Raw genomic sequence first — 134,100 nt, 5'->3', positions numbered from 1 at the left:
ATACCTGGTCAAAGAGCAAGGTCACTGGTGTTCATTTAGGGACATTGACCTTGTGTGGTTTTTCACAGGGCATGGTGGCGAAAATCTCTTAAGATTATTTAGATATTTGCATTTAAATTAGTATCACGAATGATGCTAGGCAGTATGTTCTTTAAAGTAAGATGATGACCTAGGTCATTTAAGGTTAGTGGCCTATTGTCACTTTTAGCACGTGCCCGGGTGGCTGGTTGGATTCCCCTCGCTTGGGTGGGGGTCAGTTTTACCCCCCCCCCCCTAAAATCTCAGGAACCAAGAGAGCTAGAGACCAACTTTACACAGTGAGTTGACCTTTACGTGAACTCACTTAGGTCAAAGTTTCGGCTTCTTAGGCCATGAGCTTTGTGTCAAATGACCCCAAAAAGGTCGAATTTCAGGATGATCTCCAAAGAGCCCCCAGAACCCAGATAACTGTTCTAAGCACAACATCACAAGATCATTTAAGGTAAATGACCTTGTTTAACCTTTTGTGGGTCATGGTAACCAAAACCATTCAAGCCTGGGTTGAGTTTTGAATTTGAATAGGCGACAATTATTACATTAGGCAGTATGTTCCTAAAAACAAAATTTTGACCTGAGTAATTTCGGATCAGTGACCCATTCGAACATTTGAGAAGTCCATGACAGGCGTATAATGTGGTTCCTGTTATCAAAAAGTTCAAAATGAGAACCAGAAACAGCCCATACAGCAAGGCTATAAGTAATAAAATAAGTTAGTTTTTACCTTGGTCTGACCTTTATACCTGACTCTACATCATCGTAATTTGTTCATTCTAGTGTTGTTTGGCTAAGAAAACATATCAGAGAAATATGGCTTCGTCCAACCCTCCGCTGTTGGATCAGATTGAACGATTCCCTAGAAATTGCCTTATCTGAAACCATGGCCTGAATTTGACCCGTCGTAGATCAGTAACCTTACAAGGTACATCTAAATTTTTTATGCCAGACTATTTGCTTTTTAATTGTCTACAGCTATCAAAAATTGGGCGTTGCTATACCGCGCCGCTCGGAAATTATTCGGGAAAAATCTTCGGGAGGGGCAAGTTGACCCCCACCCGAGCGTGTGTTTAGAAGTCAATGGAGGATGTAAAATGCGATTCCTATTATCAATCATTTCAAAATGACAACAGAAACTACCCCACACAGCAAACCCTAGAGTAATAAAGCAGGCTGGTTTTGACTCTGGTGTGACTTTCATACCTGACCCTACGTCAATGGAATTTGTTACTTTTATTGTTTTGTTGCCTAGGACACTATTACAGAGATGATTGGCTTCATTAAACACTCCGTTGCTGCATGCGATTGAACGATTTCCTAGAAATTGTCTTAGATGAATCCATGGCCTGACTCTGACCTGCCATACACCCACTCACCCACTCACATACACACATACACGCACACACACACACACACACACACACACACACACACACACACACACACACACACACACACACTCATATATATATATATATATATATATATATATATATATATATATATATATTGCCCCACAATGTTACGTATCCCACCTTGACGAAATCCTCGATCTGTCCCTGCACAGCGCTAAAAAAAGCTTCTGATTTACCGGTTATGATCGGTGACAAAAACTGAAACTTTTGCGAATCAATTGGTGACAAAATTGCAAAAATGAAAACTTACTTCAACAGGCATGACTACATTACAACATATTATCTCAGCTCGACGAAACTCAAAGCTTAGTATTCGTCGGTACTTGCTAACGCTTGCAGCGCGAGGTCATGCCGAAAAGTTGACGCTTCGCGGTATGAGCAAGTCGACTCGTAAAATGCTCCATAGTAGCTTTAATTAGAATGGATTTTAGCAGGTGCCAGACAGATACTACAAACTATAATATGTCAGTGCTCGCGTCACAGATCAGTGAGGACACAGTGTTTTTCCAATGACCCTCAGATCAGTGCTTAAATAGATTTTCCAGCCCTGATTCACTTCACACACCAAACAGTATAAAATACCAAATATCTAAGCTTGTTATTAGTCGTAAGAATCGTGGCTGGCTACAGCGTCTTGCGACAAACGTGGTCAGTTCGCTACGGAGCGTTTTAAAGCGCCGTGCCTTTTGAGACAGATGGGCTTGATTGCTCGCCGCGCGGTAATGCTCTGGGTTCAGTGCAAGACTGCGGGCTGCTGTTGGCTGTATTCGTGTCATGACAGAGTGACTGGTTAGAAGGACGAAGCTAATCACCAGTTTTTTAAACATAATAGCGCTAAAAAGCTCTGCCGATCTAGAATTTTTTGTGGATACCTGAGCTTTAGCTTAAGAGGTTAACGGAGGTCGTTGGGGCAGCACATGTCAAGGATTCATCTGTGGCTCCCTGCTACTGAGAGGAACAGCGACTTTGAGGTAAGGGGCCGGGCATCGCTGGTGTAGGCCTCTCACAGAAACATTTCAAAAAGTGTGGGGGGGCCAAGCTCACGGCATACTTCAGGGAAGCTTTTTTCCTGGAGAACAAGCCCGATGACCGGGGGGGGGGGGAAGATGGAGTTTAACGCTCTTTATTCAGATGTAATGACTGCTATTCTAGATATGCATCTAGAGCTGGTTCTCACTGGTGTACACTCTTGCCTATCCGACTAATTTATGTCATTCCGGAAAAGAGGCTATTCGGCTTCCAAAGATTATTCGTCCATTTGAACGTTGTCTTTCCTGGGGAGCCGAAATGCCACGAGCTGGTAGGCATTTTGGTCCTTTGAGGAAGCATCTATCTCCACAGGGTAGACGCCATAGGCGGGCCAGAATTTTGAAGGTGAGATGGCTCACAGTACAATTGATTTTGCATACGCCTTCATTTCGCTGACTGCTTTTCAAGAGACAAGACTTGACGCGACATTTTAGGCGGAAACCAATTCGTGAGCTTAAAACTGCCCGAAGCCATGTGACAAAAGCCATAGCCCTGGTGATTCTCCTTTGAAAACCAAGCCACAGAATGAAGGCCATTCTATCATATATCCCTTGTCTGAGCCCTGCTCCCGGCCGCCGTCGGTGGCCACTGTCCTGGCCTGGCTGTCTCCGAATGACTGACCGCGAACTGATGATATGGCTGCTTGGTTGCACATTTCTGGATCAGCATTGCTACTAATTGGGGTGTAAAACATGTGTTGGACACCCGCAACAATGCCTTTTCCAAATAATCTTCCCTTACACCACACCACCGCAGAAAAAATGCCGCCGGGAAGCCGCCTACTTTAGGTATGAATTGGCCCAACGGACATTGAAATGCCCGTCATTCAAAGTAGATGACTTGATTTGCCTTTGTGTGTAGGTAGGGGGTAGCCAGAGCCTTGCTAAGAGGAAAACAGGGTTGACAAAAACCCCCTTTATGGTGATTCCCTTACAAAAAAATATCCCCGGATATAGTTTATTCGTTAACAAGGGATACGATATTCTTCGTTTTCTTGTTCTTTTTACGTTGTAGCAAGAACAGAAACCACAAGCTATCGTGAACTCAATTCTGTTTACATTTTTAACACGCGCACGGGCGCCCGGCTAGGTACCCTTCGCTCAAGTGGGGGATTAATTTGACCGCCCTGAGATCTCGGGAACTAAGAGATCTAGAGACCCCAAACTCGCAGGGTGTGTTGACCTGTACGTGAACTTACTTAGGTCGAAGTTTGAGCTTTCTTGGTCATGATTTTTGGGTCAAATAAGGTCAAAGAAGGTCAAATTCCGGGCTGATCTCCTAAGTGCCCCGGAACCTACATAACTGTTTCTGAGCAAAGTGTAGCATGCTCAGTTGAGGTCATTGACCTTGTTTGACCTTTTGAAGGTCGTGATGACTAAAATCATGCAAGACTGCTCTGAGTTTTGCATTCGAATAAGCGAGAAAGATGACGATGACGTAGTAGTATGTTTCTAAAAACAAAATGTTGACCCAGGTCATCTTAGAACAATGGCCTATTCTGACCTCTAAGAGGCCCATGGAAGATGTGTAATGCGGTTACCGCTATCAATAAATTCGAAATGAGCACCAGAAACTACCCCATACAACAAGACCTAGAGTAATAAAACAGGTTGATTTTAACCATGGTCTGACCTTTATACCTGACCTTAGGTCAGCGCAGTTTGCTCATTCAAAATTTGTGTTGCCTAAGAAAGTACCTCAAAGATGCATGGCTTCGTCTAACACTCCAGTGTTGCATCAGAATGAACGATTCCCCAGAAGCTGACTTCGCTGAAACCATGGCCTGACTTTGACCTGCCATAGGTTAGCGACCTTACAAAGTACATCTAAATTTGTGATGCCAAACGATCCGCTATTAAATTGTATGCAGTTACGTAAAACATGGCGCGGCTGCGCCGCGCCGTTCGAAAACTATTCTGGAAAAACCGTCGGAGGGCGAGTCAATTTGACCCCCCCCGCACCGGAGCGCGTGTTAATGTCAATAGATTAGAAATCTGGCGTTTAATGACTGCATGGAATACCTCAACGGTGTTCTTCATTTGTAATGGCTTAGTAAGCTCTTCTAAGCCGACAAAATTCAGAACCTTTGTTTATAATGTTTTATACGCGTTCTACAGACATTGAGGACACCGCGAAGGCAGATGGTAGATCGATATGTTTGATCGAAATTTGAGGGTGAAAATTTTGATTTTATGTCCAGTGACCAACAATGCGTATTAACATCGCCAAACCATGTTTGTGTGAAAATGTTTAACGTTCAGTCAGAATCGATTAGTGACGCAATTTCTGTACCGGGGTTTTTAATATGCGCGCTCGCAAATCTTGACAACAAAAACCTCGACACCAGGCGTTGCAGTCTCCATAGTTCGCCGAGCGCTACCTCGGTGGTTAATTTTTTGTCGTGGTCCACCGGTGGACGACAGTGATAACGGTTCTGACACAATTACCTTTAGACACTTGAATCGGTCAGCGATAAAAGTCATGTGACATAATTTTGAGCATGCCTACGCACAAATCTTAGTTTAACAAACCTCGACGCCAGGCGTTGCAGTCCCCGTAGGCTGCGCAGCGTCACAACAGCTAATACTGAATCGTGGCCAACGGGTTGACGAAAATGACGCTTCTGAAATAAGTACCTTTGAAAGCCACAGGACATCAAATCTTACATCTATAAGGCAGTCTGGGCGTATATTTCACGTGTGCGATTTTTAGACTAATTATAAGAACGGATCGGCCCTTTAAGCACAGCGAAGTGGTGCTGGAACCTGGTGGTGGAACTGGAAGAGTAAACGTAGGTTCTCTATTTTTCGTGTTTCTGTAGCTTTTAATCTGCCCGGAGGACAGATTAACACGGCGTCCGCAGTCTGGCAACACTTGCAGTGGCCGACGCCGTTCAGTTTTACGAAAGCTGCAACCCAGACCATCGCTGTCCCTGCTCTCGAGTTTGCAGGCGGGCATGTTCAAACCTTTTGATGCGCTTTTTCCATTAATCCATTCTGAAAAATAAACGTTCTTAGGCAAATATGACATGGCCTTGCTGTTTTTTTTTTTAAAGTTCATGCCGACCTACTCTATTCAACAATGAGACCTCCACTCTACTCAACAATAATGAGGCTCCTTATTTCGTCCAAACAGGGGGTCATTTGAGTAGAACACCAAGGGCACCTTACCGGTTCCGGTCAAGAGCTGAGGGGCCACTCCGTCCCATCGCGAAGCGTCTTCTGGCTATCATTCTGGCGCCACGGGGCGGGATCTCCTGGCCGATCCGGAGGCCATTGGAAGGATATATCATATCGCATTGTCCCCCCCCCCTTGACACGCGAGGCCTTCTGACCCGCGCAGTTGGCCCCGGATCAGCACAGGAACCGTCACTGACGCAGCAACATCACTGATCGCCAAATGTGGTCCAATAATTGTTACACAGGCTCCAGTTTCGTGTTTTTCTGTCTTCTTCAGAGATATGGAGAATTCCCTGAACGTCGATTGTAGACGAAATTGAGTCCCAAGCTTGCATTAATATGGCTAATCCATGCTCGTCTTAAAATGTTCAAGATTCAGTTAGAATTGAGAACCGATAAAAACTATGTAATATGGTTTTGAGCATCTGCGCTCGCAAGTCATAGCAACAAAGCCTGAACGCCCGGCGTTGCAGCCTCCGCAGGCCGCGTGGCGAGGGCCTGTGGATGTGACACTAAGCGATGGCCGGTAAGCAAACGAAAAAGATGACGCATCTTGAGGAAGATGGTTGGTGAAGTGAGTAAATCGGCGTTTATATTTGAATTTGATGTAAAAGTAAGCTAAACACAACCAAAATCCGATAAGTGGGGAGGCCAGTTAACAATGCTGGCCCCCACTTTGAAAAGTGGAGGGACATTGCCCCCCGCCCCCCCCCCCCCCCCCCCCCCTGTTCCTACGCCCATGATAAATTCTGCTCTAAACTATTGGGACCGCGCTAGAAAGTGCGAGTTCCGCACCAGCAATAATTACGCCAAGGCAACATGTGACAGGAGAAACTGTCCCGACATCGCACTTCTCAGCAAAGATCTCTATTTAACGTCATCGGGGACATTCCTTTAACACTGAGACGGCCGCACGCGTGACAACGGCCATGAGAGATCGCACGTATTGGAACACGTTTGGTGGCGAGATGAGTCGTGGGGTCGCAGGAAATATGAATGAATGAACAAACTTGACTGTTAAGCCTGATTTTGAAGGTATTTCAAGAAGCGAGACAGCTATGTAAAACCCAGGAAGGAAACTATTCGAGGACGATCCGCCCGCATTTTACACCAAAGAAGTGCTTGACGTAAGGACTTATCTAAGACTTGGGAAGCACCAGATGTTCTCAAAACTGCACCGTTGGGTTCCCAGTTTATTTCGTGCATCACGACTGCCTCCCTACGGTGTACCTACCCCAAGCAAATCCATGAAACGTCTGAGCCCCAGTTAGCAGTTGGAATGGGCTTCGCTTTGGCAGATCACCCGACAGAACAGAATGGTCGCATTGATGTAGCCTATGACGGTGTACCAGAGCGAATACTGGCGTATCTCCCACCTTCCTGGCTGGAATATCTTTGAGGAGCAGTCGGATATAGCAGCGCAAAAGGTGCCCCAAGCTCCTCGGCAGGGGCTCCCGACCCGGAGCTGATCAGGCAGATTCGCGCGCCTCCATTTAACGGGGACAATCAAGTCAATGGGGCCAATGGGGCCTGAGGCACACTGGGGCCAAGCGAATGCATGGGTCTTCCGGCAAATGAAGCGTGCTGTGACAATATTGGTGACATCAAATCCCTCCATCGACCCCTGTCCTGTCGTCGATGCTGGCTGAGTTGCTAAGTATAGTGACTGAGTTGGCACCGGCCGAAGACACCCTCGGTCTGGACGTGCTGCAGGTCCGACGTATTTGGCAGGAGCTGGTACACCTGGTGCAGTAGACGAGCGGTCCCCGAGGCTAGTTCAGGCGGTTAGTTCGGTGCTGGGCATGCGACCTCATCCGCCGAAAGTCAGATGGGCGTGCTTACGTCCCGGTGATAAATCCAGGCCTGAGGATGGCAAAAGACCGTGACGGACCCGGGAAAACTTGGGGACAAATGGTCCGCTGTTGAGCGAGGTAAACCCGTGACCGATGCGGGGCCCGATCATTGTTTCGGGCACTCACACCAATGCAAATCATTGGGCCCGGCCTTGTCCATGCCTGGGCAATGCGATCACAGATTTTAGGCCAACACATAGCCAACTGTGTGTTGTTGCAATGTCTCAGGGGTCCTCAAACTGGTATGAGAGGCCCCCTTTCTAATATTTCAGGTCACAGTCCTACGGGCCGTGGTGCTTTATGTGACCTGCAGCCAGCCCTTCGGTTCCTAACACCCTCCAATTACGTTTTTGATTGCCGGTTTCGGTGAGACCCCGGCCCCCCGGGTTAGGTTAGGTTGGGTTAGGTTAGGTTAGGTTAGGTTAGGTTAGGTTAGGTTAGGTTAGGTTAGGTTAGGTTAGGTTAGACTAGTTTAGGCTATGTTCTGGACTATTCTGGCCTGACTGTTTCATGCACTTACCTACACGCGATAAGAAACGTATTTCATTACATTATTATCTTTACCTTGGCCCCATACATTTTTTTTTTGTTTCCTGATGTACAGCAATGTTGTGACCACGCACCGGTAACATAGCAATGGCGCTGGGGGGTCGAGGTTCTGGAGTGTGTGCGGCGCTCGGGAGCTCGCTATCGTAATTATTAGAATTCGAAGGTAGGAGCATGAATCTACCTGTTTTATAATGATTTAGGATATGTTCCACCTTAAACGCGACGGATGATGTACGGTGCTCTTTTTTAACATTAGGTACCAATGTATACCTACACTTTGGACTGGCACAGATTGGGGCTGAGTGCTCAAACGCTAGTCGCTAGTATCAGGGGCCCGCACTCTCCCACGGATCCCCAATCAATGTAGTGGCCTGCTGTTTGGCCTTGAAGGTTATGGCTCAACGGACGGGGTGCGTTCTTATTGCAACCTACGGGGAGTCCTTTTGGCCCCATGGCCTCTTCAGCCTTCCATTCGGGCCCTTGATCTTCGGTCCCGATTGGGCATTGGACCCTTTTTCGGCCTCTCAAACAAAGCCCTTGACGGACCCGGGGACATCTGCCGACTATGACCCACTGTTAGGCACCGTGGACCCATGACCGACATTGGGGCCCAATCATTGTTTCAGGCACCCAGACCAATGCAAATCATAGGTCTGCTTGGGAAATGGGATCCCAGGGTTCAGACCGATGTGTAGCCAACCGTTTGGTGTTGTGATGTCTCAGCGGTCCTCAAACGGCATAAGGGGCCCCTGTCTAATATTTCAGGAGTCCCCATCAGTCCTATGGGCCGTGATCCTTTGTGTGATCTACAGCCAGCCATTCGAGCCCTCATGTCCTCCAATCACGTTCTTGATGGTCGGTTTCGGCGAGCCCCGGGCTCGTCTTCGGGCCCCATTGAACACTGTTCTAGGTCCACTCAGGACCCCTTGCCAAAACAGGATCCTCTGGTAGGCACTGTAGGCCCCTGATAGATGCAAGGGTCCCAGCTTGGTCGCTGTTTGTTCTGAAAGTGGGCAACACTGCGCCGACTGTAATGCACTGGTGGTGCCAGGGCCAGTGCCAGTGCCAGTGCCAGGGTCAGTGCCGGTGCCAGACTCAGTGTCAAACCCTTATCGACTCAGGAGTCCCCTAACTGCGCAAAGGATTCGCTAGGTGTCATCTGAGGGCCCATCCCCGCAAGTCGGGCCCCTGAAGAAGACTCCGTTTGCCCGTGCCCTTAGGCCCTCCGATCGGGTCCTTGATCGTCGGCCCGGTGGGCCCTCCTGGACCCTCGGAAGCCGGCACCTAAGGAGAGGGAGGGGGGGGGGGCTTATTCCCCTTGTACCCTCTCCCCTTCTGCATGCGCCACTGGCGCTGCATTTGGTTCAATTTATACATGAAAATATTCGACACATAGAAAATATAGAAAATGCAGAGTTTTCAAACACCAATGTGGTGCAGGTATACATTGGTACCAAAGGTTGAAAAAAGCATTATACACCTAACCTAACATAACCTAACCTAACCTAACCCAACCTAGCCTAACCTAGCCCAGCCTAGCCTAGCCTAACCTAACCTAACCTAACCTAACTTAATCTAACCTCCCCACCCTATCCTTTTCAACCCAGTGTCCCACTGGCGTCCACGTTCCATGCCATATAAATGTACCGTATTAAGAAGTTTTGTTTAGCCGCCATGTCCTCATTTCGTTTTGTATTTCCCACCCAAAGACGCCATATTTGCCTTCCCCCCCGCCCCTAATCCCGACCAATCTACAGACGGTACGGAAGACTGCTTGGATACGCAAGAAAGATGTTTCATTGGATTCTTGTTACCATGGCCCCCTACATTTTTATGGCTCTTGATGCGCAGTAATGTTGTGACCACGCATAGCAATGGCACCGGATTCGCGGTTGCCGTGTTTGCAGCGCTCGGATGATCGCTATGGTAGTTATTTAAGTTCCAAGGTAAGAGATAAGATGACCTGTTTTACGATCATTTACGATTTGTCCTGCCTTAAAAGCGACGATTGATGTACAGTGTTCTTTTTTAACATCGGTCCCAATGCATACCATGACCTAGCCCCGTCCGAAAGTGAATAGAGTGGCCGATGAGTCCACATTGAAAGGGAGAGGGCCTAGGTACGCCCCAGGTGCAGGTGCTGGGTATTTATCAAGTAGCAAATATGGTGGTGGAAAAGGCTGCGCACTGTTCGGTTCCCTAACAACCAGGCATCCCCTTGTTGTCGCCTCCCATCCCACAACAACCCGTTGTGTTTTTCACTGTTAGAGCTTTTGTCATCCTCAGGCCTGAATTCATCACCGGGGCGCGAGCACGCCTGTCTGATTTTCGGCGGATGGAGTCGCATGGCCAGTGCCGAACCAACCGTCCTCGGGGATCGCTCGCCCACTGCGCCAGGTGCGTCAGCTCCTGCGGAATACTCGGGACCTGCAGCACGTCCAGACCGAGGGCGTCTTCGGCCGGCGGCAACTCAACATCGAATGGCTAATGGTCGATGGAGGGATTTTATATCGCCAATACTGTCGCACTGCGCTCCATCTGCCGGAAGACCCATGCATTCGCCCAGCATGCCATGAACATATCCTGCTTTCAAACAGCACGCTATCAAGGTGGATGCATGGCTTTCAAGTTCCAGCTCGATGCTGGCACCATTCATGCGGCACTCCGGGTGCTGAAGCCGGCGGTGGAGACCATGGACTCGCTGGAGTGCATCTGATCTGCTTCTGCGTTAGGGAGATACCGTTGCCCGGTCGATAGTCTCATAACTTGAGCCTGCTGTCAGACGAGGAATATCGTTGTTAATTGATCCACTGCATTCATTGCGAATGGCCAAAAGGTTATGGACGTGGGTTGCGATGCGCTCTTAGGCCGCATTTCGTTAATGCTCGAGAAGGTCTTATCCGGTATTGGCAGGCAAATGTGGAGCAAACCAGCGGTACCTCTCGCACTATGAAGCTAGCAACCTAGTTGTTCACCAGGGCCCAGCTCTGGCGAATGACCGGGCCCCAGTGTGCATTGGCTTGACTGTCCCCGCTAGATGGAGCCGCTCGAATGTGCCTGGCCAGCTCCGGGTCGGGAGCCCCTGCCGAGGAGCTTGGGACGCCTTACAAGCTTCTTGCGCTGCTATACCCGACTGCTCCTCAAGCATATTTCAGCCAGGGAGGTGGGAGATACATCCGGTGCATCCGATGGGAGATACATACTCGCTCCGGTACACCATCATAAGCGACAACGATGCGACCATTTTGTTTTGTCGGGTGATCTGCCATAGCGAAGCCCAATCCAACTGCTAAATGGGGCTCAGAAGTTCCATGGATTCGCTTGGGGTAGGTACCCCGCAGGGCGGCAGCTGTGATGCACGAAACAAACTGATTGCCCGAGGGGGCAGTTTTGAGCCCACCTGGTGCCCCGGAAGTCATAGATAAGTCATTACGTAAAGCACTTCTTTGGCGTAAAACTCGGTGGATCATCCTCAAAAGCCTTCCTTCCTGCGTCCTACATTACCGCCTCGCTGCTTAAAATGCCTTAAAAATCAGGCATAACCGTTAAGTTAGTTTTCATTCACTGATATTTACTTTGACCTTGCCGATCATTCCGTCCACCAAACGTGTTGTAATATGTGCGGTCTCTCATGGTCGTTAGCACGCGGGGGCGTCTCAGCGTTAACAGAGTGCCGCCGGTGACGTCTAATAGGGATCTTAGCTGAGAAGTGCGCTGTCGGGTCAGTTTCACATGGTATATGCCGACTTGAGATAACCTTGCTTGCGTCTGCCTCAAAGCGTCAAGCCTTCGCCCATGGGAACCGATAGAATTGTCGGCAAAACTGCCTAAAATTGTTGCAATCCGCTACAGCGGTCCACATATTCACTGCAAAATTTAAATGGAAAGGCATTAGTCTCACAATAATAGAAAGCACTGAAGTTGATGGAAAAAGATTGCATATCCATAACACCACAGAGAGCCTGACGTTCATTGGAAGGAAAGTTTTAAAAGATCATGAAAGTGGACCCCCGGGGTCGTGAATGGGGTGGATCGTGCAAACACGTGTGGAGGCATTGGGATAACAGCAGCCTGGATTACGCCAAGATAATGGTCGCCAATGTTCTCAACTGATTATACGATGACGCCACGAAAACAAAAGTGATATTGCTTCAGGTGCTTGTAGAACCGTGTTATCGGCGAAGGGAGCGCTACAGTGATGCAGTTTTACAAAATGCGTAGGGGTGAGGGATGGAAGGGGAGGAGGGGGGGGGGTGCAGGAACAAATGTCTGTGTCTGCCTCTGAAATGCACTTAAAAAGTTTTCTTCCCATTCTTCCCAGATTTGACGCCGTTTTTGGCAGCTGGCAGCAGGGGTGTAGTTCCTCAAAATCAGTTTTGGGGGCTGAACCCCAAATCATAATAAATTAAAGATAACGGATAAAAATGATAACTAAAATAGGAAATTACATCACTAGCTAGGAGGCACAATCCCCCTTCTTCCTCCACCCAACTGAATAGGAGATACACGCCTTTAGGCTGTTTTGTTAAGTATACCTTTATCTGATGATTATGTTATGTTAGTCTCAACTCCAATTCAGTGTTTGATGTCCAGCAAATGAAATTTCAGCGCAAATAAACTCCCGAAACAAAAACGTTTGAATATTATACCTCATTGCATGTAATTTGACCTTGCCTCTGTGGTTTACTGCATTTAAAGATATATTGCACCGGTTTCTGAAGGATTTGACCCAGACGGCAATTCACACGGTTCCAAATTTCATCGATAATAGAAAAGGTACTTTTCACCCCTGTACAAACGTTCCATCACGTAATCAAACAATTATGTATTGAGAGACTTATTAAATAAATAGTGAGCCTGTGTGGTCGAGAGCAGCCTTTTCCTCTTAAAAATATACAAAATGTTACAGGTGAGTTTATTTCATCATAGCTGATGCTTTTCTCAATAACGGATATAGTAGATTTCTGGATTGCTTGGACAGTATCCCGGAAATGCCATCTGTAAAGGTTTCTAGACCACCCTATCTGCCATTGTCTTCCCGTCCACCGTTCTCAAGCCCACAGCATGTCTCTACTTCCGCAGAGACCCAGCGCGGCGGCCAGCACCAGCCGCGACTCTCAGGACGTGCCGAGCCGGCTCGGCGCCCAGCCGTGCTCGCCGGCCGGCCGCTCCCGGCCGCCGTCTGGACAATGTCAGCGGCAGCCCACAGCCGGAGCGGCTGCGCGGCCGCCGCCCGGCGCAGCGGCGACGCACACCGAGGCGGGCGACGTGACACCAGATCCGATCGAAGAATTAACGCGGACGCTCGGAAAACTAATTTTCCGGACGCGCCGGCCACAAAGGTGACGCCGGCGTCGGCGGGGGGTGCGCGGCGTGGCGCCGCCATCTCCGAGCGCCGCTGCCGGGTGGCGGCGGGTGTTGTGCGCGGACACGGCGCCGAGCAGGCGTGCGCCGCCGGGAAACTGGGCAGTGAGGCGGGACGGCCACTGAGGGGCGGACGGGGCTGGTCGACAGGCCGCCGCCGTGTTGTGCTGACGGTGACTGGGCGTCGGGCGTTGCAGGGATACGGACGTCCTCGCGGTTGCTGCAGCTGCACCCCAGGGTATGTGCGTGCAAACGCAGCAGTCGCGTGGTGTAACTACATCCGCTGTCGCAGTGGTCTGCCTGCTTTGGGACCGCGGTGAGCGTTCGAGACTGTCGTTTTAATTTTGTTCCCAGTATTGAACAAACTCGCTAAACCAAACTTTGATGTTTTTAAATTTTTGAACGATTTAACACGAATCTTTTGCATGAATGGATTTCTGTGATCATAGCTCATGCTAATCAGTGCTTGTTGCGCAGGCCCCGAATCGTACCATGCGATCGCGCAATTCTAGATCAGTGGCAGGCTTTGGTAGGGGAAGTTGAGCGCGCCGTGATGTTTGACACAATCCACGTGCCCTTTGAAATCAAGTGACGGAAAGGGCAGCTGCTGCCATTGGCCTCAGGTCGTACCTGGAAAGGCCAAACAGCGAGTGCCTACAGCGACTCGAACCCTCTTCGCCACGGGTGGGTGGATCGTTGAGGAGACGCTCCAGCCAACTGAGCTGTTGGGGCGGGCACGGAGGCGATGCTAAATAATGAGAAAGCCGTGCACAAATCCAAATAATGGCTAGTCCACATGGAATGTGGTGTTACCCTTCCCCACCGGTCATGGAGCGTTCGATCACTAGCCACGGTTGCGTGTCATGTATGATCGACGCTCACGTTGCGTGTCGTGGAAGTAGAGAATCAGACTATCGACGTTTGTCGCGACCCGTGCTTGGGAGTAGAACAAAACGCATCTTCGCCATGGACGTGATGTTTTGTATCTTAGAATGTCTCTAGTGTAATGTTCTTCAAAGACAGCGTTTCTTCGTTAAAAATGAAGTAAAGTGACGATAAAAGCAAGGTAAAAATTATGATCAGAATGCTACTAAGTTTAAACTGTTTGCTATAGTCCCATTTCTGATAGCTCTGAACGTTTGAAGACAGAGAGGCGCCGTCAAGCGATGTGCTTTGCTTGAAAGTGTGCTTTGAACATTTGACGACTGAGAGGCGCCGTCAAGCGATGTGCCTTGCTCGAAAGTGTGTGCGTCTGCTAAATGTGTGACCGGAATCTTGCTCATATTGTTTGAGACTCGACAAAAAGTTTTTGTCCGCAGTGCATTATACGCAATGCATATTGTTTTGCATTGACATTCTAGCGAATATAGCTTGGCAGAAACCCACGTTATTCTTGTCCATTGTTGACGGGTAAAGAAGCCAAGTGAACTGTTTGCGCCGAGCGAAGTAGTTCGCTGCTCTCCAACTCTGCTTCTCGGTCACAGTCGTACCCTGCTGGTCATGGCAGCATCTTTTCAAGCTGACATAAGGGGGAACTTATTTGGTAATAAACCTACAACGCACGAGAACTAGGATTAACAGGAATAGAACCGACCATTTGTCTCCAGATCATGACGACAGCCGGTAAATTTTATTGGGGAAGTGCTTTGTCTTGTTACTGTGCAACTAGTCAAACGTTTGGGACTCTGGTCCCAGAGAACCACACCAGAAAGTTTGGCAGACGTAAAACGACAGGAAGAACATGATGACAAGACAAACACGACTCCAGTTAAATGCTCTCGCTGTTTTCACAGACATGACGAAATCATTAGATGTTTTCTATAAATATGAATGATGCTTTAGTACTGACATGAAATATGTTTGTTAGTTCTACGCTCATAGAACTCCGCAGAAAGTTTGCACATGTCTCAATGAAAACAAAAATATTAGATTTTGCATCAATCCCCCCCCCCCCCCAATCATGCTGACCTGCTCAGTGCCTCAACAGTTGAGACCAAGTTCCAATGCAGCTAAATTGCGTCTCCTCCGGGGCTGAGGACCACTGTCTATCACACAATTTCATGCATACAAAGCCTCTGAACCAGCGCGGCAATCAGAGGTGATTTGAATAATGCGCCGGCAGTTGGCCCGAGTTCGCGTCGCCAGCGCCGCGCCGGGGCGGGACACCGGCCATGGCCGCACCGCCACCGTCGGCGTCACTGCTGCTGCTGCTGCTGCCGGCCCTGATGCTGGCCCCACCAGTCGGCGCTGCCAAAAACATCATCACCATAGGTAAGTGGCAGTGGCTTTTGTTGGTCACCCTCTGTTCTTTAAAGGGACTGAGCCTTCCAACATGATGGTGTGTATGGATACGTGGGCATGCATACTGTGTAAAAAATATAGGTATCCCATCAAACTGTTGGCCTGTCTTAGTTTCGTCTATGATTCGTTTGTTCTGTCTGGTATTGTTAGCAATTTTTTGTTTCAACATCATGTGAATTTGAATTAACACACCATGGTGGTGCTATGATGCTCAAATCCCAATACTGACTTCGTACATGAAAGTGGTCTTTAGAGTCCCCTATTCGTCCGCGTTGGGCCGAAATGTTGGAGCTACATATCAACGGGAAAGTTAAAGACCATAAATAACAAACACCATAGGAATCAAGATATTATCAAATTTTTATGCATTCGTATGTAACTTAAAGTGACATCTCGTTGCGTTCGTTTACATATACTTCATAAGTAGGCCCATGCCTACTGACCCACGGCACCAAACATTGTTTGGTGGGCTATCCTGCTGTCTCTTACCTCTCCTGTTATTCCTTACCATTATATCTCACATGTCACCAGCCATCACATGCCTTTCCTGCTGGCCTGCCGTTGGCCCCTAACCCAGCTGCTGTCCCTCCCCAGCGCTCGGCGTTTCCGAGCATTCTGCGCCACAATGGCGACCTATTTCCTTCGCTCTGCCACTGGCGACCGTCTTCCCCACACTGGCTGACCTCGCTCGCTCTGCCTAGGCCGGGTCTGGTCCGATAATCTGGCGTAAAGAAGTGACGTTGACGGTGGTTCGTTAGTGTCGCGCCCGGCCGCCGGCCGCGGACGAGACGCCGGTACAAAACCGACCAACCGACGAACGCCCAGCGGGGAACGGTGGGCAGAGGCGAAGGAGGACGGCGGAGGGAGGATGGGTGGGACAGTGAGAGAATGCAGGAGAGGGGAGGGGATTTAAAAAGTATGGGGATTTGTAGGGCAGAATATCTGGAAACTCGAAAATGGAAGAGTAAAATATTGAGTGTATAAGAGTGAGAATTGTGCAGAGCTGTATAGGAGGAGAGGTGAAAGAGGGAAAGATAGAGCAGGAGGAAGAGGTTTGGGAAAAGGGAACTGAGAGAAAAAAGAAAGACGAGGGAAAGCGTGCTGGCGAAAGGAAGAGAGAGAGAGAGAGAGAGAGAGAGAGAGAGAGAGAGAGAGAGAGAGAGAGAGAGAGAGAGAGAGAGAGAGCGGTGGCATTCTCTAAAGAAGTGTCCTGCATTCAGTAGGAGGAGAGGTGAAAGAGGGAAAGATAGAGAAGAGAGGAAGAGGGTTGTGGAAAAAGGGAACTGAGAGAAAAAAGAAAGACGAGGGAAAGCGTGCTGGCGAAAGGAGAGAGGGAGAGAGAGAGAGAGAGAGAGAGAGAGAGAGAGAGAGAGAGAGAGAGAGAGAGAGAGAAAGAGAGAGAGAGAGAGAGAGAGAGAGAGAGAGAGAGAGAGAGAGAGAGAGAGAGAGAGGAGAGAGAGATCTATAGGTATCACGAGTTTGTATAAAGGCGACGGTGGGATGCGGAACAGACACCGTCTATCTGCCCGGAGGCAACGCGTGTCTAGCTCATCGCTGACGATGATGATGATATCCGAACGCAGTGCGGCCATCACCAGAGCCGTCATTCGTCTTGGCCGTCAGCAGCAGCCACGGAAAAACATGGCATCCACACGGAGCATTGCTTTTTGCACCGTCCGCCACTGGCCTCGGTTCCCATAACAAGACGGCCGTCGGCGGGCGGGCGCTGGGACGCCGTGGCGTCCTGCCACCATTGGCCTGGTCGGCGTGCCGCGCGCCGTCGGACGACCCGACCGCGCTGACGCGCCGCCTCCGCCGCCCTGCTATTCTCGTTTGTCGACAGTCGACCAGCCGGAGCGGTTTTTGCCTGGCCCGTCGAAATCGATGGGCTTTTCATCAGCGCGTCCCGGAGGACGCGGTTCGGCGGCGGTCGCCGATTGGGCCGCTATCACTGCCCCAGCGGCCGAATTGTTTTCCATTTATCTGAGGACGGACGGCACGCCGCGCCGCGCCGGGCTGGGTTCAGCGAGAGGTGCGTTGCTATGGCGGCGGCGGCGTCAGAGCTGGGACGGCGTTACGCTGGCCCTAGGGACGGTGGGAGGAGGGGGGTTCGGCCCGGCCTGGGAGAGTAGGGCGCTGTGCGGGGTACTGCGGCATTCGGAGCACAGATGTATGGGCGGTAATTTAAAAAGCTTGTGAATTGCAGAGAGTGGCCTTCATGCCAGCTGGGGATGTCACTCACTGTACTAAATCTTGATACTGGGATCCTGGCATTGTAGAAACGTAGTCCTAGGATCTCGGCATTAAAACATGAGTAGGTACACCATACTTCCTGGAATATTTACAGATGCTTTAAGTTCTAGTTAATAATGTCTAGTCTAGTTAAGAAATCGGTGAATAAATTAGCGGAAATCAGCCCCAGAGTGGGTTGATTATTATCATACGGGAGAGTGAGAAGGTAAGGATCAGACCAGAAGTCCACCACAGTTTTCTCTCAGCTTGCTATATTTTAGTACTGTGCCCTGTGGTCCTGGTGAATGTAGGACATTCGTCTTGACGTAATTCACGTAATTTTGATATATTACGTCATGGCGTAATTTATGGTCTCGAGAGCAAAGATGACGCAGGTTGAAATCACTTACGTGCACTAGCACCTTAGCAGGTTCAGAACATCATGAACAGCAACGCACTGTCATGTGTTAATGCTTGAATATCATGTCGTGTAAACGATGGTGTATCGAGCGCTGGGTTGTTTTTTATAGGAGCTTCTCATCTACAGCCAGATGAAACTGCTGCACGCGGTTGTTTCTGTTCTTGTACTTTACAGTTGTTGACACAATGGTCAGCCAGCGACTGCAATGATCGCATGGTATGGAACTGTTGTGTTGTGTGATTTCAAACAGACACCTTTTTGTGATAATAATGATTTCTTGCACGAAATTATGACATTAGGAAACAAAATTGGGTTTAACTTAAGCCATTGTCTTATTTAGCCTGCCTATATTGGCATGCTGTTGGTGTACTTTTGTTTCGTCAAGCATCAAGTCCGCACATCCGTAGCTGTAACTCCGTCGAATCTACCAAGGGAAAAGAGTCTTCCTTTCATTCCGTCAAAAAGGATAGCCATGATTTCTATGGCGGTTTGACCTGAAATAGCCATCTTGAGAACATTTTGATGCAGTTCACGGATATGCTCTTTTTAAGACCCAAACCGCTCTGATTCCTGAGTTACACGCCCGTAAAGCACGAAAAGTCCTGTTTAGAGCCTATTTCAAAATCGCCTGATTAATGACGTCATAGAAACGTCATTAGATCCCCGTGATATTACAGGCTGTTTTTTGTTTATGGTCAAAACAGCATGGCCACTGCTACATTCACCAAGGCGATGATGCTGCACATGTGGTACAGTCCGCGGAAGATGATGAACTGTTAGTAGGATTTTGCTGCTGAATGCGTGTCGAGAGCACAAGTGTGAGCAATTTCGGGGTGTGCGACACTCGTGAACGGGACATTTTCCTTATTTCTAGGCCACAGGCCAATGTTATAAAAAGGAACGCCACTGTCTGCAAAAAAGTACGTCACCCAAAAATGGGCACTTTCCCGAAGTTATAAAAAAGAGTACGCGACGGCAATTTTTTTTTCTCTTGCTGGCGTTGTTTTTCTACTAACGTATCTCTTACAAACAGCTCGGTTGGCGCCTTGCGTACCGGAGCACAGAACCTTGCACGGGTTTATGGGTAAGCAAGGCATTATGAAACTAGGGAAACAGCACAGTAATTATATATATATATATATATATATATATATATATATATATGTATATACATATATATTTCTATAACTATTTCACACATATGGTACGACAAATTTAAGTCTTGAACACAAAATTGTGTTTTACAAGAACCTCTTGAGCCACATTACCATGAATCCCCGCTGGGACTTTGTTTCGAAGGGAGGTTACGGGAAGTTCGGTGTTGTGACTGAATATCTATGCGGAAATTGTGAGAAAGCCTGCGATTTGGTAGTCCCGCGAGCTGTGCCAATGTGAGATCACACTTATTTGACAAAAGAGTGTGAATCAGTGGCTCGAAATGCGCGTGATCACTGGTGGTGTGTGCCAGTGGCTCGTATTGGTGTTAATGTGAGGGGGAGTGTACGTGCGAGGTTTGTTCATCTGAGAGAGAACATTGTTTTGGTACCCCCCAGTCTACTGACTCCCAATAAAATGTGATATATTGATGCCTGATATATCGTTGCCTGATATATTGATGCCTATTGATATTGATGCTTGCCTCTACCTCTATGTTTATGTTTAAACATGACAAAGGAATGCTGGCAATCTGAGAGAAACACTAGCACTTAGGTTGCAGGGGTGTACAAAGGCAAGTACTAGTGGTGGTGCTTCATTATGATCTTGCCAACATTGTGAACCTTTTGAGGTATTACAGCGTATAATTAATCCATCGCATGTCATTATATCAGCAATTCATTTTGGCAGTAGGGGCTAGTGTGTGCAGCTCATTAATGGACTTTGGCAGTAGAGGCTTACATTATATGCCTTTGCAAGTGTCTTTCTCTAAAGAATTCCGAAAATATAGAGCGTTATTATGACTAATGCGCATTGTACTGTCTTCACAAATCTTGTATGCAGGCAAGCATTGCTCCTGAGCAATCAATGTCATAGTTACTGCAACTTGCGTGGGATGCTCGGTGCTGAGAAAGGTGCAAAAGTATTGCTGTTGGTGTCTTGGACAACACTTAATAATGTGTTTTTCATGAACCTTGTGTGCACTGGCAGCTTCATCACTTCCTTGCATTTTGCCCATCCAATCATGAATACGCGCACTTGTTATGTCTCCAGCCTTGCGCAAGGTCAGCATGTTTGCAGTGTCATTTCACCACATGTAAAATTTCCCGCTATTTTTTTAGTAAAGCAGCCTGATGGCTGCAGCATGTTGCATGACCATGGGAGTGAAAGATGTGTTAGCATCTTTCTCACTTGCGTTTTCTGGATTCCCGAAGCGAGCTGACCAAGTGATATTATTGGTTGTCTGCTTTGCTGAAAGTGATTTGTATATTGTATCGTGTGCTTTTGGTCAGTCAGATGTCAGATGGGAAGTCAATACAAGAGCGCATGCTTGTCCCATCTTTTCATGCTGGAATTTGTTTTGAAAGCAGCATGAATTGCGGTCGAAAAACCATATTGTTGCTAATTATGTCATGCCATAGTACGGCACCGAGATCCATTACACAATGTACCACCTTGGTTGAGAACTCTATGTCAAGCCTATGAGATAGCAGATGATAATTTATGAATGACTGGTAAAAATGTGTTTAACATTGCCAGAGGACTGTCTACGGCAAGAATGTTGTTGCACCACAATGGCTACATTAGAGTTAACTATTAATTACATGAATAATCCCGGGCAAAAATAAAAAAACATTCCTGGTAGCCCAGCCTTACCATCTTTGCCATAGCAATAGCAACGCTTGGACAATCATTGCATGGCAATGTAACGAATTTATTAACTTTCGTATGACACCACATTTCCTGTTACCAACAATAAAGACAACGTTACAAATTTATAAATTTTGGCAAGACACCCCATTTTCAGTTACAAACAATAAGGACAGTGACTAGTGTACACATCACATTATTTCGATATCGGGACTACAGCACTGCGCGCAATGATCGGTCGACAATAAAGTATTGATAAAAACATCAACAGCAAAGCAACGACAGCAGCAGCACAGCGTATCGTGCTTTGATCTTAAGAACTTGTCATAACAGCTGGCGATCGCTACGTTGCGCTTGTCAAACAGCCCACGAAAGCTTTTCTTACGGCCAGCACCAAGACAAAACATTCACAAATAATCCACCCACTAATCCGCCCCTCAACACAGCCCCCCTGGACGAGAATGGCCGGTTGGCGTCAGCTATCGCGCGTTTCGAGATATTCTTTAGGTCTGGCTGCCAGATGTTGCCAGGTTTAGCTGCCGTCAGAAATCAGTTTCATGGCGCCACCAAACAATGACGTAATGGGACCCATTTTTGTACACTGAAATTTTGCTACTTTTCGTCGTTTTCGAACCTTTAAAGCTTACCAATAGTTACAAGGAAGCATTTCCCATCACATCTGATGCTTAACTCAATACCTTCAAATGTAGAACATTCCCTGTAAGCCTTTACCCCTCGACGCAAGTCACATTTCTTAGCAGAATCCACTGCACACATACGCCGACAACCAAAAAGGCCTGCCTGCCATATCCTCAGCGGTGCAGCGTACACGTACTCCCAACAGTCAGCGACGTATGACCATGTCTTCAGCGATGCAGCGTTCACGTACTCTCAACAGTCAGCGACGCATGACCATGTCTTCAGCGATGCAGCGTTCACGTACTCTCAACAGTCAGCGACGCATGACCATGTCTTCAGCGATGCAGCGTTCACGTACTCTCAACAGTCAGCGACGCATGACCATGTCTTGTCCATGTCTTCAGCGATGCAGCGTACACGTACTCCCAACAGTCAGCGACGCATGACCAGATCTTCAGCGATGCAGCGTACACGTACTCCCAACAGTCAGCGACGCATGACCATGTCTTCAGCGATGCAGCGTTCACGTACTCTCAACAGTCAGCGACGCATGACCATGTCTTCAGCGATGCAGCGTTCACGTACTCTCAACAGTCAGCGACGCATGACCATGTCTTCAGCGATGCAGCGTTCACGTACTCTCAACAGTCAGAGACGCATGACCATGTCTTCAGCGATGCAGCGTTCACGTACTCTCAACAGTCAGCGACGCATGACCATGTCTTGTCCATGTCTTCAGCGATGCAGCGTACACGTACTCCCAACAGTCAGCGACGCATGACCAGATCTTCAGCGATGCAGCGTACACGTACTCCCAACAGTCAGCGACGCATGACCAGATCTCCAGTGATGCAACGTACACGTTGCATCACTTGACTTACATCACTTGCTGACTCCCAACGGTCAGCGACACATGACCATATCTCCATTGATGCAGTGTACACATACTCCGACAACCAGCGATGCGTGCCTGTCATATCCCCAGCGATGCAGCGTACACGTACTCCCAACAGTCAGCGACGCATGACCATATCCCCAGCGATACAGCGTACACGTACTCCCAACAGTCAGCGACGCATGACCATATCCTCAGCGGTACAGTGTACGCATACTCCGACAACCAGCGAGGCGTCCCCAGGGATGCAATGAACACATACACCGATAACCAGCGAAGCGTGCCAGCCACATGCCCTGCACATGCCATGAAGACGCTGACCCAATCAGTGTGCAAGCATGAAAAGCTGTTTGTCATGGGCTGGCATTTTGGACTCCCGTGTGATGACCGCGGCTCATGCCAAGTCATCATGTATGTGTCTGCGTTAGGATGCCTGACAACAAAGTCATACGTCGCCAAACCGTACGGGTGTATATTCAGCTGCGTTGTCACTGATAAGCGTTGACCGACCAGACCTCCGCTGCAGCCTGCGCGTGACGCCCAGCGGGCCTCTGTCCGCCAGGGGCGCTGTTTGACCAGCATGAGGCGGACCCCGCGCTGGAGATGGCCTTCCGGTACGGGGTGGAGCAGGCCAGCCAGACGCTGAACGTACCGGACGTAGCGCTCGTGCCGACTGTGGAGCGGGTGCAGACCGGCAACGGCTTCCACACGTCCAAACGAGGTCAGTCACGACAGCGGGCAGGGTCAACCTGGGTCAGTAACGGGAGCATGCAGGGTCAGCCTGGGTCAGTCACGCCACCGCGCCGGGTCAGTCTGGGTCAATCACGTCACCGGCCTGGGTCAGTCTAGATCATTTAGGGGACAAGGCAGGGTCATCCTGGTCTGGTGGGCTGAGTCAATCAGGACATCGTGCAGGGTCAGCCAGGATCAGTCACGGCATTGGGTGAGATCAGACGGGCTCGGTCGTGGCAAAGGGCCGGGTTCCGCTGGGTCAGTCACTGCAATGGTCACAAGGGCAGACAGCGTAAGTCACGGCACTACAATGGCTCACACGAGGCCAGTGGTGGCACCGGGCTGTTTCAGATGAGGTTGGTCATGCCTTCAGGCCAAGTCAGACTGTCTATCAATGTAATGGACAGGTTCAGGTGAGATTGGTTACGGCACGCGGCTGGGTCACACTCGGTCAGGTACGACCTTGGGTGAGGTCACATGTGTTCCGTCACCGTCCAGTCCCGAGCTGAGCCAGAGAAGGTCAGCCACGGCGCCGGGTCATGCCGAACAGGGTCATCCACTGTGACTGGTAAGGTCAGACATGGTACCGGTACCGGGCTGACGAACAGGGTCATCCACTGTGACTGGTAAGCTCAGACATGGTACCGGTACCGGGCTGACGAACAGGGTCATCCACTGTGACTGGTAAGGTCAGACATGGTACCGGTACCGGGCTGACGAACAGGGTCATCCACTGTGACTGGTAAGCTCAGACATGGTACCGGTACCGGGCTGACGAACAGGGTCATCCACTGTGACTGGTAAGGTCAGACATGGTACCGGTACCGGGCTGACGAACAGGGTCATCCACTGTGACTGGTAAGGTCAGACATGGTACCGGTACCGGGCTGACGAACAGGGTCATCCACTGTGACTGGTAAGGTCAGACATGGTACCGGTACCGGTGCCACGACACCGGGCTGGGCCGAACAAAGTCAGTCCTGACCGTTTCGCATCGAAACGGTCAGGACTGACTTGCGTACGACTTGCAAGACTGAGATGCATGCGAATGTTTCGAGTGGATCTTTCTCCCGAAGCCACGAATGCAAATATTGTAGGGCTCTCATCTGCTTGGCAAAATTGAGCTCAACATCAAAGATCCATTCTCCAGTGCGGTTGTTTCTCCAGCGACCGACTGTCCCGCGGGACGCAGCCCACCGGCAGACCTACCAGCCGCCCAGCTCTCTGCTCCGCCTCTGACAGCAGCACGCTCTCTCACCCTTCCGTCGCAGTGTGCCACCTGCTGAAGCTGGGCGTGGGCGCCATAGTGGGGCCCAGCGCCGAGCCAGCCGCGTCGCACGTGCGCAGTATGTGCGACACCAAGTCCGTGCCGCACATCGACACCACGTGGCGCTATCGGCGCGGCAGCGAGCACTTCTCCGTCAACCTCTACCCGCACGCGGCCACGCTAAGCAAGGTGATCTGCCGCCTCAGACATTGTGACAAGCATGCGACTTACACTGATAAGATGGTTGCGCAATGGAATGCATGTCGTACGGACGCAAATCATGCAGGGCAGGGGCCAGGGGTGTCAATTTTTGTCAATGGTTTGGGGGCCGAGCTGCGAGCCCAACGATCTAACCCCTTATATATTTTTCTTACCCAGTTTGTTTGGGCAAAAGGCAATTTTTATCGTCAATGGTTGTATCATTTCAAAACGGATCTAGGGGGATGGGACTGGAGACACGTGCCCCTTCTGACCTGAAAGTAAAGGAAAACATCTAAAGACGGCATGAGGGCGCCAATGACATACTTTTATGGTGATCATCGCGGCGGGACGTATTTTTGGTTTGGGGAGGGGACAGGACAGGGCTAGTCATAAAGGACTTGACCATTTCCGTTCTCCATAGCTTTTCAGTTCAACCTCTGAGGCATATGCGTGCTTTATGGCGCTAGCTGCATAAAGTTTATCGCATCGTTTATCCGCTCAGCCGTTGCGTAGTATATGGCAGAGGTAATGTGACTTTTTATTACCAACGTTGGGATGTTGAAGTGTTGGCATGTGCACTGCTCTTTACGACAAAAATATATACTTTATATCTATGGGGCGGTAAATATCCGGCTACATAACGGATTCAGTTACTGGATTTGAAAGCCAAACAATTCGCTCAAATGACACAATTTATTCCGATTTAATTTTTGGCCCTAGATTGAAGTCAAAACGCCTCCTGTGTCAATTGCTGCTGTACTTAAGTTACGATTTTTGCGGAAATGCGCAAGTGGCGCGTGCACATGTCACTTTGAATATGATGTACCAGATTTTCAACTCAATTATGTTACGTCATCAACAATTGCAACCAACGGCATAACCACGGTCAACAGTGCTCAACAAAACTTCGTCGTGTTGAACAACTTAAAATGAACAGTGCGCGTTGACCAGTAGTTGTGTGGAATTGAAGCTAAAAGTAAACTGCTTCAATTGAATGCGTACAAATGTGCTCTAAACACAGTGGTGAGAATGAATTTGTTGTATTAGTGGTGTAGAACATGCGTGTGCTATCAATGCGACCGCCGCATGCAGGCTTATTATGAAATTGTTGCGCTGCCCGAGGTGCGCGTAAATTTCCGTTCAGTTGGTGCATATCATATGTGTAAGTCATTTTGATTTGAAGTGATTTGGTTCTTCAACGGAGTGGCAACTTTATAAGTGGCCAGTGTACAAAATAAGTTTGATTGAAATGCGTGAGATTACGTATTATTCAATGGTGTCATTATTTGCTGCACACGGCGATGCGCCTGAAACCTGAAACCCTCGTCATCTGAAAGTCCAATCTAACAACGAATCGTTGATTTCCTTAAAATGGTGGATGAACGCAGCTACATACCTATTTTAAGACACATTGGTCGCACGATTCAAGATGAAGCTCAAAATTTTTCGTTATATTGTTCCGAAAAACGTAAGGCTGTCAAAAACAATATCTCTGTTCCAAAAAATAGCGTGATTTTTTCTCACAGCTTAACTAAGCGTGACTGTGTTTCATGTTGCATGTGATATCCTTTGATAAGCACAGTGAAGAGGCCGTTTAAAGACATCGCCTTTTTACGAGCGCGTTAGCGGCTATGCGTAAAATGCTCGCAAAAGGGATCGCCAACAAAGGCCATTTATCCGCTGGCTTGATGGTGCCAACCTGGTTACGGGGCAGTCGACGGTCGTGTAGTCGCATGGTCCAGTAAACGTCCCTCCATGGTATTTAGATAAGGGACTGAGGCAAAACAGATCTGTCGCAGATGTTTTGTGCTAGCAATTAACTGTGCCCAGCATGGAACCAGATTAAAAATCTGTCCCCGCAAACTTTTCGTTTTCTGTGTGGTTTCACATTTTGTAAGCGAACTGGACCCATAATCTGAACAATTGATGCCGCGACAGAATAACAAACCTGTTACCTAATCTTGTTGTGTTATGAGACCTTACAACATAGAACCAGTGACGTCAATGTCTTGGTCTGTTGCGGAAAAAAGTTTGAGCTTACATTCGACGGACAAAAAGTCAAATTATACCCTGAACTGAAGGCATAATATTGAGGTTGCGACCTCGAGTTACACAGCTGTGCCCTCCAGGGGGACGTCACTACGAGGAAGGATTAAAGAAGGTCGTCTCGTGGTAGTCAGCTCTTTCCTACATTTAGAAATATTCCAGTTCAAAATATTGGGAGGAGGACAGACACACATTGGGGGACAACTAAACATTGGGGATGGGGCAGTGCCATCACAAAGGAATACAAATCGACACCCGTAGCAGGGGCGAAGCCAGGGTTTTTTGAAGTGCAGAGGGGGCGACAGAGGTCACGAGGAAAGCATCACTCCATTTTTTGTCTTTCTGTCTGAAGTCATCCGTGGAAAAAATGAAAATGAGGTCCAAATGAGGATAAGGGGGGGGGGGTACACATACTCCCCCCCCCCGCCCTTCGGTGCACCCCTGACATAGGGTACGCGTCAGCCACTATTTGTGTGACGAGAGCAGGCTCCCGCAGACAGGGGGTTCCGTTTCGATTCACCACGACAGCGGAGTGTTGCGTACCCTACATATGCCCATATCTCGCTCGCATGATGTTACGTAGCCTGACTGGGGCTCATCTTGGCAATATCTGTTGAACGTATACACGGTATGTGTGCCTGATTAGCAATGGTCAGATTGAATTTGTTTACTTTAGAAATCACGACGCATATCTGATTTCATCAAACGTGATTACGCGTCATGTGGCAGGTACCATCATTCCGACTTTTTCTGAGGCTGGATGGCTGAGCTAATATCAGAATCAAATAATTCTGAGGCCTCCCTGTTTCGCAGTCCGTAATGAGAACCATGGTGAATGTGTTATTGCAGGCTTATGTCGACATTTTGAAGACTCTTGGCTGGACCAAGTTCCACGTCCTGTATGAGGACAATGACTCGCTGGTGCGCCTTCAGGAAGTTCTGCAGATGCCCGATAATAATAACAAAATTTCTGCGAGTGTTCGGCAGCTGCCAAAAAACAAAGATTACAGGCAAGTGCGCAGCTTGTGTCAGGAACAGATGCACCCACCGAGTTGATTTTCCATGAATGTAAGAAGGCAGCGTGACCGTGAAACATTCTTTTGAGCACAGCAAGCTTCGTTTATTGCCTGCAGACAGCATGATATTTGATCGCATCGAATTCGCCACGTCCGCCAAGAGCTCATGCGTCATATGTCTTAACCAGACCGCTGCTGAAGCAAGTTCAGAACTCTGGAGGCACGCACATCGTGATTGACTGCTCAACGGAAAACATATTCAACGTACTCAAGCAGGCGCAACAGATTGGGATGGTCACCAGATATTACCACTATTTCTTCACCAACCTGGTAAGCGAGGATAGTTACATAATGTTCTCTGGCATGCATGGACGTCATCACTATCGAGTGTATCTGTCTTGTCAAAATGATCGGTCTCCTGTAACTCTAAGCACGGAAGAATGATTAGTGAGATCATTTTCTGCTGCGTAACAACTTGCTCTCGACAAGCAGAGTGGTAAATGAGGCACTTGACCTGCACCTGCATGCAGACCTGCACTTGCATCCCAGGGGGAGGGGAGGGGGCTATAGTGCACATTATTGACTGACCTAGAATTGTTTAACTTGCTGTTTTTCTCAACTCGTTCCATCAATTGACTTCGCGGTTATTTAAGATGGCTGGAGTTTATTGAAGATATTCTACAAAGAGTTGAACAAATAGCGTTGTCATTTCCTTGACATCCATTCCCGCATTTCGTTGTCATTTCCTTGACATCCATACAATATGCCGAAATTTCGGCATATTGTACGCCCGAACGTAACCTTCTGCAGCGATGATGGCAAATGCAAGGTAACTGGGGTTAGTTTTAATAATAAGCGCAAATAACAAAAAGCGTTAAAAGCGTTTGTAGAAAAGCGTAACGTTGTGTAACATGTTTCTCGAAATACTTACCTGATATTTCGTAAAAGTCTTCCCCGTACGCGTAGCCAGACTCGTAGCTTTCCCCAAATCCGTACCAAACCCAGCCCGATACCGATTTTATGCTGATATTCGTGGGTTTACCCAATCCGTGCGGCTCTCTGCAAGTCCAGCCTCTCCGTCACAGGACCTGCACACAGTGGAGCTGCACGACTTCCAGTACGCGGGCACCAACATCACGGGTCTGCGACTGATCAACACGACGGACCTGCGCGTCGTGAAGAGGGTCGAGAGCTGGAAGGAGGCGGAGGCGGCGCGCGGCCGCCACGTCCCCATCACCGCATCACGGCTCAGTGTCAGTGGGCGGAGGAGGTGGGCCGCAGCGGAGGGCCCGCTCGGCACCACCCGCTATTTCCGGGTTAAAATAGGGGATTACTGGGTGAAACGGCGGATTACTGGTACTGGGTGGTGGAGTAGGTAGAATGTGAGCAGGGGAAGAAATTGTTGTCTCGGTGCGGAAGCATTCAGTTTAGTACTTGCATTGTCACATTTAACTGATCATACATTGCATTGTTCATACTTGAACTGTTTATACATGAACAGGTCATAATGGAACTAATCCTACTTTAACTGTTCATGCTTAAACTTTTCGTACTTACACTCTTCATTCTTAAACCTCTCATGCTTGAACTTTGTGTAATGAACATATATTAAACTGTTACACTGAACACTGCCAATCCATTGTGACAAATTGACGCCATTTTGTCTCCAACTGTCTTACGGTGCTGAACAACATGCCTGCTAAAAATTGCCGTCCAACAACCTTTTGAAATGTTTGAAAAAACATCGCGCGAGATCTCGTGTGCGGGCCCCTGGCAATTACTGCCGTCCTTTGTCTGCCGACGGCAGCGCCCGTTGAGGCGACCTGAATGGTCGTCCGTCCCGGTGCTCTATCGCCCACTTCTCTGCCGCTCTTTTTCGTTGGACCGACAAGCGACAGCCTCAGATTGGCCTTAAAAGGTCGGTCGATGCGCTGATGGTCGTCTGGACTGAATCCGAACAGGTTTGAGGCGGCAAGCAGCTGACGCCGACGCCCCATTTCGTGGAATATTGCATGTTAGATCATTAGCGTCTCACATGAGTGCCGTCGTTGTCACTGAGTTCGCACCGGTCGATTTCCATAGTAAGCGCGGCGAGGAGACGAAGTGGGCCAACGTTGCGGATGTACGATAATCTAATGCGCTCTTGGCTGCGGCGTGCAATGTGCCAGAGAAATTCAACACCGCAGCAGAACCACTCGTAATGCAATCACGAGAAATACCGCCAGCCTAGATGAGCACAGCTGGGCACAGCGGTACATGTAAACGATCCTACGCTGCTCTGGTCTGTCTTTTTCAGAGCCGTCACGCTGTCGGCGTATAGAGATTCCAAAAGCTTTTAACGATTTTGGTGCCCTTGTCGATTTTGGTGCTCTGCACGGCAACGAACAAAGAGCACACTGTGGATAACACATCGCAGAGATTGATTGTCGGCACTCTTGCGGGATGGTGCTGACCATGGGCTTGCTGACGGGATGGTGATGACCATGGGCTTGCTGACGGGATGGTGATGACCATAGGCTTGCTGACGGGATGGTGATGACCATGGGCTTGCTGACGGGATGGTGATGACCATGGGCTTGCTGACGGGATGGTGATGGCCATGGGCTTGCTGACGGGATGCCCACCGTAGCACTTCCGCACTGTGCGTGCAGCTGGCCTGTCCCGGTTTCTCGGGCCCAGTGGTCAGAGGACAGTTCAGGTAGCTCAGAAGGCAGCCGCAACCTCGGCTGGGCTACCGGACTGAAATATGTATTTCAATGCGGACCATGCCCGTGAACCCACCGCGGCGGGTGCTGGTTCATGTATTGCATTTCGGGGCGGACCATGAACCCCCCGCCGTTGGCATTGTGTTCGTACAGCCGCCAGACGATCACTACTCAGTTGCTGCAAGCTCCTGGATAGGAGCCGGTGGCGGAAAAGCCTGCAAAAGCCAGACTTGAACCTAGGACACTACTGGCATATTGGCACTTGCACTGACCAACTGCTCCCTCGAAGTGGTTAATTCAAAGGCTTGAGTGGCCCTGTCAAGTGCGGAAGTCGGTGCGCCCACACGACAGCCCGGATATGAAGTCAGTGTAACTTAGCTGTCTCTGAGCCCCGAAGCCAACGGTGGGGAGCACGCCGCGACCCCGGATGACCCCGCTGATCTCCAAGACCTCGGATGATCCGCTAACCTCGGAGATCGTAACCCTGGTGACCCCCGCGACCCCGCCGCAGACTGAGGCGGCACTGCTGTATGACGCGGCGCTGCTCTTCGCCAAGGCGGCCGCTGACCTGCACAGCTCGCGAGACATCAGTGTGACGTCACTCAACTGTGACCTGGATGACCTTTGGCCGCACGGCGAGAGTGTGCTCAACTACATGCAGCTGGTAAGACGCCCAGGATCTGCCTCTGCAGGTCGTGGCGGTCGGTTATAACTTTTTCCCCGCATACTGAGCTTTTTAACGACAGGCATTGTGTTACAGCACATTGTGTTCCGCACCTCTTTCATTCAGTGCAGAAGGCTGAAGGAGCATAGGAAATATAAAGCGCTTCTAGCACGCCTTCTCAAATAACGTTTCAGGTGTGGGGGGAGGGGTGCAAAGCATACCATCTCATGAATGCACCGGTCGTGCACTGACAGCCATCGTCACCTGGCTGTCTGAAGGTCTGTGCGACATTCATAATTGATAGTGAGATCGTTCTACTCCACAACACACGGAGTCTCATGAGGCCCTTACTACCCTCACGTGTTGGGCCGTCATGTCTAGAGGTCTTGCGTAGAAGCGGCCCTCGGGATAAGATGTGCTTCACCCAGTTCATCTGCAGTGTTGTACCTCATGCCCACCCGGCGCCCGGTACTCGTTACCAATCAGGTGTACCTACGTGGTACCCGTTCTTAGCTGGGTGCACCCGCCCGTTACCCGGCCGTTTTCATTTTGCAACGCCTAATTGCGAAGTTATTGAAGAGTTTCAGGAACTTTAGACCAAGGGAACTCTTCTGCGTAAATAACTAAAGAAGTAGTGTGGATAGAGCTACTTATTACTGAAGGAAGTGCAGAGACATTGGGTAGCATTTCTGTATTTACTCGGGAATTCGTAAATATTTTACCCATAGACGCACCCACGCCCGCAATTCTCCCAAAAGCCGTCTCCAATCCAGCTCGTTGCCCATTCGAAACAAGAAACCACGGGCTTGCCAATGCATAAAGTTCTTAGCTGAACAGTCCCAACCTGCCCTCACAGATGCAGTGAGGCCCTGATTTGTTCCCACCCGCCCCGGGCCAACCTTGTGTATCATTAGCAACGGCCTGCTGTCCCAGGCCTTGCCTGTGGGCCCTGAGCGGTGATCATCTGGCCGGCAGGTGGAGGTGGAGGGCCTGACTGGGCTCGTGCGATTCGACACGCTGGGCCAGCGCTCCAGCTTCAGCCTGGACGTGCTGTCGGTGCTGGAGGAGGGCCTCGCGCCGCTCGGGCGCTGGGGACCGGACGGCTTCAGCATAGTCGGCAGCGACAGCCGCACCCGGCAGACGCCAAGCATCCGCAACCAGAACCTGATCGTCACCACGCTCATAGTGAGTGCTCGGGGGGGGGGGGGGGGGGGGGGATGGGGCAGACGAGGCCTCGGCTGGTAGGAATCCGTTCAGGCGTCATATCGGCTGCGAGGGAGGCGCTCATGCCATTGGGATTGCGTTATGGCGGCGCTCCCAGTCTCCTCGCATGAGATGGTACGCGTGACGTGGGCTGAAATGAGTCGAAATCAGAAGCATGCATCGACTGTCGATCAGCGCAGAAGTACAATGATATTGACCAGGCAGAAATGTTGTTTATCTTACAAATGCTACGCACGATTAGTTTTTTTATTTTGTAGTTGCTTCACTGTTGTGGGTGCGCAAGTGATAATCACATCATGTCAGGGGTTACCAGCAACGTTTTCGTCTTTATGTTAGGGACTGTTCATGAATTATGTTATTGATTTTTTGTCATTTTAATATCCTCCAATGTTTACCCATTAAGAAGATATACTGGCTATGCTGTGAGCAACGTTCAAATAATGAAACCCTCCTTTACCCTCCAATTGAGCCAGGGCTACTGTGTAAAAAAGGACGTATTGCTTGTAAGATGAGACCAACAGTACAAGGCTGCAAGGTGTGTCACGTCTACATGTAACCTGCCCGGTCGAGTTAACGTGCACACATTTGGTCAGGTAAAAACCATGGCAAGTGGGAATGGCATGAATTTACGCCACCTGATGGTGATAAAACGAGTCCGAAGGGGTGGAAATTGCTCGCAATAGGCATTAATTTTTATTTGCACTCTCCAATGCCTTGAAGATGGGGCGACAACATGAAGGTCAACCGGTCATCTAGGTCAGCCACCTCTGTGAACCTCGTGGTCACGAACCTTGTTTAACACGCGCCCGGGTGGCCGGCTAGATACCCTTCGCTCGGGTGGGGGGGGGGGGTCAATTTGACCCCCTGAGATTTCAAGAACTAAGAGAGCTAAAGACACTAAATTTACAGGGTGTCTTGGCCTGTACGTGAACTCATTTAGGTCAAAGTCTGAGCGTTCTAGCTCATGACCTACAGGTCAAGTAAGGTCAGACAAAGTAAAATTCCAGGTTGGTCTCCAAAGTACCCTCAGAACCTAAGCAACTGTCTCTAAGCAAAATTTTAAAAGCCCATTCGAGGTCATTGACCTTGTTTGACCCTTTGAAGGTCATGGTGACCAAAATCGTACAAGACTGCTCTGAGTTTTGATTTGAACAAGCTAAAAAGATTACGCTAGGCAATATGTTTCTAAAACAAAATGTCAGCCTTGATCGCCTTAAAACAATGAGCTTTTCTGACCTCCAAGAAGTCAATGGAAGGTTTATAATGCTGTTCCTGTTGTCGATAAATTCGAAATGAGCACCACAAACTATCCCATACAGCATGCCTTAGAGTAATAAATCAGGTTGGTTGTGACCTTGGTCTGACATTCATACCTGGCCTTAGGTCAACGTAATTTGCTTTTTTAATAAATATGGTGCCTAAGAAAGGATCTCAGAGCCGTATGGCTTTGGCAAGCACTCCGTTATTGCATCAGATTGGACGACTCCCTAGAAACTGCCTTGGCTGAAACCATGGCCTGACTTTGAAATGCCGTAGGTCAGCCACCTGAAAAGGTACGTCCAAATTTGCTATGTCAAACGATCCGCTATTTAATGGTCTACAGCTGCGCACAATTTGGTGCGGCCACGCCGCACCGTTCGGAAACCATTCCGGAAAAACCTTCGGGGGTTCAATTTGATCCCCTCCGAACGCGTGTTGAAGCGCAGGTATGGTTTATTTACGCGTAATTCGGCCTCCAGTTACATCTGGAATAGTACTTGCTGTCGTAGGTTTCCGGATGATTGGCATTTCAAGCTTAAGACAAGCTTGCCAGCGTCCTGAACGTCGACCTTTGAGCTCGGGGCCTGACCATTTAGCGTTGTTGCCACCTTGACTTCCTAGACACGTAATCACTAACAGCGCGACGACGTTCGTTACGGTGGCCCAGTCGGTCAGAGCCTCTGCCTTCCGATTCACCCAGTGGTGGCGGGGTGAGTTCGAGTCGCTTTAAGCGCTCGCTATTTGGCGTTGCCAGGCATGGCCTGCGGCCGGTGGCGACGGCGGCGATAAAGGTCAGATGATGTCAGAGGGCAGGACGGACCGCGCCGATTGTTGTGGCAACGTTAAGTTTTCGCCACCAAATTTTATCCTTGAAATGGAATAGCGCGATCCGATGGAAGAGTTCAGGGCTCACACAACAAGCACTGCTTAGCGTAGGTTGTAATCCCAGAAATCCATCTTTTCAAAAGGTTCGGATAAAATCTGTTAAAAATTGACAATGAAGGCTTGACATACTCAAAAGACAACTCAGTGTTTTCCCATTCTGCGGTAAGCAAGTGTTCTGTTCCCAGAGCGATGGTTGTTTAAAAACTCGCAATGACCTGAAATTTGACGAAATTGAGAACTATTTCCTTCCGACGGCTAGAGGCCAAGCAGATGGGGAGGACGGGAGACTTGATTGGAATGGAAGGACTGCTTGAAGTCCTGCACGTCTAGTGAGGGTCACGAACATCACATTTTAATTTTCAGGCCAGTTCAGGCGAAAACAAAGTATAACAAGTTGTAATGACATAAATTAAACGCCATCTGACTGTTATGGAAGAGGCCTGGATTGATGGGCACTTTGCCATAAATGGGATGTAAAAGGTTACCCGATGAGAACGTATTATTTCGGTGACCTCAGTTGACCTTAACAGGGTCTGGAATATGGTGGAATGCGTAGGTGTGTTCCGTTAACATGCAGTTTGAGCTTCAGTTACACTATGAAGCACCTATATCTGAGTGTCATTTGCTGTCGTGCATATATGTTGTTTTTGGACAGTTCTGGCCAAATTGTCCACGCAGCGATTCAGAAATGATTTGAAAGTAACTGGCTTCAAACGACCTAGGCTTCATTTCAAAATGTGCAAGAACTTGACAAAATTCGACATTCAAACTATACTCGTGGTCTAGTGACCAAGAGGCTCGAAACTTAGAGGTTTGTCAATATAGACAACACCTCCTTGATAGCATCGTTTAAGCAGTACTTTCTAGTTGACTGGAGGTCGTTTGTTTTCCAAATGAGAACTTCCGAGGGAGCTCAAGGTGCTTCTTGCCCATATGAGCCACCTATGTCATTGGTGCCAGTTACCGGGTGTCCTCACGGTCTAATACGCCCGATTCATTTTGTAGAACCGCACAATCTTGACGATCCCAGTGTACCAACACCTCTAATCGTGCCACAGAAAAAGCCGTACACGATGATCAAGGAATCCACGGAGAAGCTGGTGGGCAACGACCGGTACGAGGGCATCTGCATCGACCTGATCCAAGAGCTGTCGCGCATGCTTGGCTTCAACTACACAATCGTGGTGAACGCCGACGGTGCGCCGGGCACCTACAACGAGACGACAGGCCGCTGGAACGGCATGATCGGCGAGCTGCTGGACGGCAAGGCGGACCTCGCCATCGCCGACCTCACCATCACGTCCGATCGCGAGGCTGTGGTCGACTTTACCATGCAGTTCATGAACCTCGGTGAGCGGATCGGCCGCGAGCGGTGCTCAGCGGCCCGCTGGCGGCCGTACACGGAGCGAGGCTTGGCAGCGGAGACGGCCGCTGCAGATACCAGGCTGAGCGAGTGCTTTCGTAAAGGTGTGAGATGGCAGGCGATATTTCCCCTAGTGTTCTCTCTCATTTTTCCCCATTTCTCTCCCATCGTTTCTCTGTGTTCTTTTCTTACCGCCATTTTAGGTTATCTTGCGAATGACACATAGATGTTCGATCGCTTGAGGTATCATTGGAGTTTACTTCAGCCTCAATTAAATCCTTTTCGTGGTTGCAGGGATCAGCATTCTGTACCGGAAGCCGACCAAGCAGCCGCCCTCTCTCTTCTCATTCCTCTCTCCGCTCTCTCTGAGGGTTTGGCTGTACATGGGAGCAGCTACCATGGGTGTTTCTCTGCTCATGTTTGTTCTAGCCAGGTGAGAAGGGCAGTGTGAAGGTGAAGGGGACTGTAAAGGTAAAGAGGAATTGCAAAGCTGAAGGGCGGCACAAGTAGTGCTACTTTAAGTTTAATGGTTTGACACGAACCTTGGACGGTCATATTCTCTCTTATGCACCTTTTCCAATACGCATATACACCAACCTCAGCCGGGCGAAAGTTATTTTCACCAGCAATGTTGGCGACGAGTTGGTAGGAAGTAAGCATCCCTGCCCATTTGATCCCATACTGAGCTACAGCCGCGCAATGAAGATCATGGAGTAGCCTGGTGTCTGAAAAACCCAGCGACGTCCGGCTCCAAGCCTGTGGGTGTAATGTGACGCTGCAGCTGATGTGCACTTCAACGCATGAGCACACAGTCCCAGAGGCTACCACTTCCTATCCTTGGAACGGCAGTTTCTTGTGCAAATGAACACAGCACCATGCCCTTAAACATATTCAGCGAAAAAGGCTACCAAGACAGATCAAATCTAAAACAAGGCATGGCATGCCATTGGCCTTGTTTAGCCGTGAAACAGTCACCGACTTATCAAAAGTGATGTGTGCACAGTGGTTGGAGACGGCCTCGCGGAAAGCTCCGGAACCGAGTTTCTGAGTTGTGATATAGGTCGTTTGGGGATATTCATGAAGCAAACTGATCGTGGTATCCCACATCAACTTGAAAAATGGGTTCAATTTGCGAAAACTGCAAATAACAGTCTGCAAATATTGACAGGCTTGCATGAGCTGACACCTTGATCGGAAAAATGCAAAAAGGGACTGCATGATGCGGCGGGTGTTAATCATAAGCTTGCTGGTTGTAAAGTAGACGTGTTTTGTGAGGTTCTGTAATGATTTACCACAAAGATCACAATCTTAGAACACTGCATGAATATCGCGAGCATTCAAGTCATTTAGGGTCTCACGTTTTGTTACTGAATGTGCGGTATTGTGATAAGAGCTGGCCGAAATACAAATGGCTGAACCGAGCGATTTTGATGACAGGTACCTAGCAAACCCATCGAAAGAAACTTACCAGTGAGTGTCAGTATTAACCACAGCGACTATTTAACTCGCTCTAAACCACTGTAAGTAAACGACGTTGCTAACAATCATATCAGGCTGCACAAAATTCAGACGTTAAGGCCTCAAAGTCTTAAAATAACGTGTATGTTCAACTGAGGGAAAAGCTTATGACTGTGCCACAGTTCTTTTATCCTCAGACCTGTGTGGTATTTTGCTGTAACTAAAACGTATACTTTTAAGCTGGTATTCGCTGCCCGTGCTTCATTGCTGCTTTTCAGTCTACCATGTACTCACCTAGTGGTGCATACATTCTGTAAAGACGCGTTTCCAAGATGTTCAATAATCCAGCCACGAACGCCACGGCTCGTTTTGCTTTATAACACACCGTTTGTTCAGGTCAGGTTACAAGTCATCGCTTATTTCACTGCTTTTAGTTTCGTACCGTGCCTGTTTGCGCGACAGATTCACTCCGTACGAGTGGGAGCCTCCGCACCCCTGCGCTCCAGACCAGGACCAGCTGGAGAACCAGTTCAACTTCCTGAACTGTATCTGGTTTTGCATCGGCTCCCTCATGCAGCAGGGATGCGACTTCTTACCCAAGTGAGTCTGTCTAATGTTCTCAACTTCCCGGCGATAGTTCAAACATCCTTGAATCATGGATGTTTGAACTCAGGCACGTTTCGATGGGGCAGTTTTAAATCAGATTTATGTCTGCCCCACCGAAACGTGCCAAAATACTGACAGAGAGCTAGTTGGGGTATGCCCATAGCGTACACATTACAATTTATTGTCAATGCTGCGGCGAAGCAGTGCTTTCCAGCCATTCATGTGCATTCGCGACCACTAACATTGCAGCCGTAAAAGCATTTTCAGTGAACAAACATGTGCTATAATTCTACAGTTGTTATCAAAAGACGGCTGTTCGTAAACATTTATCTTACGCAGTCCCTTGCCGCAATACCTCGATTGGTGAACCGTGTGTTGCGAGTCTCAAACTCTGTCATGTAAGACCATCCTGCCGTTGTTTTCAGGGCAGTCTCCACTCGCATGGTGGCTGGAATGTGGTGGTTTTTCACGCTGATCATGGTGAGAGGACAGTACCGCACCGCTGCCCGAAATCAGCGCAGGGCTGCCCGCGGGCCCGTCGGACTAAACATGCCCAGTAAAAGTCATTGGTTCGGCTGGAGATGCGCGGCTTGTGTTATAACTTCAAGATGTGCGTGAATAGCCCTGGTTAGCGCTTGCTGTGAGCCATCTAGTGGCCTGTATGGGGCATCCAAATACCCGTTTCCGAGAACAAATGACAGTCTTTCAGCTCCATGGCACTCAATACGAATATCCCGGTATCAACCGATGCGTCCGATAGAATCATACAACTAAAAAAGAAAATTGTTCCTACCACTTCTAACCCGGAACGAGCGATCCCGCTTGCCACTCGAACTCATCTGAACAGGTTCGTTAACGAGTGATTGATACTAGTCATTTCACGAAGCGTTGTCACGGTGACCGACAACAATCCAGATTCGACTGACGTCGTACAGTGAGCTCTCTCAGTGGGCACAGTGAGCTTTCTCAGTTAGCGCCTCCAGGATGCTCTGAGACGGGTCGCGCGAGCGTTCATCACCCCGTCCATGACCAGCTGCGCCGCCCGCAGATCTCATCGTACACGGCGAACCTGGCGGCCTTCCTGACCGTGGAGCGGATGAGCTCGCCGATCGAGTCGGCAGAGGATTTGGCCGCGCAGACCGACATCAAGTACGGCACGTACGCCGATGGATCGACCGCCACGTTCTTCAGGTACGCCGCCGCCAAAGCTGACCATGTCGCCTTGGGCGGATCACATGCGGCTGGAGCCCCAATTCACCTGAAAGGATGCGTGTAACCTGGAGATGGAAACTGCAAGTTATAGTCCGACACAGACACTGTCGCTGCTAGCAGTTCATTGCAATTGTCGGTATGCCTGTGCAGACTAGCATCCGTACCACGCTCCGCCAAGCCCCAGTCGGCACAATGCGTTAGCGTTTATGCCACGCTCCGCTAAGCTTCGATCGGTACATCCCGGTAGCGTATGTGCCACCTTCCGTTAGGCTTCAGTCGGTACATCCCGGTAGAGTATGTGTCACGTTCCGCTAAGCTTCAGTCGGTACATCCCAGTAGCGTTTGTGCCACGCTCCGCTAAGCTTCAGTCGGTACATCCCGGTAGCGTTTGTGCCACGCTCCGCTAAGCTACAGTTGGTACATCCCAGTAGCGTTTGTGTCACGCTCCGCTAGGCTTCAGTCGGTACATCCCAGTAGCGTTTATACCACGCTCCGCTAAGCTTCAGTCGGTACGTCCCAGTAGCGTTTGTGTCACGCTCCGCTAAGCTACAGTTGGTACATCCCGGTAGCGTTTGTGCCACGTTCCGCTAAACTTCAGTGGGTACAATCCGTTAGCATTTGTGCCTCGCTTCGCCAAGTCTCAGCCGGTGCAACCCGTACTAGGGGTTGAATGTAGCTGCAACCGACTCTAACATCTTTGTCTCAATGTCTGTGCCCCGGTAGGACGTCCAAGATCTCGCCGTACAACAAGATGTGGCAGGTGATGCAGAACGCACAGCCGAGCGTATTTTTCGACGCCGAAGCGGGCATCAAAAAGGTCAAGGACGATGCGGGGAAATACGCCTACTTTATGGAGTCATCCACCATCGAGTACGTGGTGGAGCGAGCGTGCGAGCTCTCGCAGGTCGGCGGCCTGCTCGACAACAAAGGATATGGAATCGCCCTGCCGCCGGGTAAGCACCGCCACAATCCATCGCGGAGAGCTCTTGGACCCGCTTCTCCAATACCGTGTGGGGAGACGCTCTGGAACATTGTGGAACACATGTGACGGGCGCTAGGGGGCAAGGCGGCTCACTGCTTTTCATCCCGTTTTGGTAATCGAACTGAGAGACCTTTGCTTTCCCCTGGAGGCTTTTCTTAATTATTTTTTGTGACTGTTCTTAACTAATCGTATTTGTGGCAGCGCAGTATTCTGGCCCTTCGCTAGCAGAAATGATCATTGGTAAGTCGGCTGGCCCTGTTCAGGTTCACCGATAAGAGATCGACTGAGTTCAGCCATCCTGATGATTCAAGAGAAAGGTATACTGCAAAAGATGTATACCCGTTGGTGGAAGGAACGGAGGTTAAGACGCAGCAAGTGTAAGGTACATGGCGTTCTTGTGGGCAGGCATGATACTTGTAGATGTGTTTACAGTTCTTATCCGTCGGAACTGTTTTTTTTTTGTCCGTTGCATTTTTCTGCAGCAGTTGTTGGTGTTGTAGAGTGTTGCGGATGGTTGATGTTTTAGCATGGGTAAACCTACTGGTGTGATCAGCGTTGGTGAGTAACCACGTAACCTACACGCTCATAACATTTGACTTCATTTGATTTGGGTTGCAGTGACTTGCTGCATGTTCTTTTCCATGCTCTTTTTTTGCATAATGGTGACCAAGTGACGAACATGAGGTTTTTCTCATGCCCATGTTATGCTTTGTGTTTTACCGACACTGGTCTTAACTGTACTCGGATAAATGTCAGAGTCGGATAAATGTCAGAGTGCCGCATGGCTTGTGAATCGCATTTGGCCAAACTATCACTTGTTTGAAGTCAAGGGCGAACTAAAAATGCTTCAATAGCAAGTATCAGTGCCCAAATAGTTGAAAACACCTCTGAAATAACTATTACACTTCCTGCTACCTTTGCTCCCAATAACGCTAGAATAACGACATTGTTAGAGAATAATCCCCAGAAGATGAAGCTTTGATTGGCAGGTAATGATAGCCTTAGATCAATCAATGTTTGGTGTAACGAGTGCAACAACTGCAACATGTCAGTTGGAAGCCATGACCGAAGGTGTTCAATTTCGAATCCATCAACACGTTTATGCGGCAGACGGTGGCCAGTTAGCAAGGAAATGCTGCAACAATGGCGTTTGTGCATACCATGGCGCATCTGCTGACAGTAAGACTCAAACGAGATCAGAGAAGGCTCTGGTCAGTGCATTATGGAGTGCGAAATGAACTGAAGAAATCGGTGGCACCAATTAGCGGCCAAAGTTCACTCTAAAAATATGTTACGACTGCAGCCAAAACATTATTTGTTGATGTTCTTTTCAGGTCTACTGTTTGTATAGGTGCTGGACGTTTTTGCAGTATTTCATCCCGACGCGTCCTGGGAATAATATTTCAACAAACCGCGAATGCGTTTCTTTGAAGTATGTCTTCAAGCAGCTTATTGTATGCATGATCATGGCCATAGGAATAGACTTATCGGATGCCTGTCTCTGTTAACTAGCCGCAGTTCCGATTAGAAAATATCCCAGGTGTAGCATTTTCCTGTTTCCTACATCGTTGTACGTGTTTTGCTTGCCTGTAGATTCTCCTTGGACCAGTCAGCTGAACCAGAAGCTGTTGCAAATGCAGGAAGAAGGCCAGCTGGCTGCCTTGAAGCGCATGTGGTGGGAGGAGCATGGCGGTGAAACGTGCAAAGTACGTATTGATGTTCACATGCACCTCTTCTCCCATCCGGCGGCAACGCCTTAAACGAACGCAAACAGCGCGGTTTCGAGCCTGTATGGAAATATGTGGGGCATTATATATATATATATATATATATATATATATATATATATATATATATATATATATATGTATATACATATATGTATATATGTTTGTATATATGGATATATACATATATATATACATATATGTATATATGTTTGTATATATGGATATATATATATATATATATATATATATATATATATATATATGTCCTCGTCCATTGTTTCTTGTTCATGTTTGCCTTCGTCAATGTAAAATGCCCGGGTCGTCCTACGGTCGAGCGGGATGCCTGAGGGATCTGACTTGAACGAAACGCATCTCCGAGCTGATGTAACCTATCGGGGCCTGACGCGTAGGAAGACAGCGGCGGTTCCATTGCGTCCGAACTGGATCTGGAGAACGTCGGCGGCGTGTTCGTCTGCTTGATGGGCGGCATGGTGGTGGCCACACTCATCGCCATCGTCGAGTTCGTCTTCCACCTACGCGCTCAGACCGCTGACAACAACGTGAGTCGATCACCGTCGGAGTGGCAGCGGAGGTACTCTGTTTGCATAGAGCACATGTTCAAGATGTTGCAAGAGCATATGTTCAAGCGTTGGTCGCGAAGACATGCCATCGTGTTTTGTTTTCATCCGCGATGCTTGGTTTATTTGTATCATTATATGGTTTAAAAAACTACATTCGTACCCGCCTACCATTCTTCTACCCAAGCGTCCCACTCTGCCTGTGGCAGAACGCCGTCACGTGCAGTTCGTCACACGCCGCCCCCTCCTCGGCCTGCCTGCGGGCGATGACGGGCGGCCCTGCTCCCCTGTCCGCAGACATCAATCCTGTCCGAGATGGGCCGCGAGCTTCACGTCATCCTGCGCTGCCGCGGCAGCACCAAGCCGGCCCGCGTCACGGCCGGCCGCCGCGGCTCGGCGGGCAGCGGCCTGGTGGCGTTCCCTAGCGGCGCTGCCGAGAAGCATGCCCCCGCCTTCGCCGGCTACGACGCGCCGGCCGTGTCCTGACTGGTCGGCTGGCGGCCGCCGCCGCTCCGGGCGCCCGCTGGCCGCCTGTGACGTCCCGAAGTCACGTGTGATGGCCCGGGATGACGTGTGACGATCTGGGGTGATCTGTAACGGCCCTGGTGACGTGTGACCATGTAGGGTGACGTGTGACCATGTGGGGTGACGTGTGATGGCCCGGGGTGACGTGTGACGGCTTGGGGTGACGTGTAGCGGGGGCAGTGATGTGCGGCGGCTCTGGGTGGGATGCGGCGGCCCCGGGGTGACGTGTGACGGCCCAGGGTGACGTATAGCGACCCGGGGTGACGTGTGTCGACCCGGGGTGACATGTGTCGACCCGGGATGATGCGTCACGGCCCAGGGTGACGTGTAGCGGCCCGGGGTGACGTGTGACGGCCCAGGGTGACGTGTATCGACCCGGGGTGACGTGTGTCGACCCGGTATGATGTATGACGGCCCAGGGTGACGTGTGGCGGCCCGGGATTACATGCGACGGTCTGGGGTCCTTGGGACAGCTGAGTCACGTTTGACGGCCCAGGCTCATATGTGGCACTCCGTGACCAGGCGTAACGGCCGTCATCACAGGACGCTGCTGCCTGACCTGCGTGCTACCCTGAGCAGTATACTAGTATCTATGGCAGTGTTGCACTTTAAAAAATCCTGACGCCAAAGGCTGGACGCTCGCAGGCATCGAACCTTCCTTTCGTCACAATGTGCACAGCCCTTCCCGTGCATCCCTGGTCCGAGGATAAACAATGCCGACTCGGTGACACGCGGCGACGGCAGGATCGGTCGGCGCCTGACTGGCAGGTTCAGGGTGACGTCATGGGTCCTTCGGAGGCCCGCACTGGTGCCGGGACCCCGTGCGGCAGCTAGCCGCGAGGATTTGGCTGGTCCATGGCGGTGCTGGGCTATCGTAGGTATGTACATCCATAGGTGTGTAGTACACTGTTCCGAACGTCATAGCTCGGTACATGCTGATGTTTGTCGTCGTGGTCAGGTATCTGAAGGCAAAATGAAAACGTCAATAAGTAATAGCGCATGCATTTTGCTAACTTGTACGATGGCATTAGGTTATGGATGGTGGCAAATCTTATAACGGAGCCCATTTGCAGTGTAGCTGATGGAATGGTGGAATGCCAATTTACGAAGAAATAAACCTACTCATGTGTGCCACACGTTATGTTGTGCGTTTAAATATGCAGAGATTTGATGGTTTGTAAAACATTGCCCAGAATAGTCCGAACATTTTTTTTCTGTAATGCATTTGGCCTGATTGAATGCAGAACTTGTGAAAAAACGATGAGGTTATGGGCGGTGATTGGGCTCGATATTTCTAGATGGTCTCCACAATATCACGGAAATGCAATCTGTAGACTTCTAGATCACCCTATCTGCCATTGTCTTCCTTTCCACCGTTCTCCAGCCCACAGCATGTCTCTACCTCCGCAGAGACCCAGCGCGACGGCCAGCACCAGCCGCGACTCTCAGGCCGTGCCGAGTCGGCCCGGCGCCCAGCCGTGCTCGCCGGCCGGCCGCTCCCGGCCGCCGTCTGGACAATGTCAGCGGCAGCCCACAGCCGGGCGGCTGCGCGGCCGCCGCCCGGCGCAGCGGCGACGCGCACCGAGCCGGGGGATGTGACACCAGATCCGATCGAAGAATTAACGCGGACGCTCGGAAAACTAATTTTCCGGACGCGCCGGCCACAAAGCTGACGGCATGGACGGGGGGGGGGGGGGGGGGCGCAGCGCGACGCCACCATCTCCGAGCGCCGCTGCCGGGTGGCGGCGGCAGGCGTGATGCACGGATACGGCACCGGGCGGGCGTGCGCCGCCGGGAACTGGGCAGTGAGGCGGGACGGCCACTGAGAGGCGGACCGGGCTGGCCGACAGGCCGCCGCCGTGTTGTGCTGACGGTGATTTAGCGTCGGACGTTGCATCCCAGGGTATGTGTGTGTGTATACAGCAGTGCGTAGTGTAACGACATCCAGTTGCACTGTCGTCTGCGTACTTTGCCGCCGTGGCGAGTGTTGGAGACTTTGTCGTTTTCTTTTTTGTTACCGGTGTTTAACAAACTGACTGAACAAAACTTGGAAGGATGTCAAGTACTAACAAGGCGTAAATCCATCCAAATAGCGTCTCGTTCGCTGCATGGTACGCTGTGTTTACCCTGGCCATGCTGCGTGATGGAAGAGCACCGACTCGGCAATGTTCACGTGGAACGGTTGGCGGCGATGGAATCGTCCGGGATCACCCTTCTGTGCTTCATGTTACCCTCGCTCTGTACAGTGGCAGGCCTTCGATCCTTGTACATTTACTGATAGTAGAGCAAAGGAAAGAAGCCAGGACTGAGGGTGAGAATCCGATCACTTGCACTGGTTGTGTGTTATGGATCACGGACGCGATTTCTGCGTGCCACGATAGTAGATAATCAGGACATTGATGCGTGTCGAACGGGACTCACTCTGTCGAGAGAGAATACCACACGACAGGGGTGTAGCCAGGATTTTCGTAAGCGAGGGACCTGGAGCTTGGTGTGTACGCCAAACGCTGATTTGTAGCTTTCTCTTGGGAACCCTCCATGGCAAAAACGCAAAATCCGTGCCTGAGGGGATGGATCCGGCCTTTTGGACCCCTCCTATGGCTGTGCGCCTGCATGGCGACAGCATTACCATGACGTGACGATTTGTATTATAAAATGTCTAGCAAACTGCATTTCAAGGAAAATGTAATTTAGTTCAGGAGTGAAGTTTGGTCAAGATGAAATCGAGTTGAAAACGATGTTCAGAATGTTGAAAATATAAAAGCTATGTTTGCTGGCTTCATTTTTAGGTGGTCTAAATGTTTAAAGACAAATAAGTGCTACAAAGCAAAGAACCTATTTGAAAATGCGCGTGTTTGCTAAATGTGAGATCGGTATCTTAGTCATATTAGTTGATGAGCTACAAAACAGTTTTTGATCGTTGTCCGTCATACCAAATACATATTATTTCGTGCTGGCATTCTGGTGGGCTTAGCTCGGCAGGAGTCCACGTTATTGCCGTCCGTCACTGATTGGTAAAGAAGTAAACTGCACTATTCATGCCGAGCGCAGGCTCCTCGGCACCAGCTCCACTTCTCGGTCACAGCCGAACCCTGCTGGTCATGGCAGCCTCTTTTAACGCTATAGTGTGCTATAGAACGATAGCCGAAGGTATCAAATTAGGCCCGGCTTATAATGTTATATTATTATCAGATGGACTTCATTTCATGCCGAGTCTGCACGGGAACTAGGAGAAACAACACTGGCACCTACCACCTTCCGTCAGATCTATCGAAATAGCCGACAAATATTGTTACGGGAGTGTGTTTGTCTTGTCACTATATAGCTGGTTTGCAAGTGCAAAATTCAGTCCAATGAACTACATCATAATATACGACAGATGAGAAACGAAAAGAAGTACATGATGACAACACAAACATGACTCCATGGTAAACTATTCTGGGTATTGATGATATGTATATATATATATATATATATATATATATATATATATATATATATACATATATTATATATATCTATATATAATAATATATATACTATACATATAAAGTATATATATATATATATGTATATATATATATATATATATATATATATATATATATATAATGGCTGCTATTAGTCTTCTTTGTCATAAATTTCAGACTTGAACCAACGTAAGTCCGTGCAGTGACGCTTGCGTTAAAAGGGCTACGGCGGCAACCCATGCCTTCGGTGTGTGTGTGTGGGGGGGGTAATATTTTCGTAATGACATGATTTATTTCAGTTAGTTTTACGTTTTCAAACTCCATATAAGGCTTAGATGGTTTTAAATATCTGAAAATATTCAGAGGGGTTGAGTTGTACATGATTTTGCACCAATCCCAGCCCCCCCCCCCCCCCCCCCCCCACAATAACACTGATATGCCCAACGCTCCAACAACTGAAGTTCGCGCCACCAACTCCGCGCCGGGGCGGGACACCGGCCATGGCTGCGCCGGCGCTGTCGCCGTCGCTGCTGCTGTTGCTGCTACCGACCCTGATGCTGGCCTTACCAGTCAGCGCTGCCAAAAACATCATCACCATAGGTAAGTGGCAGTGGCTTTTGTTGGTCATCCTCTGTTGTTGAAAGGGACTGGGCCTTCTGAAATGCTGTTGCTGATAGATATGCGTAGGTATATGTCATGCGTAGGTAAGTATGACATGGACACATCCCCTTCCAATTTGACGGCAGCATGTTTTGTCTCGCCAGATTTTGTTGTCTGTTTTTTCGTTTGGATTTGCAAATTTTGGTTTCAACAGCAGGTGCCTAGGGAGTAAAACACTGAAGTGGTACTATGGTGCAACTAATGAATTCCAATGCTTGTTTTGTTCAGGAAAATGGTACTAAGCCCCCTATTCGCCCGACCGAAATTTTGCACCCGAAAGACAAATGTCATAAAAATCGAGATGTGTCGAAAATTTCGGCGTATTCGTATGTAACCAAATTTGGCATTCAGTCTGCGTACGTTTATGTATGCGCCCTAGGCAAGCCCATTTATTCTGGCCTTCATACGTGCCAGGCATGATAATCCCGGTACTTACACTTAATGTCGGAATTCCGGCATTGTAAGAGCAATAGCTCGGGACCTCGGCATTATAACAGAACGAGGCACACCCGTCCCGGGATGTTCATAAATGTTTTCAGTTCTTTTCCGCAGTAACGAAGTTTACAAAACACACCGGCATTTAAAGCAACTAATCGTTCATAAGGGGTCGATTGTAATGCCACAGCGGGGAGTAAAGGGAAGGATCAGTGTGTAAATCTACTTTTATTGTCTCTTAGCTGGCTAGAATTTGGCACTGTTTTCGAGCGCCCCTGGCGGATGTAGGACATCCCACGCAGTTTATGGTTTTGTGAACATGAATGACGTTGATTGAAACTACGATAGCACAATGACAGATTCAGAGCATCAGCAACCGCACCGCACTGTCGCTGGATAATGCTGCAGCTCCATTTCCCATAAACGATCATGCACCAAGTGCTGGGTTGATTTTTAGGAGACCTGCTCACCCGCAGCCGGACGGAAGTGCTGTACGCGGCGGCTTTTGTTTGTGTACTGTAGAGCTGTTGATACGGTCGGTAGTTGTGTGTAATAAGAAACTGTTATGTCTGGGTAGTTTCAAATTGACAATGCGTTTTATGGTAGAAGTAAGAACTTAAGTTACTAAACGTCTGCTATTAGAAAAAGCTAGTCTTAAAACATGCAATTAACAAACTCGTATGGTCTATCTCTGCAGGGAAGCTGTTGATTTGTTTTTGCCCCGTAACTGTAAACCCGCCGAATCGATCAAGACAAAACCATTCTTCCTTCCATTCCACGAACGTGGGACATAAGCGAATTGAGCCACAACGCTCAGCGCAAATCACATATCTTAGCAGAAGGCAGTGAACAGATGCACCGAAAACCAGCGAGGCGTGCCTGTCATATCCCCAGCGATGCAGCGTACGCATACCCCGACAACTAGCGAGACACGCCTGTCATATCCCCAGCGATGCAGCGTACACATACCCCGACAACCAGCGAGGCGTGCCCCCCCAGGAGAGCGTACACACACCCGACAACCAGCGAGGCGTGAGGCGGTGCCGACACCAGCGAGGCGTGCTGCCATTCCGCTAAAGCCCGACACCAGCATGCCATTCCAGGATGCAGGTACCATACCCCGACAACCAGCGAGGCGTGCCTGCCATATGCCCTGCACATGCCATGAAGAGGCTGGCCCAATCAGTAGCGCAAGCATGAAAAGGCGTTTGTCATAGGCCGGCATTTTGGACTCCCGTGTAGTGACCGCGGCTCATGCCAAGTCACCATGTATGTGTCGGTGGTAGGATGCCTGACCGCAAGGCCATACGTCGTCATACCGTACGGTAGTATGTTCAGCTCCGTCGTCACTGACAAGCATCGACCGACCAGACCAGCATCTGCCGGTCAGTTTCCGAGAATCGAGACGGATGAGCCCACCCAACAGCTGCTTTTGCGCTGTAAAGTTATTGTAATTTCGCCGTCGGGAACCGGCGGCGGCGGAGCGGGAATGGCCCGCCCTGGTGCCGGAGTCCCGGCTTCTGACCCCGGATGAGTCCACGAACGGTCCGGGTGGCCGCACGAGCTGAACCAGCCGGTTTCAGTCGTGACACACACAAACGCTTTCTTCTGAACAGTGGCGCACGATAGGGGCGCCTTAGGAAGCGCGACAACGATCGCGCGCGCTACAGGCATTAGTCACCACCGGGGGGCTGGTTTGCGTAACCTCTCGGTGTACCTCATTTACCTTTATCCAGCGCGCGGTGACCAGCCCGACGCTGCGCTCCATGCGTTGTGCATTGACATGTTTATGTGGCGTCGTTTTCATAACATGAGGCTCCTTACATGTAAATCGGCTTTCTTAATGGGAACGCAGCGTAACGCCCACCCCCTTTTAACAGCTATGTTGTACCGTCTAAAAGTGAAAGGTTTGACAAGATATGGTTTCCCCCAACCCATCTAGCGACATATCTTTACATTATTGAGCCTCCACCCGTTAAATTTTCATGAAAGGAAAAGGATGGAAATCCCAAAGAATTCACAAAACCCATTATTGTCGATTGTGGATGTCAGGCTTCATTCGTTTCTTTTTTTTGAAGACGCCAACGCGATAACAACTGCCCCCTCATAATTGTTATCGTCTCCCTCGTCCCACGCCGCAATAGGCGTCTTACTGGTTACCATGAGTGTGAATCTATGCCATTTTGGACGAGCCACTGCCCCCCCCCCCCCCCGCCCCCGGCTAATGCCAATACTCCAAGATTCTGAAGCCGAAAGACAAGCAAGCATGCCATTGAAAATGGGGCCCTAAAAATTGTACAGTTTTTGTCAACATGTTTCTTCTGATCGTTTCGCAATCAAAGGAACGAGAAAAAACTGGGATGCAAACCACAAACTGGGATGACATGTCCAGTGGAATGCAGCTGATTGAGCTGGTCGCACTTTTGAAGCTGGACGCTTAAGTCGTGTTGACCTGTTGTTTTTTTTGTTTTTTGGCTTTTCCTGCATGCTACATGGTTTTAATTACACGGTTGGCAAGTCTTGTTGACTCCTCTAGTTTTGTGCTATTGTCTGAGCGTTTTTAAATTACTTGGCAATGTTGCACGTTCTGCAGACAGCAACAGGTTGCGTTATTTTCAACAAAGCAGTCAAATATTAGCGCGTGAAAACGTGATAAGCTAAGTAGTCGTCTATGTTAGGAAGAACCCTTCAAGTGTGCCTACGTTCACTTCGGTGTGGGGTTAGATGGAACAGTCACGAAAACCTGACGATTGGAACCAGTCGACTAAACCAAAAGTAATTTTCTGAAAATGACCGCCAAAACAACACCAGCGTGGTGTTAGATGGAACAGTCACGAAAACCTGACGATTGGAACCAGTCGACTAAACTAAAAGCAATTTTCTGAATATGACCGCCAAAACAACACCGGTCGTGTCGAATATGCCTAATGCGAGTGCTGTGCTTACGCCTGCAGCCCGCCTTGTGGATACCAGCCGGGGTCGCTGTGGCAGCCTTTGATAGTTATGCGCATCATCACCCATGCTGGTTGGGTGGGCGTCGATGTAATGATGATGACTCGCCTCTCCGTAATATATTAATGCACCTGCCCTTATACATTGTCTCCGTAGAAAACAACGATGACAATGTGACTGAGCAAACATTACACATGAATGCAATTCGAATGATCCAGGCACCAATGGTCGTGACACCTCGCCCACTCCGCCTGAAAAACAGCTTTTCGAGCGGCTGACATTTTTTGATCCATCACAATATTACAGTCCGATGAAAGAGAGAAAATATTTCGCATGCCAGATTAAGAATAGATATGCCCCGCTTGAATTCCCACCTATTCCTTTAAAAAAAAACAGTCTCACTGGCTTGCCAACGTAATTATCAAACCATCGAACACCAAACACCAACATCAAATTAAAAACGCTCGTCATTTCGCCCCCTCGTGCCAAAAGCATATAGAGCGAAACGATCTGTTTGATAGCACATCTCAAACGTTACATATGCATTTAAAACACAAGTTGGCTTCATATCAGCTATTAACTCTGAAGCGCGGCGTAGATTTCAGCGACGGTAGCGGTTCGGTGGTGGCTTACCATTTCCAAAATTACCTCCTCAAATCTGGACGATTCATCAAACTTAAGTGTTGCTAATTATTCACCTCATCTTACGGCATAGACGTGCTATCCTCGGCGAGGCGTGTAGTGGCTAACCATCCAGACCATTTACAAGCTCAGCGAGATGTGCCGTGGCGGCGGCCGAAGTTAAGCACTTCTTTTTGTATGTTTTAGGTACGGGGCTTCAATTTAAGCTCGTGCTTTTACACCTTTTTTACGCTCGCGCTCTATTGCATGTCTTGCTTGACAACCATGGTGATGATGATGATGATGACGCTTGGAAGACAGCCGTCGGCCATGTTTTCCCATCAGCTGCGGAACGGCGCGCGAGACCCCGTCCGCCCGGGCCGCGGTCGCCGTCGGTGCCGTCATCGGCGACTGAGCGTCCTCCGCTGCAGCCTGCGTGTGACGCCCAGCGGGCCTCTGTCCACCAGGGGCGCTGTTTGACCAGCATGAGGCGGACCCCGCGCTGGAGATGGCCTTCAGGTACGGGGTGGAGCAGGCCAGCCAGACGCTGAACGTACCGGACGTGGCGCTCGTGCCGACTGTGGAGCGGGTGCAGACCAGCAACGGCTTCCACACGTCCAAACGAGGTCAGTCACGACAACGGGCAGGGTCAACCTGGGTCAGTCACGTCACCGCGCCGGATCAGTCTGGGTCAATCACGTCACCGGGCTGGGTCAGTCTAGATCATTTAGGGGACCAGGCAGGGGCATCCTGGTCTGGTGGGCTGAGTCAATCAGGACATCGTGCAGGGTCAGCCAGGATCAGTCACGGCATTGGGTAAGGTCAGACGGACTTTGTCATGGCAGTGGGCCGAGTTCCGCTGGGTCAGTCACTGCAATGGTCACAAGGGCACGCAACGTGAGTCACGGTGCTACAATGGCTCACACGAGGCCAGTGGTGGCACCGGGCTGTTTCAGATGAGGTTGGTCATGCCCTCAGGCCAAGTTAGACGGTCTGACAATGTAATGGGCAGTTTCAGGTGAGATTGGTTACGGAACCCATCCGGGTTATACTAGGTCTACCCCGACCCTGGGTGAGGTCACACGAGTTCGTTCTCTCGCCTGAGCTGGGCCAGAGGGGGTCACGCACTGCACCGGACCGGGTCTGGTGAGGTCATCCATGGTGACAGGTCAGGTCAGACAAGGTCAGTCACGGTACCGGATCGACCCAAATGAAGTCAGTATTAACCGTTTCGCGTGTATCTCCCCCTGAAAACCGCGAATGCGAACATCCCAGGGATTTCACCGCTCGGAAAATAATCAGCGTGATAGGTCATCAGCTTGGTATTGAGCTCCGTTGTTTCTCCAGTGACCGACTGTCCTGCGAGACGCAGCCGATCGGCAGACCTACCAGCCGCCCAGCCCTCTGCTCCGCTTCTGACAGCAGCACGCTCTCTCACCCTTCCGTCGCAGTGTGTCACCTGCTGAAGCTGGGCGTGGGCGCCATAGTGGGGCCCAGCGCCGAGCCAGCCGCGTCGCACGTGCGCAGTATGTGCGACACCAAGTCCGTGCCGCACATCGACACCACGTGGCGCTATCGGCGAGGCAGCGAGCACTTCTCCGTCAACCTCTACCCGCACGCGGCCACGCTAAGCAAGGTGAGCTGCCGCCTCAGACATTGTAACAAGCATGCGACTTACACTGATAAGATGGTCGCACAATGGAATGCATGTCGCACTGACGCAAGGTATGCAGGGCAGCGACAAAGTCTGGATTTTTAGTAGGGCAGGTGGGGAGCAATGTATCATCTCGTTTTTTTATATTTCTGTCGGCAGCCATCTGTGATGAAAAATAAAAATACGATCCAAAGGGAAATGGAGGGGGTCCACTCCCCCTTTTGCTGCCCCCCTGGCATAGGGCATGCATCAGTTAGCCACCACTTATGTGACGAAAGCAGACTCCAGCGAACAGGGGCTTCAGTTTCGATTCACCACTACAGACGTGTGTTGCGTACTTTACATATGCCCACGTTTCGCTCCAAATGTAGTCTGACCGGGGCTCATATTGGTAATGTCTGTTGAACGTATACACGATATGTGTGCCTGATTAGCAATGGTCAGATTGAATCTGTTTGGTTTGGAAATCACGACACATATCTGATTGCATAAAACGTGATTACGCGTCATGTGGCAGGTATCATCATTTCGAGTTGTTCTGAGACCGGGTGGCTGAGCTAATATCAGAATCAAACAATTCTGAAGCCTCCCTGTTTCGCAGTCTGTAGTGAGGGTCATGGTGAATGTGTTATTGCAGGCTTATGTCGACATTTTGAAGACTCTTGGCTGGACCAAGTTCCACGTCCTGTATGAGGACAATGACTCGCTGGTGCGCCTTCAGGAAGTTCTGCAGATGCCCGATAATAATAACAAAATTTCTGCGAGTGTTCGGCAGCTGCCAAAAAACAAAGATTACAGGCAAGTGCGCTGCTTGTGTTAGGAACAGATGCACCCACCGAGTTGACTTTCCATGAACGTAAGAAGGCAGCGTGGCCGTAAATCATTCCTTTGAGCACAGCAAGCTTTGTCTATTGCCTGCAGACAGCATGACATTTGATCGCATCAAATTCGCCACGTCCGCCAAGAGCTCATGCGTCATATGTCTTAACCAGACCGCTGCTGAAGCAAGTTCAGAACTCTGGAGGCACGCACATCGTGATTGACTGCTCAACGGAAAACATATTCAACGTGCTCAAGCAGGCGCAGCAGATTGGGATGGTCACCAGATATTACCACTATTTCTTCACCAACCTGGTAAGCGAGGACAGTTACGTTGCATAATGCTCTCTGGCATGCATGCCGTTCTTCTTATCTCGTTCCATCAATTGGCTCCGTGACTAATTGAGCTAAATGCAATTCATTGAGGACTCCTATACAAACAGCTGACTGCGCGACGTTGTTTGTTAGTTAAGATGCATTTTTTTTCCACACGTTCAAAGGTGTTGGCTAGCGATCCAGTCCAGCAAACAACTTACACGTGTCGATCTCTGGAAATCAACTTATGATATTATCAATTTACCTGATACAGATATTTAGGCAACGCTGTCTTGGTGATTAAATGTTTTCCGTACTGTCGAAGTTACCATTACCCTGTTAAGTGCGATGAAGCTGAGAAGATTCGCCAGCGAGATTTGCGACATTTGCACGCGAGTGCAAATAACTCGCTTCCTTTACTGCAATATCGTACAGTCTCTTTATACCTTACCACGCTAACGTTTGGCGATAGGAAGCCATTGCCATATAGGCCCAGTTCCCCTCCCACACTCATACCGCCGGCTCAACAGTCCAACCGGGAGCGATCAGTTATCAGCAGCTCATGCCGCAAATTTTGACACTGGGGTAGGTTTAGTGAGATATTTATAAAGACTGAGATTCTAACAGAATGATTGATACAAATGGTACACGCCAACAGAGATATCCCCCAGAGATATCACGGGAAGAGATATCCTTTACCACCCGCTACTCATTGGCCAGCAACCATACCCACCCGGTAGGTACTCATTCCTAATCCGTATCCCCCCAATAACCACCCGTCTTCCTTTTTTACAACACTTTAGTTCCAACTTATGGGAAATTTCGCGAAGTTCTACACCCAAACGTGCCATTATGCATTGCAAACAACAAAATTACTGTAAATGGGGCAAGTAGTGATAAACGAAGGCGTAAGCAGTGATATTGTGTATCATTTCGAGCAGTATTTATCCGATTTATTTCATGACTTATAGATACCTACGTCCAGAAAGGTAATTTTCCCCAAATCCGTACCAAACCCAGCCCGACACCGATTTTATGCTGGTATCCGTGGGTTTACGCAACCCGTGCGGCCCTCTGCAAGTCTAGCCTCTCCATCACAGGACCTGCACACAGTGGAGCTGCACGACTTCCAGTACGCGGGCACCAACATCACGGGTCTGCGGCTGATCAACACGACGGACCTGCGCGTCGTGAAAAGCGTCGAGAGCTGGAAGGAGGCGGAGGCGGCGCGCGGCCGCCACGTCCCCATCACCGCATCACGGCTCAGTGTCAGTGGGCGGAGGAGGTGGGCCGCAGCGGAGGGCCCGCTCGGCACCACCCGCTATTTCCGGGTTAAAATAGGGGATTACTGGGTGAAAAGTGGCCGATGGTGGTGGAGCAGGCATAATGTGAACAGGGGAAGCACCGTCGTCCCAGTGCGAAAGGACCGAGTTTAGTACTTGCGTGGTCATAGTGAACTGCTCATACTTGAACTTTCATGCTTGGATTGTTCATACTTGCATTGCTTACGCTTGAACTGTTCATATTGAACACATATTGCACTGCTGTACTTAGCATTATCAATCAGCTGGAGAACAGCAAGCAATTTTGTCTCCTAGTGATACGCGCCACTGAACAGCATACATGCTAAAAACTGTCGTCTGACAACATTTTGAAATGTTTGAAAAAACATCGCGCAAGGTCTCGTGTGCGGGCCCCTGGCAATTACTGCCGTCCTTTGTCTGCCGATGGCAGCGCCCCTTGAGGCGATGTGGATGATCGTCCGTCCCGACGCCCTACCGCCCACCTCTCTGCCGCTCTTTTTCGTTGGACCGACAAGCGACAGCCTCAGATTGGCCTTAAAAGGTCGGTCGATGCGCTGATGGTCGTCTGGACTGAATCCGAACAGGTTTGAGGCGGCAAGCAGCTGATGCCGGGGCCACATTTGGCGGAACATTGCACGTTAAACGGCCACCGCTTCACACGGGTGCCGCCGTTGTCCCTGAGTTCGCACTGTGTTCACTATGAACATCGACTTATTCATAGTAAACACGGCGAACAGACGACGTACGTTACTGGTCTAGACCTACAATTTTCTACTGCGTTCTTAGCTGCGAAGTGTACCTGGCGAAAAAAAAATGTAGCCTCCTTGTGGAACGGCAAGTGACAGAATCACGTGAAATATCGCCAGCCTAGATGAGCACAGCTAGACGCAGCAGTACATGTAAGTGATCCTTAGCTGCTCTGGGCTGTCTTTCTCAAAGTTGTCACGCTCCCTGCCTAGATATATTCCGAAAGCATTTAAACAATTTTGGAGCCCATTCCGGGCATTTCTGAGTGAACTGCGCGGAAGAAACTGCACGCCATGCATAGCAGAGATTCGTTTTTGGCACCGTTGCGGGATGGTGATGACCATGGACCTGCTATCAGGATGCTCACCGTACTTATGCACTGTGCATGCAGCTGACCTACCCTGATTTCTCGGGCCCGGTGGTAAGAGGACAGCTCAGGTAGCTCAGAACGCAGCCGTGCCCTCGGGCTGCGCTGCCGGACCGAAGAATGCATTTCAAAGCGGACCATGCCCGTGAACCCACCGCCGCGGGCGCTGGTTCATGTATTGTTCTTGGACCAGGTGGGGACCACGCCGTGACCCCGGATCACCCCGCTGATCTCCAAGACCCCGGATAACCCGCTAACCTTGGAGACGGTGACCCTGGTGACCCCCGCGAACTCGTCGCAGACTGAGGCGGCACTGCTGTATGACGCGGCGCTGCTCTTCGCCAAGGCGGCCGCTGACTTGCACAGCTCGCGAGACATCAGTGTGACGTCACTCAACTGTGACCTGGATGACCTCTGGCCGCACGGCGAGAGTATGTTCAACTACATGCAGCTGGTAAGACGCCCAGGATCTGCCGCTGCAGGTCGTGGCGGTCGGTTATAACTCTTTCCCCGCATACTGATTTGTTTAACGACAGACGTACAGTACACTGTGTTCCGCGCCTCTTTCATTCAGTGCAGGAGGTTGAAGAGCAGAGGAAATATAAAGCGCTGCTAGCACGCCTTCTCAAACAACATTTTAGGTGGGCGTTGGGAGGTGCTAAGTATACCATCTCATGAATGAATCGGCCGTGCACTGACAGCCGTCGTCACCTGGCTGTCTGTCGGTCTGTACGACATTCATAATTGATAGTGAGATTGTTCTACTCCACAACACACGGAGTCTCATGAGGCCCTTACTACCCTCACGTGTTGGGCCGTCATGTCTAGAGGTCTTGCGTAGAAGCGGCCCTCGGGATAAGATGTGCTTCACCCAGTTCATCTGCAGTGTTGTACCTCATGCCCACCCGGCGCCCGGTACTCGTTACCAATCAGGTGTACCTACGTGGTACCCGTTCTTAGCTGGGTGCACCCGCCCGTTACCCAGCCGTTTTCATCTTGCATCGCCTACTTGCTAAGTTATTGAAGAGTTTCAGGAACTTGAGACCCAGGGGACTCTTCTGCGTAAATAACTAAAGAAGTAGTGTGGATAGAGCTACTTATTACTGAAGGAAGTGCAGAGACATTGGGTAGCATTTCTGTATTTACTCGGGAATTCGTAAATATTTTACCCATAGACGCACCCACGCCCGCAATTCTCCCAAAAGCCGTCTCCAATCCAGCTCGTTGCCCATTCGAAACAAGAAACCACGGGCTTGCCAATGCATAAAGTTCTTAGCTGAACAGTCCCAACCTGCCCTCACAGATGCATTGAGGCCGTTATCTGTTTCCACCCGCCCCGGGCCAACCTTGCGTATCATTAGCAACGGCCTCCTGTCCCAGGCCTTGCCTGTGGGCCCTGAGCGGTGATCATCTGGCCGGCAGGTGGAGGTGGAGGGCCTGACTGGGCTCGTGCGATTCGACACGCTGGGCCAGCGCTCCAGCTTCAGCCTGGACGTGCTGTCGGTGCTGGAGGAGGGCCTGACGCCGTTCGGGCGCTGGGGACCGGACGGCTTCAGCATAGTCGGCAGCGACAGCCGCACCCGGCAGACGCCAAGCATCCGCAACCAGAACCTGATCGTCACCACGCTCATAGTGAGTGCTCGGGGGGGGGGGGGGGGGGGCAGACGAGGCCTCGGCTCGTAGGAATCCGTTCAGGCGTCATGTCGGCCGCGAGAGAGGCGCCCATGCCATTGGGATTGCGTTATGGCGGCGCTCCCAGCCTTCTCGCATGAGAAAATGAGCCGAGATCGGAGGCATGCATCGATTATCGATAAACGCAGAAGTGCAGTTTATATATATATATATATATATATATATATATATATATATATATATATATATATATATATATATATATATATACACAAGCGCCGGGCGTTCGCATGCTTAGTTTTTATTCTGTAGTGGCTTCATGATTGATGTGGTTGCGCATCCGATGATCAAATCGCGTCAAAGATTAGCAGTGGCATTCTTCGTGGTCATGCCAGGGACCGTTCATAAATCACGTAACGGCTTTATAGCCATTTTAATCCTTCCCTTTCTCTACGCGCTGATCAGAGGACAGCCTCCCTCTGGTTACGCTGTAATGAACGCAAACTTCAAAAATAAAGCGCTAATTTTGCATCTAATTGAGCTAGAAAGGGCGTAAGGATTGTCGTGAGAGGAAGACAACAATATCTGGCTGTAAGGTTTTACGCCTACAAGCCACATGCCAACTATTTTCAATGGCCCGAAATTGGACGAAATCCCGAAACCTTTCGTTTAAAGGGCGACAGAGCAAACAGCTGGGCAGGTTGAGATACCGGACGGAAATCAAAGGGCTCTTCGGAGCGTTGCGCACCTAAGGCTGAGCTTGAATTTGATTTCCCCTCAATATACACATTTGGTGAGCTAAAAGCATGGCAATTTGGAATGGCATGAATTCACGTCATCTGACGGTGATAAAAGGTTGTAATGCACTATTAGTATACTTTTAAACAACTCTCCATACAACTGCACGAGACAACACAATTTCTCTATTTAGTAAGTTTGCTAGCTCGATGTCATTGTTTGATCACGCCATCGCACCTTGCACGATACTGATGGAGAGCAAAGTCACGGCCGCTATATCTGGAAATAGTGCTTACGAACGCCAGATATGAAAGACTTGACATGAATATTTGTATCGGCACTTGATAGCCGCATGACTTATGAAATGGCAGGATTTTGATGACGTTATTATGACGTCATGAATGCTAAGGAGACCTTGAAATGCTCTCCTCGAAATGGTGTTTCCATTTTCGCGGCCGTGTAGCACAGACACTAGAGGGGTTTTGGTCTCAAGAAGGGCAGGGCTGTGAGCTGCACCGAAAGGTCTTCAATATGGCTACTTCATTTCAAACCCCATAGAAATGTGGAACACTCCCTTAAACCGATGCTATCAAGGTCAGTCACCTTGGTCACCTAAAAATTGATCTATTAAATATGCTCCTCAGTACATGGTTGTTTAATTTCGTTATGCGACGTTTGCATGGGTTGAGGTACTGTTAAACCGTCCGTGCAGAATGGCCATCCTGGTACTCGCTTGAAGTGGCGGCAGTGGCGGCGCTGGAAGTGCTCGCTGAGCTAAACATCGTTATATGCTCGTGTTTTGGACCCTTTTTGAGATGTTCTTGCATATTTATCCGTGAGTTTAAAATGTTTATTTACATTCACATGCACGGATATGGTGCTATTCTTAAGTTATCCAATTGCAAGTTCAATATCCGTCATAATTGACAAACTTGTCCGACTTCTTATGTTATGTAGGACGCAACGGGATTCGTGATTGGATTTTGCACAGCTTGCTCGACATTTATTGGGAGCCAACTTACGTCCGCCATCTTCGGAAATCGTGCTCAAGGACGCCAGATTTGACCGGTTCGAAGATAATATTATTTTTGGCCTCGAACACGGCATGGCCAATGCGGTGGCAGGAATTGAACAACGCTGCTATAGTGTCATGCGTGTCTGAATGGCCTTGAAATAGTCTGCACAAGATAGTCTGCGCATCTCCACGAGCGTGTAGTTCAGAAACAAGAGAGTTTAAGGTCTTAAGAAAGGTAGGCTCGTGAACTCTACTAAATTATCTTCAACATTACTATTTTAGTTCAAAATTGTATGAAAATAGGGACCTTTCCATTCAAGCGTCATTTTTAGACGCGCAACAATTGTAGGCTCGGGTCTCTTAAGGTGCGGTGCCACCACGCTGCTTTTGTTATTTAAACATTTGTAACATAATCAGTGTGATTTTCATTTACAACTGAGCGCAATGTTCCGCACCCCAACGCGTTACTTTTTGGTTGCGCTCCGTCAAACCATGCCATGCCATGCCATGCGAAGAGGAAATGTGTAACATGCCATGTGTAACACCCTTCATGGACAGCATCTTACCATAGAAATTGTTACATTGCAATTGTTTAATGTGTACTACGTGAAGCAGCAATTTGTTTTCGTCGACCGCTCAGAGGCGATTATGAACGCGTTGTTTTTACATTGTTCGCTGATGGAGTGATCTGCCACTGTCAACAAACCATGCCCTTTGAGTTGGAAGTTTTTATCCTCACGATGATATACCTTATCTTTATAGACATGGTATAGACTTTTATGTACTAGAATGTACTGCCTGCCAGCTATATTGACAACACTTGATCCTTGCGCACAAGCACCCAAACGCGTGCCCACAGAAAGAGCCGTACACGATGATGAAGGAATCTACGGAGAAGCTGGTGGGCAACGACCGGTACGAGGGCATCTGCATCGACCTGATCCAAGAGCTGTCGCGCATGCTTGGCTTCAACTACACAATCGTGGTGAACGCCGACGGTGCGCCGGGCACCTACAACGAGACGACAGGCCGCTGGAACGGCATGATCGGCGAGCTGCTGGACGGCAAGGCGGACCTCGCCATCGCCGACCTCACCATCACGTCCGATCGCGAGGCTGTGGTCGACTTCACCATGCAGTTCATGAACCTCGGTGAGCGGATCGGCCGCGAGCGGCGCTCAGCGGTCCGCTGGCGGCCGTACACGGAGCGAGGCTTGGCAGCGGGGACGGCCGTTGCAGACACCAGGCTGAGCGAGTGCTTTCGCAAAGGTGTGAGATGGCAGGCGCCATTTCTCTTGTTGTTTTTTTTGTAACCGCCACTCTAGGTTATCCCGCAGATGTTTGTTGAATGTCATTGCAGTGAATAAACGACATGCAGCTGTTTAATCGTTTGAAACAACATTGGAGTTTACTTCACCCTCAATTAAATCTTTCTCATGGTTGCAGGGATCAGCATTCTGTACCGGAAGCCGACCAAACAGCCGCCCTCTCTCTTCTCGTTCCTCTCCCCACTCTCTCTGAGGGTTTGGGTGTACATGGCAGCAGCCACCATGGGTGTTTCTCTGCTCATGTTTGTTCTAGCCAGGTGAGAAGGGGAGCGTATAGCTGAAGGGGAGCTGAAGCAATGTCGTTTTGTATGCAATGAGTTCAGACAAACCTTCAACAGTCATATACTTTGATATGCATTTTCAATACTTTTTAGTATTAACTTCAGCTGGGCGTACGCATGCTAGCAACGCTGGCGATGGGCTGCTAGGAAATAGGCATCTCTGCTCATTTGATCCTTACATGAGCTAGAGTCTCACGACTAATAGCATTGGGCAGCCTGGTTTCTGGAAAACCCAACGATGTCCTGCTTAAACCCCGTGGGTATAAGGTGACCTTGCGGCTGAGGTGGATTTCAACCCGTAAGAACATTTTTACTGTGAACTCAGCCAATCATGCCCTGTCTTCCACAGTTAGACAAATGTCTGCATAACACCACAAGTTGTCAGGACGCCGGTCAAACTTAGGATTCACCGCTCGGTTTACCGTTTTGGTTTTCGTACTGTACCTGTTCGCGCGACAGGTTCACTCCGTACGAGTGGGAGCCTCCGCATCCCTGCGCTCCAGACCAGGACCAGCTGGAGAACCAGTTCAACTTCCTGAACTGTATCTGGTTTTGCATCGGCTCCCTCATGCAGCAGGGATGCGACTTTTTGCCCAAGTGAGTTTGTCTAATGTTCTCAACTTCCCGGCGATAGTTCAAACATCCCTGATTTGCGAGCGCCTCCTCAAAACGCGCTAAATCGCTGGCAGAGAGTGAGTTCGGGCGTGCCCATAGCTTACACATGGCGCTTTATTCTCAATCCTGCCGCAAAACAGTGCCGCCTGGCCGTTAGTATGCATTCGCGGCTGATAGCAGTGTAACCACAATAGCTTCATCAGCGAATGTGCATGTACCATAATTATATGCTTATGAACGAAAGGCATTTGCTTGTGAACATTTATCTTACGTGGTCTCTTCCTGCAGCACTTCTTTTTGTGAACCGTGTTGTGCGAATCTCAAGCTCTGCCATGTAAGACCATCCTGCCGTTGTTTTCAGGGCAGTCTCCACTCGCATGGTGGCTGGAATGTGGTGGTTTTTCACGCTGATCATGGTGAGAGGATGGTACCGCAACACTGCCCGGCAGCTTGGGTCATCATTTCAAGGTTTCTGTAAACAGTCCTGGCTAGTGCTTTCTAGGAACCATCAATCCCCTGTATGGAACATCCAAATCCCATTTCTGATAACAAATGACCGTGTTTCAGCTCCATGGCGCTCACTACAAGTATCCCTTTATCAGCCGGTGATACGGCCGATACGGCCATGCAACGAGAAAAGGGTGTCTACCACTTGCACTCCGAAGCGAGTAATCTCGTTTGTGACCCGAATCGTCTGAACACATGACGTGTTCCATTACCGCGTGATTGATGCCAAACGTTTCATTCAGCGTTGTCAAAGTGACCGCTGACCATTCAGACTCCACCGAGGCCACACAGCAATCTCTCAGCACCTCCAGGATGATCCGAGGCGGGCCGCGCGAGCGTTCCTCGTCCATGACCAGCTGCGTCGCCCGCAGATCTCATCGTACACGGCGAACCTGGCGGCCTTCCTGACCGTGGAGCGGATGAGCTCGCCGATCGAGTCGGCAGAGGATTTGGCCGCGCAGACCGACATCAAGTACGGCACGTACGCCGATGGATCGACCGCCACGTTCTTCAGGTACGCCGCCGCCAGAGCTGACCATGTCGCCTTGGGCGATCACTTGCGGTCTGGAGCCGGCTTGGCGGATGAAAAGGAGAGGCTCGCTCGCAACGTTTTGATAGAAAGGATGACCCAGCATAGGAAAACGAGTAGATGAGGAGAGATGCTTCTTCCGAATTCTTGAGTCCTCGCATTTTGGATCGGGGAGTGCCGGTGTTGCTCGGGTTATGTGATTGCATGTAGGTGGGATGGGGCTACGCAGGAGGAAAAAAAGCCTCCTTCCACTCTAGTTTTCCTTTTCATGAAATACCGAGAGAAGCGTTCTGCGCAACGTGGAGTGGGTAGCTGCAAATTATATTCAAGCTCAGACAACGTTTTTGCTAGCAGCTGGCTGCGATCACAGGTATGACTGTGTAGACGGGCATTTGTGCCACGCTCTGCCAAGCCTCAGTCGGTACAACCCGTTAGCATTTGTGCCACGCTCTGCCACGCCTCAGTCAATACAACCCATTAGCATTTATGCCACGCTCTGCCAAGCCTCAGTCGGTACAACCCGTTAGCATTTGTGCCACGTTCTGCCAAGCCTCAGTCGGTACAACCCGTTAGCATTTGTGCCACGCTCTGCCAAGCCTCAGTCGGTACAACCCGTTAGCATCTGTGCCACGCTCTGCCAAGCCTCAGTCGGTACAACCCGTTAGCATTTGTGCCACGCTCTGCCAAGCCTCAGTCGGTACAACCCATTAGCATTTGTGCCACGCTCTGCCACGCCTCAGTCAATACAACCCGTTAGCATTTGTGTCACGCTCTGCCAAGCCTTAGTCGGTACAACCCGTTAGCATCTGTGCCACGCTCTGCCAAGCCTCAGTCGGTACAACCCGTTAGCATTTGTGTCACGTTCTGCCAAGCCTCAGTCGGTACAACCCGTTAGCATTTGTGCCACGCTCTGCCAAGCCTCAGTCGGTACAACCCGGTAGCATTTGTGCCACGCACAGCCAAGCCTCAGTCGGTACAACCCGTTAGCATCTGTGCCACGCTCTGCCAAGCCTCATTCGGTACAACCCGTTAGCATTTGTGCCACGCTCTGCCAAGCCTCAGTCGGTACAACCCGTTAGCATTTGTGCCACACTCTGCCAAGCCTCAGTCGGTACAATCCGTTAGCATTTGTGCCACGCTCTGCCAAGCCTCAGTCGGTACAACCCGTTAGCATTTGTGCCACGTTCTGCCAAGCCTCAGTCGGTACAACCCGTTAGCATTTGTGCCACGTTCTGCCAAGCCTCAGTCGGTACAACCCGTTAGCATGTATGCCACGCTCTGCCAAGCCTCAGTCGGTACAACCCGTTAGCATAGTGCCACGCTCTGCCAAGCCTCAGTCGGTACAACCCGTTAGCATTTATGCCACGCTCTGCCAAGCCTCAGTCGGTACAACCCGTTAGCATTTGTGCCACGTTCTGCCAAGCCTCAGTCGGTACAACCCGTTAGCATGTATGCCACGATCTGCCAAGCCTCAGTCAGTACAATATGTTGGCATTTGTGCCACGCACAGCCAAGCCTCAGCCGGTTCAAACCGTACCGGGGCGTGAATGCAGTTGTCACCGGCTCGAAAGCCTTTAGCCCAATGTCTGTGTCCCAACAGAACGTCCAAGATCTGGCCGTACAACAAGATGTGGCAGGTGATGAAGAACGCGAACCCAAGTGTGTTTTTTGACACTAAAGCGGGCATCAAGAAGGTCGAGGACGATGAAGGGAAATACGCCTACTTCATGGAGTCATCCAGCATCGAGTACGTGGTGGAGCAAATGTGTGAGCTCTCGCAGGTTGGCGACCTGCTTGACAACAAAGGATACGGAATCGCCCTACCGCCAGGTGAGTACCGCTTCTAGGGGTGCTTTTTTTCTCAAATCGGTTGTCGGGGCTTAACCAAAAATGTTGACCTAACCTACTCCCAAAACCGGATCTCTCCGCACATCGGATGCTTGGATTCGCGTTGTCAGAACTTAAAAGAACTTGTTTAATTTTCCGTGGATTCAAAATTGTTTTCGCGCGGTGCAATGACTCCCCATTCGGAGGTAATGAGAGCTGCCTTTTTAAAAAACCTTTCCACAGGTGTAATTCACAGAGAAAAAAATTAGTGAATGATAATTGAGGATCACTGATGACTACGGCCGTCACTGATCGTGTTGTTTTACCATCACAGCCACGATTCTGCGACAAACACACTTGGCCATTTTGGGGGAGTACGTGAGTTGGCTTTTATCTGGGCTACCCTGTACTTTTCAAAGCCGCCGTGTACTGTAGTGAACTGTTTTTTTATCCTAATCCAGACATTATTATTAAAAACTTGTCACACATTTGCAGACTGGCTTAACAAATGGAGGAATTAACATGACGAAACATGGGGTACCTACAGGATTATATCTTGCCCAAAGTTATCATCGTGCTAGTAGGGATGTGTTCAGGTGCTCATGACCTGGTTATCAATAGTTAGGGTAAGTGTTCTGCGTTTATTTGGTCCGGTATTTCCTCTTCGCTGATATGCCTTGACGGAGCTCAGAGGAGCGTTGTGGGGCTCAGACCCTCCAAAAGGTTGTTTAGTGACGCCCCTGACCGCTCCAGTCCCTCACGGAGGTCCGCTCCAGTCCCTCAGTCCCTCGATCCCGCTCGCCGAATACCGTGTAGTGGAGACGCTCTGGAACGTTGTAAAACACATGTGACAGGCGCCAGGTGGTCAGGTGGCTGGCTGGTTCTCATTCCGCTCGGTTGGCAAACTAGGAGACCCTCGCTTTCCGCGGAATGTTTTGTTTGGTAGCGCGTCCATTGCTGCATAGCAGGGTCCTTCGCTAGAAGACATGATCATTGGTAAGCCGGCCCGTCCTGTTCAGGATTGGCTAATGAGAGATCGGCTAAGTTCGGCCGTCCTGCTGATTCATTAGAAAGGTGTGTTAAAAGCATTTGCGCTTCAATGCGTGGTAGTGCTGTTGTGTTGCAATATGCTATATATATATATATATATATATATATATATATATATATATATAATGTTAGTGTTGGCATGCAAGCTTTCGGCATGCCCGCGCAATGAAAAACTCAAACATGATTTCTGATAACTTGGGTGACATGGCAGGTTTGCGCATTATCAGGATCGTCCTTCTTGCGATAAGTTCGAGGTGGATGAGAGGTTAGGATAGGAAATGTGTGAGGAGATTCTGACTCAAGCGAAGTCAGAGGTGGAGGTCAATGTTGTTGTCATTGAATACTGGTGACATACAGACTCTAAACTGATTGTCTAATTTTTTCTCACAGTATACTGCAAAAGATGCATACCTGTTTGTGAAAGGAACGGAGGTCCGTCTCCAGTAGGGGCTTTACGACGCGCTCAGCTGCCGAGACTATATGGCGTCGGCTGAGGTGGCAAGTGTAAAGCAGAAGACGCACTTGTGGATACGCATGGTGGTTGCAAATGCGTTTACAATGCATATCCGTTAGACCTCATTTCCTTCTGTCCGTCGCTCCGTTTTTCCGTCAGTAGTTGGTATTGCTGAGGGTCGCAAAGGGTTGCAGAGGGTTGATGTTTTAGTATATGTAGACCTTCTTGTGTGATCTGTATTAGTGAGTATCCTCGTAATCTGCGTGCTCATAGCAGGTGACCTTTTTTAGCGTTGGATGAAGTGACCTCCTGCATGTTGTTTTCTGTGTTTTTTTTTCAATTTGCATGATGGAGGTTACATTACGAACAGCAGACCCGTCTTATGCGTGCGTCATGCTATGCATTTTAGCTGCAATGATCTTACCAGACCCGGATAAACGTCAGGAGGCCAATGCCATGTGATATATTGCACGGCTTTTGGACCATGTTTAGAAACCTGTCACTAATATGAAGTCTGAGAATGTGCTAAAAATACTCCAACACTCGATATAAGTACCCAAACTGGGACTGACACTTCTGAAACGACTATCACAGACCCTGCTTCCCTCGCTCATCAGCACTAGATCTGGACAGTGCTGCTAGAGCTAGAGCTACCCTAGAGCTACCCACGGCACTTTCAAAGAGTAATGCTGGGAATCACACTTTAAGCAACAGGAATGGTAGCCACAGATCAAACAGTTTGGTATCAACGAGGGCATCAGCTGTAAACAATGACATGTCAGTCGGAAGTCACTACTGGAGATGTTAAATTTCGAAGGCATCAACACGTTTATGCGGGCAAGCGATCAGCAGCTAGCAGTACAATGCAGGCCACAATGGCGTTTGCACTTATCCATGGCACATCTGCTGGCATTTGCCATTGAATGGGGGAAAATCGGTGGTGCTGGTTTTCAGGCAAGGCTCTTTCTGAAAGAAGCGAAATCTTTCGAGTGTCAACGCATAGTTTGTGTTTCAGCTGTTGCCGTCCATCTGTGTCCGGCCGCGGACGGCGGAGCCGGCTTTCATTGCTGGGCCATGACGTGGCGCGGTGGACGTCCGACATAAAGCTGCTCGATGACATCCCCTTCTCTGAGAATGATAACGAAAGTAAACATCGCTCCCAGAAGGGGCGTCTCCATTCTACGACACAGTTACTGCTCTTGCACGCCACGGGCGCACGTCTGTCGGCTTGATCAGTCGAAGGTCGCAGCAAACGCACATTATGATTTTGTCAGGCTGTTACCAAAAAAGTTGGGTTTGATTAAGGGTGTGCCGACAAATTTTAGCTTCCATGTTAATTAAGAACAGTAGGAAAGCGTTGCGGATCACCCCTAGTGACAAGTCTTACCTGCACCGAAGGATGAGTAGGTCAGGAGGCCTGGGCAGAATAAAAAACACGCAATGTTTAGTAAGCACCTGACAGACCTTTAGACCTTACCTGCGATGATCAGGGGCGCGCGTTCGCATTGAAAAGGTCCCAGACTGATCAAGGGCTGTCCGAGACACGAACGCATATGCATGTGTACCTGCAGATACATGCCGGGTGTGATGACCATGGGCAATGAAAGAACCCACACAGCGCGAGCCAAAAAGCCCAGCAAGACAGGCCATGTATACCGCTCGAAGTCCTCTGAAAAGGCTTGGAAACTTGTGCTCATGGTCATATAAGACGGCCAATACCCCTGCAAATATCCAGTTAATATGGTTCAAGACGCACTAAGGTTTGTTGGTACCCACTCAGGCGCAATTTTCCACAAACCGTGAATGCATCGCAATGAAGCATGTAATCAAGCAACTTACTGTACGCGTGATCATGACCACAGTCACAGACCGGGGTGTCCCTTTCTGAAATCGGTCGGTGGCTGAGCCGATTAACCTCATCTTATCTATCACAAGTCCTGATTTCTCCGCCGTTTTCAGCCCCTCGGATTTGCGTCCCTGACGAAAAAAGACAACCAAAAGTGTTTCTTCGGTTCCAGAATTGTATTCCTATTGAGAACTGACCTCCCATTTAAAGCCGATTTGGCAGCGATCATCATGATATATGGTGACGATTACACTGGTAGTGTAGTGATGCGCTCAGGCACCTAGTGTACTGCCAGTGCAGACACTGGCTGAATTTTATTGACGCGGTATTCCTATTTTTGCTTGCACGTATTAACCCGTGCCCGGCTGGTGAAGAAGAATTTCTCCTACGGTTTTTCGAGCACTGGTCATGATCATAAATTTGACATTCTTTGTGCAAACTTGAAGCTTTCATCTACCAATATAAATGGCTTGAGTCATATCAGAGGTCAACTTCTAAAAACTTTAACCACACAAGTTTTTGTGGGTAATGCGCCATTGTTCAACTCTGTTCATGTATGGTACCTACACTTTGCATATCCCAGATTTTTCAACAACAACAAAAAAACGAGAAGGGTGGTGACGTGAAGCCAGATCAGTTCTTGTTATTTTTCAGAAATAAAGCATATTTTTGCAAATCATAGTGTAGTTTTGGTGTTAACGTATGCAGCAGAGCGCTAACTCAGATGCAAAATTATTATGTGACCACAGAGCACATGGCCTTGTCCGAGGTCTTGACTTACTTCCATGGATACCTTCTGGAAAACACATGCTAAGCTCAAAATATGCGGTTTTACAAGGCAATTTTGCACAGAAAATTCGAATACTCCACTAAAAACATATTGTGATGCCATTGTGATGCATAGCGAGGTCACAATGGGTCGTGTGAGGACATTCAGGGTCAAATGAGGTCATCCAAGGTCAATGACCTATGTCGCCAAGAGCGGCGAGGCTAATGAACCAGTGCGACACGTGTAACCACCCCTTTATCGTGTTTGTAAAGCTGATGGCGTGTAATTTTGTGTGCCAACATGCCCGTTCTCTGTTTTCTACAGTTACATGCAAGCGTCGAACGGACTATGCATAATGTATACGACAGCTATTCGATCTTGCGTACCTGTACATGAACTATGTAATATTTCTGACCACAGAAAAGCAGCGCATTGGTCACATAGACCCAGCTAGCACTTAAAATTTGCCACTTGGATGGCTGATAAGTTTGACTTAAGTTCGCCTCAGATAACCTCTAAGTCAACCTACAATGGTATTTGTGTGTTTGGAATGATTTTCTCCCGCAGATGCCCTAATAAGATAAACTTAGAAGAACATCGTGAAAAAGCATCACTCTTATAGGCTACTGGTTAATCAATTTTGAGAACAGAAATGATAAGAATGGATCCCTCCCAGTCTGTTTACTTCCGTGTCCTCAATGTCCGTCTTGATGTGTCAATTCGTTTGATTAACGTGGTTTGACACGCGCTCGGGTGGGGGGGGGGGCAAATTGGCCCCACCCAAAGGTTTTTCCAAGATGGTTTCGAACAATACGGCGTAGCCGCGCCAAATTTTGCATAGCAGTAGACGATTGAATAGCGGATCATTTAACATACAAAATTTAGATGTACCTTGCAAGGTCACCGACCTATGACAAGTCAAAGTCAGTCCATGGTTTCAGCGAACGCAATTTTGAGAGAATCGTTCAACCTGATGCAACAACAGGGTGTTTGACGAAGCCATACATCTCTGGGATGCTTTCATAGGCAAAGCAAGTATTGAAGGAGCAAATTAGTTGACCTAAGGTCAGGTATGAAGGTCAGACCAAGGTCAAAACCAGCTTGTTTGATTGCTCTAGGCCTTGCTGTATGGTATAGTTTCTGGTGCTCATTTCGAATTTATTGATAGCAGGAACCGCATTATACATCTCTCATTTACTTGTAAGAGATCCGAATAGTTCACTGACCTGAGATGACCCTGGTCGACATTTTGTTTCATGAGCATGCTGCCTAGCGCAATCTTTGTCGCTTATGCAAAAGCAAAACTCAGAGCAGTCTTGTATGATGTTGTCACCATGACCTTCAAAAGGTCAAATAATGCCATCTACCTTGAATGAGTTCGTGACCTTTTGCTCAGAAACAATAATCTAGGCTCTGGGGGCACTTTGGAGACCGACCTAGAATTTGACCTTGCTTGACCTTATTTGACCTGAAGGCCATGACCTAGGATTCCTCAACTTTGACCTAAGTGAGTTTACGTACAGGTCAACGCACCCTACAAATTTGGTGTCTCTAGCTTTCTTAGTTCCCGAGATCTCGGGGGGTCAAATTGACCCCCACCCCCACCCGAGCGAAGAATATCTAGCCGGCCACCCGGACGCGTGTTAACTGCATCTATCGATACGACGGTTTTTTACGTTTTGTGACCACTGGAGACCTCACATTTGACCTGAGGCAAAAAATTGGGGTGCATTCTTCATGATTTGACGAAACCCCCACAACGCTGTTTTTTTCATACGGCGGCTGGAAGTTGGAGATTTCAGGACAAGTCAACTTCTCGCCGCCCGGGCGCGTTCGTCTTAGGCCCCTGGTCTGACGCAGGTTAAGAGGTTGAGGTAGGGGCTCAGAAGAGCACTGCGAGGCTCAAGCCAGCATTGGGCGGGTCTCAGCCTCCCCCCCCCCCCCCCTCCCGAAGGCATACTAAATGACACGTTTGGTCAAAGGCTCATTGGATGCTCGTTCACGGTTATCTAGCCGCAGATGCAACTACATAGCCTCCCACGTGAGACCTACTCTTTTCCCTGCTTCATATACTGTTGTACGTATTTTGTTTGTCTGTAGGTTCTCCATGGATCAATCAGCTGAACCAGCAGATGTTGCGCATGCAGGAAGAAGGCAAGCTGGCTGCCTTGAAGCGCATGTGGTGGGAGCGTGACCGTAAAGTATGCGAAGTACGTACCGACTTTCACTGATGACTAATGCCTCTTTTCTACCTTCGGGTGGTAACGCGCTAAACGGATCCAGACAATGTGGTTTCGCGCCTGTATGGGAATCGGTGACCTCGTCGCTAGTTTCCTGCTTCGTCAATGTAAAATGCCCGGGTCGTACTACGGTCAAGCGGGATACCTGGGTGGCCTGACTAGAACGAAACGCATCTGTGACCCGATGTAACCTGTCGGGACCTGACGCGTAGGAAGACGGCGGCGGTTCCATTGCGTCCGAACTGGATCTGGAGAACGTCGGCGGCGTGTTCGTCTGCTTGATGGGCGGCATGGTGGTGGCCACACTCATCGCCATCGTCGAGTTCGTCTTCCACCTACGCGCTCAGACCGCTGACAACAACGTGAGTCGATCACCGTCGGAGCAGCAGCGGATGCACCCTGTTTGCTGATGGTAAACTGCGCTCGCCGCAAAAGAAAATACATCAAAGCAGGACGTGAAAGCGCGTCACCATGCATTGCTTTAATCCGCGATGCGTTTTTTGTTCGTTGTATAAGCATGCTACATTTGTATCCGCACAGGGGCGGCACGGCAGGGGGACGGAGTGAGCAGTCGCCCCTTCCGCCGGGGGGGGGGGGGGGACAAGAGTACGTTTTGGTTTCCCTCAAAAACAAAATTGGAGCCCTTTCCCAAACTAAAGACGCTGAAACTACATGTACGTAAATAACAAAATTTCTGATCAAGGAAACCCCATAACTGAGCTAGACGCCTTTAATGTAATTGGAGCTGGATAACTAAAAACCCTCGTTCTTTTTATTTTTGATTCCCGACACTGTTTACTAGGATATGATGCATGCAACGGATTCATAAAGCAGCACATGTTCTCGGTGTCCCTGTCTTTGAACACGAAACTGACCCGTAGCCCCCATTTTGTCCAGACGGCCCCTCGAAAATCCTGCCCCCAACTCAAAATCTGTGACGTCGCCCGCCCGTGTACCCGCCTACCATTCGTCTCCCCAAGCGTCCCACTCTGCCTGTGGCAGAACGCCGTCACGTGCAGTTCGTCACACGCCGCCCCCTCCTCGGCCCGCTCGCCGGCGATGACGGGCGGCCCTGCTCCCCTGTCCGCAGACATCAGTCCTGTCCGAGATGGGCCGCGAGCTTCACGTCATCCTGCGCTGCCGCGGCAGCACCAAGCCGGCCCGCATCACGGCCGACCGCCGCAGCTCGGGGGGCAGCGGCCTGGTGGCGTTCCCTAGCGGCGCTGCCGAGAAACATGCCCCCGCCTTCGCCGGCTACGACACGCCGGCCGTGTCCTGACCGGTCGGCTGGCGGCGGACCGGGGTGACATACGGCGGTCTGCGGTCGTGTGATGGTCTGGGGTGACGTGTGGTGACCTGGGATGACGTGTGACGGCCTGGGCTGATGTGGCGGTCCGGGGTGACGTGTGGCGGTCCAGGGTCGTGGTGGTTTTGCCTGTCCAGGTTGGCGTGTGATGGCGGCGGATGACGTGTGATGTCCTGGGTGATGCGTGACGGCATGGACTGACGCGTGACGGCCTGGGGTAGCGGGCGACATGACCGTTTGGAGCGACGTGTAGCGAGTTGGGGCGACGTGTGAGGCTTTGAGTGACGTGTGATGACTTTGAGTGACGTGTGACGGCTTGGGGAGATGTGTGATGACTTGGAGTTACGTGTGACGGCTTGGAGTGACGTTTGACGACCTGTGGTGGCATGTGAGGGCCTGTGGCGCCATGTAGCGGCCTTGGGTCGTATCACGGCCTGGGTGACTGGTGATGGCTTGGGGGGGGTGCATGTGGCCGTTCGGGATTAGCGGCTATCGACACGCGCTCGCAGCCATCGCACCCACTTTTTCCCACGTTAGGGCGTGCACGGCTCCCTCCGTGCATCCCTGGTCTGAGGGCACGGTCACATGCGGCGACAGTAGGCTCGGCCGGCGCCAGATCGGCAGGTGCGGGGTTGACGTCATAGATCCCTCGGAGGCCACAATGGTGCGGCCTCCGACCCCCGTGCGGCAGCCAGCCGCGAGGACCCGATCATGGCAGTACTGGGCTGACCAATCAATATACATACATAGAGGTACACTGTGCCGTAGATCGTCGATGGGTGCATGCTGATGCTTTCCCGTCGTGGTCTCGTGCCTGGACACCAAACAGCAACAGCGTGGGCTTAGGGCCTGTTTTTCACTGAGAGGCCTAAGAGGAGCAGTAATTTGCGAGCATTTTCGTTTGATAATGACTGAGTGGCATGTGACTTGACAATCGGGCTCATTAACTCACAAAATACATGAACATTGACTGATCACCATTACTGTGAGCTGCAACCAGTTCTGTCATTTACTAGCACCTAAGAGCTCACTTACACGACAGTTGCGCCACTATGAAACCTCACCCCGAGTCGAGCCACAGCTTGGTTTTGTTATGGCCGAAGGCAGCAAACGCTTGCTGCTCGGACTGTGCGTCGATGTTTGGTTTTCGGGCCAACTGCTGTCCGAAAGTCTCTACCCAGTGACACTCTTCCGCGGCGTGCCAGCACGTGTCTAGTGGCGGAATGCGTCTCTCTGAGCCAGCTATGAAACTACGCTCAATTGATCGGTCTCGCTTGTCCAACTTAAGGCGACTTCTTCATCTGATCTTTTGAAGATTTCAACCTGATCCGAACTACTCCATCCACCAGTCGTCGCTTTTGAGTGTACAACAGCGCGGGACGCACCATCAGTGGGCACTCGCAAGTACATGGACACGTCTATATATGGCACGTGTCAATGTTTCGGCTTAGTGCATGTGATAAGCGCGCGGTTGCATCGACTCCTTGATGTTCTGATATTGAAACTCCACGCAGCCCACGTGCCCTACTGAAACATGCAGGCAGCTGGAAGTGCCCGTCGCTGGAGCCAGCGACGAAGCAGTTTCCGCGCGGTGGGTGACACGGCCGCCCGACCCGTGTGCAGTTCTGCCGAGCTGACCGTCTGCTCTGCCAGTAGAGTTGCCAACAGCGCTACGCTCACCAGTCACCGCATGTCATTTACTATTTGCTTCATCTTAACTCCCTCTGGGCCTACCAGTGCCCATGTCATCGTTATGACTAGGGTGTTCAGGCAAAAGATGCCTTTTCGCGAGGAAACGGCCGCAAGGGAGTCATGCAAGGCTAATCGCCAACGAAGAAACGCTTGTACTGCAGCGACTGAACTACGTTTATTGTTAGAATGCGCCGTGCGCAGTGTGCGAATTGTCCCACACAGCTAAAACGACAGGCTTTGGATTGTTGACATAGCTTGGTGCGACGGGTAGCAACTGTGCACCAGGCCCCTGAACACTAATAGCTTCACGACCCACCAAACCACAATGGAAACGAATGCTTCCCTACCGACCTTTGAAGCGCAGATAGTCGAAACCCGCGTCTTGGCTACGGCGCACGGGCGGCAGAACGACAGTTCACACAAAGGGGCGAGAGCATGCGCAAGATGGGGCGTGGTTTGAGCCCAGATGGTCTCCACACGTACAACAGACAGCACTGCAGCCGCGTCCACTCCAGGCTGACTAGCGCAGAACGGCGCAGCTTGGCAAGGCTGCAGCGCCAGAGCAGCACGTCTCGACGTGGAGCCGCACCGGGTGTTGAGTACTGTCCAGGGCGGGGTGGGACGCGCCGCTGCGGGCGGCGCTCAGCTGAGCTGGAGCGGGCCGCGGGCAGACTTGACGGACGAGCTGGCGGCCATCGGGGAGCCCATGGTCCGATTGGCCGAGTTCTCCTTCAACGGGGTCACCGCCAGAAGCGACAGGCCGTCCTGGAATAGACATCACGACCTGAACGGCACGAACGAGTGCAACCAGCGACGCGGCGGAAAGGACGCCGCGGTGTTCCGGACCAACAGAACAAGCGAAACGCACAGCGCTGCATAAGACACATGGCGCAACTGCGGACGTTGCGGCGATCCAGGTGAGCTGAGCCAGACACCGAGACCTGCTATTCGTTACTTATTGGTGCTTTCGGAGGCTGCGACTACGAGGTCATATGTCACCCAGGTGCCTGCTATTCCGAAGCGAAGCGTCCTGCACCGCGCAGCTCGGAGTCCGCCCTGGTATTCCCTACCGATGACCGCAACACCCAACAGCATCTTACCCGCATTTGATGTGGGTCGGCCACCGTTTTGGAGAGGTCATAACTACCCCGCATCTTGGACTTGGAGCTGGCGGTGGCGTTGAGCAGGGTGGAGTTCTGGTCGCCGCGCAGCCGCTCTTCAAGCTGGCGAACCACCACGCGCTGCCGCTTCAGCTTCTTCTCGGCGTCTGCCAGGTTCTGTGGAGAGTAGAGCAAACGTCTCAGGTCGGGTCAGCCTGTCGGGAACATGTGCCAATCCTCCTGCCGGTCTGCGATACATCCCAGGGAGACAGCGGCCACAGAAGCTGACGAATGGCCTCGACACGTGACCTGTCCCAGGCGCAAAACCCTGTCCGGCGTCCCAGTCGATTGCGTGCTATAACCTATAAATACGTCATAAAGTCATGCGTGCCAATAACTTTGAGCGTCCTCAGTTAGCCCGCCTCGACACAGCTGCTAACCCACTCACGCTCTTGAGGGTCAGGTTCTCCTCCTTCAGCCGCATGATGTGCCGGATCTTCTGGCGCTTGTTCTGGTGTCCGAGCAGCTGGGAGTACTGCCCGGCCAGCCGCTCCAGCTCGGCGCGCGTGCCCTCTGACTGCTCCAGCAGACAGCGCCGCTCGGCCCGGTACAACTCCAGCTGCGCCTGCCGATCGGCGACGGCGGGGTCAGCGCGCTATGCGTGGCGCCAGGCAAGCCGGGCGAGGGGGGGGGGGGGGGCACACTGCAGACGGTACTCGGCGGCCGCTGGCCACCAGCACAAACGGCGAGGCAGACGCAACGCTGCGGAAGCCATCGGCGGTTTTCACTCAAACCCGTTTCAGGTGCTATTTCGTGTAACAGCCCTAACTAATGGGCCGAGCAGTAGACGATAATACCGCAGTTCGCTGGAGGATAGACACGAAAAGAAAACCTGACTAAATTATGATCATATAGTTGTCTGCCTGCCAGTGTGCTCTCAACGTTTAGCCAGGCACTAAGCACAAGGACTGCATGAGCTGCGACCAAATATGCAAAAGACAGGCTCAACTTTTGGGGCGATGTGCCACGTAAATTTACGCACGTCCAATACCGGCGCCAAAGCGCGTGAGAGGAGTGAACATGTGAAATTTCTCCGACATTCGCATAGGCAAAGGAAACAAGCCGAGCAAAAACCACGCCGTCGAGAACAGACCATAAATCTCGGCAGCTGATGAGATTGTCATGACCATTAGCAGAAGACTGCCAATCAATGGAGAGAGTGTGAGTCACCCGCGCCTCCGCACGCCAGAGAAAATGTTGAACGTAAATATCTTAGTGATCCATTGGTGCTAACAGCTCAAACATACTAACTGATGCACATGATAAAAACAGAGTAACAAATGTTGAAGGTGGAACTATCAATATCACACGAACCACTGCTATGCGACCAGAAGCGGCACCGAAGATGCCAATAACGTTGCTGCCCTACGCGGCGAAGCAAGCGAGGACCGTTTGTTCACAGCTAAACAGGTATATTTGCATCAGTGAACACTAATTAAGCAAGCTACTCAATGCATGACAAACAATCCCTGGCAGCAAAGAACAGAAAGAGTGGAAGAAAACACAGCGAATTTGGTTACTAACTTAAATACATACAGCGTAAAAGCAGCAGAAGACGGCTTTGGCTCCGTCAAGAGCCACAGCTGATAACACCAACCTGAAACGGTTCAACGAGGGCGAACAGCTTCTCGTACTTGTCCTTCCATTCGTTGTGCTCCTCGAACGTCTGCAGGCGCGACTCGGCTTGGTTGAGCGCCTCGGCCCTCTCCCGGGCCTCCTGCTCCGCCTGCAGCAGCGCCTGGCGCAGGCGCGGCGTCTCCTCCGCCGCCTCGCGCAGCACCGCCTCCTTGTGGTACGCCTGCTGCAGCTTCTGGCGGATGTCCGAGAAGCTCTCGTACAGCTGCTCGAGGTCGCGCTCGTGGCTGGCCTCCAACTCTGCGGCGCGCTGCTGAAGCTGCTCCCGGACGGTCGCATCTGCGCGCCGCTCCTCCACCAGCTTGTCGTGCTCGGCGCGCGCCGCCGCCAGCTGGCCGTCCAGCCGGGTGCGCTCCGACTCGGCGCAGTCGGCGCGCGCGCGCCAGTCGTCACATTCGCCTTGTACACGAGCGCCGTGGCGCTGCTCCTCGGCCACTAGGAGGCGGGTCACGCGAACCTCTTCGCGCAGCGCAGTCGCCTGCCGGTCCGCCTCGTCAGCGCGGCTGCGGTGCGAGGCGGCTGCAGCCTCGGCAGCCGACAGCTGGTCACGGTGCGCGCGCGAGGCGGCCTCGATGGCGGCCGCCGCCTGCTGCCGCTGGGCCTCCAGGTACTCGATGGACGTGTTCGTCAGCTTGATCTCATTCCGCAGGACGGTGCATTCCTTCGTCGGTCTCCTTCCGAGCATTCTCGGCCTTCTCCAGCTTGGCGGCCAGTTCCTCACGCTGGGTTCGGGCCAGCTCAGCCTGCCCGAGCTTCTCCTGAACGACGGCGTCCACCTGTTCCTTAAGGTCGGCGATGTTTGAGTCCTTCTCGTCGATGATCTCCTCGTACAGCGACTTCATCTCCTCCATGCTCCTCTTGACGTTGTCCACCACCGCCTGGGCCTCCTTATGCGACGCGACGGCATCGGCATTCACCCTCTTCAGCCGGTCCACCTCCTGCCGTTGGTCGGCCAGCTCCGCCTCCCTGGCCTTCAACTTGTCTTCTGCCTGCAAGAGTTCAGTCTGCTTCAACGTCAGCTCACCCTCCTTCGCCCGCAAATGGTCATCAGCCGCCCGCAGCTCCGTCTGTTTCAGCGCTAATTCCTGGTGGCTTTCGTCGCGGATGCGCTCCAGTTCGCAGTTTTGCTCGCGAAGCTCGGCCAGCTCACTATCCTTGGTTTTCAGCTCGGCCTCTGTCTGCAGCAGCTCGGCGTTTTTTAGTATCAACTGGGCTCTTTCAGCCTCCAAATGGTCTTCTGCCTGCCTTAGCTCAGTTTGTCTGACAGCCATCTCCTTTCGAACATCTCCACAGGCGCGCGCCAGGTCCCCGTTCTCCTTGTTGAGATCAGCAAGCTCTGTCTCTTTGGCTTTAAGTCTGTCCTCCGCCTGCCGCACTTCGGTCTCCCTGTCGATCACCTGCTGCCGGAAGTCATTACACTGGCGCGACAGGTCAACACTCTGCTCTTTTAGTTCGTTCAGTTCACGCTCCTTCGTTGCCAATTTGTCGCCTGCTTCTTTCAGCTCTTTCTCCTTTAGCACCAGCTCCTGGCGGGAGCCGTCGCAGTCGCGCTCCAGGTCGTTATTCTGCTGACGGAGGTCAGACAGTTCACACTCCTTGAGCTTCAGTCTCTCTTCTGCCTCTTCCAACACGACGTGCTTGAGTTTCAACTCCTTCTCCTTCTCTTCCAGCCTGCTTTCTGCATCCTGCAGCTCATGCTGGGTGGTCGCCAGTTCAGCCTCCATGTTGTTCAGCTTGTCCGCCGCCTCCGTCAGCTCGCGCTGCTTCAGGGCCATCTCCTGCCGGGACTCGTCGCAGGTGCGGGTGAGATCGTCGGTCTGCCGGCGAAGGCCCGCCAGCTGGGCCTCCCCGTCCGCCAGCCGGTCCTCAGCCAGCTGCAGCGAGCTCGCTCTCAGCGCCAGCTCCTGGCGTTGCTCGTCACAAACGTGCGCCAGGTCGCCGTTCTGTTCACGCACGTCGATCAGGTGGCGGCGCACCGCGACCAGCTCGTCCTCGCGTTCGGCCATCGTCGCCTGCAGCGCCACCAGCTCCAGCCGCGTCGCCTCGCCGGTCAGCTCCAGTTCCTGGCAACGTCGGCGCAGTTCGGCGCCGTCGCCGCGCGCCAGCTCTAACGCTGCCTCGCCGTCGACCAGCGCCGACCGCTGCTTGTTCAGCCGCAGGCCAAGCTCGTTCAGCGCCGCCTCCTGCAGGTCGCGCGCCGAGCACAGACTAATCAAGCTGTCCGTCTTCTCGGCGAGCGCTGCCGCGGTCAGCGACAGCTGCTCGGTCCGCTCCGCCGCCTCGCGCTCCAGGGTTGCCACGCGGTCCGTCAGCGTCCCGCCGCGCTCCTCCAGCTTGCGCAGCTCCTCCTTCTGGCGCCGCCCTTCGGCGTCCAGGCTCTCCAGCCTACACTCCAGCACGGTGATGGCATCCTCCTTTTCGCAGATGTCCGTCTGCAGAGCACTGATCTCGGCGGACTTGCCCACCAACACTTCCTGCGTGTCCTTCAGCGTCGCGGTTAGCGCCTCCACCTCGCTCGCCCTAAGCTCGACCTCGGCGTTGCTCTCGCGCAATTCACCTCTGACCGACTCCAGCTCCACCTGAGCGCGGTCACAGCGTGCCTCCACCTGCTCCAGCTCGGACTGCAGACACGCCGTTTGCTCGTCCGCCGCCCGCGCCGCACGGACCAGATCGGAGCGCACCGCGTCCAGCTCGCAGCGCGCCTCGTCCAACTCGTCCTGGCGCTCGGCCACGGCCAGCGCCAGCGCCGCCTTCTCCTGTTGGAGCAGTGCCAGCATCTCTTGGCGGCCGCGCTCGAGCTGCGCCAGCTCCTCGGCGCGCATGCGCTCTGCCCGCACGTCATCTCTCGCTTGCTCCAGTTCGTTCGACGCGCTGTGGATGGCGGCCTGCATCCCATCGACGCGCTGCGCCAGCTCCTCGAGGCGCACCTGCTTGCTGCGCCACACCTCTTTCATGCTGCGGATGGCGCGCTCCTTCTCCTCCAGCGCGCGCGCCAGGTCGGCGGCGTCCTGCTCCGTCAGGCGCCGCTGCAGGCCAGCGTACCAGAGCTCGGAGCTGAGTTGCCGACGGCGCTCCGCCTCGCCGCTCAACTCGACCGAGACGCGGCCCACCTCCTCGCGCGCCTCCGCCAGCTGCCGCTCCACGGCGTCGCGCACGCGGAGCAACTCTGCCGTTGCGCGCGCCGACTGCTCGGTCTCGGCACCCAACTCCTCTAGCCGCTCGTTCAACTCGGTCTTGTGGCGCAGCAGCTCGTCGAGCGCCGCCTGGGCGCGGCGCTGCTCGATGCCACGCTCGTCCAGCTGCCGCTGCAGGTCGGCGCGGGAGGCGGCCAGCTCGTCGCGCTCCTGGCCGAGTGACGCCAGGCTGCCGTCGAGCGCGGCCAGCCGTAGCTCGGCCTCGCCGCGCTCCGCCTGGCACGACTCGACCTCGGTCTGCGCCGCCGCCAGCCGCGCCGCCAGTCGCTCGTCCTCGGCCGACAGCTGCCGGTTCAGCTGGCGCGCCTCGTCCAGGCCGTCGCGCAGCACGGCCGCCTCCTGTTCGCGCTCGGCAATCTGCTGCGACGTGCGCCGCAGGTCGGCGTCCAGGGCGTCGCAACGGTGCCGCAGCAGCGCCTGCTCACGCTCGCCGTGCTCGCGCTGCGCGCGGCCTTCGTTCAATTGATCTACCGTGTCGACCAGCTGGCGGAGCAGGTCGTCCCGCATCTCCTCCAGTGTCTGGCGCTGGGACTCACTGCTGGCCAGCTCCCCCTCCAGTGACGATAGCCGATCCGCCAGCTGGCACGTGTTCTCGTGGGCGTCCAGCTCGCTCTCGCGCGCCACCTAGCGGACCGGGGAACCGTCACCGATCGAGCAACGGACAGATGGATGTGGCGCGCACGAGACGAGCAGAGTGACAGCTTGGGGAACACTTCGGATCAGCGAAATACTGAGCTCCCCTGTGCACTTAAGAATCTGCATGTCTAACACACAAGTCATTTCGAGAAAAGGAGAGAACCATAACCGAGCCTCAAACCGAACATCACACTAGACTGCAGCACCACTACCCTCGCGCCGGAACTGACCTGCACCAATAGCTCCAGCTCCTTGATTCTCAGCGCCTGCCCCTCGGCGGTACGGCGCAGCAAGAGCGCCTGCTGCTCTAGCTGCTGGCGACGGTCCGCCTCTGCCGCCGCCTGGCGCTGACTCTGCTCCAACCCCTCGGCGCGGGCGTCCAGCCGCTCCAGGCCGTCGCACATCTGCAGCAACTGGCCGCACAGCTGTCGCTCTTCGGCCCGCAGCGCGTCCATCCGGTCCTCAACCTCAGCGCAGCGGCAGCCGGCCGCCACCGCCGACGCCGGCTCGGCCGTCGCTGGCGGGTTGCCGGCGGCCGCAGCGCCGGCACCGCCACTCTGGCTGCCGATGGCCGACAGGATGACGCCGTCCGAGCCCACCGGCTGCGTGACGACGCTGGCCGACGCCGTCAGCTGGCTGACCGTGTCTAGCAGCGCCGCGTTCCGGGCGCGCAGCTCCGAGATCTGCCGACATCAGGGGGTGGTGTAGTGTCGTGGCAGTACTGCATGCTTTCCCAACGGGCCGGCGGATGCAGAGGGGCGGAGAGACTCGGATCGGTGGCCAACGCAGCCGAAACATTGCAGGGCTCTACACATACACACAGCAGTTCCGGCAGCCGATGCCCCCCCCCCCCCCCCCCCCCCGGGTGGCACGGCGCAAATGGCTCCCACCTCCTGCTCTAGCTGCTGGACGGCCGGGCCGCAGCCGCTGTCGGAGCGCTGCGACGAGTCGAGGCTGGGCTGCGACAGCTGGCTGTGCCGGTGGCAGCGGATCGAGCCCTGTCGACACATGGCCGCCGGCTCCGCTCAGTGCATCTTACCGAGTGCGCCGAGCATCGCGGCTCGTCGGGACGCGGGCACACGGCGTGCGTTCACAGCATGACGACGCGGTCCCACGCGCACCGGCCACGTCCAGTTACGACTGCATGCTCGCCTTTGGACCCGCACTACACTGAAACCTTATTCATATAATGCTTCCAAAACTTTACTTTAACAAACATCGACAATGGGCCGGCAACTGACAACAGCAAAGCACAAGCACGAGATCTCCACAGCGGCGTCAGCCGCGCCCAGCATGGCAGACCTTGCGTTTTAATGCGGAGGGTGGCGCCCGTTTGCTTGGTGTGGGCGGCAGACGCGGGTCTTGGTATTGGTTCGGCGCCGGCGGCACGAATTTGGGCTCCACGAACCGGTTGGACTTCGGCATGGAGAAGGCCGCGGCCGAGCCGGTCTCCTTCGGCTGGTACTGGGTGGGTGCCGGAGCACAGCCTGGCCATGAGGACATATAACTTCGGATTGATAAGGGGCGATGCATGACGGCTGGGTAGTGTAAAACATAACCTTTGGCTTCAGTGGCTGATAGTTGCTACTGTCTGGTAACTAGTAATCGGCATTAATGTCCATTCATGGTTTGGGCATATTCTTAAAAAGGAATCAATCAACCACTTAATACAACAATATCTGACACCTCATGCACAGCACTTTAAAGAATGCTTAGCTGTGGTGAGAGAAACATAATCCATTAATTCACTTTTGGTTCCATGAAATATATCTATCTTTAACAGCCAAATTTAAAGGAAAATTACTTACAACTTGAAAAGGAAATTGCATACCTGAACCAAACATTTTCATTGAGACAACCATGTGGGCAGCTGGGAATTCAATTTCAACAGGAAATGAAAAAATGCATGAACTTACCGACTTCATCATTGAAGCGCTTGACTTGTGCCTTTGAAAATGACATAGGAAGTTGCTGCTACTTTGCTGAATGTCTGAAAATATTCTGTATGCTTTTAAAGTTTGGCCAATCAACATTTTCCCTTATCATTGTAGAAAAATTGTGTTTCATATTTCAGTCACAACCTTTTGCTGCTAATAAGTGCTAAACAAACTGGAATTTTGACACCTTTGTGCTGGGCTTATCAGTAATGGTATGGGCTCAATCTCTGCCATTATGAAAGCACTGCTGGCAACCACTGGTCTTCCAATAAACCAAAGTTAAGTTTTGAAGTATGACAGCATAAACAAGAAATGTTTGGTGTAGATGCCACTTCATTTGTCTGGGGCAGGAGTCCCCAAAGTTCAACAAGTGCATTCAGTCTGAAGAGGAACACAACTTGTTTTGTGTTTTTCAGGATCAGACTCTGTCATTCTGCCCCCATGCAGCCCCCTAAGCTGTTTAGAAAAACCAAAAGCCTGCTTCCAGCAAAAAAGAGACAAGCAGGTAATTGATGTATGGGCAGGGTTATACTTTCCTATTTATGCACATTAGCCACATCATCTCCAACTTCAAAAACAGCACCAAATCTAGGAACAAGCTTGTTTAAAATTATGTAAGTTGTTCAGTGCTTTAGCGAGGAACATTATTCACATAGATAAGACAGCAGTATTAGCCTCATTCCTGGGATAAAGACCAGGGGAATGGAGATATACTTTGACTGATATTTTGGCAGCATGCCTTAATCAAAACAACAGCAGAAACTGTTGTTTCATAATGGCAGATCATTGGCAGATAAACACACTTTTGAAACATAAATGCTGAATATTCTGCTATTGCTCCCATAAAGAGATGTTGCAAAAATATCAACCCAACTATATTTCCATTCTCCTGGTATATCTCTTATCTCCAACTATATCTCCATCCAAGGAATGAGGCTAATACTACTGTCTTATCTAAGTTTGTTTGTGAGTAGATTTCAGGGGGGACAGGTTGAGTCATTGAACAGTGCTCAGCTACCGCTCCCCAGTCATTTTGCGAAACTATGCCTCTGGGAATGAACCAATCATCCTAAAATATATCAAACTCCTCATTGGTTTCATGAACAATGTCCCTGTCATGCAAATAAATATAATATGTACCTGTAAAATAACTGGCCACACAAAATGACAATTTAGATGCTCATCACCTAATGCTTGTGCAGGAACACTGAAGAGGAATGTAGTTCTTTCTTGAGTGGGTGGTGGTGGGGGGGGGGGGGGAAGGGCTGAAGCCCCCCCCCCCATCAACTTTTGAGAAGCATGCAAAATTTTGGGAGAAGGGAGAACCCTGCTTATCTGCCAATTTGGGAGGGGGCAAGCTTCGTATTAGTGAAAATATACCATTCATGATATACTACTGTCAAGCATACATGAATAAAACCTTTCATGACAATAGAAATATACCTCAAAATTCACATAGGTGCCTGCCTACCTGTGGCATGCCTATGCGAATAAGACAGAGGAAAAATGACAGATGAGCCAACCATCCAAAGGTTGTAACAAAGCACTTCAGATGCACATCAGCCTCCTCAGTTAGTCCTCAACATTTTCCATTCAATTTTGAAACACAGATACGCCGATTGGGGTGAATCGATTGGAGCCAACTACGATTTCTGGTGGTTGTTCCCAATGGCCCTAGACAGCTATCCGGGTGCGAAAGACAGAGCCCGCTGTGGCCACCTCGACCTCGGCCTACCCGCCACCGAAATTGGAGGATTGACATTCGGTCCAGTGCAGTCCGATTTACGTATTCATGCGATGTATGAGGGCACAAACCGACGGGGAGTTCAGTAAATAAATGGCGTTTGAGGAAGCAAACGGAAAAACGAAGTCATACACGTCAGACATGAACTAACACCAAAAGCAGCCCCACGCGCTACGTCAAGTGTGCCACTACTTGAAAACAAGAGTTTCGAATCGGCCGGGCCCAACCGTTGGTTGTCAAGGCTTAAAACTAATATTAAATTATGTCTTTAATAAACATTAAGGGGACTAAATTACGTTTTATATTGGTCCTAAACAATTTTTGATTTTTCAAACTCAAAAATTTGTTTTTGCAACGTCAACATGTGAAATAAATTATACCTACAAGATATGTTTAAAAATATGGTTTATATACAACTAGGACGCTTATGATACATTAAAGGCACGTCTTGTCCAATGCTGTGTAAAGTTGCTGGTTGTTGACTCGCCTTGTATATTTGCGCGGTCATTCTTCCAGCCATGGAAGCATTAAGCGTGGAATGCTCGGTTTGTGCAGGCAAAAATTCTTTTTACAAATGCCCCATTTGCAGGGTTCCATAGTGAGTATCATCTTCTTAACGTTTTTGGCATTGGGCACAACAAAGTCTAGTTGGTTCATGTTACCTTACAAAAGGCTTGCCGCCTAATTGGAAGGAACATCTTCATATGCCCATTTCATCCACTTGTGTGCATGCTGATGTTGAGATGAGAATGTTGCAAGTGCATATTGACCAGACTGCACAAAATATGTGGTGAGATGCAGATGTACAGTGTAGCAGCAACAACACAGCAACAGTTTCAGCAGGGCACAATCAGTGTGGTCGTAAATCTGAGAGCTCAGATTTAAGCACAGTCTGTGACAATTTGAGCACAGAGAAAGTTTATTTTAAAGGAATGATGATGTTTCAAAGGTAATTTGAGGCAAAAATATTCAGATGATGTTTCTTTACCAGAAAGTGGTTTGGAATTTCATCTCAAGTTGGTGTGCCCCAAGTTTGGTACACATGAGCAAAACATTCAGAGTAGCAATGTTCCATGGACATCCAGTGCATGGCCAGCTGGCAAAAAATGCACCCACTGTTCTGGACTGCTGATGCCCACACAACATTGATGTGCTGAACCCTGTGCTCACATGTGGTGAATAAGGTCAGGACACATTGTGTCGACCAGTGCAAAAGGTGTTGTCAGGTAATTTTGTGTAGAATTTCCTTATCAGTGGCTTAGTGCCTTGGCATATTGGATTCCTTTGCTCTGAAAGTGGTGGCAGCTGTGTCAAACTGTGGGCTGCAATTTACAGCATATGTGGGTGGGCAATGATGTGTAGGTGTCTGCATGAAATGTCATCTCTCCAGTCTTCTCATTCCTTCAAATGGGAAATATACCAGCTCAGAAGTGTGACTGTGCCTCCAGTGTATCACAGCTCTGGATCCAGGCATGATAACATTCTGAATACCTAGGCCAACATCAGGAATGTCAGACCTGAATGCCTACCTGTTCAAAATTCAAAATCCAACTACACCTAGTCTCTCTTGCTTGTGTGGCTTTCCATATGAAGGCCCTTAATACTTTGTACTGAACTGTCCTCACTGTCCCGAAATCTGAATTTCAATGCTACATAAAACAGATCACATCATTCCAAACTTTTCTGAGCTCACTCACAACAAGCAACTAGGTATCTTTCTCAGAGGTAATGGTTTACAGGATTGCAATGGGCAGCATATAGCAAAAAAATTTTGAACATTTCTTTTTCAGACCAAATGATTTGCCAAAAACTACCAGATCTGCCACCGGCCCAAGACAGCTATATGTGTAGACTGGAGTGGCGGGGATGCCTGGCCCCTGTCAGCATACAGATTGGGTGGTGGGTTGTGGGTTCCCTGGCGGTGATGACCATATCTTATTGTAAGGAGAGGCGATCAGATTTAAGCGTTCCACTTATGCGCCAATCCACTCATATTATGTACTGCTTAATGTCCATTATTGAAAATAGACATCAAATAAAATCAATGTGCAATCCCACACTGAAGGATTTATTTTTGTACACTAGCATGTGGAGACTAAAACCTTGCAACAGACATGTTGCATAACAGAGAACACTGCTGGGTAAGGTAAATGTCATGTGAATCAGGGCATGTCCTAATTTTTATGCATGTTGCTAGATGACATGCATTAGTGGGTGTACCAAATCACAAACTGGTGATTTGATGAGCTATCATATTTATGCCCTCCAAATTTGATGTATTTGGATATTTGACACTAATTTGGGTTGAAAATTGCTAGTTCAGGAAGTACATCAACCATTTTTGAGGAAAATATTACTGTACTAAAATCCACCTAGCGCTAATTCATTTAAAATGTGTAAATAACAACATTGTTCCTTTCAGCTGCAGTGCAAAATGCTGCCAGACACACAAGGAGTCATGCATGGTGCCAGAAGCGAATGAAGTTACAACAGCTGACAAAACTGATCAGAGGGTGAAATGGGATGAGTCAACTGATCATATGGTGACAAGAGAAGCATTGGGTTGGTTAGGTAAGCATTGCTCGACCATGCAAATGAAAGCTAGTGCAAGCATGTCTTGCTACCTGGAAGTTTGTATTTGATGGCAAATTAAAAGTCCATGTGTGTATTATGTGACCTTGTCACCATATTTTTCACCTCTTCACCGCCTGCCGTAGATGATGACTGGTGGTCATACTGAGATTCTGATAAACATGGTCCTCTCAGAGGGGTCTCGCCTGATGTGACAATGCGGCGCATGCCTGCTATTCCCATGATGAGATTGCAGCCCAACTCCCCCTACTGGCTCGTGACGTCACTGCCGACAGGTGAGTCGAGGTCACTACGCCGCCTGCTGGCCAACGAGCACCTGCGCCAGTTGGTGCGGCTGGCGGACACCACGGACGAGCCGGACCGTGTGATGCGCGAGCTCATGCTCGAGCCGCTCTTCGTCGAGTTCACCGACGAGTGTCTGCGCGTCGTGGAAGGCGGTCCGGTCTCGTCCGACGAAGACTCGGACTGACCGGGAGCCGGGAGGATGACCTCGGCACGAACTGGGTCGGCGCGGTGGCGCTGCCGGGTTATACCGAGAGGCTCGGGACCCGGAAGGGGGAAAGCAGGTCAGGGAACCGCTGGGAATGGAAACTGTATGAAGTGATCGAATGCAGCACATGTGTCTGCTGTACCCAGACATGGGACAAACTTTGAAGAACCTGGTTTCTACATCCCTGCTTTTGTCTGTTTCATACAGGGTGTCTACATCATGTGCTATGGACATAGACATCTTGAGTTGTCTCATGCAGTGTAACAATGCTGTAACCTATGCATCTGTCGCGAGGGCACAGGCTCACAAACGCTGGGAAATGTGAAAACGAATGTCTGTATTGCAGATTCAAAACAATAACAAAACTGCCAATATCATTAGACATCAAGCTGGCAATGTGCAACACATTACCACCATGCATATCACAAGCTTATCGACTCATAGCACGTTTGTACTCGAATAAAGCACGCGTGGTTCTCTGAAAGCTCAGGTAGGTGGTGGGGACTTCCCAGGGATGTCAGCTGACCAAATGCTGGAGTCCTTGCAACGAGTGGAGAAAATCCACCATCTGGTCTAGACCCTTGCCCAGGAGCACCCTGAAAATAAGCAACATGCAAATTAAGTGTTCTTAAAACGCCGTTTACACAATACTAACCAACTGTCGTCTGTCAGCCGACACCCTGACGTGGCATAAAGAACGGCATTCTGTCACAGGCTCGCTATGCTGCTCACTGTTAGCCCAGCACTCTGACCACACAGACATACTGGCACGCTGTTACCTGTTGGCTGGCCCTTTGATGAAGTGGAGCAGCTGGCGGGGTAGCAGGCCTGTCTCCTGTCCCGCCAGTATCATCAGCGTCCGCAGACAATGCCACACGGCCAGCAGGTCGGCGTTGTCCGCCTTCAGCGACACCACGGACAGCTTCATCAGCCTGAGGGGGAGAAGCAGAGCGCTGAGAACCGGTGCCGTGCGGCGCCGGTCGACGGCCGCACAGACTGATCTGAGCACGCCCAGTCGGCGGACCCGCCCCGGACAAGACGCGGCCACGACACCCAGCTTAGCGCATACCACGGATCGTGTCAAGGTCAGCGAGACCAACTGGGACGTCACCCGACGCCGAGGAGATCAACCGTAACGTCAGCTGACGCCCAGGAGATCAACTGTAACGCCAGCTGACGCCGGAGAGATCAACTGTAACGTCAGCTGACGCCGAAGAGATCAACTGTAACGTCAGCTGACGCAGAGGAGATCAACTGCGACGTCAGCTGACGCCGAAGAGATCAACTGCGACGTCAGCTGACGCCGAAGAGACCAACTGTAACGTCAGCTGACGCCGAGATCAACTGTAACGTCAGCTGACGCCGAGGAGATCAACTGTAACGTCAGCTGACGCCGGAGAGATCAACTAACGTCAGCTGACGCCGAGGAGATCTACTGTAAGGTCAGCTGACGCCGAAGAGATCAGCTGTAACGTCAGATCAGTGTGGACAACCTACGATATGGTCAAAGCATATCCGCGGCGCCACCAAAAGACACCAGCGCTCTCAGGACTGAGGTCTTGCCGTTTTCCACGCTCGACGACACGGATGCTGCTACCGGACCACAGCAGCTCAGCGAGGGCAAGTGCCGGAGCTAGCACACCCAGCTGCGGGGACCGCTGACCGTCACTGACCGCTGCAGGGCAAGCGTCAGCGTCTGCACGTTGGCGCCCAGCTCTGGCAGGAAAGCGGCGCACTGCTCGGGCGAGGGCGGCACGGCCGGTCGCTCGTACTGGTAGCTGTGCTTCATGCCCGCCGCGTCCAGCAGCAGCCCACTGGCGGACACGGTACACGAATCGCAGCGCGGACACTCAGACATGAGACACTCAGCTGAATGCAAGCTTGAAGTAAATGTATTTTAATCAAGCACGTGGAATAACGATAGACGTGTTTGGGTCGCCACGATCGGGGTAAAAGGATATAATAAAACTCCAGTTTGCCAAATCCGACAGTACAACATTCGCAAGCTATGGTGTAATTCAGCTGCAGCAGCTCTAGCGCTACTTTTCGCCACGTGATGCCGCGTGCACCGATTTCCAAACAGCCCTGTCCCTCACCAGCACGAGTTAACGTAGCTCCAGACGCTCTGGAATAGCTCCAACATGTCCGACGGATCGGGCGGCAGGGGCGGCAGGGGCGCGTCATCGGCGCCCATGACGGCGTCCTCGTCGCCGTCCGGCGGCGGTGGCGGGCGCACCGCTCGGCCGGCGCTTGGCGGCGACGCTGCCGCGGCGCGCCTGGCCGGCCGTTGCTCGCCGGGCGGGCTCGCCGACGGCGGCGGGCGCCCGTCCTGGACCGGCGCGGCGGCGCAGCCAGCCGGGCCGGTCCAGGACCAAGGTCCGAGCGCGGCCAGCGGGCCGGCTGGCGGCGGCGCGCCCTCCAGCAGGGCGGCGGCCAGTGGCCGAAGCAGCGGGCCGTAGTGGTCGGCCGGCTGCAGCTGCGGCAGCAGTGTCGCCACGCCGGCGCACAGCGCACGCTCCTCGTCCTGGGAGAGCACGGCCCGCGCTGGCGGCGGCGGGCGGCTAGTCAACACAAGCCGTTTACGCAGCGTGGCCTCGAACAGCACCGCTCGAGAGGTGCAGCGGCGGAAAACACCGCTCACAGAGCGCGGGGAGGGGAGCGCCAATCACAGCGCCGGTATGAGGAAACCACTCATCACGTGCATTCGTCGCCAGAAAAAAACGGCCAACGCTTGCATGAGGAAGGAAGGCTGACTCGTGTGTCGGCGCTATTCACATTCCCTATCGCATAGGACTTGCATTCGGAAGCGTTTGCTAGCCATGCCTGACACCTCAACATACGGGTTGGCTAAATACCCGCGATTTCATCAGAAGTATGGAGCTGCGCAGCTTAAAAAAACAACAACGATATGTATGGTGTACAAACTGCATCTGTACAGCAAAAGTATCGCATCAAAGCCGATGCCTTTCTGCTCTAAGCCCTTGATCACAAACAGCATCGCCGCAAGAACAGAGTCGCTTCTAGAACGTTGTGGGACCAATTGTCCACACTTTCCAAGTCATTTTATAAAATGGGGGCACCGCGATCGTAGCATATCGTCAACGGCGCACTTATTTTTTCAGCCGCAACGGGGGAGGGGGCTTTAGGGCGCACTCAGCTGCTGAGGCTATATGGCTTCAGCCGCATGGCTGGTTGGAGGCAAAGAGGGCGAAACGTGCAGCGGCGACTCACGTACTGGCCAGCCGGAGCATCTGCTGCCACTGTGTCCAGCGCTCGGCGAACACGGGCCGGAACACGGCCTTCAGGTAGGTGCAGAGGCAGGCGAGCAAGTCCCGCAGAGACCACCAGGGACGGCGCGCGCCCTCCATCGTGGACCAAGCGGGGCCGTACACCACCGCCATCTCCCGGCGGATCACCTGATGGGGGGGGGGGGGGTCAGCCGAGGTCGGCATGGCTCGGGGGAGGGGGTGTGCAAACCCCTGCAGCATTTGACAATCACCATGGCTCTGATCCTTTGACGGAAGACCGCCGCTGCATGGCAGGTCTGGAAACGTGACAGCAAGAGAACAGTGATGCTCTAGACTTCAGCTTCCCACTTCGGTGGAGAAGTTCCCTTCACATAACGCCTTCCTTACGACCCAATCTTGCGCAGGGAGTGCGTAAAGCTGAACTGATTAGTAAATGAATGACCCTACCAGGCGTCTATACATACACATATATATATATATATATATATATATATATATATATATATATATATATATATATATATATATATATACGCATGCATCACATATCCAAATTACGAAAGGTGGCCCTGACTTACATACGACAGCGCTTTCCGGAGCACGATCTTTGAGATGCACAACATATTATCCTTCGTTACGGGAGTGTTTTCAGCCGTGCCTGAAACAAGCCAGGGTCCGCCATATCAACTGCAGGCACTCGCAAAAAATCAACAAAAAAAGATCCATATCAACACCGTGCCAAGCGAACAGGAGCGGGTGCAAAGAACGTCAACGGAACACGGACGCCGCATGGCAGCCTGGGAGAGAGTCTGGTGTTTCTAGAGAAAGCACATAGAACGTACTTAAGACCGGCAATACGAGGGGAACTAGCCAGCGGGACTCGACTCAGGTTCTGCCCACGGCGCCGGGGTGCTGACGTCACTGACCGCTGCGGTCGGCGCTCTGCATCAGCTGCTGCCGGCTGGCGCCGCGCAGCCCATGTAGCAGCACCTTGGTCAGCAGGTTCTTGTCGTCCGAGAGCAGCATCACATCGCCGCCGGTGGCCAGGCAGCACTCCAAGATGGCGTCGTCGGCCAGGTGCGACTTCAGCTGGCCGCGCGCGGCCGCCGCCTCCGCCATCGTCTGGCCTGAGCGGGCGCAAACGCAGCCACGCCTTTGTTAGGACCGAGTCGAGTGGAACTGCCAGCACTGCCACGTGGTGTTAGCAGCCAGCGTCTAACGCGCAGCGACACAGAAGCATTCAAACAAATCTCGGCGGTACGCCAAACGTACAAACAAACGTGGAGTGGCGCACGTTTCAGTTGGCGGGTGCAAGTTGTGGACTAACCACCTGACTGGAACCACACCTTTGACGAACGGGTGGTGGGCCTGGAAACATTCGAGCAGGAAGTTGATGGCGGCGCGCGCCTTCTGCGCCACGTCTGCCTCGTGGCCGGCGCGGTGCCGATTGTCCTGCTTCAGCTTGTCCAGCTCCTGCACCACCACCCACGGGATCAGCAGCAGCGGCCGCGCGCCTGGTGGCCGAAGGCAACGTCAGCGAACAGCTCGGCAGACTCCAGTCCAAGGCCCGCCGTCCCGCATGGCCCCTGTTGCAGAGGGGTGCCAGCCGCGCACTGAACCTCGCCACGGCCCTCACCCCAGAAACAGCGTCGCGCTCACCGTCCAACAGCGAGTCTCGCACGTCCAGCACGAAACCGACGCCGTGGATCAGCACGTTCGTGTCGACGACGACTGTCAGCCGGTGGGCGGGCTCCTGGCCCGGCGACCCGGTGACGGTGCTCCTGTCCCGGCCGGGCACAGCCGTGTCCGCACCCCATCTGGGGGTGGGGCCAGTTGCGTCCGCGCCCAAGCTGGTGGCGAGGCTGGCCGTGTCCGTGCCCCAGTTCAGGTCCGAGATCTCACCCCGACCCCGGAGAAAGGCGATCTGCCGGAGCGCAAGGCACAGCGCAGGCCGTTATGACTGTAGCGTGCTCTTTTAGTCAACATGTCGAACGGATGTGAGACAGCTGTAAATTGAGGTACGGGCATTCGCATATCAGTGAAGCACATATACGTTAGGAACGTTCAGGGTACTTATGACGGCCATCATATGCCTAAGATCATTTCGGATCATGTTGTACTACCGTATCCGTAAGTTCCCGTACAAAATGCCCCCCACCCCCACCCGCACAAGCTGATATCAGTTACCTGTGAGAGGACCTCCTCCTCGTTGAGCTCTGGTCCATCGCAGTCCATCAGCTCCACTTGATCGTCTTCGGCGGGCAGCGACGACGCCGTGCCATCGTCATCGAGCGCCCTGGTCACGGTCGGCTGCCCGGGGGCGAGCACGGCGCCTCCTAGCCGCGATGTCTCGTCCCCGAACTGGGGCAGCGCGTCTGCGGACGGCAGCGCACCCGCAGCCGAGCGGTTGGCCGCAGGAGACGGACCGGCCCACGGTGGCTTCGACTCCAGCCCGGTTCGCGGCAGCTTGGGTATGACGTACCGCGGAGGCTTGGCGGCAGCCGCAGCCTGCGAGCCCCATGGCGCGACCATATCGCCGTGCTGTACATCTGTCTGAGTCTGGCTGCCGCTGGACCCGCTCGGGCGGCCCTGGATGGGACCTTCGGACTGAATCTTCAGCGCTGGATCGGCGCTGGCGGCTTTGGAGGGGACCGCAGCCGGGGTGACGACCTGGGCGAGAGAGTCCGTCGGCCGCTGCTTCCGCCGCGCTTTCTTGGGCTTGGGCTTAGAAGAGCTCATGGTGAGTGATGTTTCCGTAGATATGGATCCTCGTGATGCAGTGGTCGGGGTTTTCCCGGAAGGATGTTCTTTAACTTCGGCGGAAGACTTGGCCGAAGGTTTTGCATCGACGGGCGTCACTTTGTGGGGATTGACTATCAACGGATATCTAGAAAACGACTGCATTCGAGCCTCAATTTTGGCCTTTATGACATCCAGTTTCTTTTTTAGATTCTGTTCTGGCAGATCAGATGCACTCTTCACTGACTTTTGTGCCTTTTTTAATTGCAGCGCGACATTCTTTGGGTCCGGCTCACCACAAGGCTTCGCATTCCGGGTATCACTTTGCTTGTCATTGGGGGTGGCAATGTTAGAGACCGAGTTTTTGTCGTTGCTATCTTGAGCCGTTTGAGATGAATGCATACACTTCCTCTTTGCAGCCAGCACGTCGCTACCATCCGATGCATCCTCCGACGTACCGGAGTTCCGCTTGGACCGTTTGCTGGCCCGCGTCAGCAGAAAAGCTTGTCTCGGATGCGGGGGAGCGCTTCTCACCCGGCCGTCTTGCACCTGGAACCGTGCCGACTACCTGACCAATGCCCGTCTTAGTGGCAACAGCTCGAAACGAACAGAAGGATGCTGCCTGCGAAATACAGTCGTCCAAGGACGGGTTTGTTTGGGGCAGCTTCTTTGAGGTCCTTGAACACCATTCTGAATGCTTTGTCCTGTGGCTGCAAGCAGGTTTTGTTTTCAGAGGCTGTCATTGGATTTGCTTTTGCACAATCTTTGCCATCCAAGATTGTTTCCTTTAGTTGGGCAGTACTTGGTGCCAATTGGCTTGAATTTTCCAGATGTTCCAGGCTGCAAGGAGTAGGTAATGCTCAGACAACAAAGAAATGAGAAAAAAATGTACATAACACCCATATCTGTCATTCAGTTTGCCAACTTTTGAAAGCCTTCCATTTCCACAAATTTGCCCATTACATTTGGGCTAAAATGCTTGACCTGACTTACAGGGAGAATTCCACATTTCTTTGGGGGTTTTGAATTGAGACAGACATTTTGAGCATCATTCAGTGCAGTTCATAACTGTATGCTTTTTACCTAAAAACCCTGTTGTTTTAACCATACAACCTGCAGAGCTGTGCAGCTTTTTCATGTAGACTATTTCAAGTTCCCCTAAAGCAATCACACCGTGCAAAGTTTGTGCAAATACTGCCACAGCGTACCTAATACAGAAATAATAAAGCTCTGCCTGACAGCCAGTCAGGAATTTGGACAGTAGTACAAGTCATAACAGAGGTAAGACTGGAAATCAAATCACCTTACCTAATAGCACCCATGACAAAGATGTGTATGCCAGTAAACAACACAAAATCACAGGCAAAGTATACAAGAACACCACAAGAAAGGGTCAAAACATGCACATGTGAGAATATTACAGGTACACAAACACATACCAAAACATGCATACAGCCTCTCAAATGTCCTCCAATTGCATCAGCCCATTCCTACAGTGGCAACTTTGACATGGTCATCTGGCAGCAGCCTTGACATCATTCATGCATTTCAAGGCACAATCAAACAATGACATGAGTCAATTATTTGCTAAAAAGTGAAACTTTGTAACCCTGATATCATCCTAACCATCACAGCATAACCCAAGCATCATATCTGATGCTTGCCCCAATATCTTCACAAGTGGAGCACTCCCCTTAGCCTTACCTTTTCCATTTGTCTCATGCCCTTTTCAAAGGCCATGACCTCAGAGATACTCCAAAGAGATATATTCCTGCTTGGATTGCAGTAGTATGTTTTGCCATGTGACCTGGACTCCTTAGCAATCCAACCTTTTGGCAGGTATTGTTTGTTTGATGTTTTATCCATTCTTCCAGCAAAGAAATTCTCCTGAAATTCAGATTAAATTTGATTTAGCTGAAATTAGCTGAGCTTAAAAAGACTGCATCAAACAAAATGAAAAACATAGATAAGACAGTAGTAACAGCCTTATCCCTCAGAACAACCAGGGGAATAGAGGTTAAGTGAAAAAGTCTCTGGCAAAATCTTCCATCTTGAAGCCCATGTGCTTGGGTGGCACTAGATGTCATCTATGCAGCTCTGGGTTTCAACAGGTTTGCAAACAAAAGAACATGGGTTACAAAATCAAGTGCAGACTGCAGAAAACAAAGGAGGGACATAGTCTTTGTCAGGGAGTCCATGCACCCTATTCATTTGAGATATAATGAACACCTGCGAAATGCTAAAAACAAGACAGGGAATACCCTTTTCAGTGACCATTTCCTGGCAGAACATGCTCAGGCTGAAATCGAGGGAGGTATGGACCTTATGCTCCTTTTGGGGCTCAAGATCATCCGCAGAGCACAGAACCACCATGGACAGGAAAATAAGCAAACCTATTTTTGAGAAACTTGGTGACCAATTCTTAACATGCACGGCTCATCGTGGCTGATTATGCGAGCGGGATACACGCCTTTGTGTGCGATGAGTGCTAGCTTAAGATCATTTGCATGTGTAAGTGATGCCTGAAGCATGATGTGTGATGCCTGTTCAATTTCAATCATTAGCAGGCAATTTTGAACTCACTTCCACTTTTGTTTCATCAAATGCATGTTGCAGAAATATCAACCCACTATATCTCCATTCTCCTGGTTTTTCCCTGATGAATAAGGCCATTACTACTGTCTTATCTATTTGAATAATAATCCTTGCTCAGGCACTGCACAACTTATAAAAATGAAAAACAAATGCAGATATTTTCCAACAAAAATGACCATAGTGTACCCAATGAATGTTAAGTTATTGAGGAATGTGACACCTCAACCTAATTCTTAATTATATTTTATGACAAATCATCTTGCATTCAACATCATTTATTGTCATTCCATGCTACACATGTACATCATGTAGCTGTAAGGGCAGCTTCAGAAGCCTGGACGCATTGCCAGGTATCCATTTCATTGGCTAACAGTGGGATTATCCACGGGGCTATTGAATCTCACAATGTTCATTGGCATGCTGCCATGTTGGAAATGAAAAAGTGCATGTGCATAAAACACCATAAAAATCATAAAACAGGAATATTTCATCAACATCTTATCATCTTACTATCAAAATGTAATAATTGTGACAACAGCAGCGGTTTGTCAAACATCACTATGTAACACTGATGATACAGGTGCTAATAGGACATGGTCTGTAGGGGGTTGAGTGGGGAGGTTTTCAGGTAACAATGGTATGGTTAGGTTAGGTTAGGTAAGGTTAGGTTATCAAGTTAGGTCAGTTTAGGTTAGGTTAGGTTAGGTTAGATTGGGTCAGGTTAGGTAAGATTAGGTTAGATTAGGTTAGGTTAGGGAAGATTATTAGGACAGGTTAGGTAGGCTAGATTGGGTCAGGCTAGATTAGATTCTGGTCTTCTTTAATACCATCTTTAAAGACCATATTCTCAAAGGAATCACATGCTGGACATGCTGCAGCAATAGTGCCTCTTATTGCTACCCAATAAAGCATGAGCGTTGCATCCCTGGAGCACTCAGACTTTTGTTACTGATATGAAAATTTGAAGGTAAGAATGTAGATGTACCTGCTTTGATGTTTAAAACATTTGCTACCTTACAGAGGACGATTCGGGCAGAATGCTCTTAAGTAACATAAGGTACCAATGTCAACCTGCACCAGGTAACCTCATCAGGTAGGGTCATGGAACAGGTAAAAACAGTGATACCTCATGCACAGAAGTGTTCACGTATGCAACTCCTGACGATCATTAGGGACTCACTTCCAACTATAACCTTTCCACACATTTATCATTCATTAGCACCCAATGCGCACTTTATGTAGCATAGTCGTAGTTTATGTCGACAAGCAAGGGAACAATACCAAAATGCATGCTTTGAAATAAACTTAGGCTTAATAGCAATAAATGTATCTAAATTTTGAATTTTATATTCACTTAATAAGCTAAAATACTACCTTATATTTCGGAAACACGGCATATAACAAAGCTTCCTATTGAATAAAGAATAGCTGCAAGAAGTGCACTATTTGTTTGTTAATATGGCGCAGAAAAACATTGTCTGCGCAGCAGAACCACATTGACGCGGCTTGGGATGGAACTGCACTGGGCGTCACCAGAGCGATTGCTTCGCCGGTGATGTTTGCGCTGGGATTGTTTTGCCCTGGATTGCAAAATTGTGAATCCTAGCGGAAAGAGATAAGGACGACTTTGAAATAGAGCGTTATCCATACTTTTGGTTAAAGCCCTTGAGTGATAACTACTTGGCATACCTAACTGAATCATTCCATGTGTGACTCACTGTCGACAGGTGAGGCGCCACGCATGTACCGGTATTACCGGCGTAGTTTTCGCATCGCGTAAAAATGGCTTGGTCGACCCTGTCAGGTATGTCAACTTTACAATGTTTTAGTCATTGGGTTCACAGATTCTGGTGCATTGCTTCACACAAGCTGAGGGGCGACAGAAGTCCTCTGATTTCCTAGGCCAGGAAGGGGATAGCCACTTGCGTTATTGTTTCTAACCAACAACCGCAGGATCAATATCTATTTTTCAGAAAGTTGGGAGCTCACCCCATTTCCTCTCCTCGTCTCCTCGCCCTGCACAAGGCTTGAATGCCCTTCCTTTTTTGACGCAGGTGGGGGTGGGCCCTGCTGTCGGTGTTTCGCACCGCTTTCAGTGCCTCCTCCCTTGCCAGAAACCGGTCAAATGTCTCCAACGCCTCCTCCAGCTCACCGAGGGTAGTAAAGGGCTGCTGGATCCGCCTCAGCTTGGCTGGGGCCACACTCCGAAATCGATAGCCGAATAGGGACAGGTATTGGCCGGCCATGGGTGTACCGTGAGATGGCTAATCAGTCAGTCCCTAAACTTCTCCCTCAGCGGGGCGAATGGGTCGATTGGAATTCTCCTGGGACCCCGGTGGCGCCCCGTTAGACTCTGTTGGTCCTCGAAGGGCCTAAAACCGGCCGAACGAATGCAGCTCCTTAGCGTGTCGCGCCAAAAATCGGATGACTTTGGGCCTCTTGTCAACAAGGAAGGGACAGGATGCCGGGGTGAAGGGTCCACGAGCAGACAACAAGAGCTCTTGGGTTATTAAGATGTCCGTGGTTGGACAAGTTTTAGAAGCCATCGCGCTGTTCAGGAGCCTTACACTGTTGGAGGGGACACGTTGACTTGCTGGGCACTTGGTCGTCCGCAGGTCTTCCAGATTGGTCTTGGGCTGCTCCTATTTGCTCGGAGAGCCCTGCGCTGTTGGGAACCCTAAATGTGAGTCTGCTGGAGAACTTGATCGCTCAGGAACATTCCACTGGATCTTGCCAGTGACTCCTCCGAGGGCTATGCGGTGCTGCCTGGGGCACCACCGCATCTGCCGTGGCACTTGCGATCGATCTGGGGCTCTTCAAAGTGGTCTTGGCTGCTTCTCATTTGCTCAGAGACACTGCGCTGTGTCCTATGAGTTGGCTTGCCAAGACACCTGATGCCAGGGGATATATCTGCATTTGTATAAAGTTCTTCTCATTCGTTTCCATTTGCAGAGGACCCTGCCTTCTTAACAGTGGCACTTTCCGCCAACCATCCGGGATACGCTCGATCGTTCGCCACCTGGGTAGTCTTGGGTACTTAACATTTGCTCGTAGTACCCTTCACTGCTGCCAGGAGCGTTTCAACACGCCGCGGCACTCCGATCGCTCAGGGGCGCTTGACATTGGTCTCGGGTCCTTCTCATTTGTTCGAAGGCCGCTACACTGATGTTTGGCCCTATAACCTAACCGACAACACACTACCGACGCTCAGCGGCGCTGAGCGTGGGTACCAAAGCAGAGGCGCCGCTTGGTCAGCGGCCATTCTGTTACTGGCATAGCGGTTTTCCCATATATCTCCCTTTGCGGAGGCCCCTACGTAAGTTCCTGTCGGAGGCACTCTCTTAACCTGTCCTGAACCTGTATCTTAACCCGTCGATTGCGCAGGGGCCGGTTGGCTAAAGGGCCGTTGAGTGACTCAGTACCTTATTGTTGGTGGCCCTACGTGCTCACCTTCATGCAGGGGCGTATTTCGCAAAGTGGGACCCTCAGAATACGCCTACAAACTAGTTTCGCCATAGATTTGGTCCACGTTCTTCTCAAACTTGGGGAGGCTGGAGCCCAAGCTTGGGAAGGGGAAATCTCCACGTCTTAACGTGCCCCGGCATTCTTGATCTCTCAGGGGCCGTCTACATTGCTCTTGGTCTTTCCCTTTTTCTCGGAGAGCGTGGTCTTCTGACCGCGATGCTGTTGCTGTTCACCATGTGCAATGTGAATTGCTCAGAGCACATAAACTATTCCAGGATTTAGATTGATCCTCGGAACGGATTAAACAGCCACAAACATCAGCATGACTAATCGAGATTTCACATGACGTCAGTGCTGACGACAGTTTACCGTGCTGACATGCAAATACGAAGATGGATTTTCCTTCTTAAGTAACGCTTTTCGGGTCGACCTGATGCGTCTCCCACGAGTTTTGAAGAGCCAAAATGTCAGGTCATACCATTACATTCACGACGTTAAACCACCTGGCATGACTGGAAGCTACACACGAAAACATCCACGCGCCGTACACTATCCGGCACTACAGCATTCAGGGCTTGGATTCCGTTTGATGTTGCCACCTCCCACTGCGACAGACTCAGACTTCACATACCGGACGTTTAGAGTGAGGGCATTTTTCCAACTGGAGCGCGCTAAAATAGCCGGCCAATGTGTGGTCTGCCACTACCAGTGTGCCGGTTCAGGCGCGGTGAATCTGCCGATCAGGAAGAAGACACAAATGTTGCAAAGCGTCGTTCCGAAAGCAGCACAGTGCACGTTACAGTCATCCTGCAATACTGGGTGTTGACTTCAGCTCCCGGGCCAGTCACCGTGACTGTTAAGATCATCCTGCGCATTCCCGAACTCGCTGGAAATAGGTGAAGTAATGTGATGATGCAATACCGTCCACGCTGTTGGTTTCCATGTTAGTCGTCAGTGAGTCAGCGCCCAGGGGAATGTTGTCTGCTGGTGGTGCTATAATTGCGTAATTCGTTCGGAGCATGCATGGGAACGTAGCCGGCTTCGGCTTCGCAAAGCCGCAGTTTTTCTTCGATTACTTCGGATTCGACTTTGGCTTTGAGCGGTTTTTTCACGAATGGCTTCGGCTTCGACTTTGACTTCGGCTTCGTGCCATTTTGAACGGTTTGTTTCGGGTGCGGTTCAAATTATGGCTTTGGCTTTGATTCCACGCGAGCTTAAATTGGTTCAGCTTTGTCACGTTCATCTCTGTCTGTGGCTGTGGGCTTGCCGTTCTGCTTCGCAAAAACAGCCTTATACCGTTAACCAAACATGCCACACAACCGTCCAAGACTACGACTTGCTCATGGCTGAAAGGTAAAACCAGCTGGTCATTCTGCTGACCAGTATACGCCTGACGGCCGCCAGAGAACTAACTGGCCGAAGTGTTGTGAAAAGGCTTACACATAAGACAAGCACGATAGTCCGAAACATTTAGCATGTCTAGTGCTAAGACTTGGTTAAACCAGCTATCACATTTTCATCGCTAGTGCTAATCATTCCGCGGAACCCTCGTGATGTTCTAATCACATGCATTTTTGGCACGTAAAATTGATCTCGGCTGCGTAAAACAACGCTTTACGGTAGGCTCGGCTTTGGCTTCGGCGTTGTAGTTTTGAAGGGATGGGTTTGACTTTTGCTTCGTGTTTCTTAAATTCCAAGCCGTTGACTTCGGTTTCGGCTTGGCGTGTAATAATTTCGAAACCACTGGATTCGTACTTTTCGGCTTCGGGATTTAGAATACACGAAGCCTCTGGTTTCGGCTTTGGTTTTGCAATCCCGAGCTTGAAAACCAATAGCATCGACTTCGTTTTCGGCTTTACGCCGTTGTTTTGACTTTGTATCTGGCTTAAAAGACAGATTTCTGGCTGCGCCCTCCCCCACCCCCCCCCCCCCACCCCCCTCACCCCATGCTTGCTACTTAGGTTCTCATCATGTGAAATGTACAGATAAGACAAGCAATACAGGATACACCAAGGCAGCAAAGATTGAGTGCAGTGGAAAATAAGGAGATTACAGAATCGGGACGGCTGCACAAGTTTAAAGGAAAGTGCTCAACATACTTTAACTTAAAGGCTTATTTGCTGTATTACTTACGAACATAAAGAAGTGCATGTTTGTTGCATTTTGCCGAGTGCCCATCGTGGCGAAACACATCTGCTGAAAATGTGATTTGATTTAATTCGTTGCTGGCCGATTCCGTGTGCATTGTAGGAAATTCGGTTGTGTTTCTTAACTCGATATCGCCGATTTCCCTTGGTTTATCTCACAATCGTTTAAGAAACAAAAAGGCGTGACGCGTCGCCTTGTCGTGGCAGAACGTTGAAGCCTCACGTCCCGTAGGCCAACGGTCCGCAGGCCGCTGGCACCACGTCAAGTGTAAAGTTGCCCACGCTCACCAGGTTTCATTGTGGACTGCTGAAGTTTCCGGGAGGCAGAACAACGCCATCAAAAACCAAGGGTATCTGCACCCATACCGGCGAGAGTAAAGCAGCCTTATGTTTCATTGGATTTAACGGCCGTAAGGCGACCGGGCTCGGCGCTGTGCTAAGTCCAATACCATTTGGGGTGTGTGCTGTATCAGTCCCCGACCTTCCGTGAGGCGGCGCATGACGTGGCGCCTGCCGTGCCGGCCTCGTGGCGGCGGCGGCGGCGGCTCGAGCCAATTGCCGGCATTCGGGCCGCCCGGGGGCGGCCGCGGCCGGCGGCGGACGCCGCGCCGCGCCCAGCCGTCGATCAGTAGTGCGCGTCAGCGGGAGCGGTGAGGGTCCTGGCAAGGCGGTATCGGACTGCAGGTGGGTGGGCTGGGTGACTGGCGCGTGTGCCACGGCTGACGGCGCGTTTGGACGCGGGTGAAGAGTTTGCCGGCATGCGGGCTGTTGCGTGACGGTCGTTTTGGGGTGCAGGACTCCGCAATCACTGTGTGTGACTTTCCGGTTGATTTCATGGCGTGTCCCTTCTGGCCATGATGGCGTCGCATGGCTGACGAGTTGAACGCTGCCAGGCGGTTCGAACGTTATCTAGAGCAGAATCGCCGCAGTTTGAAAATGGCCGAACACCTTGACGTGCGTGGGCCTGATGCTATATCGGTATGGATCGCGTGTTGAACACATAGGTATCGCCGCGCGGGGAGGGCATCAGACTCACTTGCCCCGATGCCACAAAATGAAACCCTATCATATACGAAATTTGGAATGTTCAGATTTTCGAGGCAAACGAGAGAGCATGTATCTTTTCGGCTCCCCACTCCATTTGTCCTCTCTCCACACAAGCATTTTTTTCCTTCCCCAGCTAAAAAAACTCTGGTGCCTCAATGAGTAGGACGTTCCGCGAGATATAGCGTTGTAGCAGAGAATCGGAGCCGCAGGTGTGGGTCGAAAGCCGGTAGAGGGAGTCTTAATAAGGCTTATTTCCATAGTACTTCACCACAGTAGTGACGAATCGCTCCTGAAGCTTCATGGACCTGATGCAACACACCGAGGTCCTGCACGGAAGCTCGTGCAACCGAGCGTGAGAAGCGGCTGCAATCGAGCCGCAGTCTATGGGGGCCGAGCTGCATACTCTGGCATGCTTCACTCATGTTCCCATGCACCCATGACAAAATTCCAAATGGCTTGGCTGCAGTGAAATTCCGGTCCGCGCGATAGGTCACGCGTGCGTAATGCAAGTAGGTTGTGTAGGAACGTGATGTTTATCGCGCTTTACGCAGCCTTAATCATATCTTATGGGTAATGGAACCACCCGGCCAGGACCACGATTATTGATCACAGCGGTGATGGCACGCTGCTGGGTGTCGATACCGTTCCCATCTGCAGCTGTGGGGCTCGAGTGACGGCAGAACACGTGCACATCACCGAGGTTTGGTACTCGCACCTTCGCTCGCACTCGCACTCGCACCTCGCACCCTGGTCTGAATTCCGATCCAGATTAGGGGGGCAGAGGCCGTCTGTTTTATTTCGTTTCACATCCTAATGACCGTCTTCCTGAGCCCTCAACCGTATCCACATGGATCACAACTCTACCTCACTCACCGCGTACCTCCCGCTAGTTTGCACATGCCTCCCGTTGCTTTTGTGACGTTAGCTCGTTCCATACATTCACGGCCCACCAGCCAGCCTTGCTCATCATCTGGTTTCCATTCGGAACACCTGCTTTACACCTGAGATGACGGGAACTCTTGGTATTGTGGTTCAGAGGGCGATGTACCCGTTTCGGTCGAAGAGACCCTCGGGTCGCACGAGCCACGAGACCCGATGCCACGCAAAACCAGTCCGGGCGCTCCACGTGGGCGCAGGCTCCATCGATGGCGGGGCTGAAGTGGGCCGCGTGCGGCTCAGCCGACCAGATTGGTGAAGAAAGAAATCCGTTTTGAGACAACTGGGCAGACATACACTCGTAGTTGCGTTCGTTGCAGCCTATCCCGGGCGCCGTGAGCCTGTAGATGCGGTGATCCGGCCGGCAGTGCGGCCGAAGGCTGGTGCGGGCGGCGCGTGGTCAGACCCGAGCGGGCCGCGGCCGCCCCACCTCCGCCTGCACCAGCCCCGGCGCCATGTGATGCGCCGCCGCTCTGGCGCCGCTGGCTGCGTCCCTGAGCCCGGCCGGGCAGGACGCACCGGTCAGGGCTCGCCATCTCGAGCGAGCCGGGTCTCTCCGCCCGGCCGCCCGACGCGCTAATGAGCGGGGCGTCCTATCGGCGGCGTCCATTGGAGGTCCGATCTGGGATAAGGGGCGGGCGGGTCCGCGGACAGCCGGAGTCGGTGGGAGAGAGGCGCTGAGCGGCGGGCGCCGACCTCTCGCTGATGAGTCACGCCCAACGGGGTGGCGTCGCTGGCGGGTGTCAGCGGCCGGCCATTCAGCGCAGGCAGTCCCGGCTGCCGACGACGTGCCCCAACGATGAAAGGAGGTCTCGGGCCGGGCTGGGAAGGATTAGAGCGAGCGATGTGGCAGTGGCGTAGCCAGGTTTTCGCTCAGGAGGGAGTGAAATCGGGTTGGTCCTGTTAGCGTGGGGACCACATTTCGTCGCTACAGGGATGCTGCTTTTTATTTACTTGGTGGTCACTAGGCTCGCTATCCCTTATTGATGTATTAAGTGCCCGTTTGTGGTGTTAGAATCTCTGCGATGTACTGCGATGGCTAAAAGCTCAACAGATGTATTCGACTGTCAAAGATTACTTCTTGATCTTGGCGCTCACTACCCAGAGAGGGGGGGGGGGGGGCCTTAAATCCTAACCGTTGGCTAAGTCACCGCGATGTGGATTCGGCGTGACTGCAAACCTGTGTGGGGGGGGGGGGGGGCACCGGGCATGATGACTTCCGCTGGTCCGTCATGAACAAATGGCATATGCTCATTATGGAAGTCACGAGGGAATTTGGCCTATCAAAGGTATGTTTGTATCCTCTCTGTGACGAACAGGAAATTGCTGTTCCAACATGCATGTATTGAATCCAACAAAGCCGGAACACCTTGAATACGGTCAATTTTAAGCTTTGTCTTTGGGCGCAACACAATTGAACTGCCGCCATCGCGAACAAGTGAACTGCTGCCGGTTAGCGTTCACTGTCCATATGGCTCCTGTGAAGGCCAAAATATTGCAGGGGTCATACAGCAGAAGGAGAAGTCACTGGTGAAAAGAAAGTTGTCCAATAACTCAGCAGAGTATATATACCGCGGCTGTACTCGTTTCACCCTAAAATGATGGCCTTGTGGGCCCAATACATTCAACGTAACTTGTCATCTGCTGGCCGAATCCGGCGCACGTGAGCAGGCGTTGCACCAAAACTGTACTTAGGTGTAAACGTGTACTCAGAGGACAATGATTGCTGGAGCATGAAGTCACAGTCTGAAGAGCCTCGCATTAGTAGAAATATAGGATTATCCTATGCTGCTTCACGAAAGGAAGCAGCCTGAACTCGCCGCCCATTTGGGGACGGGGTCACGCTCGTCGGTGACTGCAGGAGGTCGGGTGTCGCCCGCCGAGAGAAACCAACCTGATGTGGGCCTGAGCCCACGCTGGACTCGGGTCTCGGCGCTGTTTACGTATTGGATATCCGTTCAGGTCGCGTTCGCTGCCGCACGGACTGAGCTGTGGCATCCGGTGTTGTGACTATTGGGAATGCAGTGATACTGTTTCCGTCCCATGCGCCTCCGCAAATGCTGTGTAGGTGTGCCAGTGTCACTGAGGTCAATCGATTGGAGTTCGAGATATCGTTAAACATAACGCAGTTGCCTGACAAGGTAAACAACTCTGTGCTGAATGACCTTGGACCTCGTTCGGCCGAATTCTACTTTTCACGATGTATATAGCAGACCTCACGTACTCTATTTCGATTTTGCATCTTAAACTGTTGCAAACTGCAATCACTCGACATCATGAACAGCTGCCCTCCGACGCTTGGTATAAGTGCCTTGCATCCTTTTTCACATCGTGCTGCCATGGATCGTGTATTTGGTCGCACAGTCCGTGTATTTTGTCGCGCTGTCCGTGGATTTTGTCGCCCAGTCCGTGGATTTTGTCGTCCAGTCCGTGGATGTTGTCGTCCAGTCCGGGGATTTTGTCGTCCAGTCCGTGGATGTTGTCCAGTCCGGAGGTTTTGTCGCCCAGTCTGTGGATGTTGTCGCACAGTCCGTGTATTTTGTCGCCCAGTCCGTTGATGTTGTCGTCCAGTCCGGGGGTTTTGTCCCCCAGTCCGTGGATGTTGTCCGGTCCGTGGATGTTGTCGTCCAGTCTGGGAGTTTTGTCGCCCAGTCCGTGGATGTTGTCCAGTCCGGGGGTTTTGTCGCCCAGTCCGGGGGTTTTGTCGCCCAGTCCGTGGATGTTGTCCAGTCCGTGTATTTTGTCACCCAATCCGTGGATGTTGTCGTCCAGTCCGTGGATTTTGTCGCCCAGTCCGTGGATGTTGTCGTCCAGTCCGCGGCCGGCGCTTGTTATACAGCAGTCCCATCTGGATCCGGCTCATCACATGACATGTTTATGCGGCTGGGTTTGTCCAAGGCGCGCCACGAACCAGACGTCCTGCCTGCTGAATGCCGACCATTAATAGCTGGTCCTGACCCGGCCGACTGACGCTTCTGTGCTTGGTCATCGGCACAAAAACTCGGCGCTCGTGCTCTTTGAAGGCCGCTGTCCGGACTCGTTACGTAACGGTCGCGAGGCGCCTTGCCTCCTCGCAGGGAGCATGATGCTCCCGTGAGGAGCAGCATGTTTTGTTTCCGTGTGCCAGCCTTTGAATCGTGGCCAGGTCGCGCGATGTTTCGTCTGACGTATGTCTCGCTCGTCCTTGTGCTGAAGCGGGCCGGTGATGTAGCGCGTCACACACACCGATCAGCCCCGGTCAGGCCTGTGCTTTGTCCCGGCCTGTGCGCCGCCGCCGGCCGCAGACTGTTCCGCCTGACCTCTGACCGGCGCCCCCTGCCGCAGGCGCCATGGTGCTGCTGGGCGACGTGTTCCCGAACTTCGAGGCCGATTCCACGGAGGGGCCCGTCAAGTTCCACGACTGGCTGGGCGATTCGTAAGTGGCCGGCCTCCGCACAGCCGTGCAGCGGTCGCCCTCCTCCCTCTCCCGACGACGGCAGGGTGGCGAAGCCGGCGAGCAGATCCGAGCCGGCGTCGGTCGGGGCTTTAGTCGAACGTTGCCAGGGATACGCCGCATTGGAGTGTGTCAGTAGCCTGGCATGCTATGTATCGATTTGGGCCCACTGTGAGGTCATAGTCGTGGTGATCCACTTCGTTTCAGCGCTACTATGATGCTCCATCATTAAAGCAGACGCTTTCATCCCTTTTTGTTTGCGCGTCTTAGACGCTTGGGAATGCAACCAAGCTTTCGACGCTAAGGCGTATTCCCGAGGCGCCTTTTGGTTATTCACTTGCAAGATCAAAGCTGCTATTCGTCGAATGTGCGATGTTTCGCCGACTTTCTGTTGCACGTGCGCCTAAGCTACGCCGCTGACTTGCGCCAGCCGATCGGTGAGTTGGCTCTCCTCGCATGCTGTGCCGCTCCCATGGGCGCACAATGGTACATCCGAGCACCGCGCTCGAGCCGAACCCGCCGTCGTCCACGTCGCTGGTCCAACCCCGGCCGATCCGCTCCGCAGGTGGGGGATCCTGTTCTCGCACCCGGCCGACTTCACGCCCGTCTGCACCACCGAGCTGGGCGCCGCCGCTCAGCTTGCGCCCGAGTTCGCCAAGCGCGGCGTACGCATGATGGCCGTCTCCTGCGATGGCGTCAACTCGCACAAGTGAGGCGGCCTCCGGGCCGGCACGCGGCGGCGCGCGGGTCTGTGTGACGCCCGGGGTGCCGTGTGTGGACTTTGTGGCGTGGGTGGTCCGTGTGGTGCCCGGGTGCCTTGTGTGGACTGTGTGGCGTGGGTGGTCCGTGGTGCCCGGGGTGCCGTGTGTGGACTGTGTGGCGTGGGTGGTCTGTGTGGTGCCCGGGTGCCTTGTGTGGACTGTGTGGCGTGGGTGGTCTGTGTGGTGCCCGGGGTGCCGTGTGTGGACTGTGTGGCGTGGGTGGTCTGTCTGTGTGGTGCCCGGGTGCCTTGTGTGGACTGTGTGGCGTGGGTGGTCCGTGGTGCCCGGGCTGCCGTGCGTGGACTGTGTGGCGTAGGTGGTCTGTGTGGTGCCCGGGGTGCCGCGCGTGGACTGTGTGCGCTGGGCGCTGGAGCGGGCCTGTGTGTTTTAGCTCCCCTGTTGTATGTCGATGCTGAGCGGTCAGTAAACTGGGCGCACATGACCGAAGTTTCCAGTCACGAGAAAACACGTGCTCTGTGGGTGACTATCATTCGAGTTGACGCCAGTCTGATGTAACAGCGCTGCCCCCCAACCCAGCTGTTTCCTGACAGGGTGGGATCGTTGCAGGCCTTAGTACCTGATAACATACTCGTTTGCGTCATGTGGCGTCTCAGTTGCGGTTGAAATGCGGTGGATCACTTCTTGCGCAGTGCAACAACGCCCGTATCTCCGGAATGCTGGAGGTGCAAGCTGCATGGTCTATCGTTTCCATTACTCATGGCAGTGGCAGCTGATGCAAGCGTAGAGCAGACCAGATGATGCAGACCGCGCGTGACTAGTTGGTCTGCCATTTTCGAACTCAACTGTTTAGCTGGTGGACTAAAATCACCACATTCCTCCCTTTACCCTGACGTCATTCGCAGAGGCAATGGGCACCAACGAAAGCTTTTAGACCACACGTTTCTCGGAAGCTTCGCATTTAACTGTGCCTGGGTATTTCACGTCATACCGTCCGCTGCCTGCTGCCCAGCGTACGCCAGGCTCTGGCCATGACAGCGGCACAGCCGCACATGACCTTAAAACATCGTGTTAAGGTTATTTATGTGTGGCGGCATGGTCGAAAGACCTACGTCTGCCGCCGGCCGCCGTCACCGACCGTCGCCCGGCGCCCTCGGCTGACAGGGACTGGATCAAGGACATCGAGGCGTACAACAGCCTGGGCGCCGGCCGCTTCCCCTACCCGATCATCGCCGACGAGGAACGCCATCTGGCCGTCCAGCTCGGCATGCTGGACCCGAACGAGCGCACCGCCGACGGCCTGTGCCTCACGGCGCGCGCCGTCTTCGTGGTGGGGCCCGACAAGAAGCTGAAGCTGTCCATCCTGTACCCTGCCACCACCGGGCGCAACTTCCAGTGAGTGGTGGTACGCCTGTGGCCGGGTGTACGACGGACATTCTGGGGCATAATCGGTCACGGGCAGACGCGAGCAAAACGCCCGGCCAAAACAGCCCGCAACCTCCAACGAGTGTTCACGCTCGTCTAAAGCTGTCCGCCCTGGACCCGGTCGTCATCGGGGTTGACTTCCAGCGAGTGTTGCCGTGCGACTCCGGACGTTGATGATACGGGCCGGCACCGGCGGCGGTAGCGTGGCGCGGCTGCACCACTGCGCTGACCGGCGCCCGCCCGGCCGCTCGTCTGCCATGTCTGTACGTCTGTTGGGTCTACGCGCTCGCCAGAGGGCGCGGTCGACTGGGAGTGGATCGCGAGTCGTGCAGAGCCAGGTAAAGACGGGAACTCGCTGTAAACAGTAGCGGAACCTACCTCCTGGGCTGCGCGGATCAGCGGGTCATCGCGCATTGCCCCAACTGTTCAGACCGGCAAGATCTCCCTCCATGTGGGCTGGCCGACCCTCGTTCATGTGAGCTGACCTACATTCGTCCACGTGAGCTTACCGACCCTCGTCCATGTGGCGGGGGGCTCACATACCACTCCGCCAGGCCGCCCCGTCAGAGTTGCCGCGACAACTGTCATTTGACTAGAAACGTAACATACTCACGCTCACGGATAAAGACAACTCGGCGCTGTCCACCAGACGCGGCTGCACCCATGTTTATTAGATGTGTTCTGGGGGCGATAAGACGTCCAGGGCTCAGCGCCTGTATGCACCATGCAAACCATTCGTGCCGCGCCATTCAAACCAGTGCAGTGCTGCTGACCGCACGCTACCCGCGGCGGACGTGTGACTGCGCAGCATGTGATGCGGCCCGGCCGACAGGGCGTTCCAGCACGGCGGTCACGTCGAGTGACGCCACGCAAAACCCTCGTGTCGTCACCCGTGACGTGACGTGGCACATTTCAGCGGGCATTGCAGCTGGCCTGGGCGCCGTTCTGATTGCCGGTCGATGACAGTGTTCCGCTTAGTGAAATATGACACCTGGCCGGGTTCATCGGTCACGTTGCGTAGTTGGTGTAAGTGGGATTATGCATTATGTCGGGATCATCATCCGGAGGTGGCCTCATTAGTCTCGGGTGATATATTTAATGTTTTCGTCAGTTGTCACGTGCCTGTTGGTTTCAGTGAGATCCTACGTGTGATCGATTCGCTGCAGCTGACTGCCCAGAAGAAGGTGGCCACGCCCGTCAACTGGAAGGTGAGATCTCTGGACGTCTGCCGCTGTTCTAGCGAAACAACGGCTAGAACTCGGCTACAGCGTGGCGGAAAGGAATGCGAACGGGAGCTTGCGTCGAGAGCGCCCGCTTTCAATGCTACCGTGACATTTAAGAAAGATATCGTGCGCTGTGTCTGCTATGCCTGTGTCAGCGTAGAAGACGACTAAGGTAGGCGGTGCGGCACAGGGGCGGGGCGCAAAAGCTTGTGCAATTGTAAATCTTCCGACAACGGCAATATCAAAACCCAACAAGCGAAAGTACACGCTCTCAGAGATGGTAGTTTCCACAGCATGTCACGCCAGAGCATCATGCGGCACGTATTGAATTCACTTGAACTCGTGTGGCGCCTTGTCTACCACGGGCTTCAAAGGTAGCATACCCAACTTTTAAGCTGAAGTAAAGAAACACCACAGCAATGCCTCTCAGAGGTATCCAATAGCCACGCGCATTGGCTGCATGCTGTCCCAAACCCGCAAGCACACCGCTCATTGCATTGCCCTTCCCATATCTATGAGCTGCTCAAAGTCGTACACTTTGATGCACTTAAAGACGCGCCTAATTAAAAGCACCGCCTCAAGTTACGTGGTCATGTTTACGCGTCTGGCCGCAGCCAGTCAGAGGCGCGTCACAGGCTTGTGGCGTCACTGGGGCCTCGGCCTGCTGCATCAGCGCGGCTGATGTTTGTTGAATCCGTACGGCTGCGCGTATCTCTTGCAATAGTGGAGCTGACCTTGCAGCATGACGTACCGCGCGGAATGCCATCCACGCTTTGAGTTATGGCTGGCCTTGGCCGCCGCCCTGAAAATAGGCGAGTCACGACTGTGATCTGCTCCGTCGGCAGGCGGGCGACAAGTGCATGGTGCTGCCATCTATCAGCGAGGATGACGCCAAGAAGCTGTTCCCCGCCGGCGTGGAAGTGATCCCAGTGCCCTCCGGAAAGAAGTATCTGCGCACCACTCCGCAGCCGCAGTGAAGCCTGACGCAGTCTTCCGGCTATCACCTGTCGACAGCGGCCTGGCGGGCTTGGCTTATTTGTCCCATTGAAGGGACGGTGGATTCCACTGTTTCCCAGTGGTATTTTCATACACGTTTGTTTGCACGCCTCTGATCGCACCGTATGGGCGGCGTTCGTCGCTCGTATATCTCGCACAGCTGGCTGATGATGTGGTAATAAAAATGCGCCGTGAACGAATTTGCGCCAGGGAAGCGCAAGCGTGTTCCTTGAACGATTTTAAGTGGCGGTACAGCTTCCCGCCAGTCCTCTTCTTTTTCAAGCTTTTGTCGTTTGCTTTACATGTGACACATAATGCACACATCTGACACACGAAAATACATATACTTTGGGCACACCAATAAGCGCGTTCAAGGGGAATCGGCTGCAAGTCTTTAACCCGTTCATTTTACGTAGCTTTACGAACATGCTATAAAAAAGCATCGACGGCCATCTCGGACATCACGTCCCCGTCTGGGGTTTGTGCATTTGCTCTCATACTGGGTCAGGTTTCATTAAGTGTCGGGGTCTGCCCTTCCATCTTGTCTGTCCTTTTCAAGCAGAGATAACGCGATTGGGGTGCGAGCCTAACCTCCCTCTGATTATGCTTTTGGTACAGACAGCCACATGATTCGACAGCTGGTGTTAAACTGTTTCCAGTACCGCTTGGCTCGTTGAATTCAGTTGTACCCCTGATAACATTGCTTTCTGATAACCGCATTCTTATGCCTTGCCAACATCGAATTGTCGGGCATTCCCAAAATTTATGCTGAATGGTCTCCCCAACGTTATTGCAATACACGCAATCACTGTTTTCTGCAACATCCATGTGACACGGAGGCCTGTTCGTGGCATGGGTCCCTGTTATAACGTAGCGCCCTGCACGATGAACGTTATGGAACTTTGATATTCCGGTGAGAATCGTGGCAGCAACTATCATTGCCATATTGAGTTTTACATTTGTCTTACTAGCCCCTGAAATTTGTCATCAACAAGCGTGATGTGCGTATTTTGCTCCCTTAGGACATAAAAAGGAACGAGATCACTGGATGCATAATGGGTGCTGGCAGCTGCTCCTTCCCAACTCAAGCCCATGCACCAATCAGTCCTTTGTCCTATCGCCCAGGCTGATGCCCCTGCCCGGGACACAAAATCTGAACAATTCTACCATGTGGGAACGACTGACAGACGGGGTTGTTCTCGCTCGGCTGGGCAACGCCAGATGTAATTTCTTCCGATTCATCCTCTAGGTCGTGAGACGTGTTTCCCACGTTCTTACCACTGAAAGACGAACTCGTCTCCTGTGTTTTCGCCGTACTTGGCAATACGAAAACTTGCGTCTCCGGCGTTCCGCTGCACGCCTGGATCATGAGGTTCAAGGTGGTGAATCTCAGGTGGTCGGTTTAGGCACCAGATCCGACTGGTGACCTAGTCTTGGCCGTCTCTTCGAGTCTACGTGTCGTGAATACGCAAAATCGGGACTGTCGAGCTCCGGACGTGCACGTCATATCTGGTGATGTCACTTGTAGCAAATGGCAAGTGACAATATGACCAAACGGAACCAAACCAAACGGACATGGGAACCTAACGAAGCCTGTTATAACTCAAATCCTTAACGTAACCGAAATATTGAACTCGACTATGCCTGGCACAACTCAACGCTACCTGGCACCTCATGGCGAACGAAGCTAGTTATTCATCCTACCTAAACTCAGTTAAAGAAATCCGTCAAAACCCAGCACGCTAACTTGCGCTAACCCGCAAGTCTTCACAGCACAAGTTTTGTTCACATCATTGGATGCTCAGTGCAGCACACATTTCTTCCATACGATAAGTTGCCAAACCGAAACGTTTTCCACACTAGATTCCTCAAGCATGTGTAATTTTACTTTCCTACTTTCTACCCATCCCTGTCGGTTTAAGGGCATTGTAGTTCTGCATACGGTGAGCTTAGGACACTGCAGGGTGGGGGCATCGCTGAGCGAAGTGAGGGGGTGGGGGTGAGCAATGTAACACACGTTTTCGCGTGGCTTTGGCCCATTTTCTTCTCAAAGCTGGGTAGGTCTAGAGTTTAATTTTAGGGGTGGCTGGGCTGGAACCCCTATCGCACCCTCCCTCCCCCCCCCCCACGGGATCGTTAACTACACCCCCTCTGCAGTACATCTACAGAAGGAAGGGTTGAATGAAAACGACTAGAAATAAGAGGCGTATGACGTCACATAATACCATCAGCGAACACTCTTTTGTGGGTCGATGCAAGGCTTCTTTTTCCCCCTCGACGTCCGTAAAGCCATTTCTGGGGGGTGGGAGGCAATTACTTCCAGCTTAAGGCCAGGGAACGATTACGTTAAACCGGTTTATGTTGTCCCGGGCAAAGCAAGGGAGAGGGCATTGTTGAAGTTACGTTGAGTTAATCTGGCTCATTTTTATACGGAAAGGTCAAAGCAAGTAAAGCTAAGCCGCAGTAATAGATACATTTATTTCACCATCACACAACACGCATTCAGTACGCTTGAACCACAAGTGAGCCTCCCACCGGTTCTGCCAGACTCCGCGGATGCAGCGAAACTTAAGTATGGTGTCCGTGACAGCGATGGCCTTGGTTCAGCTGACTTGTCGGCAGCCTGTGTGATGGATGAATGCCGCGCCATCGCAGCAACGGGCTCCGCTGCCCGGCAGGACCTTGTGGTGCTGCGTGCTCGGTCCTGGAGAGTCCTTAAGAAAAATCAGGACCCATAGTCAGTGGGAAAAACTGCAATCTTTGCCAACTTAGGCAGAAAAGGCCCTTATTAAATAAATTTAGCAGTCATGGTTTACATCGGTACCTGCCATTGTAGTATTAAATTGCTCACCAATTGATGTTTTGCGACATAAGACACCATGAGTACTCATAAAACAGGAGCATTTCGAAGACAACTTATCACCTTACCCTCAAAGTATAATAATTACAACGGCAGAGGTCAGTCAGACGTCGGTATGTCGCACTGTTGGCATTGATCCTGTTAGGACATGGGTTGCGGGGGAATGAGTGGGGAGGTTTGCCGGGTGACAATGATATGATTAGGTCGGGTAGGGTTAGGCTATTAGATTAGGTTATGTTAGGTTAGGTTAGATCAGTAAGGTTGTCAGGTTAGCTTAGATTATTAGGTTAGGTTAAGTTAGGTCAGGTTAGGTTATGTCAGATTCTGGCCTTTTGTCATATTTTCTTCAAAAGACCGTTCTCTCAGAGAAATCGCATGTCCACTATGTCGTAGCAATATCTGGAGCACTCGGACATTGACTATTGTAATTACTAAAGTTTGGGGGTGAGAACGCAGATGTACCCGTTTTATGATTATTCATATTTGCTACCCTACAGAAGAAAAATTATGTACAATGCTCTTTTGCAACAATGTGTCAATGTCAACCTACACTAAATTATATTATCCTGTATCGTGTAAAAATTCGAAGAGAACGAGCAAGTCTGTGTAAGTCACCGCGGAGAATGGATGTTGAATGGAAGCCGGTTAACGTTGGTGTGAGTGATAAGCGGTCGTCTTGATTACTGATGTACCGGCATACCAGGAGGAAGTGATTTGTCATGAATTGGATGTCGCAACGATGGCATAGCGGAGTAGTGCGCTTGCAAAGGTGGTAGTACGGGACTGGTGTGACCAGATGAAGCCTGGCACGCAGCACTTCCTTGGGGAGATTGTCTCGATGAATTGTCGGCCATTGTGGCGCAGCCGTGCGCAGCTCACGTCTTGCTTTCGCCGGAAAGCCGGAAAAGTTGGGAAAAAGCAACGCCTGCGTGCTAATTGTGCGCGTGTACTGCGTTGTCTTGGAAGCGGATCTGTGGTTGGTTATCCGTTTTATTGTGCGTGTGTGCGTGTGGATGTAGTGCTTACTTACCTTCATGACATGATAGACATTCAGTATGTTTGCTAAAACGAGGCAACAACGAGGAAGCAGTTTTTTATGCATTATAAATTGCCCCTCGCCTCATCATGATGGTAAAGTAAAATGGGGTTGAAACATGTTTCAGTCAAAGTATTTATTACAAGGGAAGCATTTGAGAGTTTTTTGGTCTTTTTCAGGCTATGGTTAACCCTGCCTGTGATGCATCTCATGGTAAAATGCATTTAACATGCTTTGCATTGTGATGTATATTTGCAACCCGGTCTGCAGAAAATTCATCAGCCGTGCTGTGCTCAGATAGCATTGGTTGTATTGAACTGCTCACTGTGAGGTGAGGACAAATAAGAAAAAATGCAATGATTTTTGTGTGAAGCGATATTTTCAGTGTTTGTCTGAGGTTCATTTGCATTGTTATAATGCCCAGTGTTATAAATTTTAGAAATTATTCTCATACAGTACAAATTTTTCAATGTTGAGTACAAAATTTTCCAAGTGCTCTAAGCCATTGCACTTTTATTTAGGTTATTGTTGGGGGATTGCATTATAATAGGGGATATTCAGCAGAAGGGCCACATTTTATCTGCAGCAGTTTGTGTAGAGGCACCTCAAATGAAAGAAACATCAGCATTAAATATGGCACTGCAACAACACAGCCTCAGACTTCTAACATGAAACACATGCACATTATATGAGTGGGTGAGGTGTGAAGAAAACTTACTTTACCTTGGATGTAAGCAAGTTTCTCCCAAAGCAGTACTGTAAATGAAAAGTATGCCATGTGCCTCTCTGGAAGTTATCAACAAGTTGCTTAGTGAGGGGCACAGTTTCACTAAATATGTTTGAAGCTGACATGGAAAAAATAACACAGATGAATACCAATGCATGTGCCACAGGCTGCCACTTACTCATGCCCCACCATAATCACACTCACTTCCCACCATGGTTACCCCACCATGATCATGCTACCCATGCTCCATCTGGTGACTGGCTTTAAAAATGACAAACCCTGTTCCCCTTCCACCCACCTTCTGACACCCCATCAACACAGAGACCCCCCAGGTCCCAGTCCAGCAATAGAGACAGGCAGTGTTCTCATTGGTTTAGTCATATGATGTATGATGTATAAGTATGATGGCTGATAGACCTGACCAGGCTGGCCAAAAGGGGTCTCATTCAGTAACTCCACTGACCTCCTCTGGCAGATAATACAAGGTAAGGTATTAATGGATTTTGGTCTGCTTTAACAGACATGGCAAAATATAATTATTTAATTTTAAGTCATAGGTGTTTTTATTCAGATACAGCCTTTTGTTAATATAAGAGGTCAAATTAATGGACCCATGTAACTCTGGTCTCCTGGTGTTTTGCTGAAGTGAGATGGCTGTCTTCAAACAGTTTTTTGGCCATTTATACCAACATTTTCACCTAAAAATATTTTTGTAAAGCTTTAATTACCAGCTTTAATTTCATACCCTTAAAAAGCAACCTGAACATTATTTAAATGCCCAGCTGTCTTTACATTGTTGTGCTCCAGATACCAACAAGTGGTCAGAAATCCAGCCATAGGTGGTTCTGGACAGGTAGGAACAAGTCCTCCAGAATTATGATGCCCATCTTCATACAGCTTCCCTCAAAAAGTTCACAAATCTTTTCAAGACATGGGCAAGAGCAAAAAATGTATATGCTGTGGACAATCAGTGATGAGGAGGCAAATGTTAACAACCAATTGAAGAACATTGCTATGTTCAACCTCCAACCTGAGCTGGGAGGTGGGCCAAGCAAAGGTATCTAATGTGAGTTAGATACCCAACATAAGTCACTAAATAGTTAAGATGTTTGGGATGCTGAATTGCAAGTGATTCTCCCATTTGCATTGCTGCACCAAATTGGTGGAGCATGAGTAAGTGACCATCTGTGGTACATGCTCAGTTGTGTGGTTGTCTATTACTGTTCATTGCATCCTTGGCAATTAGTGCAGTTTGTCATGAATGGTAGGTTAAATGAAGTTCAATTTTGGGTTGGTCTGCATAGGGCATAGGAAGTGAGAGCTTTGATAAGTTGCAGACTGGTGTGATTCTACTTCTTGGCTCACACTTCCCAGTGTTTTTCAAGAATGATTCCATTCAACATTTACACTTTTTATTTTTCACATTTTTGTACATGATTTGTCATATAGCTAGATGGCAACACAGGCTGCTTGTGATTGGGCATCCAAGTATGGTGGGTGCAGGATTTGTGCTCTTGCAAATACCAATACATGGCTCATGATGAAACCTAGCAGGTCCCAAGCTGTCACCACTTCTGATTTCATTTTGTCCTGACACATGGGTTAATATTACTTTGTTTCAAAAGCTGTTTGTTGTCATGGTGGTTGGCCATAGCTGTGTTGTTGATCAGATTGATTCAATTTTTAATGCTCAGTTTTTCTTCCATTTTTAATGCATGCACACCATGTCTGAAAGCCCCATGTTGGGTGCATCATCACCATCGATTTTGGCACACAGAGAACCAATGTTTCAAAGAGTAATGATGTCACAGAGGTAGTTTTAAGCAAAAATACTCACAGATCAATTTTTCAAGCAACTGTAAGCAAACTGTCTGCTGTTATTAGTGGTTAAATAATAAAATCTGACACCTTTCACTCATTTGAATCATATTACTTTAAACAAACCAGGCAATCATATCCCTGCTTTCTTTCAGGCTACAAATTTGGACTTTGTGCACCAGGTTCTGGCATGAGGTCATTATACTCGCTGGATGAGGCTCACCGCTCTTCACTGTCAAGCAAAGAGCGCTCACACACATCATCAGAATCCAATGATGATGACAGTCGAGTCAATGACATTGATGAGTCCTTTGAACAGTTCCTCAAGAATGGCTTCTTTGATCATCACACTCCATCAGTGGATTATGGGGACATCATGGGTGAGTCACCTGTGCTTTTATTTTTGCATAGGATGAGAGGATTAGCACCATGTCAGGTGATGTAAGGCATGAGGGGACCTGTTGATCAACATGTGTCTGATTCAGCCTGTCTAACTGTCAGAAAGTGGGATCATCACTACTCTGCCATTCAAAGGCAGAAAGGCTTAAGTGTTATGTCAAATAATGGCTCTTAGCCTTTTTGCTTTTGGATGGCAGTACTGTGTGTATGATGCAATGGGTGTGTGTGAAGTGTGAGACTGGGTTTGTGCAACAAACTGCTACAAATATATTAGACATTCCATCAGTTTTGGTAGTTGAGTTTTTAAGCCATCTCTGGTTTATCCAGTTAAGCAAACCCATCATTTGCTAGAAACTTATTGTCTTTGCTGGACATTTGCAACATTCAGTTGGTCTGTTGAAACTGATCACATGGAGCATGGTCTTGCCAGTTTCTGGCTGACTGGCTGCCACACAGCTCTGCCCCCCGAGCTGACTGGCGCTGGTACCGTGCCCTTCGGCAGAGGAGGCGATGACAGACATCTTCAGCCAGACGCCGTCGATGGACGTCGAGGATGGTCTGCAAGTGTCGGACATGCTGGTCGGGGAGGACCTGTTCCTGGCGCCGGGCGGCCCGGACCTGATCGAGGCGGTGGCAGACGCCACCATTGACCTCAGTCAGCTCAGCACCGACGGTGTGTGCTGATCTTGCCCTTACCACCAGTCTCAACTGGAGTGGCTTTGGTGGGCGAGCATGGCCTGTTGAAAAAAGTGAACACCGATGCACCTTCCTCATATGTCCAGTGGTGTGGCATTCTATGTAGTAACTGCTGGCACAGCTAAATCTGGTGAAATAAATTTAATGCATTATGTTTGCAGTCACATGGTGGCATCGTTGTTGATTTATACGTTTTTGACATATGAATCAACACCATTACCATGTTATTGCATTTCCTTGGGGAAATAGTACTGCCCTAATGCACTCAACTGAGATCTTTGGAGTTTAGGCATGAAATCTGAGTAACGCGCACTGCTTGAATATGCGCTGGCTTTTGCGCGCAACCGTCCCAGTGGTCGTAATGCTGGGCAGCAGAAAAGTAGCGGTGCTGGTCAATAACCTGACGATTACAAGCATTGACACACGCCCAGGTAACCAGCTGAGGGAGTTGGAATAAATTGAATGACAACACCCGGGTCAGTAAGGTCAAACTCCAGATTGGTGTCCAAGGTGCCCCAGGCCATTTCATGCAACCCGTCATGCACCTTAGATACCTGTTCTAAGCTAAAGGTCACTGGTGCTCAAAACTGTCTCGAAATATGTGGCTTCTAAAACTCCTGTTGCTGCATCAGATTGAACAATTCCATAGAAATTGTCGTCACTGAATCCTTGGCCTGAATTTGACCTGGTCAATGAACTTACAAGGTGCATCTCATGTTTTGTCGCCAAACGATCCGCCATTCAGTTGGTCACAAGTGTGCAAAATTGCCGCTACTGCGCCGTGCCGTTCGGAACACATTTCGGAGAAATCTTCCGGGGGGGGGGGGGGGGAGTCAAATTGACCCCCACCCGAGCGCGTGTTAGTGGGTGGGTAGGAGAGCCAGGTCGTCAATATGTGTTGTGCTTTGCTCACAGCGTGTATTGGCGCGCCCGATGAACATTCGGCACTGGCAATATTTTTGGTAAATGCAACTTGTTCACAACAGTCTAGACCAGCCATTTTGTGGCGTCCAGCTTCATAGATCAGCTCGTACCGTCTTCCTTTTTATGAAGGACGGTGGGCTGTTTTAAGTTGCACCAAATGACGCCCAAGACCACTGCAGCTGGCGCACCTGAAAACCCCAATAACCAACAAAATGCTGTACATGAACAAAATATGCGATACACTCATTCACAAGAAAAGCGTAGAATTATTTGTTTCGCTGTTTTTCGTTTCGCTTTGCGATTGACAACGCAGTGAAATCACATCTGCTAAAAACCGAAACTAGTTTCCTGGAACAAATGTCCTCATGTTCTCCGATGTTTGTTTTTGCTTCGTATCGTGCAGTTTTGAGCCTGGTAATCTAAACCCGCCGTGTGGCAAGCCCGCTCGAGTGGCCGTGCGGGCCGAATGCTGCGGTCATTGGCGGACGTTTGTGTTTGTGGAGTCGTCTGCTTGTGGCCGTTTGTGACCCATCGTGCTCTCGCTGCAGGGATGAAGCCGGAGCCGCGGTCACCGCCCTCACCGGACGGATCGGACAGCGGCGTAGAGGCGTACTCAGTTGGGTTCGAGGTGCGCAGAAGCTGCCACCATCGGTGATAGCTCTCACTGTCTGCAGTGGCTTGGTGTGTTGCTTATCTCCAGTTGTAGTTGTAAAGGTTCGAGCCGTCTTTACGCTTCGTGGAAGTTATTTATGCTCATTTAGCCTCCTAGCTTATGCAGTGATTTAATCTAGCAAGGTAACTGGTGATGTTTTCTCAGACTGTTGGGCAACATATATCACAGGGAACAAAATGGCCCCTTTGTTTTATGCTAATTGGTTATGTTAATGGGACGCACCGAAGTCGAGCCTCTAAATGCTGCCAGATTTGACGACGCAATTTTGCTGCACAGCACCCTTCCTGCTCAGCCTCAATTTTAGAGACAAGCTCCCAATCCATGGGCATAATTGGATAAAGTCGTAAATTGGATAAACCGGAATATTACGAAGGTACGTTTTGACATTCGCTCCCGGCCCAGCTCGCTCAAGTGCTGAGGCGAACTGAACCGCTCGTTGCATGAGGGACGTATCTGCATGCTGAATCAATCTGAATGTGAGATGTGCCATTGTCCCATGTCATGCTATATTTGTGAATCGGAGCACATGGATGCAGACAATGTCAGAGCATGAGAGAGATCTGTGTGCCAGTCATAGGTATGCAGAACGTAATCCAGCTCACAGCTGCTGTAATAACTGGCAGTGTGACGTGAGCAGCGCTGTCATTTTAAAATATGTTTTTGAACACTCGTCCCCGTTTCGAGGAGTGTGGTAAGTTTTGCTGTAGAAATGGTAACAACCGCACGCATTCCGCAATTGTCAACACCCGCGCGCAATCTGCTGCAATCCAGGCATCAGCCATGTTGGAAGCTTCAAGGTCGGTGGGCCTGGTCCGATTGCCTTGAAATGTAAACGCTGGAATCAGTCGCGGTTAAATGACAAGTCTGACTCATCTGATCCCCCTGAAATGACACTTTTATTTTCAGGGAGGGATCAGAGGCAGTGTGCTTGATGAGCGCAACGAATCACTTACCTGTGATCATCAGTTTCCCACTTAAAACAGCCCTTGAATCACACTGGAGACATCTGCCACGATCTTCAGAACGCGGGGCGTGGAACTTAGATATGGGACAAATCCGCTTGGACAATAAAATAATTTTAGGGGATTCAAGACAACGCAGAATTGCACTGTCCGGCATTCTTCTCCTGGGGAATAGTTATTCTAACCTTCCAGCCATGCGCGGCTGAGGTCATGCAAATGTCTATGTCGTGGTTCGAAAACGACCTTCGCGAATCCCTACCAGACTTTTCTTCCCATACTCCATGTGCTGCCGTGCCTGACTTTGCCGTTGCGCTCCAAAATTCAGCGGCGCTGCAGCGCACGACCCGTCTTGTGGGCCCAGCTCGCCGTGGCCGTGGCCGTGCCGGTGGACGGGCGCGCCCCAGGTGGGGTACTCCCTCGTGGATGTCGTGCTGTGCTGACCGTGTGCCGTGTCCGGCAGTACTGCGACACGCCGCCAGTCACGCCTCCCCAGCTCACCGTGGCCGCCACACCGGCTGCCATCATCCAGGTCATCAAGCAGGAGGTGGCGCAGTCACGGCCGCGGAGGAACGACACGCAGCAAGGTCAGTGGACGGCTGCCAGTCCGTGCCGCTGTAGTGCGTGTGTTTGTTCACGTGCGCTGCGTTTGTTCCCAAGAGTCAAGGTTTTTTTTTAGGTCGGTGTTAAGATCCGTATGTTCTTAGATTTTGTTTGGCTATATTATCTGTCAGTAGGTGCTTTGGCTTTCAGGTGTGAACGAATGATCGATTTTACCAGATTTGGTCGGTTTTAGTATTGCAGAGCTGTGCGTGTTGACGACGTTCGTGTTTACCCCAGCCCATATCCAGTCTGGTCTGTCTTTCATTGCTCTGTTACCGCTCCGCCCAGTGATCTGTTTGGGCACCGGGTCTTCGCCACCTACTGAGAAGGTGCTCGTGCCTCGGGCGCTGCAGCCGAAGACCGCGCCCATCCGTCCCGCGCCCAGCATAGTCATACCGCAGACCGGTGAGAAGCTTCCCAGCCATGGACTTCTCGACACATTTAGTGGGGCTTGTGATGCATACAGTACAGCATTAAGTATTTTACTTGAACTATTGTTTTATTTTACAGTAATTTTTACTTCAACTCTCTAACACGCCGACCTGAGTTGTTCCGTATGGAGTGTTTGGAGATGGGGCAAGTGAAGACGGCGATGGTTGGTGCACGGGAAGGTTATTAGGCCATGTGGGTACTTCGGCATTTTATGCCTGATTACGTGTCTTACTTGCATGCATTGACTGGACCATAGGACCCGACTTGTTTGTTCATGGCGCCACGTATAATTCGCCATGCACACATCCGTGCATGTGTGCCGAACGCCCCACGGCAGTTGTTACCGGGTTAGGCGTGCGCTGCGCCGGTTGTGAGCCCCGTACGTCTGCCCTGCGGCGATCGTGTCAGGTCTCGTCGGCGCCGGCGCGCCCGGCGGTGAGCACTGTGCGCGGAGCGGAGCTGACGCCGTGGCCGCGTGTCTGCAGTGGCGCCGGCGGCCGTCTCCACCACGTACATCATCACCACTCCGGCGGCGGCGGCGGCGGCGGCCAAGCCGGCGGCGGCCATCCAGCCGCGGCCGGCCGGCGGCGGCGAGCCGGCGCCCCGGCGGCGCCCGCCGCCGCTACCGGCCACCGCCCCGCCCAAGGCGCGCCCGCTGCCACCCACAGTCACCGTGCCGCCGCCCCGGGAGGCCATGGACGTGAGTTTCCACCGCCAGTCACGCAGCGCGCCCCGCTGGCACGGGTCATGCCGACCAGGGCGTGTCTGGCTGCTGTGTGATGCTTCTTATGACAAATGGGTGTACGTTGTGAAAGCCGGCATGAAACCTCCTTGCACTGCTCAACAATGTTTTCCTGTTGATTTTAAGTTGTGTTTTACAGTTCATACCGTCCAGTGGCTCTGGATAACGTGTGTCGTTTCGTTGATTGTTTATCGCACCTTTTTGTGTGTGCTTGCCGCGATCGCCGCGCTCAGTCTGTGCGTTGGGGGATTAGTCATGTCGTGGGGCGCGCTTGTGCCTAGCGGTCGCCTCGAGCGTCGGCCATCGCCACGCCGACTCCACCGCGTCCGCCCGCCGCCGGCAGCCGCGGACGCTGAAGCGTCAGGAGCGCATCATCAAAAACCGCATGGCCGCCTGCCTGTCGCGCAAGAAGAAGAAGGATCAGTTCTCGGAGATGGAGGCGCGCGTGCGTCAGACGGAGGCCGAGAACGGCCGGCTGCGCGCCGAGAACCAGCAGCTGCACCGGCGGCTGGCGCAGCTGCAGGCCGAGGTGGAGATGCTGCGCGGGCTGCAGGCGCCCGCCTCGCCACCGCCCTCGCCACGCCGCCCGCTCCTGCTGCTCTCCGTCCTGCTGCTCGCCTCTCTCAACATGGCGCCCATCGGGTCAGTACGCAGCTGGTGGCCACGCTGGTCCCGGGCGCGCTCAGGCGGCGGGCGGCCTCAGGTCAACAGCCGTGTCGCGCTGAGGATGCGGCGCGGTCAGTGCTACGGTGGGATGTGCTGGGCACCGCTAGGGTCTGAGCAACCAGATGTGTCGGCGATACTGGTCACTGATGAGGTCTGAGCAACCAGACGTGTAGACGGTACTGGTCACTAACGAGGTCTGAGCAACCAGATGTGTCGGCGGTACTGGTCACTTATGAGGTCTGAGCAACCAGATGTATCGGTGGTACTGGTCACTGATGAGATCTGAGCAACCAGACGTGTCGGCGGCACTGGTCACCAACGAGGTCTGAGTAACCAGACGTGTCGGCGGTACTGGTCACTAATGAGGTCTGAGCAACCACATGTGTCGGCAGCACTGGTCCTAATGAGGTCTGAGCAACCAGACGTGTCGGCGGTACTGGTCACTAATGAGGTCTGAGCAACCACATGTGTCGGCAGCACTGGTCCTAATGAGGTCTGAGCAACCAGACGTGTCGGCGGTACCGGTCACTACTGAGGTCTGAGCAATTAGACGTGTAGACGGCACTGGTCACTTATGAGGTCTGAGCAACCAACTGTTCGGCGGTACCGGTCACTACTGAGGTCTGAGCAACCAAATGAGTCCGCGGTTCTAGCCATTATTGAGATCTGAGCGACCAGGCGTGTCGGCGCCCGTCCGTCGTCAGTGTGTTGTGTGAGCGATCTCACGACTGGTGCGCGCACTTCAGCTCCTGCGTCGTCGTCCCAGTGTGTGGGAGGTGGGCTGGACCGTGCGGCGGCGTGGTGACTCGTGCCGGGCAAGTTCCGGCCCACCGGCCTGTGGCCTAGGCGACGGTGTGGTGACCAGCGCCGCCCTGCCCCGGCCACAGGTCCATGTTCTCGAGTCCGCTGGCGTCGGAGCTGGGTGGCCCGACAGCCGAGGCGTCGCCTGGCGGCCGCACTCTGCTCTGGGCGCCGGCCGACGAGCAGGCGGACCTCAGCTACCTCTCGGAGGCGCTGAACGCCTCCAACGGCTACATGTGCCCCAAGCACGTCAACCAGTCGGAGGCCCGCAGGTGAGAGCGGCGCCGGAGGTGGTGCGCTTGAGTCCGCGGCCGGTCCGCTCTCGCCACGGACGGCTGTGAACGTCGCGGTGGATTTCATCGCCTGTTCGCGAAGCTGGATGCGGTTTCAGTGAAAAGCTATATTACTTGTCGGGGGGCTTTGCAACCCGGCTTTGCTAGCCTGGCGGATGGCGTGGCCTTGTCAGTGGTTTGAACTCTGCTGAGCTAGCCTTGTTCACTCGCCACTAAGCCTCATCCTGTCGCCGACCGACCGGTGTGTGCCTGCAAGTCTCCACGCCTTCGAGTTCGTCCTCGCTCGTGACTGGTGACCTCCTCTCCAGGCTGTCCCGTGTACTGCACGGCTGGTTCGACCCGTCGCCGCCGTTGCCCGAGAACGGCACGGTGCAGGCTGCTGGCCGACCGGCCCCCCGCCGGGCCGGCGCTCGGCCCCGCGCCGCCCGACGCCGCCCCAAGCGGTCCTTCAGAAAGCGGCACAGGTGAGGAGGCGCCGATGGTGGACCCGGGGGCGGCGGTCAGTGTGGTACGCGGGCGGATCTGCCTGGCTCGCACATGTGTGGACCAGCATGGAGAGGTGTCTCCAATAATCGAATGCGGTGCTGAGCTGCGATTGATTTCGCGGATTTCGTCCGCTATCGTAGGTGCCCTGTTGTCTGAACTGAGTTGAGCTCAGAGCTCCACCACCCGAGCACTCGTTGGCTTTGGCTAACCGCATCCGACTAAAAATCCTCTTGAACGCGTTGGTTGCGCATTATATCCTGACCCCATACTTGTGAAGCTGTTGCTCTTTCCACAATGAGCTATCACTGTATCTCTCCGGATCTGAGGGCATCCGCTCCGTGACACCGTTTCTTTCTCCAAATTGAGCTCTCGCTTTGTCTCTCCGGATCCGAGAGTACCCGCTCTTCGCCCCGTGTGGAGCCAACGTGCCCTTGGTCCGCGGCCGGACCCTGGCCCGTGCTGGAGTGGCTCAGTCTGGTGACGTCCCCTGCCTCCCCTCATCTTCCGCCAGTCCGCGGCCCGGTGAGCTGCAGTTATACGACCGCTGGTTCGGCGCCTACGGCCCGTTCATGGACGCCATCGAGCGGCGCGCCGATACATTCTACGTGGTGTCCTTCGACGGCGACCATCTCATGCTGCCGGCGCTCAGTCACAACCAGACACAGCGGCCGCGCATGTCGCTCCTGCTGCCCTCGCTGCCGCTCAACGGTTAGTGTCGGCCCGGCGGAGCGTTCGGTGACGGTCGGCTTCCCAGGCAAAGACTTGTCCAACACATAGCGCATTGTAATGCATCGTACATCTTTGGGAATTATCAATATGTCAGACAAACGTTACGGAAATGCTAGCCCACCAGGCGAAAACGTTATTCCCAAGACTTATTTCATTCGTCAATTATGACAGTCAATAATAATGTATTATTTTCTAATGCAACTTCGTAGTTCTACCGCTTAACGCATACCTTTCTCAGAACAAATTGTTTGGAGCTACGGGCTTCAAGTAAAAGTAAGGCTTGGTTTATCAAATGACGCAGTATATGTTCACCAACTGCCGCGGAAACTCAGCATTTTTCCTGTGACTTAAAGGGAATGTGTCTAATATTGTCGGTTTTCTCAATACACGCCCAAGTGAAGTTTGGCAATGATCCATGGTTAATGTTGGTTGCTAAATGTGCCTTTGGGTCTTGCAATAGTTTGGGTTATTCATTTTCATCGATACCAGCGATGGCTGTGCGTGAACAAATACAGTCCTAAAAGATAAGCCAATCGGCAGGCATGAAAGGTCGAATGCATTGGCTTATATGTGGCGAGTAACTGTGCGCCAGAGACATATTGTTTTGATTGTTAGGTAACGTAGAACAAGGGCATTTTCCTAGAGCCTGGTGCTGCTGAATGTAAAGGAAAAAAACGTCAACACAATGGCCGCCGCCATCGCCACGTTCGCAAGCTGCTGTCAGCGCTGACAAGCGGCATCCTCGAAAAGCCATTGGCTAGAGCTTTCGATGCTTTCTCAATGATGTCGATGTGTTTAGTAGCGAATATTGCTTGGCGGCTACCCGATAACTTCGTTCTTCTACAGAAACGAAATAAAATTTGGGAGCTGTGGCAATACCTCGTCATTGGAGGCGAATTTGTAGAAACCAATGATACCGAAATTTTAAATAGAAATTTCCTACTATCCTACGTGCGGTCAAAGATCCTTACTTGACTAGACACGCTCCCTTTAACATGTTCCAGATTGTAAACAAGGCCATTGTTGAATATAGCACACTGAATGGACAATGTGTATGGTATGAACTCAGTGCTGCTTCAAACAAATGCTTAGTGAAGGAGTGAATGAGAATTGCTAGGCATTTTTAAGACATTACAGTTTGAAGGCATCGTCACCATCACCAATTAGGATGCGTTTTTAGATGTAGGCACACGCTTACAACAATAATTACTAGAAGACATAGCTTAGCAGGTAAATGCGAAGACTGTACATACCATATGACAAACAGGAATTAGCCCAGCCTCCGTATTTTTGTAAGCCTGGCCGAGGTCGACTGAAGACATGGCTCGTGATGTATTCAACTCGAAGCCTCGCCCCGCTGGGCGCCGACATCTCGGTAACGCCCGCATTCACCCGGCTCCGCTCCAACAGTCCCGCTCCCCGTGCCCCGGCGACCCGACCCCGACACAGGTCTTTTGGTCACAGACCAATCAGCGCGCGCTATGCGGGGCTGCGCCTCGGCGTGACACGGCGGGCGTGGTGACCCGAGCCGGCGGCCCGGACCGGCCCGGCCGGCTGGGAGCAGCCGGGTCGCCCGGCCGGGCTCAGCATCTAACAAGAGAGTGCATTGCTGACAGGCGGTAGCGTACAGGCAGCTGTGCATACTCCCTACCTTTTGTTTACGTTATTGGCATTTAATTCGGCCGTCAACGGCAGCAAAATTGAACTTCGTCAACTTAATGATCTACCCAGGTATGTCACAGTAGTGTAATTATGCCTTACAACAAGGCTTTTGGTTCATCATTATTCGTTCACCTCATCGTGGAGTGGTATTGTAACTGGAGTTGGAAAGCTCTTAATGCTACAGAATGGATGAAAGTAAGTGAGTTGGATGATGGATGATGAATGCATCGAAGGTTTCATCTCCGTTCACCCCAATGACTTGTTATATGTTGGCCTGGCTACTTTATTTTCTAGTGTTTTTTTCAGCATGGATGGTAATTTTCCTCGGATTGAATATACTGCTGTGTGCATAAATTTAGGTGTTACTACTGGGAATACAACAAAACCATGCCTAGAACCGCAATTTAGGTGAAATTAAGAAAGAGGAATTCAACGTAAGATACTGTACAAACAGCCTTCGTTGGGTCGTGGTTATTCGAAATCAATGAAATATTTAAATGGTTATGAATTTAGGGATCTTAACCATTATATCATTATAATTGACCAATTTTTAGCCTCCGATCAAATGGCCTGTTTGTGGTCATATTGGTATCGGCTGTGGATATTTGGGGAATTGCTCCTGTGTTGCTCCTGCTTCCCCGTGCATTTTTTTACCACCAGCTTTTGCCGCCTATCTGCTTTTGTAGCCCTACACAGGTGTCCTGCTGCTTGCAGAGTCGATGCGGGCGCCCGAGCACTTCGTGGCCATGATGCAGATTGACTGTGAGGTGGTCAACACCAAGCTGCTACACATCCACGAGTCAGTCGTCCCAACTCCGCCGTCCAACAACTCGACGCCGACCGGGAGCGACGAGGCACAGCTCAACAACACCCGTGGCTCACGACGCAACTTCAACTTCTCGGCGCCACCGACAGGCGGCTTCCCCGTCGATACGGCGCTGAGATGGAACGGCAGCCTGTCGGCGGGCAAACGGGGCAAACGAGACAAGCACGTGCGAGGCAAGGCGCCGCCAGCGAAGGCGGAAAATTCAACCACGCCGCCGTCCAACTCGACCGTGGACGCGTGGCGCAGGCTGCGCTTCGGGAACGACTCGGTTGATGGCTCTGGGGGCGGGGCGACCTTTCGCACGCCGCAGCCGGTGCCGGACTCGACGGCGGAGCGGCAGCGGCTGGAGCCCCAGCAACGGCCGCGCCGCCCGGCTAGGCTCGGCGGGGCAGGGGCACCGCCGACGGACGACTATTTCCAGTCGGAGCACTAACTGACCGCCAGTTTAACCTGGAGAGGTCATGATGGGCGTGGGATCGGCGGTGCGGGTGAGGGTGCGGGTGTGAGACTGGCGTGGTGGGTGTCTGGGGTCGGTAGCTGGTTTGCTGCTATGCATAAGCTTGACTGGGTAGGGTGCTGGGTATTGCATTCCTCAGCAACGTGATTTGAGCAGCGTGCCAACGCTTGTGGCAGCAACCTACGTGTATGATCTCTTTCAAGTCACAGCCTGAATTTAAAGGGGCATTGAGCTCGTCTGCACCTCGCGGCCTTCACACAGCCTTCTTCCGTGGGTTGGCAACTAGCTGATGCACTCATTCAAACCGCCCACAACATTGGCCGGGTAATTTACAGAGCTGTATGTGGGCGACCCTTGTGCAGAAATAAGATCAGCATGGAACAATCCCCCCTCCCATTAGTTGTTTGCATGCATTCCCACCACAAATATATGATGACGTATTGATATGTCCCTAGCTGGCTTTGACGAGCATGTCAGATGCTCTTAGTGCACTCTGCTATTCTGCATGCTCCATGTGAGGCACCAGGGACGCGCTGATCATTTCGCGTGCGGTCTGCCGTCGCCAGACGCCGAGAAATCGTTGACTGAGAATGAGCGTGTCGCGCGTTATGTTGTGTTTACGTCAGGGTAGTTGGGGTCCTGCCCGGGCGGTGTACCAAATGGCATGCACAAATTATGTTGTGATGTTTGTACCATCCAGTAGCGCGTGTCAGAGGACGTTTGTTAACTACATTGAGGAGATTGACCAATTTTTAGTTTTGTTAAACAGTAAATTATTTTTGTTCCGCGTAGTGATGCACTATAGGCTTTTAACGTTTCCTGCGTGGTGTGTTGTGGCATTGACGTTTTTTGTTCTCTTTGGCAAGGTCAATTTTGGTTTTACATGCTGCTCACACAGCCTAGGGTCATATGTTTAAACCAACTGTGTCGGCTGTGATATTTTTCGTACGTGCTAATTTAGTGTATATTTAACGGCTGGATTGCACTACCTTGTAAGCCAACGACAGAGGATTGCGTTGAGGACACTGGTGGTGGCCTAGTTAAGTCTGTGCTGACGTAACCGATGTACAAAAGGCCCATAGTTCGTCGTTGTCACGTCATTCTCATCAAGCTCGTGCTGTATATCACTTGCACCGCCGTCGGAAACCGACCGCTTGGCTGCCAGACACGCTCTGCTGCCGCCCCCCCCCCCCCCCCTCCCTCACAGGGTGTGTGTAGGCCGGACAAATCGCATCTGGTGGTTGGTGCAGTGGCGTTTGATGTGTGGCGAGCAATACAATGTGGCTACATTGACTGGCACGTGTATGTCTCGCCGGCATGGGGTGGCGCGGCCCGTGAGATTCCCACTCAAAAGAAAAAACACGCCTTGCGTGAACAGTAACCACTTATTTTTGTGGAAAGTAGGCGAATCGAACTTTCTTCCCAGTCCAAATCATTGCTGGGCTCGGGCGCACTAGCTCTAGTTGCTTACTGCTATAGATCTGGTCCGCGCCACTGCATGCTGCTCTAGCTGTTGTGCCGAGTGGAATGCCAGCGGGGAGTGGAGGACGCTGTGGCCCAGGGACTGGTCTAACGCCTTACGGCTCTAGGTCATGGCTGACGTCACTGAACCGTGGCGCCTTTAGATTTTGAAGCAAGCATGAGATGCGATGAAATAACCACAATCATAGCTGTTGGTATGCCTTGAATTGGAAAAGACTCCTATGGATAACATAACTTCTTGACTTAGTTACTATGCTCCTCAATACGTCATTGTTTGGGCGCGTGATCGTGTATTGCACAACATTGATTGAGACAGTTGGCGGTCATCATATTTGGAAATCGTGCCGACAATCGCCAGATATGAACAAGGCGACAGTCATTTTCTTGGCTTTGATCGCCAAATGGCCAGTGGAATAGCAGGATTTGAATGACGTTATTTTGTCGTCATAGATGCCTGGGTGACCTTGAAATGGTGTGCACATCTTCGCGGGTGTGTAACTCCGAGACTAGAACAATTTAAGTCCTGAGAAGGTGGGCCCGTGAACTGCGCCGGATGATTTTTAAGATGAATATTTCTGCTGTGAGCCTCTTGCAAATGAGAAACACTCTTAACAATAAATACAACCAAACAGGGGAACATAGTGCAGTTGAGGGATCTGTAGTATCGTGAACAGGACGCACTGGGAACAACCATCCGGTCGTCGATCCTGATGTCATGCTCAGCCTCCCCGTCATTGTCCGTCATTATTCTCGGGTATCAGTTCCGATGGCGTTCTGTTTCGGACCTTTCACCGCCATGGCAACAAGGGCTCGGTGTGATCGACTCTGTCTGGCGACGAGCTCTGACCGGGTCACTATGAGTACCGGGTCACCACGCGCACAGGACGCAGTGGCCGGAACCTGGTGGCACGAGGTCACCGGCTATATAAACAAGCCTGTTAGCCGTCTATCTAGCTCACCGGCTGAGGAAGCTCCACTCAGGCCAGTAATATGAAGCACGTCTCCACGTGCGCAACATATTCCGTCATCTTGCAACTTGCCCCCCCCCCCCCCAAAAAAAAAGACCACCTGGAGGCCTGAAGAGCCGACGATCACGGCCCAGCCAATGATGAGCAGGACATAGCCGGCGCCCATTCTGCTGCCCTGAAGGCCTGAACGTGGAGCACCGATCGCGCAAATCCTCGCCTGAGAGACAGTCCCATCCGTTTTACAATATATTTTTTTCGGAATTTTGTATTTATCACGCCCCTCGAAGTCCACATCGCACACGGGGAGCGGCAGCGCTCAGACAACAGCGTTGCCGGCATCCGGCTGCAACGCTTTGCCCAGCCCATCTTTTCGAGAGTGAGCGCAATCTGGCATGTCCAAAAATGTCTTCGATTGTTTGGGTAGCGAATGGAAGCAGCCCAGGGAGCGGCTCCACAGTTGCCTGTCTGATGGGATTTGGAAAATTCAAAGAAGCGAGGGAAATATTTCATGCTTGAGAGTTCTGTGTCTGAGTTATCTTTCACCAGCCCGGCCAGCAATTCACTGTCATCCATGTAATACGTTCCTCGCCAGCCCAGCTCCCTCCAGAGACGCCCATCCGTTCCCCGCCAGCCCAACTCCGTCATAGCGCCCATTGGCTTCCCCCTCAGCCGAGTTCTCTGCAGGACCACCCATCTGCTCTCGGCGAACCCAGCTTCCGCCGCAAACACTCACCTGGCCGTCGCCAACCCAGCTTCCCCATACTAAACCCACCCGCTCCCCGTCAGCCGTGCCCCCCATAAAACACCCTAGGTCGGCCTTCAGCTCACCTCCATCGTACCGCGCCCGCTGGATCCTCGCCAGTCCAGCTCCCTTGTTCCGAAACCACCCGTTCCCGTGAAGCCGAGGTCCCTCGACCGCACCCACCGCCGCGACGAGGACTTGTGCCGGTTGACCTGTGCGCGTCCCAACGCTGCGTCAAGCATGCGTTTTCTCGGCCAGTTTCGTGTATCACACATTTGCAGCTGATTCGGGTTATACTTAGCGGTAGATACAAGCATTACAACGTGGGGCTGAGTGAGAAAGCTGCAATTTGCATCGCAAGTCTGCTTGGTATGACAAATGAGTGCATCGTGTATCCTCAAGATCCTGCTTTCGCCACGAATTTGAGATGCCCTGCAGCGGTGCTTTGCTGGTCGTCAGATATGTTTCATGGAAATGCCAAAAATGACGTCGGCTTATATAGTCTATGAAGTTTAAGAAACAAGGAAAGTTTGTTCCACTCTTGGGCTTTCGCAAGGACTGCCGCCGAAGTTGTCTGATCACTTGAAGAGGCCGTTCGGACCCTGAGTTCTAAATGGAGATCTGGCCCGTCAAAATCGGTGCCCATATGGTCCGATTTGCCTGCAAATAGTCAAAACTGAACGTGTAAATGTGATTTTTGCTACAGCGATCACTGTTGCAGCTTTTTCTTTCTTTTTACGTTTGGTCACTTAAGTCACCGTACAGTGAGGCACATTCCACAAACCCAGTTCGCTCAAAAGTACGTGAGGGGTACTTTTGGGTTTGGGTGAACATCGGCACTGATGTACAGTGCCCGACGTGATTAGACGACCCACATCCTCAGCGCGATATCATGGCTGACCGCGAAACGCGCTCATGTTTACTCTTTGAAGCATATGTTAGAAAGTGCTTCATATTGCTTTGACGTTTTGAACTGAAATAGCCATCTTAAAGTTCAGTCTTCGTAATTGACAGCCCCGCCCATCTTAAGGCCTAAACTCCTCTAGTTTCTGAACTACATGCCCGCAAATGTGAGGGACCTTTTTCGGGGAGAGTATTTCAGGATCAGGAAATGTAAACAACATGTCGACGGGTGGGTTTCGGGCAGATGCGAACCGAAGTTAACATGCGTCGAACAACATAAGTTGAGCTTGCGAAACTTTCAGGTGTACGCAATGAAATCCTCACCGGGCATATTGGGTGCTAACGTCTTTCTAATGGGCGTCTTCTCTTGGGTTGCGGGATTCCTGTGTTTGTAATGGGGCCAATGGTGGATCATTTCGGGCCTCCTGTCGACCAATAGGGCGTGATGTTGACTATCTCGAGCCTCTTACAGGTCAGATGCTTTATCCTATGCGCTTTAACCCTCGCCCTGGTA

At 51.3% G+C, this 134,100-nt stretch overlaps 8 protein-coding genes across 10 annotated transcripts; 5 read left to right on the top strand and 3 right to left on the bottom strand.

Annotated features, from left to right (window-relative positions):
- Positions 1-15,608: 15,608 nt before the first annotated feature.
- Positions 15,609-43,130, top strand: LOC119100163 (glutamate receptor ionotropic, kainate 2). The gene is made up of 18 exons (XM_037223273.1): positions 15,609-15,693; positions 23,278-23,436; positions 24,719-24,903; positions 27,811-27,971; positions 28,166-28,307; positions 29,063-29,230; positions 31,194-31,346; positions 32,322-32,531; positions 35,774-36,065; positions 36,373-36,511; positions 37,999-38,136; positions 38,568-38,622; positions 39,191-39,333; positions 40,078-40,307; positions 41,930-42,042; positions 42,477-42,626; positions 42,942-43,006; positions 43,049-43,130. Exons 1-18 carry the CDS (start codon positions 15,648-15,650, stop codon positions 43,128-43,130), a joined length of 2,631 nt encoding a protein of 876 aa, XP_037079168.1. The 5' UTR covers positions 15,609-15,647.
- A 1,763-nt stretch (positions 43,131-44,893) lies between these two features.
- On the top strand, positions 44,894-73,705 carry LOC119100719 (glutamate receptor ionotropic, kainate 2). Its single transcript, XM_037223808.1, has 18 exons — positions 44,894-45,072; positions 47,101-47,239; positions 51,775-51,933; positions 52,759-52,943; positions 53,599-53,759; positions 53,954-54,095; positions 55,196-55,363; positions 56,815-56,967; positions 57,936-58,145; positions 60,758-61,049; positions 61,344-61,482; positions 61,966-62,103; positions 62,483-62,537; positions 63,000-63,142; positions 64,758-64,987; positions 71,204-71,313; positions 71,556-71,705; positions 72,434-73,705. The coding sequence occupies exons 2-18, from the start codon at positions 47,140-47,142 to the stop codon at positions 72,620-72,622; spliced, it is 2,724 nt and encodes a 907-aa protein (XP_037079703.1). The 5' UTR covers positions 44,894-45,072; positions 47,101-47,139; the 3' UTR covers positions 72,623-73,705.
- A 3,968-nt stretch (positions 73,706-77,673) lies between these two features.
- LOC119100162 (plectin) lies at positions 77,674-81,473 on the bottom strand. The gene is made up of 3 exons (XM_037223272.1): positions 81,197-81,473; positions 80,616-80,954; positions 77,674-80,567 (listed from the first exon to the last, which is right to left on the bottom strand). The coding sequence occupies exons 1-3, from the start codon at positions 81,419-81,421 to the stop codon at positions 77,775-77,777; spliced, it is 3,357 nt and encodes a 1,118-aa protein (XP_037079167.1). The 5' UTR covers positions 81,422-81,473; the 3' UTR covers positions 77,674-77,774.
- Positions 81,474-85,092: 3,619 nt separating this feature from the next.
- LOC119101814 (zinc finger HIT domain-containing protein 3) lies at positions 85,093-88,208 on the top strand. 2 transcript variants are annotated; one of them, XM_037225235.1, is made up of 3 exons: positions 85,093-85,245; positions 87,070-87,218; positions 87,515-88,208. In XM_037225235.1, exons 1-3 carry the CDS (start codon positions 85,166-85,168, stop codon positions 87,706-87,708), a joined length of 423 nt encoding a protein of 140 aa, XP_037081130.1. In that variant the 5' UTR covers positions 85,093-85,165; the 3' UTR covers positions 87,709-88,208. The 2 variants fall into 2 exon arrangements, with proteins under 2 accessions (XP_037081130.1, XP_037081131.1); XM_037225236.1 differs by having other exon boundaries at positions 85,135-85,192.
- On the bottom strand, positions 88,048-89,892 carry LOC119101815 (uncharacterized). Its single transcript, XM_037225237.1, has 4 exons — positions 89,826-89,892; positions 89,403-89,543; positions 88,509-88,661; positions 88,048-88,325 (listed from the first exon to the last, which is right to left on the bottom strand). Exons 1-4 carry the CDS (start codon positions 89,870-89,872, stop codon positions 88,247-88,249), a joined length of 420 nt encoding a protein of 139 aa, XP_037081132.1. The 5' UTR covers positions 89,873-89,892; the 3' UTR covers positions 88,048-88,246.
- Positions 89,893-89,909: 17 nt separating this feature from the next.
- On the bottom strand, positions 89,910-97,516 carry Swt1 (Swt1 RNA endoribonuclease). The gene is made up of 10 exons (XM_037223271.1): positions 97,438-97,516; positions 95,421-95,603; positions 93,165-94,556; positions 92,637-92,901; positions 92,324-92,491; positions 91,904-92,104; positions 91,556-91,635; positions 90,965-91,145; positions 90,184-90,273; positions 89,910-89,932 (listed from the first exon to the last, which is right to left on the bottom strand). The coding sequence occupies exons 3-10, from the start codon at positions 94,116-94,118 to the stop codon at positions 89,910-89,912; spliced, it is 1,962 nt and encodes a 653-aa protein (XP_037079166.1). The 5' UTR covers positions 94,119-94,556; positions 95,421-95,603; positions 97,438-97,516.
- Positions 97,517-97,855: 339 nt separating this feature from the next.
- LOC119099960 (peroxiredoxin-6) lies at positions 97,856-111,916 on the top strand. Of its 2 annotated transcripts, none has more exons than XM_037223063.1 (6): positions 97,856-98,038; positions 107,231-107,321; positions 107,905-108,048; positions 109,223-109,453; positions 110,619-110,691; positions 111,552-111,916. In XM_037223063.1, the coding sequence occupies exons 1-6, from the start codon at positions 98,017-98,019 to the stop codon at positions 111,681-111,683; spliced, it is 693 nt and encodes a 230-aa protein (XP_037078958.1). In that variant the 5' UTR covers positions 97,856-98,016; the 3' UTR covers positions 111,684-111,916. The 2 variants fall into 2 exon arrangements, with proteins under 2 accessions (XP_037078958.1, XP_037078959.1); XM_037223064.1 differs by lacking the exon at positions 97,856-98,038 and adding an exon at positions 102,500-102,607.
- Positions 111,917-123,496: 11,580 nt separating this feature from the next.
- Positions 123,497-130,784, top strand: LOC119101018 (cyclic AMP-dependent transcription factor ATF-6 beta). Its single transcript, XM_037224262.1, has 6 exons — positions 123,497-123,529; positions 123,915-124,213; positions 125,125-125,310; positions 125,640-125,795; positions 126,329-126,525; positions 128,923-130,784. The coding sequence occupies exons 1-6, from the start codon at positions 123,524-123,526 to the stop codon at positions 129,465-129,467; spliced, it is 1,389 nt and encodes a 462-aa protein (XP_037080157.1). The 5' UTR covers positions 123,497-123,523; the 3' UTR covers positions 129,468-130,784.
- The last annotated feature ends 3,316 nt before the right edge of the window (positions 130,785-134,100 follow it).

Source organism: Pollicipes pollicipes, unplaced genomic scaffold (assembly GCF_011947565.3).
Source record: "Pollicipes pollicipes isolate AB1234 unplaced genomic scaffold, Ppol_2.1 Scaffold_4881;HRSCAF=5763_pilon_pilon_pilon, whole genome shotgun sequence".
Classification (NCBI taxonomy): domain Eukaryota; kingdom Metazoa; phylum Arthropoda; class Thecostraca; order Pollicipedomorpha; family Pollicipedidae; genus Pollicipes; species Pollicipes pollicipes.
This window is presented reverse-complemented; position numbering and strand designations above follow the sequence as displayed.

Excerpts from the sequence above, each read along its gene's own strand:
- LOC119100163 (XM_037223273.1), top strand. The coding sequence starts at position 15,648 with ATGCTGGCCCCACCAGTCGGCGCTGCCAAAAACATCATCACCATAG. Across the intron at positions 28,308-29,062 it reads ACTATTTCTTCACCAACCTG|GACCTGCACACAGTGGAGCT; the intron begins GTAAGCGAGGAT and ends TCTCCGTCACAG. Across the intron at positions 42,627-42,941 it reads CTCAGACCGCTGACAACAAC|ACATCAATCCTGTCCGAGAT; the intron begins GTGAGTCGATCA and ends CCCTGTCCGCAG.
- LOC119100719 (XM_037223808.1), top strand. The coding sequence starts at position 47,140 with ATGGCTGCGCCGGCGCTGTCGCCGTCGCTGCTGCTGTTGCTGCTACCG. Across the intron at positions 61,483-61,965 it reads CTCATGTTTGTTCTAGCCAG|GTTCACTCCGTACGAGTGGG; the intron begins GTGAGAAGGGGA and ends TTCGCGCGACAG. Across the intron at positions 62,538-62,999 it reads GGTTTTTCACGCTGATCATG|ATCTCATCGTACACGGCGAA; the intron begins GTGAGAGGATGG and ends CGTCGCCCGCAG.
- LOC119100162 (XM_037223272.1), bottom strand. The coding sequence starts at position 81,421 with ATGGACGCGCTGCGGGCCGAAGAGCGACAGCTGTGCGGCCAGTTGCTG. Across the intron at positions 80,955-81,196 it reads AGCTGGAGCTATTGGTGCAG|GTGGCGCGCGAGAGCGAGCT; the intron begins GTCAGTTCCGGC and ends CCGGTCCGCTAG. Across the intron at positions 80,568-80,615 it reads CGCGCCAGCTGAACCGGCAG|ACCGAGGTCGAGTCGTGCCA; the intron begins CTGTCGGCCGAG and ends GCGGCGGCGCAG.
- LOC119101814 (XM_037225235.1), top strand. The coding sequence starts at position 85,166 with ATGGAAGCATTAAGCGTGGAATGCTCGGTTTGTGCAGGCAAAAATTCT. Across the intron at positions 85,246-87,069 it reads CCCATTTGCAGGGTTCCATA|CTGCAGTGCAAAATGCTGCC; the intron begins GTGAGTATCATC and ends TGTTCCTTTCAG. Across the intron at positions 87,219-87,514 it reads AGAAGCATTGGGTTGGTTAG|GTGAGTCGAGGTCACTACGC; the intron begins GTAAGCATTGCT and ends CACTGCCGACAG.
- LOC119101815 (XM_037225237.1), bottom strand. The coding sequence starts at position 89,872 with ATGTTGGAGCTATTCCAGAGCGTCTGGAGCTACGTTAACTCGTGCTG. Across the intron at positions 89,544-89,825 it reads AGCTACGTTAACTCGTGCTG|TGGGCTGCTGCTGGACGCGG; the intron begins GTGAGGGACAGG and ends CGTGTCCGCCAG. Across the intron at positions 88,326-88,508 it reads ATCAAAGGGCCAGCCAACAG|GGTGCTCCTGGGCAAGGGTC; the intron begins GTAACAGCGTGC and ends GCTTATTTTCAG.
- Swt1 (XM_037223271.1), bottom strand. The coding sequence starts at position 94,118 with ATGCATTCATCTCAAACGGCTCAAGATAGCAACGACAAAAACTCGGTC. Across the intron at positions 92,902-93,164 it reads AGGAGGAGGTCCTCTCACAG|ATCGCCTTTCTCCGGGGTCG; the intron begins GTAACTGATATC and ends GCGCTCCGGCAG. Across the intron at positions 92,105-92,323 it reads CCACCACCCGTTCGTCAAAG|GCCAGACGATGGCGGAGGCG; the intron begins GTGTGGTTCCAG and ends GCGCCCGCTCAG.
- LOC119099960 (XM_037223063.1), top strand. The coding sequence starts at position 98,017 with ATGTGTGACTCACTGTCGACAG. Across the intron at positions 108,049-109,222 it reads GATGGCGTCAACTCGCACAA|GGACTGGATCAAGGACATCG; the intron begins GTGAGGCGGCCT and ends CTCGGCTGACAG. Across the intron at positions 110,692-111,551 it reads CCACGCCCGTCAACTGGAAG|GCGGGCGACAAGTGCATGGT; the intron begins GTGAGATCTCTG and ends CTCCGTCGGCAG.
- LOC119101018 (XM_037224262.1), top strand. Across the intron at positions 124,214-125,124 it reads CTCAACATGGCGCCCATCGG|GTCCATGTTCTCGAGTCCGC; the intron begins GTCAGTACGCAG and ends CCCCGGCCACAG. Across the intron at positions 125,796-126,328 it reads TCCTTCAGAAAGCGGCACAG|TCCGCGGCCCGGTGAGCTGC; the intron begins GTGAGGAGGCGC and ends ATCTTCCGCCAG.